Below are 144,179 nucleotides of genomic sequence, written 5' to 3'. Positions count from 1 at the left end.
TTCACACCAGAGGCAGAACTCTTTTCCACTGCTGAGCAGCTCGTTGTTGGATGGTGCAATCCTCCCAACCGAGAGGAGCGGGCAGGAGGGGATGGCAACTGCAAGAGGAAGGTGGGAGCTGCCCGGCTGCCACTCGGGGTGTCTGGACCTTGCTCATGTCTGAGCCCACTGGGGCTTCCAGCTACAGCCACACCTGAGTCAGTCCCTCCCTGCTTGTATGAGGTCAGTTATCTCCTGCCGTGGCAATCCTGATTACCTGTGACAGAAAGCAATCAGGAAAAGGGAGCCTCCTCATCAGTTGACAAAAGCCAGACCCCCTTCCCAAGGTCTCCTCTCCTGACTTCAGTACTGTTCTGCTTTGCCCTGTTCCCTATGGGAATGTCCATGCTTTCTCCGAAAGAGCAGAATGTAGGATGGACAACACAGACAATGTAACGACCTAACCACATGTTTTTGTCTGGCTTTTGTCTCATGCTTTTGGTTGCTTGGGGTTTTTTTGTTTGTTTTGATCATATTTTTTAACTGAAATGCTTACCACTGTGATGGAGGTGAAAAGCTGAGTTGGATGGGAGCTATGCAGCACAGTTTGAAACTAGCAAGGAGCCACGGTTTCTAAGGAGCACAGTTTCACTGCCCGCAGTATTGTGGCTTCCAGTAGATAACTAATATGCCATTTGTGCACAGTTAATAATAACTAATAGCCATTGAACTGCAGATAAGTCATGTACCTTGGGTATCAGGCTGAACACAGAAACAAAGACATGCTTGTACACACACACACGCATGCATACACATGTATTCCTTACAACTTCAAAGCCTTGAAATTTTTCTGTTAAAAACAAAACAAAACAAACCAAAAATCACTTGTCTATGGCTTTGAAACTTCTGCATAAGCAAGTGTACCAGCTCCAAGCTTGTTTCTTTCTTAAAGTAATGTCAGAGCACAAAAGGAAAGATATTGCAAGAGTATTATTGTTCTGCACCAGAGTTTTAAAAGAGCCATTGTACTGAGAAAAAAAAATGTTCTGGATGATTTTCCAGATCCTTACGCTCTCGGAAGGTGAATATCATAAATAGACAATTAAATCTTTTTGAATTTAAATCTAAACCTTACTTTTCAAATGGTTGCATCCGAACATTCCCTTTCAATATCTTTTAATTGTGGTGTTTCAAAATCCTGACACTGGACTGAAATCTTCCATCATGTTCTCATTTGTAATTAAAATATTGCCCTACATATGGTGCTGTAGTTATAACTCTGGTCTGTCTCCAAATTTTAATTGCCTTTTAGATTACCAAATCTCAGTCTTTCTATGTAATTCAATGTATAACATTCAGTAAATGATAAGATATGGTTACAACTAAGAAGAAACCTTGAATTACAATAAAGCCATTTTTCTATTCAAAAAGTATCCATGACCAGACAGTGATATGCTCAAATTTATTGATTATTTTAGGGAACTCTAGCACTATGTGTATAGTGCTTTGAAGTTTGACGTCCATTATCATCTTTACCAGCAGCATTCATCGAGTTGTGCAGAAAGCTAAAAGGAAAGGACAACTAAAGGGACTAGAGCCAAATATCTTCAAAGACAAAGTAGTATTTTTGGTTTTTTCAATATTCAACTAGCTATATGTTTTAGCAACACATTCATCAATAACCTAGTGAGTGACAGAAATGCTATAATTAATGTGCAATTTCTAAAATTAAAAATAAATTTGGCTTATCTATGTGACAGTGAATAACTCCTAATGTCATTTTCCAAGAAATATGTGAAAGGAGAATTTATAGTAGAAAGTCCACCCTGTTTTGTAAGGAAAACAGATGTTCATTAATAAACAGGCTGACCACGGAGCACTGGAACTACCATCTGGATGGGATGTTGTACAGGGCTTTTTCCCCCCCTTTTAACAATTTAGTCAGTGAAGTTCTGGTAGGGATCAGGTGATTTTATTTTATTTTTAATAGCATATTTGGAAATATGTTAATCTTCTTTTCTTTCCTTCGCATAGATTTCTTCCTTCATGCCTTTAAACAACTTAATAAAAGGAACAAACCATAAAGCATTCCAGAAAGTTCTGGAAATGGAAAAAAAAAATAGTAGTTAGCTGTAGTAGCATCTCTTATTTCTCCTTACAAAGCTGCTGGTGGTGTATAACGTCTTCTCCGTTCTTGTGCCTCAGCCACTGTAAGAGAAGAATGCTGTGTGCGTGCTCATGCTCTTTGTTGGCTGGATTGCAGCAGCACCTAGAAATATCAGGCAAAATCAGCCCCCTCTGTGCTCTGTTCTGCACCTGTGTGTAAGGAAAGGGTGTCCTCACCCCTGAAGAATTTGCCACCTGAGACTGCACTCCTGTAGGCAGTGATGTTCATGGCTTACTATTAAACTGTGATAGTAGTGACATGGAAGTGCCTTTTAGGTGGATGACATGTTAATCGTCATCATGTGGGACCTATGAGCATATGATGAGATGTACTATCATCCTTATTTTATGTATGGAAAAATGAGGTTCCAGACAAAACCAAGAATTAAAAACCAGATGTCCTTCTTCCTGTATGAGAGCCTTGGTGCATGATGATGCTCTCCTTTTTCACCTCAGTGTATAGTTTAAGACCTTCTAGGGGTCCCTGCTTCTCCTTTCCCACTTGTAAAATGGGTACAGAAAGGCGTATCTAACTGCTGGGGTGCTGTGAGGCTTTGCCCTCCTGTGTGGATCTCTGAGATACTGGGGTAAGAGAGCGGAATATTTTATCATACAGCGCCAATGTTTCCACAATGTTTCTTGTGGCTGGTGCAAGGGAGTAACACTACATATGTCAGATCAAGCAAGGTGCTCTAGTTGTCAGATAATTACAAGCACTTACTAAGTAATTAATGTGCTTGGACTTCACTTAATATTTGTATACCTTCTCCAGTCTGTTTTACTACATGCTATCAAGACTCCTAAATACTTTCTTAGCAACCAAAACAAGAAATGACTTGATATTAAGTGTGTTACCTATTCTGTAGTCACTACTGGCTGCCAACAATACATCAGTACACTGCTTATTAATTTTCTGCAATGTACTGTTTATTGATATTGCTTTTATTGTGGTACCTTACCTCAGCCATGAAGGGAGGACATGCACCTTCATCTCGAGCTAATGGCATTGCTGCCAATGCTGCAGGGAGGCTGAAGAGCAATGTGACTAATAAAACACAACCAATAAAAATATGAAGGAAAAAATGTCCCTACTAGTAAGAAATGCATATTCCAAGTGCTTGCACAGCGCCTGGGGCTGTTAATCATCACTCCATGGGCACCCCTAAACAACTCTAAACAACAGTTAGAAAAGGATCAGATGGCTGTTTAGGGGACTCAGTAGAGTGGTATTTGTTTGACTGGCAGGTAGCCATGCTTGTAAGGTGCACCGTGAATAACAACAGTGGCTGAAACATGAAGATGAAGGTTTTTACTCGTATGTTGTCTTTAGGACTCTTTTCCACTTTGTGCAAGGAGATGAAGGAGGAGCTGGGCTTAAAGGATGCTGGCTCATTGCAGACAGTGGTGGGGCCTGCCGAGCAGCCCTCTGTAAAGGGCAAGCTGGAAACAGCCGCTCCGAGCAGTTTGCCTGGACCGGCTTCTCCTGAGGGGAAAAAAATCTGTTTGTGCCACTGATTAATAGTTCTTTCCTCCCTGTTTCTTGCCTGCATTTGTCATGGAGGAAGCTTGTGAACATCCTTTCCTCCTGTCCAAGTGCATATGTAAACTTTCCTCTCATCTCCGATCCATTAATCATAAGCACTTTTGTTATGTGGGTTTCTCCTCCTCCCCTTCCCCTTCTGAATTAGTCCCCCTGCCATTCCTTTCCCTTGACCGCTCCTGCCAAGGGGCCGTGCCGCCTGCGGCAGTGGCCCAGGAGCTGCTGTGGGCAAGGCGCCCTGTGGGTACCCGGGGCAGCTCACCGCCTGTAGCTGGACGCTCCACCTGCCGAGGAAGCAGAGGCGTGCTGTCGAGCCGGCTTTCCAGCCTGGCTCTACGGCGCTCTGGCGCTGTGGGGCTCACTTGGCCAGTATCTATCATTTTGCAGGAAGTAAAAAATTGCATGTAATCATCATCAGTCATTCATTATCAGGCCTTCTCAGCCTGCTGTGCAAAGCCTACTCCGCTGCTTGCTTCCCTTGTGCTGATTGCTGCAGTTATTTATTTATATATTTATTTTTGCCAGAAGTTTGCCACACTTGGAAAGCAAAACTGGCTGGTGATAGCAGAACATGGTTTGCCAAGACCCAGTCCTCCTTGCTTTTCATTAAAAAACTGGTTTACTGCTGGTGATCCACATTTATTGAGTTACTTGGACAGGAAACTGGAATTTACTGAGTTTTAGCAAGAGGCATGAATGCACACTGGTACAGGCTTCAGTAGGGACCAGTGATCTGAGCACATACCTGAGGTTGCTGGTAGGATCCCACAGCCTGACTGAAGTCCATGCCAACAGATCTGCCATTACCCATGCCAGCTAGGAGCCTATCTGTGCCGTAGCTGTGCCTTCAGTGGCAGTGGGGGCATAAGGCTTATTTGATTTTACCTGAGCTCAAATGAGCTGCAAGATGAGAGTGTTTCAAATGCTTCTGAGGGAGGACTGAATTTTTAAAAAGATCAGTGATTCCAATTCACATAAGCATCCAGGGGCTTGGAGACTCAGCCAAACTTTTGTGAATTACAAATACTGAGGGATTAGGCTTTCCTGAGACTTTTTCCTAGTGCTTCCTGGTCTGAGGGAGTTTTTTTGGCAGATATTTCTCACTGTTGCTTCACAGGTCCAAAACCATTGGGAGCTCTCATATAGGAAGATAAAGTCATTTTTAAATATTGTGTTTAGTATGTCTGTTCCAAGTGGGAATAAATACTGTAGTGTTTAAAATGACAATAAGAAAGATCATTGCCTTTGCATTAGGGTTCTCAGTGTTGCTAGTTCACTAGCAAGGCTTTAGACCTAGGCCCTTAGAAATCCCTCGGTGCCCATGTCTATCTGACAAAGCCTCACCAACTTCCCCAGAATTGCAGCAGCTTTGTTGCCAAAACCTGGAAGCAGTAAGGTTTCCCAGTCACGTGTTTCTGACACACGCACTCCCTGCCCTGAAGTGTTTAAGTTTCTGCTGATGGGCGTTCATAAAGCTAACTGGTAACCTGTTCATAAAGCTATCTGGCTGCAGCAGGAGTCTCAAAATAGTTTCTTTTTGACTAACTCACCTTGAGGGTGACAGAGAAGGCATACCCCAGACCTGCTTAGAGGAGTCCTAATAGTCTGCCTGTGAGTTTGTGTGCATGTGTCCTTGAGATTAGAGTGCTGAGAGTGTATGTATGTCTGGAAGGTGGGAAATGGGGCTGTATTTGCAGGCAAGAAATGCTTAATCTTCCTCTTCCCCTCTGCAGAGAGCTGGGTCTGGGGAGAGTTGCTGCTTTCTGGTCAGTCAGCCCCATCTCTACCTACACGATGCCTTTTTCCCCTACACTTAGCACCAGGTAGCATGAGTCCTTGCACCCTGATGTGACAGATGTAATGTAATCCATGCAAAGTGTGTGGCACAAGGAGCCACAGCGGTAGCGAAGTTCACTAACAGGCTACACATCTCCAAGCTGCGATGTCTAGAGGGAAGGATTAGCTGTTTTGGCATTCCTGTTCCGGAGAGGAGGACCTACCTATCTGTATAGTCAGAAACAATGGAGTTGTGTCTTTTAAGGATGCTAGGAGGTGAAGGAGTCCCTGCACAGTTCAGCTGAATCTTTTGCATGGCTCAGGAAGCTGAAAAATGCTTAGCCTTATTGTGGATCTTGCTGTATATGCCTAACTTGCACGTACCTCATGGGGATAAAAGTCCTTAAGAGTGGGATTTTCAAAATTGTCTGCATGCTTATGCTCCTAAGTCTCTTTGAAAATTGGTCCGTTTCTGGATGTGGATGTTTCCTCAACTTTAACTGTTGCTGTTTTGTAGTTTCTTAAGAGTTGCAGCTAACCTGAAAGTTGCCCATTTGAGGCATATTAATAAGGCTTAACATCAGGAGAAAGCTTAACACTTAAAATAATTAAGCTTAAGCCTGGCTTCCTTCTTTGTCACACAGAATAAACAGTGGTGATGATGATAATAGGAGAAGAGACACATACTTGTTTCTGCAACGTGTGCCTGGCTAGGAATAATGATGGAAATCGGTACCGGTGACTTCTCACAAGTCAAACATTTGTCAAAAGTGAGATAGACCCTTCCCTTTTTTGTTTCACGGGTGAAATTGGAATGGAAAATGTGAAGTAAACACTTTATTCTCTCTGTCCCCCGCCAAATTGTTTTTATCAAAGCAAAATAGTCCCTTTGGCCACCATGACTACCCTCACAAAAATATTCCCTTTCAAATGAAGATAAATTTACCATTTTTGTATTATGGTTTGCTTATTTTGCTTTTAGTGAAAATATGTAAACATAATACTTAGTGTGATATTGGTACAACTTTTCTTTCCTGACTTCCCACACCTCTCGAGTGGATGGACCGCAAGGCAGGGACTGGGGGAGCAAAGTCCCTCCCACTGTAAGAGAAGATCAGGTTCGTGACCACCTGAGGAACCTGAATATAGATGTCTATGGGACCTGACGAGATGCATCCCAGAGTCCTGAGGGAATTGGCTGATGTAGTTGCCAAGCCACTCTCCATGATATTTGAAAAGTCATGGCAGTCAGATGAACTCCCTGGTGACTGGAAAAAGGGAAACATTGCATCCATTTTCAAAAAGGGTGGAAAGGAGGACCCCGGGAACTACTGACCTCAGCCTCACCTCTGTGCCTGGGAAGATCATGGAGCAGATCCTCCTGGAAGCTATGCTAAGGCACATGGAGGACAGGAAGGTGATTCGAGACTGCCAGCATGGCTCCACCGAGGGCAAGTCCTGCCTGACTAACCTAGTGGCCTTCTATGACTACACCAGTGGACACGGGAAGGCCTACAGATGTCATCTATCTGGACCTCTGTAAGGCCTTTGACACGATCCCCCACAACATCCTTCTCTCTAAACTGGAGAGATACGGATTTGATGGGTGGGCTGTCCAGTGGATGAGGAATTATTGGGATGGTCATATCCAGAGGGTAGTGGTCAACGGTTCAATGTCCAGATGGAGATCATTGACAAGTGGTGTCCCTCAGGGCTCCGTATTGGGACCGGTCCTGTTTAATATCTTCATCAATGACATAGACAGTGGGATCGAGTGCACCCTCAGCAAGTCTGCAGATGACACCAAGCTGAGTGGTGCAGTCGACACGCCAGAGGGACGGGATGCCATCCAGAGGGGCCTGGACAAGCTGGAGAAGTGGGCCCATGTGACCCTCATGAGGTTTAACAAGGCCAAGTGCAAGGTCCTGCACCTGGGTCGGGGCAACCCCCAGTATCACTACAGGCTGGGGGATGAAGGGATTGAGAGCAGCCCTGCCAAGAAGGACTTGGGGGTACTGGTGGATGAAAAGCTGAACATGAGGCAGCAATGTGCGCTCGCAGCCCAGAAGGCCAATCGTATCCTGGGCTGCATCCAAAGCAGCGTGGCCAGCAGGTGGAGGGAGGTGATTCTGCCCCTCTACTCTGCTCTGGGGAGACCCCACCTGGAGTACTGCGTCCAGCTCTGGAGCCCTCAGCACAAGAAAGACACGGACCTGTTGAGGCAGGTCCAGAAGAGGGCCACAAAAATGATGAGGGGGATGGAACACCTCTCCTGTGAAGAAAGGCTGAGAGAGTTGGGGTTGTTCAGCCTAGAGAAGAGAAGGCTCCGGGGAGACCTTATTGCAGCCTGTCAGTACTTAAAGGGAGCTTATAAAAAAGGTGGGGACAAACTTTTTAGCAGGGCCTGTTGTGACAGGACAAGGGGGAATGGCTTGAAACTAAAGGGGGGTAGATGTAGGCTAGATATAAGGAAGAAATTTTTTACGCTGCAGGTGGTGAAACACTGGCACAGGTTGCCCAGAGAGGTGGTGGATACCCCATCCCTGGAAACATTGAAGGTCAGGTTGGATGGGGCTCTGAGCAACCTGATCTAGTTGTCCCTTCCCACAGCAGGGGGGTTGGACTAGATGACCTTTAGAGGTCCCTTCCAACCCAAACTATTCTATGATTCTATGATTCTATGATTATTCTTGAAAGGAGTTTCCTGTGTTATGAAATTAGTGCAGAGAAAAGAGTTACCAAATTTTACCATACCTGCTGAATTTACCTGAATGTGTGCATTCAAATCTGGGTTTTTTATTTTCTGTCTAAATATTGTCCTATAAACACAAGCCTTACAGTCTCAGTAGTTTGACTGATTTCTTGTTTTACATGGTGTGGGTTTTATTTGATTTAGTATTCAGTACTACAAGAGAAAATAAAAGTGAAAAAATCCAGAAGCCTAAGATGAAGGATGTTTTGAGAAAGAATAGTCTCCAAATTGTTTGCTTTCTATGAGCTTTCACTCTTTGGATTCACTCACAAATTTCCAGCAAGTAAATCGGCTGCATGTGTATCTGTGTGCCCATGTGCTATGGATGTACAGTAAAATGTGCCTGGCTGTAGATTTTTGTTACAAATGGGAAAGTCAGCCCATTGTTCCTAAGTTGAAAATGTAAATCCATTTATGGCTTTGTAATTTTGCAATTTTGCACGCTATTAATGTGAGATCAGTTTGCAGTTTTGCAGCTCACATGTCCTTAAACCTCAAAGCAAAACCCAGAGATTTATGAACCCAGGTGAATCAAAGCTCCAGGAAAAGCTCTCACAGAACAGAGATTTGCACAATTCTTATCTTCTGCCAAATTATTCAAGCAGAGAGCAGAGAAAATCTCTTATATAATATTTGGGAACTGGGGAAAAAGGGAATAGGAATATAAGCACAACACTTGGTAATATGCTTCTTCACCTTCCTGTAAGAATTTTGATTGATAGATTCCTCTGCAGTCTCCTCCATTAGGCTAATTTAGAGAGTCACCTGCAAGTTGCATGTATAGCTTGCTAAGCTTTTCAAATTACTCCTTTAAGAAAGAGGAGCTCTATGCTGTGGTTTATTAAGCCCGCTTCTTCGATATGTCTCAGTGCCAGACACATATCTGAAAAAGAAATCTGAGCACATATTGGGTAGTGGGGAATTTGGAGGTTTAAAAATACCGGTATTGGTTTCTTTGTCTTTTTTTTCCCCTTTAAAGTAGTTAGTCTTTATAGATTATAAAGCCAGAAGGGACCATTGCGATCATCAAATCTGACCTCCTGCTTAACACAGGCCATAGGCTCTGCTGAATTAATTCCTGTCTGAACTAGAGCATATCTTTTCGAAAGTCAACTTCTCACTTCCCAGCATATGAAAAGGTCTCCCATGACACCTATAGACCTTTCATAATGGACAGATTCTTCCCATGATACAGACAAATTGAGTTTTTCCTGGGAGGTACTGCCCCACTCTGAGCTGATAAAGGAAGACCCAGGAACTATAGGTATGCTGTGATTACTTCTTTTGCACTCTGTGATGTTCCAGGAGCTTGTGCATCTTCTGCTTTATGAGATATACTTGGCCTAGGGGAGCTAAGTGGAAGGATGAGGGAGAAGAGGAGGTGCATAATGGTATGGCCTCCAGCACTATTATTTATGACAGTATCCTTCCAGCAATCTGTGCCTGCATAGGGTGAAGGCATGGTTTCAATTCTGCCCTTGAAACATGGATTAAGCAATGTTGCTAATACATATTTGTCCCTGCGGCTGTCAAACATTTCACTGATACTAGACTCTGTAGACAGCTTAATAGCTAGGTCTTCTGTCAATGTTACTGCAGCAGTGTCTCCTTTGCTTTAAGATGCTGTTCAGATTTATTCAAGCAATAGGTGTAGCATGGTGCTTGGTAAATAGCAGCACCTGACTGTATACTCGTATCATCACTGCTTGCTGACATCCCAAGTGACCAGATGAAATGGATAGACTATGGAAACCAAGTGCTGAGAAGAACCCAGTGAGTGAAAGTTGGAAAGATCATCTGTCTCGTCCCTACTTTATGCCTCCTAACTGTTACATGCACAATGCGTTATTATTCTAGAAGTCTCTGAACAGTAGCTACCACCCGCAGGAGTTGAAAATGTGTGTATCCAACAAATGGTTTTATTACTGCTGTTAGCATGACGTTTTACTGGTGTTGATGTAATCTGTGTCGCTGGTTTTCACATAACACTTAGTATTTTACATACGACCTCATTTAGTTTCTCTGGATGCTAGAGATTGAAATTATCTGTGCAAAGATAAGCACCGGAAGCGTTACAGTATGTGCCCACACATGATGGCAACATTTTGCTACCTACTGAAAAGCAAAATACAATTGAAGGATGACATTTTTCCAAGCTGCAAAATTACAGTTCACCTATATGGTGGGAGGTGATGAATATTTGGCTTCCCAATGCTATTGCCACTAACTGATGGAGGAGCAATGATTGGTATTACCTCTACTTCACACTTGCTTCAATTCTCAACTTTGGCTTTTCAGGCTATCAAGCTTTTTCATGGTAATTTTCTGCTGGAGCTGATTTTTTCACTTCATCACTGATGATTGGAAAACCGTCATGAATACCTTCAAATCTCACCCCATCAGATAAAAATATTTCCATGGGTTATTTTTATTCTTCACCACGTACTTCCTCTCCCTAACGTCTGCAGATAACTGTCCATGATTGGCAGGATACCACATGTTCAAAAGATCTGAGTCTGGAGCAGATTCTGGGTTAGAGGTCTGCATTGCGAATGGAGGCGCTTCCTACACTGGGAAGCTCTGGGCCACTGCTGTGGTTGAAGCAGCAAACAACGTGGCTAGCTGCTGAAGCCTTGGCAAAATGTAAGCACACCCAATTTCAAAAAACCCCACCCATTTGAAGTGAAGCAAATGCCTAGATCTTTTGGAGTTCCTTTCACTTGCCTCGAGTTTCTCTTTTCTTCCAATAGTGATTGCAGGGCTGGAAGAAAAAGCCTCTGGACCTTGTTTAATACCATTTTCTGTGCAGAATTGAAAGTGCCAGAGTGTTTTAGTATTTAACTCCTGTGATATCTACTACAGAAATTACAGTTACTATTGTACAGTAATTTCTCTGAAGTTTCTTCAGCACCAATGGTCACGTGCACAATCACGCCTTGAAAAACACTTCCTCTGTGTGACTTCGCTGTAGTTTCAGACTTACTTTGCTAGCCTCCAGGGACACGAAGACCTTAGCTCTGACCTACATTTCTGCTAATTCTCCTACTGAGTCCCCCTTTGCTTATTCTGCTTTGCCAATAATACCTTTATGTCCTTTTCCTGCCTCTCTGCCTACCTCTATGATCTATCGGTAACTGTTCAGTCCTCTCTAAAATTTCTGTTTTGCCTTGAGGCAAATGGAAGAAAAATGCACTGTGATTAAACTTACGTGTAGTATGGAGAAATAACATTTTTATTTTCTCTCTCAGTTCTAAGGCAACTGTTTGGGGAGTGGGAGGGGATATTCCATGCTTGGTATTTCGGTATTTTCTAGAACACGGAGTCTGAAGTAGAGGACAGTATCAACACATCTTATAGGTCAAAGAATATTTTTAGATTTTTTTTTTTTTGTTGAGAAGTGTTGAAAAATCAGTGTTCATATTCTTCCACAAACCTTTCTATTTTCCTACCTGGTTGTTGTGAACTGATGGTTGAAATTAATAATCTGGGAAAGGCATAGTTTTGTTATATGTCAAGTAGTGAAAAATGCAACTTTTAAGAAGTCGATGAAATGAAATGGCTTTATTTATCATGGGAAGCCTGGTAATTTTGGCCAGATCAAGCCAAAATTTCCTCTCGGTCTGGGCCATCCTCCTAAATAAAGAATAGGGAGAATAAACTTACAGCTCCTCACTGGGAACTGCTGTTCATTTTCTTGTACTGCTAACATCCAAGCTGACACTGGTTTTTAACATTTACTAGTCTATCCTTACTGACCTTCATATCTTCGCCAGTCCCCTTGGGCATTACACCTACTGTGTCCTGGTTTATTACCTAGTCAACCTCCCATTTTCTCCTCTGCTTGGGGTTTGGTAGGATTAGTTCAATGTTCAGGGAAGAAAACCAAGCCATATGATCAGCCTGACCAATCCCAAAGGCTGACTACTGAATCACAAGTAGCAAATACTGGGAGTACTACTCACAGTGAGCAGTTTACGAGCAATTTGTAGGCTGAAATTGGTTTGCACAAAACATTTATTGGACAGCTTCAAATAGAAAACGAACTTGTAAAAACTGCAGTTTGTTCATGAACTGCATTCATGAGCATGATAAATTATGCAGTACAAACTCTTTGCCTGCTGTTAACTTCTCCAGGGGAGACATAAGATGCTGCTGATGCCACCGGAGAGAGCTCAGGACCCATCACCGCTACTGTACAAGAATATTGTTTAAATGAAAGAACTCATGTGAAACGAAGCAAATGATGGAATAAACATTGCAGATGCTATTGAAGATACATGCCAACTTATATGAATTAAAAATGAATGTTAATGTTCCTTAGATCAAGAAACTAGCAGCTTGTACCCAACCCCCTTTAAGTTCTTAATTCTAAAAACACGCTCTTTAACTTGTTGAAAATGAAAACTGCAGCTGTAATATGTCATCCAAAATATCTAACCCTTCTTTCTTCCTCTCATTCTTCCCGGTTCCCTGGACTGCCCTGCATACAAACCTGACGAAGAAGGAAGCGTGGTCCAACTGATGTGACATCTTCGTGACAGTCATGGTCTGTAGCTCTTTCATTTATGCAAATCCAGTTGCTCAAGGCAGGTATTCTGATGTGTCAGCTGTATGTAACGTGAGCACTTTGTAGCTCAAATGACATTCTTACTTTGCCCTGATAATTGTCCTGCACTCTCTAATGTCTGTGAAGCAGGTGGATCGTGAGCTGCTCTTCCAGGTGTCCTAGGTGAGGAGAATAAATGTTGAATGGCATTTTTTTAGCTGGGGGGATGTTAGTATTGAGTCATTATGTAGTCTTTTGGGTTGAATTTCATAATTATGAAATAAGGGGAGAAGGAACTTTTGATCAGCTTCTTTAAAAACAATTAAATGTTTTCTAAAACAGAGCTGCAACTCTCAGTCAAAAGCAGTTCCTCTCTGCCTCTGAGGACATTTTGTTCACAGATTGTAACTTAAACTTACTTTTATCTGAAGTACTATGTTGCAAAGGCTGGTAAGAGATGTATTGTGATGTATTAAACCATCTGTTCCAAGGACTGTGCTTCACATTCCAGCACTAGCCAATGCTTGTGGTGCTGCGTTTTTGATTCTTAAAGCTCCTTTGACATTTTAACTTGCTTGTAGGTAACAAAGAGTTTTCACTGACTTGAAAAGCAGATGCCCTGCTCAAGTCTTGAGTAGACCACAGGGGAGCTCAGCTGCAGGGATACTTGCAACTTTTTTCCACTGATTTTTTTTTCCTTTCCTGTCCAGACTCCTAATAACTAGTGGAATCAATAAAAAATAAAATGCAAAGCAGCAGCTTTTCCAAAATGCAACAATGAATAGAGAAAAGACTTTGAAAGGGGGATGTATGAGATATTTACTTCTTTTGAGATAGCTAGCTATAAGGTAGAACATAATTTAGTTTATTTCAATAAAACATATGGGGCAAAATGGTGCAGGTCTGCTGGTGATCAAAGTTCAAATGGCGTGAACTCTTTTTCCATCTACAGAGAAAATAGCAGGTGTCAGGAAGCTTTTCTTTCTCTGTAAGCATTGCACTCAAAGTCAGAGAGCTTTCAGTGGTTGTTCAGTACTGGCACTGTTTTGTTATGATTGGAAGGAAATAAAATTTGGAGAGTTAATAGTTTATTTGCCAAAAAAGGCTAGGTTAGGTTCTACCTAACCTATTCACAAAATTTGCATGATACATTTGTTAGTGTGAACTGTTCACTTCTCCAAAATTGCTACAAAAACATGGATGTCAGTTTTTTGTTGTTTTGCTTTGGGTTTTTTTTTCCTCCTCCTGAAGCTGGTATTTCTATTTTTGTGTTGATTTCCTTCAGAACTAGGGTGAGGGCTAGTCATTTGTTTAATATACTTGAACCATACAGTTTCTAAAGGGACTTAGTTTGTTCCTTGCTCTTAATGTGCCTAGCTGAAGAGATCATCATAAAAGAAGCGTGTGTTGTCCCCCCAACAGCAGGCTGTGTATGTGTTTATTTCTCCCACTGCTCTAGTCTATCCTGTATACCTAGCACAAAAAAACCCCCAAACAACTAAACACTGACTCACCGCAGTCTCCTCTGTCCTCATGGTTCCTGGATCTTGTATTGTATATAGTCTTCAACATCCCATGGATGCTTGAGGAAACAGAAAGAAAAAGGCCCTTCTGTCTCATCATGCCTGGTCCTTACCCATTGCAGGCCATCACATCATATAGGATTGCTTTTGTATTCCAAGGCATTCCTTTATAAAAGAATGACTTCTGCCCACAAAGTATAGTATTTTGGTAATGCAGAGTATCCTATCCACATCTATCCAAGGAGCTGGAGGAGAAGTCAGGCTCTTTTTTCCAGTAGGTCACCAACAGTACTTGTGGAAATCTGAAATCAGGCAATGCTTACATATCTCTAGGCATCACAGGCTGGGCTGATGTTAGGTGTAGCTCAGCAGACCTCAGTGATCCATACTGAGGTATTTGCCAAGACTTAGAGCACATGCTTTCCTGTTGAGGAACCTTATGTAGCAGGGACCTACATTTTTTGGGGCTCAATTTCCTATTTGCATGGGTGCCACACAAAGCCATGACTCAGGAGGCATCCGTCAGAGAGACAGCAGAACCGGCCTGTAGCTGGGAGTGTGTGTCATATGGTAGGACATCTTTGAACACATTTAACAGCGTTTCCTCAACCATGTGATTGGAAGAAAAAAAGCAGGCTGGCCCTACAGAGCTCAGCATCCATGGGGCCTACCTAGACAGGAAACCTCCCTCGTGGCCTCTGTCCTGCTTTATAGCACCTGTATCCTCTGGCAGAAAACAACTGGTGTATGGTGGTCTGAAAGTGATTGCATAAATGCGTTACATTTGAGTGATTTAGCCTGTTGGATGACCTGTGCTCAAAATGTGTCTTCACAGGCTTGGCATGCATGGAATGAGGAAGAGAGAGGAAGGAGAAGGGTAAGATGGAGTTGTGGATTTTCCATATGGGTGTGTTTTCTGGTTAGCTGGAGATTTGATGACCATAGAGGTTTCTAGCAGAAACCCTGCCACCAGGAACTGGAAAGACAATGTACTTGATCAGCTGGCAGAGGACAAACTGACCAGAAGTGCTCCCCAGAGAACTTTCTTGACTCTGGGGAATGTCTCTTGTTAACACCAAACTAGCTGGGGCATAGAGGGATAAGTACCTAGTAAACCTGCACTGTGACAAGACACCAGGGACATTCTTCACACAAGGTGACACAGTCTAGATACAAGATGGGGCATGTAGATCTTATCTAGGCCTCCGATGGGCTTCCAGGAACATTTTGGGCTTACCTAATGGTATGTAATAAAGACAGCTTAGAAATGAGAAAAGAAGTGGAGACCTCAGGAAATTAGAGAGGAAGGGAGGACGTGGCTAGCCAGGGTTAGGCTGCAGTGTGCTGGAAAAGCAACAACGGGGATACATACTCAAGAGGAACAAAGGAGTCACATGATTTTGAGAAGCCTAATTTTGCCTTTACTGAGGCCAAGAGCTGCAGAGGGCTTTCACCTGCATTGTCCCCTTGCCATGATCTGCTCAGGCTATGTGGGAACCCAACTACTCTGAGGGGCTGGAAACAAAACATGTTTGCACTTGCCACTGCTCCAAATGCAGAAAAGCAGAATAAGTTTACATAAAGATATGTTGGCATGCACCTACTATATGTTAGTTGTAGTTTAATCATGTTTATAGCTGAAACACTGAAATTTTCTTGATAAGACTTGCAACAAGGTTGAAAAATATGAGTGATCCTGTTGCTCACAAATATCTCGAGATAGACATCGAGGATGCAAGTGGTGTATAGTGCTGATTACACTGGGATGAGCATCAGTGAGATTTTGGACACAATTTCTCTAGTACCACATAGCCTTTTAGAACTGATTTCACATTGTCTACATTTTGGATTTTTTTAAAATGTATATATCTTGCATACAGGGTCAGAAACACATTAGAGGTGTAGAAGTAGACTGCTGGGCACACATAGCCAAACGGGTGCACTAAAAAAGTAGGAAATGTTCCTAGACTCTACCTGTTATAAATCAATGAAGTATGGGAAAAGGAAGGAACAGTCTTTCACAAGTGTCTTGTGGGAAAAGTGGTGAAACAGTAAACACAGTTTTGCTTAGAAAAGGTTTTCTTTTTGTTCTGTTTGTATATTGCTAGTCCAACATGGATTTTCATGGACTATTGTGGATGGGGTGCAGATAACCATATATTGACTTGCACAGTTGGTAGGTTATGTGCAGTAAAAGAAAAAGCCAGCAACCACCTCCAAACACCCTCCCCAAAACCTGCTATTTAAAAGTAGCATGAATTGCATGCATACGCAGGTCCTAGAGTTCCTTTTCCTCATCAGCTTTTTTGGTTTTCAGTGCCCAGCCAATCCCAAATTTCAGGTACCTACTTGTCCCCTTGATGTAAATAAAGCAATCATTCTTCAAGGCTATTTTCTTGTTTCATGAGAGGATAAACTATATCACATTAAAAGAAGAACTCCAAGAGTTTTTCCTTTCCCCTTGAACTCTGTCTTTCATTTCACAGGAAGGAAACATTAACCAGGGCTGTCCTAGGAATGAGTAAGACATCCTAGGAGCATATCCAAGGATTCCCATGGTGCTTCCTGGCAAATATATTGCCTGTGTAGCTGAATTAGCTCTGCTTGTGCTGCTTAGGAATTAATGTCCTCTGATATAGTTTTTGTTATTTTTCTATTGCCAAACTCAAAAAGTTAGGAAGCCTACAAAAATAATATATGTTTTAGGTATTACCATGACTACCAACTAAAAGATACTAGAGAAAATAGATTGTTTACCTTAATTTCCCTAACTGCATGCAAAACAAATATTATGCAGGCAATTATTATAGAATTCTTGGAAAGTGGACTTCAAGCGTACAATCAAAGCAAAATCGGAGCTATTCATAAGCAAACATTCAATGCAACTTCAGCTTTCTGATTTGTTTCATTTTGACTTGGATGTTGCTTTGCTAATCTTGCTAGAAGCATGGAATTATTATTTAAGTGCCTGTCTAGGTGCTTAGTAAAATCAGGCATGATATTTTTCATTAGTGCAGATTAAGATTTCTACCCTTAGTAGTCCTGCAGACAGCAGTGAATCAGGGTTATGTTACATTAGTCCTAGGGTTAGTTTTGCAGTGTAAAATATTTCATTTACATGCTCTAGTTTAAAAGGTAACATTTCTGAGTGATGGAAACCTGTACTGTACAGCCTTGGTATAATATCTGGGATATTGTACTTTGGGGAATGAACCAGAAGCCCTGAGTGCTGACACAACAATTGAACACATGAGCTTATATTTACAGTATAGTATCTCATTTTTAATAGAATTTATCCAGCAAAAAATTCCAAACAAGGTGCTGATATCTTGCCTTTCTGAAGGCTAGTGTTTGGAGCAGGTCTGTCAATTCAGCTTTCTGCTTCAACTGGATTCTCACTATATGATTTTTGCTAGGCTACCTACCTAAATTCCTTCTTTTGCCTATCCTCCTCCCTGTTTTTAAAATACATGTCATTTCTGATCTCTTGAATGGTTATTATTCAAAACATATGATATTGTAGTTCTGGAGAGAGATTATATAATAGCTGCTTTGGTAATCCCCTTTTACTATTTTGATAGGAATTCACAACAGTCGTGCACTTGCACAAAATCCCTATTTGCTCTACTGTCTTCTTTTTTTTCTAAACACTGGATTTATGAGCGCTGCTCCTGTATGCCTTAGCCCTCCTGAAAAGGAGCCCCCTTCAAAAGAAATTCTCATGCCGGGGGAAATTCCAGCTTACAGATGGTAAATCTCTCCTGTGGTCGAGGGGAGAGGGGAGACAAAAAAAAGGTATCAGAGCTGGAAATGTATAAAAATAAAGATAAGCTAAAAAGGGAAGACAGAACCACACTGAATACCAGGGTGAGGTTCTGAGAACTCCCTGCTGAATGAAGCCATCCACAAAACATTTACGGTTGCTTTTAGGAACCAAGAATTTGTCAAGTGTTATGAAGCAGCAAGCAGCCAGCATAAGACAGAAAATGTCCTTAGACAAAAGTACCAATGCTAGCCAAAAATCTGTGCAGGAGTTATTCCTAATGTTATTTTTTTTCCTAGTGATTTGGATGTAGACTTGCAAGTTTCTTTTTATGCACTGGAGGAAATGAAGCTTTTGAATTTGTACCCAGAATGCTCCTTCACTGAAGTATATAAATGTTTTTCCAATGTGCAACAATACCAAAATCATTTGAGAAACTCTCTGTGCCATTGGCAATGCTACTGGGTGAAAGACTTTATGTACCTTGTGGAGATGTTTTACCTGTGCAGGACCTTTCTCAGAATGTGTCATGGTCTGCAATTGGATCCCTGGGAAACAACATCTACTGAGGTTTTTGTAGATTAAACTACACATGCACCTGTTTGGCCATTTATTGAACATCATAAGGGTCACTTCAGGTTGTTTTACAGAAGATTTTAGTGGTGAAGCTTGCAGACAAAGGAAGATCACCTTGTGCAAGAAGACTTTCAGTGGCACATATTTAACCTGAATTTTGCCGTTCTGCTGCCTACCTGAAGCGATGCAGGTGAGGGAAAGAAAATGTAACAGATGCAAACTTTAAATCTTTCTGCAGTGAAAAATTTCAGATCCCGTCTTCCCTTCACATCAAAATATTGATGATCAATCGAAGTATGTCACTTTGGAAAAATCACATCCTTTCATTACAATTTTTACTTTTGATACTTTTGTATTGAAAAACACAAGCTTGCAACACAAAAAGAAATCCAAAATGATTCATTTGGAAGATATCCAAGCAGTACATTTTTCTTCATTGCTGGAACTTCTGTCTTCCTTTTTCTCTGAAACAAAATTTTGGCAAAACCCCATATAAGTTTCCAAAGCATCTTACTTTGGACACTTTTGAATTTTCCTTTGAAAAATTATTCCATCAGAAGTATTTCCAGCCAGTTGTAATGGCAATAGTCTCCATGTTTTTGACTGCTTGGTCTTCACACTCATCTTCAGGAAAATAGGTACACTTTTAAAAAAAAAAATTATTAGTGTTAGTAATAATAATATTGACTATAATAATAACATAGAGTAACATAATGTCTTAAGGGGGATGTACAGAATTTGCTGTTGTAATGTCATAGTGACATAGGAGTATTGTTCAGCTGGAAAAAACAGAATGTAAGTTTCAAGTGACTCTCCTAAGAGCAATACAATCCACATCAGGGCATCGCAGCCTCATTCCAAGTTCATATGGACTTGTGTTGTGTTCTCTACTGTGTCTATATTTCCATGATGGAAAACCATCCTGGCCTTCTTTGACAGCAACAGTATGAAGTAATGGAGAAAATGGAGAAAAATAGTCTTGAATCTGGTGACATTGGGTAGATGCAAGACCTTGGGTAGATGCAACATATTTCGTTAAGGTGATTTAATGTGCTAGTTAAAAAAATCAAAATAATTTGTGGACTGTATGTCAGAGTTACCCAAATTGGAGAAACACAAGGTTATTTTTTAAGGAACCTAAGTAGAATTGTGAAATTGAAATAGATTGACAAATACTCCTAATTAGAATTAAAAACCTTCAGATTTTACATCTATTTAGAAAATACTTAAAAGAAGATTGTCTTAGCTTTTTGAAATAAGCAGGTCTTGGATGACTTACAAGCTGTAGCATGAAAAAAAAATTAAAAATATGCTTTAGAATTATATAATAAAACTCCGGGGTATGTTCACCAAGAAGATCCCAAAATGTGCCTTTTAACCTTTTCAGTATAGACCATGTTAGTTAACTTTTGGTATTTTTTTTTTTTTCCCCTTTTTGACTATTCTTAAAATGGAGCAAAGGTGTGAGCTGCATATTCAAATTGACAGTGATAAAATATTTATTTCTTACATTTCACAACACTATCTAATAGACAGGTAAAAGATGGATTTTATGTTTTATGAAGTTTAATTTGTTCTGAAAAATGAAACAATATAAAATTATGGCTGTGACTTTTTCATCTAAGGCAACTCTGAAATATCCTTTGTGATTTCTGGATTTTTTCTTAAGAAGTATATGAACCTTTCTGCATGATTCTTAGTTGAACCTCTATTACTTTTTCTGCAAATACCTATACCTGCATTAACCATATTTATTATAGCCAAAATTGTGACTATTTAAAGCTGAAAAGATAAGGCATGTTGGTAATTGTATAGTTAAATTATTTCCATCAGGTATTGTTAGTTTCTAAAGATTTTTTTTTTTTCTTTCAGATTTCTTTAAGGGAGATTTAGAAAAACGTATTTGCTTTAAAGACACAACAGAGTTTCTATATAGTTTTGGCTGAAGAACCAAGTATTTTGATTTGGAAATAAGACTTCGTGAGAGTTGTGGGGCTATTATTTCTTGTCTCCATTCTCTTTCCAGGACAGGCTTCCCAGATACTCGGTATTTCTCACCTATGCACTGAAGCCAAAGACATACACTGTGTGATGCTTTCCAGCGCGTTGCCTTTGCATTGTCCTAAAGGAAAGGTAGTAATGACTTTCTGGGGGTGAAAGCTGTCTGCAAAGTGGACCAACAGAAGAGAATGAGAGCAGACAGTGTCTGAATTATATACATATATATACACACATATACAAATGTATTTTGGCAGCACAGGAGTATTTCCACATCACCATGTTTTGAATTTTGGTAGAAAATTTTTCATATTTGAATTGCCACTACAGGGCAACTAATTTTCCTGGAAAATGCTGATTGGAGAAGCAATTTTTAATGAGCTCTATTCAGCACTTAAGCCAAAGTGTTGTTTGTTACCTTCAGAAAAGGTCTTTAAATAATGTTCTACTTTGTGGAATATTTCAGCTGTCCAGGTCAGACTCTACAGTTTACAGCTCAGTTTCTTAATGTCCCGAGGTTCCAACTGAACTGACTCAACATAACTTGCCTACCTTCCCTATTTGGTCTGACAACCGGGTTTAATGTATGTAACCAAACCCACAGGATTCTGGAAAAGCCTTCAGCACGGATGGCATCTCCACACTGACTTTTTTTCCCCACATTTGTCGTATCCCCTTCAGAGAGTATCTTGTCCAGAAGCTGAAATATCATGAGAAAAGGTCTTTTTGTCCTGAAGAACACTGCAATCCTTTGGTGACTGATTCATGCTTGATGAAAGCAAAAATGATCTGTCCCAGATTCCTCATTCTATTTTTTTTTTTTGTTGCTTGTAACCAATGTCTAATTTTAAAACAACCGTATCCAGATATAATTACTGTTTTCTATTACTGTGGTGTGTTGCAGGTATGGCTAGGGTCACAGTAATTTATGTGAGATCTGTTCATTTGTGTCTTCTTGGTCTTCTGAGGAGGGGAAGAAAGGAAAAAAAATCTGTAGGATTTCCAGGAAAAATCAGGTTCAAAGAAGTCTGGTTAGAATCAGTGACTCAAACAACATTACACACTGCAACAGAGCTGTGGCACAACCTACAGCTGACTGAGTCATCCCCAGAAAGACGTTTGCATGATATACATGATTTTTTTTTTTAATGTGAGCCCTCTTTACGACATTTTGAGAATTATGAATCAGATCTGATTAATAACCTTGAATAAGCTGCCAGTTGAGACAAATCCAAAAAACAGAGCCTCAAGATTTTAATCTCAACCAGTTTGTGTAACACTATGCAATGCAGATGAAGGAATTGATCATAAAGAAACAACTGTGTAGTCAGGAAGGATTTTTACCCCTATTTGTCCTGCAGCTTATTATAGAACTGAGTTTTAGTCAGTCATTAAATTGATCAATCTATTATGCTACTTTCTGTCCCAGTTGCCTGATATTAGCAGTTTTGTCTGCTTCACTTACAGCTTGTTTTTCTTTAATCACAACTTTGATTGATTTAGCTGTATGCTTGTTGAAGGTTTGTAATAGTCACATACCCCACATCCAAAAAAGAGAAGTTTACAAAATCATTTTAAAATTCCATTTTGGGGTGTGTGTGGGGGGATCATGGAGATGTTTCTTACTTTCTTAATAAATAGATTTTTAAAATATTTTATAATTTTTTTTAAAATTTAAAAAAGATTTTTAACAATTCTGAAGCCTTTGCATATCCTTCTGGAGAGTTCTTTTCTATGCAGACAGAAGTCATGCTGTGCTTGATTCTCTTGTTTCTTTTTTGGCCTAAGATTGCCTTCATACACAAGTGTCATGGTTGGAATTTTTTTCCTGCCTAAGCAGCTGAATTTACAAAACTCATTCTCTTCTTGGGTGCATCCATTTTAAATGTCCAAATGCAGTCAGCTTGTCCCTGATTTTTCAGCACAGCTAAGCTCTGGAAACTTTCAGTTCAAATTATGAGTCCTTGAGACAAAAATCAGACAGCAGATCTCAGCCTACTTTCATGATTGTCTCTGGAATTTTGGCTTAGTTTGCATGGCACCATTTGATGCTTCTCAGATTTCAGGTGGAAATATTACAAACAACCTCTTCTCAGTATCCTTAATCTATTCCCCATGAGGTTTGTCCACGGAGGATCTTGGGTGCCTTCCTTGTCTAACAGTTGTTCAAGAATCCTAGGCAAAACTGTGCTTGATGCTTTACCATGGCACTGGTGCTTGCGTAGCTTGAGAGTAGGATGGATGATTTTAGTAGCAAATATGCAGATCATGCCACTTTATATCTCCTCTTTTATCAACAGGATGTGAAGAGATCAATGTGAAAGATCAGGTTCTTAAACGTTTCACTGGAGAGACTGACCTCAAGAAACTAGGGCTGGAAGACAATTTTATTCCATTCTTTGTTTATAAACACCCCCAAAACCTAAGTCCTTTTGATTCTTCAGAACTGTGCTCTAATATAAGGCAAATGCAAATTCATGAATTTGGAATTCTGAATGCAAATTCAGAATTAGATTTTGCATGGATTCTGTGTTCTTTTAAAGTGACATTCAAAGGAAAAAATAAGTATCAAATCACATGAACCCTGGAAAACAAATTTAATGGAGAAATATGGTGATTTAGGAAAGCGTTGATATCCCTCAGCTGAAGAGAGCATCTCCTTTTCTGTAGATTGTGCCATCATGCACATGCTCTGGAGATGTAAAGCTGGGATGTCTTTTGCTTTTGTGTCATTTCTAGATACAGTTAGTGGTGTCACTTCCTGCCATTCTTTTGTTTGTGGCATTGCAATAGTGGACGTAATAATACTGATTGAACAAGCCACTGAAAAGTTTCCATGTGTAAATATTTGTAAGTATATGTTTGTAAAGGTTGAGTGGAATTACACATCGAATTAAGAAATCCTCTCTTTATATAGCAAATTCTGAAAATCTTTCTATGGATATCTATTCCGAGAGAAAAATTAATGTGAAGAAAACCTCATCCTGTGCAAACTTGGCCCCTCCTAGTGGTTCTCTTCACCCTTCCTATGTGAAATTGCACTTGGAATGAAAACAGAAAAATACAGTAGAGAAAATAATGTAGCTCTGAACCCTGGTGTAATTTACATCAGCACTTACAATAGACAGAGTGAGACTGTTAAGAATGGAGCTATTTGCTGTATTTTGTTTAGACATTCCTGCTGCAGAAACATTTTTTAAATGAGAATTTTATTCCCACTGATCCTTATTTTCAATTATTTTAAAACAATACATTAAAAAGCTTTGTAATTGAGAAAATACTAACTTGACTGAATTTTCACATTTGATTACTGACCACTGCTGAGAAGCCAAGTTTCCTCCATTTGCTGTAAGTAGATGAAAGCATGACACCCGGGACTTTGGCTCTTTGTCCCAACAAATAACTCATACTCATTCTGAGATAAAATGTTCCCTTTAGTCCTCATCTAATTACTAAATAGATTCAGTAGCCTAAAATCTTCAATCAAATCCTAACCTTAAGCCTTCATATAATTTTTCCTTCAGTTAATATCCTGCCCAAACAAGATCTTTTTATTAGAAAGATCTCTCTGGTTTAATCGGTTATATTAACGTTAATAAAAGTAGGGTATAGACCCTGTCCTATGCTAATTGAACATCTAGCATTCTCCTAGTGCTCTCATGGTTGCCTGTTAATATTTGTAAACAGCATATCCGTACCTTGGTTACCAGTGCATCTGCAGCTATATCAGCTGTATGTAGTGTCTTGGCATGGCAGAAATAAATTAGAGTCTTTCAGCATTTCTTTGCATTTAATTAAAGATTCTGTGGGAACTTCTGTTGATTTAAAATTTGAATTTAGGACATCAATATATGACAACCAACTTAAGGGTGTTCATGATCTTAGCAATTTCTCTCATACTCTATGGGCAGGATGGCTTATCTCAAGTTTGTAAATATACTTGCCCATTCTCAGTGTGCAGTTGTAATATAAGTTGTGTGGACAGTTAATACATGAGATACGTTGTAATTTAGTACAAGAGTTTTGGATAATTCCTATGATACTGTGCAATTACTACTGTACACATCACCACTGTAGCAAACAATGCATGACCATTTCTCTTTATTCGCAATAACTATTATGCATAATGAAGCTGCTGTCCTACTTTCCTTTCTTTTCTATATTCCTGGAAAATATTCTTTATGTGAGACCACCAGACAAGTACAATGTTTTCTTTTTTCTCTCTCTCTGTTTCTTGTACAGGATCAAGAACCTTGTGCTTAAGGAAGGATCATAAAAATAGGGAGAAGTCCAACAGGAAGATCGTGTTTTAATCCAACAATCCATAAAGAAATTAAATCTCTTGGAGAAAGAAGCCTTCAATTTTAGAGTTAAAATTCTAACAGAAGATTTAAAGTTTGAAATAATAGGCTTTTATATTAAAGCTAAGCTGAGAAAAGATTGAAAGCTAGGGTGCTTAAAGCTTCTTAGACCTCCCTCTGCCATCTATCTTCACCTCAACAACTTTGTGAAACATGAATACTTAAGATATCTAAACTCTTATGTCTAAGCAAAAATACTGGAAAAGGAGTGTCTAGAATGCCACCTGCCAAAATCCAGCGCTCTTCATAATCATATATCAATCTGGAGTACAGTGTGGAGACAGCTCTAGTGATCCTGGTGCGTGAACTTCTTACGGCCACTGAGCAAGGGAAGACATGTATGTTACTGTTGCTTGATCCATCAACAGCCTTCGACACCACCAGTCTCTCGGGTGCAGCTGATTCACTTACAGGAGCTGGCAGGGCTGGATCTGCAGCTCTGAGCTGGCTCTGTGTGTTACTCTTGGACAGATAACAGAAGACCCTCCCTTGTGGGATATGTAGTTTTCAATCCTTTTACTCATCTTTTTTCAACATCTTTGTGGGATCTCTCATCGAGAGCACGCACACACAGCTGCCTGTCTGCTTTTGCAGAGGCAGTCAGTATTATTGCCCAGACATCCCAGTGCTTGTGAGAATAAATACATGGTTGAAAAGAAAAGGGATCCAGCTTTTTGTGGATAAGACAAGGTGAGGTTGGCAGGGAAAGGCAAAACTTCAAAGAACTCACCTTTTGTTGGGGCTTTTCACCATTGATCATCAGCATGATGCACAGACCCAACCTTCATCTGGGAGTGCCATCAGTCATAGGTACACGGGTGGCAATGTTGCAGAAGGTCTTCTTTTTGGGCTAGCGAGAAGTGTATGCTCATTTGCCTTGAGTGATGGACTAATTTCAGTCATCTGCCTGTTAGCTGTCTCCAGCTTACAGCGCTTCTGTTCATTTTGTCTTGGGCCGATTATGAACAGCACATGCAAAGTGGATCAATATGCTGTGATCTATCTTTTAGAAAAAGGAGGCCGAAGTGGAAATGTCACACAAGTGTTACACACAAGTTTTTGACTTCTCTTTTGAGACTTTATTTTTCCAAACCAGCCTGGCATTTGCAGCATTTGAAAGATAGTCCTGTGCTCACTGTGGTGAGGATGCTGCAGATGATAGACCTCAAAAGTATGTATCTTGGAGATGGACGTAGGTTCTTCTCCATAGAAAATCTTCACCACCAAAGGCCAAGCACATCTTCTGTCTCATCCCTCTCTCACAGACTTTAAGACTAAAGTAAGATATTTGGGGCAGTTTTCCCACTGTAGAAGTAGCAGAAAAATTTCATTTTACAATTGTCACAAGCAAGAAACTGCATGAGCAAATCAAACACTTCTTGGAAAAAGAAAAGGAGTGCTTTTCTTCAGACCAAAATATTAATTTGGAACTTGATTCTGTGATGGTAATAATATGCTATAAAATCCAAGACAGGAATCATTAAAAACCACAATTAACAATGGTGCAGACCTCAAAAAAGGAGAGATACAACAATAGTAATTTTGAATAATAGTTTTAAAATGACAAAAATCAATGAATACTAATATGTGTAGTAAAAAAACCTCAACTGAATTAGCTGACAAAATGTGAACAAACGGCAGCATGCCATGGCTGCAGAAAATCTTTCATATAAAGTAAACCAGTGAGAATACAAATGAGAAACTGCTGGCACATGTTCGGTGTAAAGAATAAGATGAAGTATCCCAAACTGCGTCAATTATCAAAACTAAAGGCTCAAACTTTGACATATGATCTAGAAATCATAAATAACACTTTCAAAGAGCGGTGTCAGACAGTCTGATCTTCCAAGTTGCTTTAAACAGGAGATAAAGTTTGTAAACAAAAGCACTTTCTTGAAACTTTCACCAGATCAAAGCGTAACCTTAGACTTAATAAGAAATAATAAATGCTATTAAAGTCTAACAGTGGGGAAAGTAACGTGCTTAGATGAGCTGCCAGTAAACATTCAGTGAGAAACCATACATACACAACCGAACTGTTATTGGAAGTGTTTAACCGAACATTTGAATCAAAAAGTCTGTTATTACACAACTCGACAACCCCGATGAACTGGTTTTCCTATCTATCTGCAGCATTGGATATTGGTCTTAAACATCGGACTACATTTGTTTACCAGTGTTGAAATACACTCCTGCATGCAAAGTGCACATATAGGCACTCAAATCTCTAATAAGCCTTAAGTGAAGGTTTAAAGGAGAGCAGAGGCTTGCTGAGACACTTCTTCAGCTCATCGCAAATGATTTCCACATAGATCAGTCTGGATTATTTCCATTGTGCTTCACTGAGGGTGCATCGGAGTTTTGTGTTTATTCACCATGAGAGTTTGATAACATAGGTTTGTCCATTCAGCTGACTGGGAAACTCTTCGGACTCATTAAAATGGAAATACTTGTTGACTGTTCTTAAAAAACAAAACAAAACAAACACCACCACCACCACCCCTCCCCCAAACCTTCACACTCTTCACTTTAGAAAGACCTTCATAAAAATTGGATTAAAAATATTGTGTAATATCCTGACTGGGTCTGTACATACTAGCAATTTAAACTCGCCCTTTTTAAGATGACACCAGGGAGCTAGACAAGGCTGTCCATTATCCTCTTTTCTTTTTGCAATTGTAATTGAACCTTTAGCCTTATTTTTCAGCAACTAAGAATTGCTTCAAGGAATGAAAACTGGAAACTCTATAAATTTGGGTTCACTGTATGCAGATGACATATTGATTTGCTCCTGTAATCCTGATCATAATCTGCCTATAATCTTACAAACAATGGATTGGTTTTACATTACCTCTGGCTTCTTTGAAGCTACAGCGATAAAACCTGTTTTCTTAAAATGAACATGCAGTTGCAGAGCCTACCTGACCAAAGTATGGTCAGATGAGACAGGATTCTGCTAGTTACCTAGATATAATCATATGTGAAGCTAGCATCCACATATAACTAAAAACTCACTTCCCTGAGTAGAGTGTGAATTGCTTTATGCATGTCCTTACTTTTCTTCAAATATTTTTTGGACCTATAAAACCAATGAATATGATAAAACTTGTCTTTTTGTTTCTCTGTTTCAGAATTTGCTTTATTTTTTGCTTTATTATTTTAATATATTCCCTCACTTTGAACAAATGAAATATTTGAGGTCCGTTTCTTAAGCTTTACAATCACTGTTAGAAAAAGGTGAGTCAACTTCAGAACATTTAGAGTTATTTCATATTAAAATTTTAGTTCATTACACTTTGGACGGCTGTAGCTGCAGGACTGAGATACTATTGCTGTAGTACATGTTATATATTTTAAGAAATTATAATGACAAAACCTGTAGGATGAAATTACTGGTAGCTACCTGAGACAAAAACCTTAGTTCTGGAGACGACTGGAAAAATGTTATGCGTTTTCCTTTATTTACTCTTTGAGCAATTCTCAGAGTAAATTCTTAGATTGCTGTCTAATTATTTGAAAGAGCTTGAAAGATTGGAACAGATACCCAAAATTTGGTGATGCTTTTCAAAGTCCAAATATCACATATGTCAAGGTGTTCAGCAATTAGACCAGTCTGGGCCATTATTTTGCTGTCAAACAACATTAAATGTGAAATTTTCAGCTGAACATCATACAAGAGATTACATAATGTTACATTAGAAAAGGATTATTGCACAGATATATTGACAAAGTATTCCTTTTCTACCAATTAACTCTCAAATTAGATTATTTTAGCAAAAACTGAGTTAAAAATGGAGCTTTAGTTGTTAGAACAGGCTTGCTCTGTTTGGAATAAGATTCAATAGTGACTCATTCCAAATATATATTGATTTTCTTTAATATGTTACACAGGTTATAATTAACTCTTCAAGGAATAGCTTCGTTTCAGACAAATTTGTCATTTAGCTGTCATAAAATATACATACCATAAAACATTAGTGTGTGACGGAGTATCCTAAATTAGCTATTTGAAAAGGAAAGTGACAAAATGGAAAATTGACACAAATGGCTTCTGCTCCCAAATTTTTAATTTAATATCAGCTGGACTACCTACCTGCTTTTTACTAATTGTGCTCACACATGAAAACAGTGCTACTTTCTTCTGAATATATCACACAGAAAGTGAGCAAGCAAAGTTTTCTATCATCAGAGAAGTTAAAATCAGCATCACATTAAAAAAGCTGGAAAGCTATAATATTCGTTTTCAGCTTTCACAATTTCCATAACATAAGTGATTATTTCCAAACACAAGACACTCTTTATTTCAGTCCTCTGTGCTTTATTCTATTTATCTGGTAGTGTAAATCTAGTGAAGCCTAGATTGTAGGTACTAATGATGTAACATTAACCAAAGTCAAAAGCAGATAGTGCATATCCAACACGATACTGAAGAAAAATAAAAACAGAATTATGCTGGCTTTAGCAGTTAAGCATTAATGCAGATTCCCAACAGGCAGGCAGAGGGGCCCTTCACATTGCATTTAACTTTTTCTTGAAATAAAAAGTATGATCAAGGACAGATGACTGAAGTACCACTAGCGTAAACCAGAATGTATTGATAATAATGAACCCTGAAAACTATGGAAAACGGGATGACTTCCTTTGACAGTTATAGGGAAATACATACATTTTAATTGCATCTATTCTTAAGAAAGCCTGAGCCACATCTGAACTTTCTGCACTTGCTCTTTTAATGAGCTTTAGGATGGCTGGGACCTAATTCTTGTGGCCACTCAAGATACACAGGCTGAAACAGGCCGTTTTGTCCTGAGATTCTTCAGCGTTCTAGGGAGATGAGGGTGGTAGCAACTGAACTATCTGGTCGTCTTTGTGAAATGGGTTGATTTTATTTCCTCAGTACTCCATGGTCAAATGGACATGCAGTTTGAGCCATCTGTCACCAACAAAGGCTACAGAATGGAAATATGCATTCTGGCATTTTTTCCTTGTCAGTGTATCTTGTGCATAGATAGCAGACTCCAGGGCTGTTACTACATCCCTTCCATGAACAGATTTATTCTTACATGTGTCTAAAGGCAAACAGAAAAAACACTTTCCTAGTCTAAGTGGTTAATGTACCAGTTTTTTTTTCTTAGTAGAATTTGGTGCAAACATAAAATTAAAAGTGCAGATGGACTAGTTATGATTAGCTTCTCTGTTAATCCATAAACATGAATTCTGGTTAATTTATCACTCTGTGTTCCTAAATTTTAGTGGCTGTTGTCATTTTGAACGAGCTGGAATTGCTGGGTTTTTTTCTTTTCTCCTTGCAAGGCCTACGATTTCCAGGATGCAGAAAGTCACAGTAGTTGATTCTGGATGTTACACATACGTACTTTGTTTGGTAAGTTATGAGCCCAAGTGTAGCAGATGTAAATTGACATTTTTTACCACTATGGACGTTTAGATGTCCAAGCACAATCCCACAGCCCTGTTTAATGCAAAATCACTATTAAAAACAATAACAACTGTATCAGATTTCAGCAAGTGTGACATCTAGTCTACATCCAAGTAGATGATGCAATAGTTAAACAGCCACTTTTGATTTATTATGTGTACAAAACTTATGGAGAACCCTCAGCAAAATGCTCATTGGTAAGTCATGCTACCTCAGTCTGTTTTGTTCATTATGTCTGCTCCTGCCTCGATGGGTTAAATTAACTTGCTGTATAATCATGACCATGCTGTAGTTTGGAATTAAGTTCGAGTGAGCTCTTTTCAACAGTTGAAATAATTTCACAGGCTCCGTTATCAAAATTTTCCTCTGCAAAAGTAGTGTTTTATGTGTCTCCTGAGCGTCCTATAAACTTCCAGTATTAATAGTGTGTTAGTGGTGATACTGATGCGTGATAGCATGGATACTGCATGCGCTGTTACAATGCTTTAAGACTGTAAACCGTTTTTAGCAGTGTTCTTTGCAAGGCTAAGTCTTGATAGTGTAATATAGCACTGCTAATTATATTGATCTAATTAATCTAATTAAATTGCAGCTAGATATGTTGTACATGTCATTTGTCTATATTAACATTATGTAAACCTATTCTGCTTGTCTGTGCATTTTATATACAATGCCTCTTTAGCATTTGACCAGGAAAGTGATTGTATGCCTCCTGCATCTCATACTGGTGAGAGAGAGATGTGGTGATCAGGTGGTCTACGAGATGAGGAAAGCCTGACTGTTTTTTAAATCTGGTTTTGTTTGAAGAGACAAAGGATTTTCTCGTCCTGGAGCCTAGAAAATGTCTCCTCTGCTTCTGTGTTTGTTTACAGCACCTTTGACAAAAACACACTTTCATTTTTCAGAATTTCTATGCATCACTTTCAACAGGTAAATAACAGACCAAAGGGTCCAGAGTCATTTTTGCTGGAGCAAGGGAAACAAAACTGCACTGCTTTGGTATTTCTCTCTTATGTGGAAGAGAACGAGTACGGGGAAAATTCACTCCTAAGGGAGCAGGTACCTTCCTCCTGCTGCTCCCTACCGCTGCTAGTTCTGCCTTCCACCAGCCGCTCCAGAGGAGACGCCTTAGCAGAGAGGCCAGCAGTTGATGAAACAGCAAATCTTTGACTTTGTTGGCCACGGCCTCTTCTTGTGTAGCAAAGGCTCTTTTCGTAGTTGTACTTATCCATTGTGGTTGTAGCAATGAAGGGTAATGTAAGCAGATGGTATCTCTACCCTCCTCCTAACACAGGACACACACTTGAATGTCATCCAAACTCACCCTTCTCCTGGGTTTTCTTTTATCATCAATTAAATCAAAGCAAATATTCCTTCGGCATGAGATGACTTTCCAGACTTTGCATAGGTTTAGCTTCTTGTCTTTAATTCAGAGACACTCCATCATTTTCTATGATCCCTGTCTGGCATTCGGAAGACTCACTTGGATCGGTTGCTATTCTGAGTTCGCTGTGTCACTCTGCAGAGTCATGGCAAACTGCGCCACGTTAAAGGAAGAATGTGACTATTTTCTTCCACATCAGCCTCCCGCAGCAATTAGTGCTGTCCCTGCTTAGTTAACCAAATCAGCTGAATGCTGAAAATATACAACACTGGGCAGGTTAGGAGCCTGAAGGATGGTTGAATACTCTGTTCAACTGTCTTGCAGTTGAGTATCTAAATATTAGATTTATTTGTATTTTTTTTTAAAGATTAAAATGAGTAAGATAAAAATGCTTTATTTGTCTTTAATTATGATGTAGGACTTTTTAAAAACTCTGCAGTGGATGTTTTAGGCCAGGTTTTGCTGCTGCTCATATGGAGAAGAGAATGATCCTCCTTTCTGCAGCTGACCACTGTCTCGTTGTTGATGAAATTGCCCTCACATCTCTAATGTCAGGAAAATAGAGTGACAGAGGGAAAGGCAATAAAAAAGAGATTTTTAAAATCTCATTTTCCTGTGTGCAGTGTAAGAAGAGCTGAAACACTGGTTTCTTCAGCTTACTCTTGCTAACAGCATTAGTTAAAGCAAAACATTTTAAAGCAATTTTCAGTTCTGATTAATATAGCCAGCTAGCTACAGTTATAATTATTTTCCAGGTGAAACAGTTTTCAATTTCCAAAGAAATGAAGTTGGGAAATCCACCTGGGCTTTCAATAGTAATCTGACAAGATTCTAGACAGATGCCTTGTTTGCTGTGCTCGGACAAGAAAGAGGTAGTGTGAATCCTGCTTTTCCTTTTGTGTTATCTCCCTTTCTCTAGATGGCATAGGGCAAGACTCCACAAGTCAGAAAATTAAAAACTGGAATTCTTCCACAGGTGGCTTTTTTCCCCTTTGCTCTAAGGTTTTTTAGACCATGTAGAAGCCATATGCACAGCAAAGAAGGCAGCCATAATCCTACAGTTTATCTGTATGTGGTGTGTATATATTGCATATGTGATGGGGGACTGGAGTCTGCTGTTTAAGGCTTTTGCTCAGGCTGACACATGGCAGAGAGATCAGAAATAGTGTAAAAGAGGAAGACATGAAAGACGAAGAGCTCCGTAGATGACCTGCTGGAGTCAATAGAAATACCCTCAATGGTGTCAGTAGATTGGAAGTCAGGCCCTTTCAGAGAGAGGGATGGCATTAATATTTCTGAGAAAGTGAAATCCTGGGGGTCTGCAGAAGAGAAAAACAACAACAAGCCTGAAGGGACTTTGGAGCAGAGCCAGAAGAAGCTGCTGTCATCTCTATCCTGCTGTCCTTTCTTGAACTTGGCACAATCAGCTGATCTGCATGAATGTGATGTTTTTATGGCACTGGTTATAATTGGTAGTGATAGCAGCACGACTGAACGAGACAGCACATTGTATGAAAACAGGTTGAAGGGAGGATGGGATTCAGTTATAAAATCTTAAAACTCATTTAATCAGAGCATTTTTTCTGCTAATCAGAATATTTTCTGTGAATCCTGGAAATTGCAGACTCTGATCACAAACCAGGGAGTATGAGAGGGTCTCATTCATAAGTGCTTTATCTTCTCAGGAACAAGTCGATAAGCCTTTATTGTTTAATTTTTCTTTCTTGGGAACTGGGCAGCTGACATTTTTTCAAAGTCCCTTAATTTGTAGGGGACTTTGTGGGAGTCACAAAACCCCATTAACCGTATTTTTCATCTGGCTTTAGGAGGAATATATTTTAAAATGGTAAAAGAAAAAGACTTTGAACAGCTTCTGATAACTCACAGTTTAAGCATGGCTATAAAAAGAAAATGAAAAGGCAATTAAAAATGGAATATTTCTTTCTTCAGTCTCCCCCCCCCAACTGTAATTTGTCACTATTTCTTGTAGGCAGGCAGAAGGATGAGGCTAGAGAAGACCATTTAGCACTGCAAAACTGGCTGCTATAAAGCACCATAACTTGGCATTAGAGTAGGGGACTAATTTTTTTAAATTTGTATCATCCCCCAAAAAAAGTCCTGAACAGTTGTTTTTTTCAAAATTGGGAAAGAAATGAAAAGAAATTCATTAATGTCTTAGCAGCACTAGCTGGAGTCAGCGAGGGTAATGAGAAGCCCTGTTTCTTCAGATTCGGTTCTTGACTATCGGTACCCAGAAATCCCCTCATGACGTGTGAGAAACCTACACAGATGTACATCCCAGAGGGTCAACAAAAGCGGGCTTGAAACACTTGCAGTGTCCATATTGGTGCATGCAAACTGACTTTCACATTAGTGAATAGATGTTTGGAGTTTCTCTCCGGTCCCTGGTCTGCAGAGGGCAGAGTTGCTCAGGTGGGTTTCACTGCTGACTCCCAAGCCACCAGAGACAGAGTCACCTCTGCCAGGAGAGAAGAGTTTTTGTGTTGATCGTACCCACCCTTACAGAAATTACAGCTCTGCTAAGGGGGAAGGGGCTGAGGGGCCGTGCTGCACCCAGCCAAAGGAGGACCTATGTCCGTACCCCCTGCCTAGGCAGAATGGCAACAGGATCTGGTTTCCACACCAGAGCTGTATAGCCAGAAGGCCCCAGGTTTTCTTGTCTGGCTTTTCCAGCAGTACCGTGAGGTCTGCCTGGATATTTTGGGTGAAATAAATATTTGTATGCTGCTAAGCAAACGTAAAATAGTATCATTATTTAAAAGGGTGCTGAAAGCCATTGACACTCTCTCTTGTGTGTATACATGTAAAGTTGTACTTATTTATCACATGTGTTTATAAAGCAGCCACCACTATATCACCCGAGCTTAAGTTTTGTGAAAAGTTCACAAGTCCGTATTTCACATGAGCCATATGCTGAGCTGAAGGCACATAATTTACAAACCTTTTAAGCGATTGTGTTACCAACAATTCACATTTCTGCTCTGAAGATAAAGTCCCAGCCCATTCCATCTGATCAGCATCTTATTCTTCAAGCAGGTGTCATGGTTTCTGAATTTTGTCCAGATGGCAACTGATGTGGAATGAGAGACTGAGTGAATAAAATCAAATGCTGTGAGAAAAGCCGGTGAGCCTTTGCTCCTCATGTTACTGCTAGTGACAATAGATTTAATGCAGCCATTGTTCATGATCTGTGAGTTTATTAGAGCTAAATGGTTAGGATTATCTCATCAAATTATAACACTCGGAGAAAGTGATTGAAAATACCCCCTTAAATATACTGCATTTGGTTCTAGTTCATCAGCATTTTGCAGTTCATGTCTTTCGGTGGTATGCATGTATAGATATATCTGTTCATGTCCAGAGCTAGTTCAGCATTCATTCTTCCCACTATACCTTTGATCTGTTGAAAAGCAACAGCAAAGCTTGTAGACACAATACCGAGTGCAATGAAAGTTTCAATATATGTGTGTGCAAAAAAGGATTGGTCCCTTGGGCTGTCTCAGGGAGCGTATAACTGCTAATTGGACCTGCGAGGGTCAGCAATTACCTCTGAGCAATTCAGGCCCCCTGACAGAGCCACCTTTATCCGTAAGCCAGCTCCCAGAGCTGCACGCCGTAGCCAGGCAGGAGCCCTACAAGCACAGGGCAGAGGGGAGTGGTGCTGCGCCCTCCCTTGGGAGACCTGCAGCCCTTCCCCATCCACCCACATGTGGGACAGGACCCTGCCGACTGATGCCCAGCGCCGTCTGTTAAATAATTACGAAACCATGCCATATGCACCTCCGTACTGCTAGTGTTAGGTTTGATCTGCCCATTGGTTGTACGGGGATCCCGGGTATAAATGCTGTGCGTGCTGCCTCACCCGGAGCTGAGCAGCCTAGAAAGTGAGTTGTCAGGAGTTACTTCGCTCTCTCGATCTCCATTTCTATCACCTGGGTGTTTGCCTCCAGAAAAATCCGTATCTTTGAGTTGCCTCTCAAAGAGGCTCTTATTATGACACTGGTGGGCAGAGCCCTTCACAATTTGTAAAATAACCTGCTGCCATGTCAGATTAGGTTATGTGCCATCAAATTATTTAAATCTTCACAGTTACATTTGTTCTACAGACGTGCGCGCTCTCTCTCTTGAGACTAGCATTTCTGCACTTTTATGAATACTTTCAGGTGGGGTTTTTTTTAATATTTTTAGTGGCAAAATCAGTTCTCAGAGCTCTTTTTAAGACCACAAAAAAGAGAGGTGGTGCTTTGTGTACATTTTATGGCTTTTCTGTCCAATGACTCTAATGTCAAAATTGCTACAACGTTCCAAGAGAAATGCTAAATCATAATGTGGTAAGAAAGGCACCCTCGACAGGTCTGCGAATGACAGCTCTATAATTTCAGCATTATTTGAATACAATGTAGAAGTGCCTTATATGTTTAAGCAGCTTCATTTTACATCTGCTTTTTAGAATAATTGATTCATACTTGTCTGCACAGGCTTTCAATAGTTCTTCTTTTCTTTCTTAGTGTCTTTGTCTATCCTTTTCTTTTTTTTTTCTTTTTATTCCCTTGAATTTTTTTCTATAATATTTATTTTACCAGTGAGAAGATGAGAGGGTCAGGCTGAGCATGTGTTAGACTGAGCTGCAGTGGAATGAGTCGTCTTTACCTCCGCGCTCATTACAGCCATAGAGCAGAATTACTTGAATTACATGTGGATTTTTTCCTGCCTACTTTCATACATATGCTAACATGCATCACTTTATTTGTGGCTCAAAAATTGCCATTATTATTTCTAAGTACTGAGGTATATTCGATCTGTTCTAATATTTCTAAATTATTTTTGCCATTGCTGCTCAAGTCTCCGTGGGTTAGTTGGAGTCCTTAAAAAACCTTCCAGTGGTTCCTGATGACAATTTTTCATCAGGAGACGGGGGCTTCAAATCCTACTAAACCAAAAAAGTTTATAGTCCTAAATTTTTTTTGCCGTGGTGTTTCTGCACTGTTGAACTGACAGCTGAGATCCTCCCCTGTTTCCTCTGTGCCTGATGTCAGATGCAGCCAGTGAAAGAGTAAAGGGAGCTGTATGGACTGGGAAAAATGATATATTTTTCAGAGTGACCACCCTGGCTAAAGCTGTGTGTCATATGTCAAAAATCTGTGAGACCTGGCAGACCTCCGTAGAGGCAGCTTTGCTTCTTGTGGCACGCCCAAGGAACCTGTGCCTTGCTGCTCTGACACAAAGCTGCGGTTGTAGCCTCCGCGGCAGGCACCGCACCGCACCGCCGGCAGCACTCAGGAAAATCAGCTAAGGGCTGTGTTTCATGTCTGGGCTGCCTGTGGACTGCACCATCGCTGTGTGCAAACACCAGGAGCCTGTCATGCCTGTGCCTTAAGAGGGCCCTTCACCCCGCACATCCTGCGCTGGCTTCCCAAGGAAGACCACTGGGAGGAAGTGAGGCAGGTGTCGTGCAAACCACTGCAAATCAGGAGTGTCTCCACAAAAGCTAGTGGCTTTAAAATGCATGAACCCATGAAAAATAAGGTCAAAACTAGTAGTCTCCTTCATTTTTTTCACCGTGAAAGCGTTCTGCTTTCCTCAGTTAGTGGATACTGAGCCAGATGTGAAGAAATGCTATTGGAAGGGATAAAGAATTAGAATTACAGAGAGGGAAAAATCTTTTCAAAAAGCATTGGTAGATGTAGTTTAATAAGGTGTTAGCCTAAAAGCTCTATCCTCTTTATAAAAAATATTGTAGTTATTTAGTGATACCACTTCTTATTGGAGGCGCTTTTATAAACTAAAAGAAAACCTGTTCTCGGCCTCAGCCTTTCTAATCAATAAAAATATTTACAATGAAATAAAATAAAGATAAGTATGCTTTAAAAAGAATTCATAAATTCTAGGCTAACATGGCCCAGAGTGATAGCTCTTCTTTAAATAAAGGTTTTCAGAGGATCCAAGAAGGTCTCAAATCAATGTTCTTCAACATTTATCTTCCATTTCAAAACTTCTTTTTCCTGATATTTTTGTCCATAACTGTACGGGTTGTATTATTTCTCTCTTTTGAGCTATTTTGCCTGTATTGATGCATAGTTTTAGTGTTCTTAGCAGGAATTAATACGATGCTTGAAATGTTGGTTCTATCTTTATACCACCTTTCCTCTCCCCGTAGTGATTGCTGCCATGGAGGGCACCATGAAAGTACTGGGAGAGCCTCCTGGGGAGTGGGCGCGTCCGCATGTGAACGTTTCACAGTGTGAAATTGTATGTGAAATTCCTGATCAGATCATCTGCAAGGAGAAGTGTGAGAAGATTAAGTCAGTTTGCAGCCCAGATAGTGCAGAATGGATGGCTTCGAAGTTTTGAAATCGGTACTGATTTTTGATTTTGTGTGAAACAAAGAGCTCTTTAGGTAGTGTCATAGCATGTAAGGCTTATAGATAGATAGAACTGAAGGGAATGGGTAATAACCATAAAACAGTATTATGAAAATATAAACCATAATTAGTTGTAATGGGTTACTCTCTTAATTAAATACATTGAAGTATGGATGCAGAGTTTTGATGCATGGATGCTTTTGTCCAAGAGCATATGTGTGTTTATAAACTGATCTAACATTGTTGTATAACTGACGCTTTAAATATGCATCAAAGGATGAATACTCTGCCCTAATGTTAAATGGGTCTCTTTAGTGCTGTGCAGCTGTACAAATATATGGAAGAAGATAGTCCCTCCCCCTAAATTTCCCATCTAAACAGAAAAGCATAGAAAACTTAACTGTACACATGCTTAGGGGAACTCAAGGTTGTAAGTGGGGTAGGCCAGGTTAAGTCATACCCGTGGGTGCTCTGCTCATTCTGCTGAAGGACTCTGTTCTTTATTAATCCAGCAAAGAGAGCCTCGCAATTAAAATTCAGGCTCCCCATTCTGATTTCAGTGCCAGCAGCTCGGGGGGTTATGTGGAAGGAGTGCTCCCCTTCCTCTTTCTGCTGTCTTCTGCAACAGAAGCTCTGTTGCTCTCCTCCTTTCTAGTGATGGAAGAAACTGCATTTCCTGACCCCCAGCACTCCAAGTTTCAGATGCGCCATTAAATAATCTGAGTCCTCTGAGTAGTTAGATGATTTCAAGGGGATTAGATTATGATTAGTACCAGGGAGGGGGAAATACTGAAACACATCTTTAAGTTGCATGTTTACCCTTGTAAGTGTCTATGCCATCACCTTCCCCCTTGGTGCTGGCGACCTGTCATGGCCAACGTGTACCACTAGCGTATTGGTGTGGAGGCCCAGCCTTGGTGGCCGCACCTTGGTTGACCTTTCCATCATGCACTGGGGACAGGGTCTCATCTCATCAGTAGCCTAAAATAACTGGAGTTTATTCCAGTGGCTTTCTCTCATATGCTGTGTTATTACTATTGCTTTTGAGAAAACTAATGCCTGTCCACATGAATTTGTCTTTTTTAATTTAAAGGTTTGTTTAGCTCAGAAGCAAAACAAGTTTCACCTAGCTTTTGAATCCACCAAAACTTCTGGGGTTTTTTTGGAGGTAAACTTTACCCCGACAGCAGAAATTTATTCCCCAGATTGGGCTTTCTGAATTTGAACTGAGAAGACTTGTGTTCCCTGCAGTCGCTCTTGCTTAAAAAAGGACCAGCCACAGTGGTTTCCCTTCATAATATTCTTCCCTCCCTGTCCTCCCTCCCCCCTCTCAACCTCTCCTGCCTTAAACATTTGGTTTGATATTTTCTGTGCCTGGTCTCAGGGCTACAGTGATATTAAAAAAGAAAAGTTTGAGTAAAATGAATTGTCCCTTGTTGAGGTGGAGTATACAGGGAGAGAAAAAATTATGCCTCTTCCTTGGAGTTTTAGCATAAGCCTGCAGTAAGTCAAAATGGCAGAATCCATAAATGTCAGAGAGAATTGTATTGGCACAAAGAGTTAAACATAAAGATATTCGGGTACAATTGTCCTGCTGGTGTTTAAGCCCACGATTATTGTAGACACATGGGCAGTCTGATCATATCTGTGGGATCATGCACTAGCCTCTCCATGACTTAGTCTAAACTTTGAATAGATGAGATGCACTCCATGTAAAGAGAGCTTCTCGACATCTTTCTTTTTGAATACTTGGTATTTTAATCTGGTACTTTTGAACTCAAAAGAAGGATTTCCATCAACTTAAATGGGTTCAAAAGTGGGTCCTAACATGAGATTACTTTTATCATTAAGGACATTATGTTGCATCATTGAACTCAATGTTTTTTTCCATTGACTTCATTAGATGCAACATTGGCCCCTTAAAGCATATGCCTTGATAAGGCACTTCATCTTCTGTGACTGCAGTAAAAAAAGTAAAAAAAAAAAAGAATCATAACATCCTTATACTTGCTGTTCCTTATTTCTGTGACATGTTGCCTCTGATGTTTCTGCATTTTGAATCATAAGGGCTCTATTCTCACTGGGCTTTTGTCCCATGTTAATCTGATATTCATATAATTTTGCTAGAAAAAAGCCTGTGAATGATTTCTCTCTTCTAATTTATTCAAGACTAACATTCTGCTACTGGCAAACTTGCCTCCATGGTTCCCCTGTCTGTACAGTATAACCAGATGTTTTGTAGTTCGGGTCCCTCTGCACATCATTGTACAGACACTGCAAGTACCTCTTTCCTGCAGATTTCTCCAAGAGCCCTCACAATGGAATACAGGAGGAATGTGTGAAAACAGGTCATAAACCAAGCTAAAATGAAATTTAAAAATACAGAAAGTACTTCTTAAAAAGCAGAAGAAATATTGTACAGATTTTTGTAAAGCAGATTGGACTGTCATCTGGGCACTATGTGCATAATGGTGCAGTTGCAAAGCCTTGTAAATAGTGAGATATTCATTTAAACCAACTTCTAAATGAAGACATAGAATTATGGGAATAATGTGGAATTGGCTTTGAATCAGTAGTACTTGTGTGGTGCCTATTACTAATGCACTTGTGTGACTCTAAGCACTGAGTGCATATTCCCAGTACCACTGTCAGGGGGGGAAATGGCTTCTAACAAAGAAAACCGAGGTCTAAAATCTATAAAAATGTAAAATGCAAACCTTTGCATTTGATTTCAGTGCTTAGGTAGGCCATGCTTAAATGTTTAAAGTCTTCTGAAGTTTTGGGCTGCTTGTTCTGTCTAGTGTCTCAGATGCATTTGTAGTAGAGGCAGAGTCCAGCGGTGTCTCAAGTTAGGCACTGCTGTAGCTGGGCCAGCCTTTCTTCCTGTGGAGTTTTTCAAAGTCTGTTTCCATTCAGAGTGAAGGAAAAAGTGATATGTGGGAATGACCATCAGTGTTTTCGACAGAGGGACTTTAGGGGATAAAGGGGTCCTCTGATTTCTCCTAGATAAACGAGAACCATTGCGAGGGGAGAGACAACCTGCTTGAAGTCAGTCAAGGGCAATAGGAGACTGTGATTTTTGCTCCTAATAAAATACATAAATACATAAACAAATAAATAAATGCAAACCCCTAGGCCTTTGATACTTGCGAATGCAGCTTGCCTTTTCCTCAAAGTTTGAGAGAGATTCAATGGGAGGCTCTGAATTGGATCCATCTCTGCTTAAAATGAAGAACAGGAACTGACCATCAATTTCTATACATCCTCTGAGCATAAAATTAATGGTACTATTAAAATGAGACATCCCCAAGAAATTCTGTAGTAGAGGAATGACTTCATGAATTAAGACAAGCAAGCACAGTTATATAAATACTGGAATGGCTGACCTAGTTATTTGTAATAAAGTTTTGTCCATTATTGCCTTCAATCCTAACTGGATGATGACAGAAATTTCTGAATAGCCCAGAAAATAGTTTCTGAAGCATTGGGTGAATATTTTCAGGTGATGGCGTGACATGGAGGACTCTGTTCTCTGCTGCTCTAACCTGGTTTGAATGGCCTGCATCAATCCTTACATTTAATGACAGAAAACTCAGCTTAACCTTGCTGTAAAGTAAGTATTTATACATATCAATGAAAGAAATAAAACACCTTATTGATTTTACATCTGCTTTCACTGTGGTAATTAAAATGTACCTTTGCAGCTTGCAGAATAGTAGTCTGTTTGTATTAGATCAAAGAAAAGCTCTTCCACAGACCTTACTGTGTATTCCTCTTGTCCCTTGAAAATTCTTAAATAAATGCAGAAGGATAAGTCCGTTCTTCATAACCTGCCACCCTTTAATTTTAGTAAAAAGGCACCTTCCGGTCGAAGGACCTAATTGTTTGTAATGGTATATTTAGTAATTTCTAGGTCAAATTCAGTGTTGACTACCCCAAAGTTCAATGTTCACTATAGTTAATGGCTTGGCCTGGATATATGCTTTGGCAGGAGTCTTCTGAGGAAACCTTCTTACTGTAACTGTTCACAGGAGGGTCATCACTACAGCAAATCTCTTCAAAAAAGCAAAACCCTTGAGAAGGGCACTGTAGGCCTTCCAACCCCACCGAATTTGGTGTTAGATCATCACTTTTATCCATATGCTACTATCTGGCTGCTTTGGGTGGGATCTGCTGGCTTTCTGCATGTATGCAACCCACCTCATCTGGAGCCTGGTGCATTTGTAATTGTTTGTGTTGGTGGATCTGGACTGTGGCCCCAGACCTGACATTAATGTGGGGGCACCGGTGCAAGTAGAGCCACTCAACCACCTGGGTGGGGTTTTTTTTTGGCAGAAAGTGAGTTTTAAGTCCATCCTTGACAAATTAATATTGAAGAATCCTCTGGAGTTGTCCTTTGCCAAAATTTCCACCCCAAAAGCTCTCCACCTTTGGTCCTGATGGATGAGAGGGTTTCCTAGGCAAAATTCACTTTCAGAGGGTAGATTGCCTCACCTTGCACCCACAGCTGTTAAATATTTTGACTGAGTAATTTCAGCAATATTGGAATGCTCTTCACCAATGTTTTGTTTTAGTGTGTGTGTGTGTGTGTAGAGTCAAGCTTTTGGCAGTAAAAATAATTTTGAAAAACACATCTGTTTTCTGTGATTTATTTTTTTTTAAATTTTTCTCAGGTTCTCTGGGCCTGAATGGTCACATGGTGCATGTAGTTTTCATACCTTGGATTGCTATTATTCTCTCATGCTGTATCTCCAATGGTATGTCATGATCAGATGAGTCTCCTTATGTAGTTCATGTACAGGCCAGGCCATGGTTTATCCTACATTACACCAATGTTCATAATGTACTTCAGCAGCCTCACAGATTTAACACAGATTTAACTGACTCCAAAGAAATAACTGTCATACTTTGAATCAGCCGCAACAGAAGAATTTCAGTTTGATTCTCAAGATCCAAAAATCTCAAGATCCAAAAATTAGTCCAAGGCTTGGGATTTGAAATAAGGCCAAGATTTTAAATCTGGAGCTCTCTTAATTACTTCCTCTCACTTTTTTTTTATCATGTGCTAAAAGTCTGATTATAGATATGTCTACATAGTAGCTCACTGTAGAGATATTTAAGCTAGGTCTAAAAGAGCTAGTTTGGTAGCGGAAGCAGTCTAGCCATAGCAACATAAGATAATTTATATAAACGTACACTTACCACACAGAAGCGTGAGCACTTCAGAACGTGCCATATATACATACACACACACACACATACACACACGTGTGTGTATATATATGTAAGGACTGCATGATGTGTGTATCTATGCACACATCTAAAAACCTCAGTAGTAGAATTTAGCAAGTAACACATTTCAAAAGCAGAAAGAGAAAAGAAAAACAGAAACACAATTGTGATTAATCATGCTCATTATCAACTCAGACTTATGACCTGTGTAAATTTTGGGGCATTTTTTTTGAAGTGTGTGTGTGGTGGTGGATGGGAGGAGGGGTGCATATGTGTGGAATGAGAGATGAAAAATACACTCCTTTCTCTGCCAATAAAATGACCACTTCCACCCCCTCAGTTTTCAACCTTCCCTCCAAAAGTTAGGTAGATGTCTAAAGCTGGCTAAAGCCTTATTATTTAGTTAACTCTAGGTGGTTTCCATTAGCCTTACAGTACATGCCACTGAGCAGACATACAGTAACTGAATTGTTTCAACTTATCCAAATAACATTGAAATAGACTTAATTGTTGAACTGCAGGAAAGACCATGTGTCTCCAGAGACTATTAGTGTCATTTAAAAGGCTAAATGTATCATAAAACCTGTCTTTAACAGAATAAAATTGTACAGACCAACACAATTTTAGCTAATGTTTTCCACATTTCTTGTAAAAAAAGTCATTGGCTGTAAAGCAAAGTTCATAACATTTCTAGGAGATTTTTCAGTGCAGCACTTCCCGACAAGTTTGAACCTACTATCCTTTTTACTACTGAGTAGCGACTTACTTTGACAGTAGTCACCCTAAAATCTACTGGATTTACTAACAGAACATATTTCTACTTATTGTGAGTAAACAGATGCTTTTACGCAGCAGAAAATTCAGGAAGACTGATTTCAATAGATAAGCATTTTCCTCTTAGACTGCCTCAACATTTAAATCCAGCTTTGATTAAAGAAGAATATGGTAGTATTTGAGAGGAAAAGTAAAACTGAAGGAGTCCTTGTTGATCCCTATTGTCAGTGAGATTTCCTCAGCAATCAGCATTTTGGTATTTTGTGATTCTTATTCTGGGATTTACCCCCTTGTTTTTAATTCCAATGTTACGTATGTTCTTTTCTTGGGTATGTTAAAAAATTTATTTAGATAAAGAAAATGATAAAGGTAGCTGAAAACAGGCAAAAGAGGAAAGCAGAAGATGGGGGAGGTGGAGTGAGAAGCTGAGGAAGAGTGAATGAAAAAGAGAGAATTGCTTTTATGCTATCAAAGAGACAAAGGGGTATTTCTTTGTTCCAAAGTTCAAAATATTAAGGAGGGGAAAAATCAAGAAGAAAGAGAAATAGTGGATCAACCCTCCATAGAAGGAGCAAGTCTTTCTATTTATCTGTCTCATCTGTTCGCTGGAGTTTTATATCAACTAAGAAGGAAGCTATTTCAAATAACTTCTGCTAACATTATTGTTATTTTACAAGTTTTGTTGCTATGGAAATGAATGATGTAATCTATTCTTTCCATCACAATCACTTACTTTTCAAAAGATCTTTTTAACCTGAAGAGATTTTTTTTTCCAGTTAGTCCTCTCCAAACTAGGGACAAAGCTATTGTCTCATTTTTTTCTGGAAAATCTCAGAATCAGGATGTAATTACCCATGTAGGAACACTGGTGCCTTTCCTGAAAAAGTTAAGAATTTCTTGCAACGGCAGTTACTGTCAAGCTTTTCCCATTAGAGCTATGTGTGAATGGAAACAACTGTAATTTCTTCATTGCTCACTATTAAAATGAACTTGAATCATGTAACTCTTTCAAAAAAGAGACATTATGATTGCAAAAAATATTGGTTGAGTCTAGCCAGGGTTTGATTTATTTGGTTTTAGTCTTGCGATAAGGAGAGGGTATGTGTTAATGAAGCAGTTCCCGTTTAGAGGGAAATTCATCCAGTAACAAGTCATTGTGCCACTAATTCTTTTTTCATCCCCATTTTGGGAATTTACGTAGTGTCTGGTCTCCTGGCACTGACCCTCAGAGTGGCCCTGAATTCACCTGTAATGAAGGAAATCCTTGGATGCACAAACCTAGAGCATCTTTACCTTGAACTAAAAAAACTCTTCCTATTTCCAGATTATTGATGGGACGCTATTGCACAGATCAGCCTACAGATGTTGTATTCGTACTCTGTGCAATTAAATGCAATGGAGAGATCTCCCCACACCTCTGATACAGCAAAGGTGATAGAATGACATTGCTAATTTGAAATTTTAAAGTAGGATGATGCACTAGTATGGTGCTAGACACAAACTAACAAGTCTAATATGTGTCCGTGCAGCATTTCTACTTCTGATCTGTAAACTTGTACAATCTCTGCTTTGTCACTTTGCCTTTCAGGCCTGAACTGAATGTGTTTAATTGCAATTCATAAGACAGTTTTATGGTTTGGTATGACGAGAAGCAAGAAGCACAGAGTCCAAGTTACTGCCCTCTTACACATTCAGGTGACTGTGGGAAATCCTTGCAATCCCACTGTGGCATATTGGATGACAGAGTTTAAGTCACTGGCAGCCTCTCCTTCATAGACCTGGCTTAGGAAGAAAGTACGGAAAGGTAGGGTGGGTCCATGCCTTTCCTAAAAATTAAGTAACTGGTACCAGATTGAAGTTGTATTGATTTGTTTTCAACCCATTTAGACTTTGAAAACACAGATTTCCAAAGCCTGAAATATCACTGTTTCTCAAGTTATGGCAGCATTACTCAGAAGATTCAAGGTATGTGGAAAGCTAAGCAATATGGGGTTTTTTCCTCTTTAATTTAACCTCTGTTTTGAAGATTATAAATCCTACAAGCATTGACCACAGCTATCCAAATAGTGAGAGAGAAATAAATGGATTTTTCCCATATTTTACAGATAATTTGCACAAAAAAGTCTACTCTCCCATAAATGAGATCCTAGGCCTTTGTGAGCATGAAATTATTTTTCCTATCCAGATTCCAGTGTATTGATAAGGATTTCCCTGCTTGTTTCTTGCTCTTAAACATGAGGGGAAAAAATAAAATGTCATAGACGATTTTTTTCCTGTCCCTTTTTTTTGATAATAAGAGTAAATATTCTCATATGGGTGGAAAAGTTGACCAAACTAACAAAAAAACCCCCAACTTTCCAAAAACCATATTTTAGGAATGCGATTTTTTTAAAATGTGTATTGGTTTTAAGGCAGTCACCTATGAAGCAGAGATGTGAATCTCTTGGAAGTCAATGGATACAGTCCCGAGGTAGTGGGACACAGAAGTATATTGAAATGATGACATAACAAATGACAAAATGCTGTTAATAAACACGTTTATTGGGTGTATATATAAGGGTCTATTGAGTTTAGATAAGAGTCCGAATGCATTTCATTTCTATGAGTGAAATAAAACTCACAGAGGACATTACACATTATTTTTGTCATTTAGCAGCTGGAAAAGACGTTTATACGATCTGCCCAAGCTCATGTGGGAAGGAACAGCAAAGCAAAGAATAGAAACCATCTACTTAGACTCTCATTCCCACAGTCTTCATAGATGACCTGATTTAGGACTTATTTTAGTACAGCCATGACAAATGTAATGTAGAAAACTAATGAAATTTAAATTAAAAAAGGACTGACTTAACTGTCCCCTGACCTTTCATGCCTAAATGGAGTCTCATTCTAAAATAAAGTGATAATTGTCCAGTGTTGGTCTTGCCACTTCATTCCTGATAGGATTGAAAAGATGCAACTAAACCTACTAATTTCTGAATTCTGCAAAATTAGGGTGGATAAGGTACATTCTTGACTGGTAGTAAGTAGCTAAAAAGATGCTGTTGACAGATTGTAAAACCACCTTCCCACTACGCCCATTATGTAGTCTTCACTTGTGTGAGGGGTCCTATTTAACCTGATGAGACCACTCAGCATAAGTCCCAAAAAGTTGCAGGATCAGGTCCTACCAAGGTTAAATACTTTTGCAATCTTCATTGGGCATACAAATTCTGTGAGAATTACTGCAAGAAAATCAAATAACGGATTTCTACATTTTCAGCACATGTCTTGAGCTGATTAGCACCGAATCTAATTTGCTCTAATCAGCCCAAGGTGGATAGAATGTGAAACAGATGACCTTACTGTTTAAGAACAGGTAATTCTGTTTATTTGTGGTGAATAATGACATTTTCCTACTGATGGGTATTCACCTTGTCCCTTAAATTGCATCAGGTCAGTGTTGAGAGTAACTGGTGCAGCAAGTTTGAATTCCCCTGTACTACATAATAGGTAACTTTTCTGTCATTGCCAATTTGAACCAGACCTATATATGAAAACCAAAACTTAGGTTCCTGGTAAATATAACAATTTTTAATATACCCATCTGGAGAGAAAGTTTCCACTAGTATAGCAGAAGGAAGTATATATGAGTCTGTAAAACGGCCTCAGAAAGAAATTTCTGAAAGGGGAAAGCCTTTCCTTTCCCTACGCTTAGAATTATTAAAAGTAGATGCCCCAGTAACACAGTCTGTGAGTAAAGGTGTTAGTTGAACCTAGTAAGATAAAAATCAAATCACTTCAAGATTGAAAATGTAAGTCTGAAAACAAATTATTAGTAACTGAGTTCTGACTTGGGCAAGGTCTACATAGATAACTCATTCTTTACTTCTGAAGTGCCTTAAAACCAGCAAAAAATGGTAACTTCAGTATAAGGGTCATTAACTAATGTAAAACTTGAGTCAAGCACTTGAAATTTGGCCATCTCAGAATAATGGCTAGTGCTCAAAACCAGGTTCCTGGCCCTCCCATAATGATCTACAAATATGTAAAGTAACAGCACTCAAGTACTGAGGAGTATCTCTTCTTTGCCCTTTCTCCTCTGAAGGCTGGAAACCAAGATGATTGAAACATGTTATTGCATTATCACACCACCACCCCTGCCCCCCCCCCCCCCCCCCCCCCCCCGTTGTACATCATTTAATGACCCCCCAAGTCTTAACCTCTGTCCCAGCACTTTTTTGGACTTCTTCTGGCTGTTCTCAGTCTGCTGGGCTCTTTTGTTGGGCAGGAGGTAGGGATGCTGGGATAATAGACATCAAAGCCAGAATTAGAGAGGCAGCCCTGGTGTGGCCTTCAAAGAAAGAGAACTACCCAGCTGTAAAGGATAGATATTGTCGTGGTTTAGCCCCAGCCGGCAACTAAGCACCACACAGCCACTCACTCGCTCACTCTCCCCCGGTGGGAATCAGAAGGGTAAAAGTGAGAAAACTCGTGGGTTGAGATAAAGACAGGTTAATAGGTAAAGCAAAAGCCGCACACACAAGCAAAGCAAAACAAGGAATTCATTCACTCCTTCCCATCAGCAGGCAGGTGTTCAGCCATCTCCAGGAAAGCAGGGCTCCATCACGCGGAACGGTTACTTCGGAAGACAAACGCCATCACTCCGAACGTCCCCCCCTTCTTTCTTTTTCCCCCAGCCTTATATGCTGAGCATGACGTCATATGGTGTGGAATATCCCTTTTGTCACTTGGGGTCAGCTGTCCTGGCTGTGTCCCCTCCCAACTCCTTGTGCCCCCCCAGCCTACTCGCTGGTGGGGTGGGGTGAGAGGCAGAAAAGTCTTTGACCCTGTGTAAGCACTGCTCAGCGGTAACTAAAACATCCCTGTGTTATCAACACTGTTTTCGGCACAAATCCAAAACACAGCCCCATACTAGCTACCATGAAGAAAATTAACTTTATCCCAGCCAAAACCAGCACAGACGTGGATCTGTAAGCCTTGATCCCAGGACCAGGCAGAGCTTAGGATCACTTGCTTAAAGGCACAGCCACACAGGCACAGCCTTGAACTGGTAGAAATCAGGTAAGACTTAAGATTTTCTTCAGGGAAGAAAGATGCGTGTTTACTTTTGCTTAAGCAAAGCTGAACAGTTTTAAGTGCAGGGAAGACATTTACTTTCTCCCCGACATATTTGCAAGCGGAAAAATGAAGCGCCTTTTCTCTTTTCAGAGAAACAGAGCAATGAATTCTTGTTATCAAAGGTGATCTGTTCTTATAACTCAGGGGAAAAATGCCACGTTATTTTTTTTGTTAACAGGACTAACCACTTTCTGGTACTTGGGGCTCAGCATTGCTAGCTGGTGCCTGCCCTCCTCAGAGGGTTTTCAGTAATGTTTTTGCAAAACTCTTTTCCCGAGACCGAGCTGCAATTAGCATGGGCTTCAGTCAGTTCTGTGGAGATGTCACTCCACATAACGCTACAGGCTTCATGCTGCAACATGAAGATGTCACTTCAGATAGCACTGTGGGCTTGAAGTGGCAATGCAGAGATGTCACTTCTCTATTATGAACTGCTGCAGGAGAATCTGTCCTTTTTGATGGAGCTGGCCCCATACTTTGCTAATACCCTCTTGATGTCCCTCTCAGTGGGCTTGACTTCACTGGAACAGCATGACAAGTTAAAACATGTCCTTGAGAAGTCACGTTAACTAATGCAACGATGACCGTGACTACACAGTGTGTCTAGGCAGGGACAAAGTGTTTTTTCAATCATGGAAAAACCTTACTCTAGTGAGAACTGACTCATAATCTGCAGAGTTGTTGCTGGACACAACTTATCTCTGTCTACAATGACCGCAAGCCCATGGTCATCATTGTGTCAGTTAACATGACTTCTCAAGGTCATGTTCCACACTGCTGTAAATTTTGAAGGAAGATAAAGGGGCATCAGGAATTTATTTTCTTTCTAGATGCCTCTTTGGCTCAGTTAACCTTTAACAATCGTCTCTTCTTAAGTGGCTAAAACAATAAAGAACAATGCCACAAAGCTAAGAGCATGAATCATAAGTTTCAGGCCAGTCTAAATGGTTGAGTCTGTTTTTCACTTCAATATTCTAAACAAAATAAACATCTGTTGATAAAAACGCCCATACGTCTTGCCATATAAATTCTGATTTTTAGGTATTCCAGCATTTGCTGTGGGTAGAATAAGATTTCTAAAGAAAAAAATTGCCCAATGTTCTTTTCCCAGTTAAATGCCATGTGTGATCCCACAAGTATAAATGACATTTGGTAGTGCCCCCTTTTGTAATTGCTTTAAATTAAAAAGCAATTAGAAGCCCACTAATTTCAGACTAGACCTATTGGGTCAGGACTGAGATCACTGATAGAGCAGTCAGAAAGTATGCATTACACATCCCTCCTTCCACGAAGGCCAAGTTTATACTGGAGGTAGGTCAGTAATTCCTACCACTGTCAGTAGCAGCCTTTTAAGGCGGCCCAAGGACACATGCAGTGTTCATTCACCCTTTGGCAGGTGCCGGTACCGGGGACAAATTTACCTTCTGTCATTTCACTACTTGTGAGTAATAGGAATCTTGGACCTTCATGAGTTGGCGTGCACCACAAGTCCCTGCAGCAAGGGGTTTTTGGGGAATGGAGGTCTCAGAGACTCGCTGCCGTACATAAGGCAGATGGGAGGGCTACAGCTGCCCCGCTGTGCTTCTGCACATGCCTTCACCACCCCCCACCCGACATCCCCCTCACCCTACCTGGCTTCCTGCTACTGATACACGTCTTCTGTCTGTGTCGCTGATTACGGAGAGTTTATTTAACCGGAGAAGAGAGAAATGATAATGAGATTACTGAGCATCGCTGATTGCCTGCCCTAGCTGAAGGGCACTGTGGATGACCTGGCCCGCTCGGTCCGTGGGCTGGGGTGGCCCTGGCTCCCCAGCACAGCTCCTGCAAGGCTTCCCTCAGCAAGCACCGTCAGTAACCCCAGAGGTGAACTTTCTTCACAGAAAGGGTCTTCTGGGCTTTTCTCAGCATCCTATTTTTCTTGGCATGGCTTCCATTTTTTTCACAGAAGCTGTGAAAACTTTTCCTGAAATGATCCTCCTCTGCCTTCTGGCTGAAGAGTATGACTGATGCCTTTTCTTCCCCAGTGCAGTAGTACATCTGTGGAGTAGAGAGACTATGTAACCAGCTGTCATGTCAGGCTTTCTAAACATACTTGCATGTCATTTCTCACTTGTTGGTCTGTATCAAGGCAGAGAGCCTCTGCTGCTAGCTCCATTGCACATCAGGGCTAGAAAATAATTTCATTAAGGCTGAAAAAAGTGTTTAAGTCAAGTCAAAATCAGTCTATTCCTGCATCTGTTATTTCTGCTTCTCCCTTAGACAGGCAGATGATAACACTTATCCTTCTCTTCTCTCTTGCTTTCTTTTCTACATCAAAGATACTAACTAGTATTCTTTAATTTAACAGCTTCTGCAGCACAAGGGAGAATAACTTCATTTTATGACTAGTGAATCCCTGTATAATGTCATCTTTACATAATCTCTATTTTGCTGCTCTGAAACAGATTTTATTTCAGCAAATGTGCAGACCACCACTACAGTGACACTGTACTGACTAAAGAAAATGGTGTTACAAGTGTAATAATTTCATTTTAAAGCATGCTACTGAGGTGTACTAATTATTCCGTTCTTCTAGCTGTCTAATGAACAGCTCTTTGGTTGTTTATTTCTGCCACAGAGAATGGTTTACCTGAGGTCACCACCATACCAACTGGCAACTGTAGGCATTGTAGCCAAACCAGAGGCCGTGACACCCATAAATTATTGTGATAGTTAGGGTTAGGATACACATTATAGTATAGTCATAGGATTGAATTAATATTTGCTTGCCTTGAACCCAGCTAGAAGCATACTAAAATAGCATATCCAACAACACATACATATATTTAACACTGTCATGGCATAGCCAAACACAATGTGTATTTCACTTAAGTATGGGAACAATGTGTCCACCAAAGAGTAAACAAAAACTTGTGTAGTTACAAGTAGGAAGTGTGGGAAAACATATAAACAGCAACCCAAGTAAAAGAATTTGCAAGATAAAGGACAAAGAACAAGATAAGCGCAAGGGATAGCATATAGGCAGGATATCCTACTGAATACACAAGCAAAGCCAAAAACAAGATAAGCAGCATTGGGAGCAGACGGGATCCCTTTTTGGGAGAGGAGTAAGCTGCAAAGAGCATCAGACATCCAGAGGAACTTTGCCCATAAAGGGGCTCTCAAGCCTTATCACCTTGACCTCTTCAACCATCAGCCACAGAGTACTGCAACCACTGGTGCATCAGCTCCATGGCATTGCATACTCACAGCTAATTCAGGATATACTGGACTAATAGTTTTGTGTATGTAAAGCTATGTGGTGATAATGTGTGAGGACTAACCATTGGCACAAACTGTCATTAATGAATGTCAGTCTACTAAAGTTTTATTTTAAAGTTGGTTTATCAGTCTCTAAATACTCTCATCACAGCAATTTCAGATTCCCTGACTGATACCGATAGGTGTAGATAAACACACACACACACACACACACAGTTGCAATAATTAAAAAAAAAAAAAATCATGGTTTATCATGTTGAACAGCGTGGGCAATTTGTACTTCACATCAGAAGAGGGCAGAAAATGAGAATCCTTCTCCTTCCTTGTGATAGAGCTAGACGCTGGGCACTGCCAGCATCTCTGATTGTGTCTGAAACAGGATGTTTAGATATACATTCTACATTGCTGACCCATAAAATACACTGCCTCGTGGAGTTACCAAGAGGTACTCCCTTGTTCCTATGGCTTTGAAACACTGAAGGGAAATATGCCACTGCTGCAGAGATGAGTGATGAAGCAGTTGGGTTCTGTTTATGTGAAGTTTTGGGGTTTTTAATAACTTTTTTTTACTCTTTGAGAGCATGTAAAAATGTGTGCAAAGTAACTACAGACCGTAACATATCTAGAAACCTCTGAAGTATTTGTTTAAATTTTAAATGCTGCATCTGCACTGCACTGCAGTTTCAGATATTAAACCCTGATGTATGTTTTGAATCCCTACAAATTATGCAATTTCTTTCCTTTCCTGCTGCTTCTCCTTTCATACTACTACTATCAGCAAGTTTCTTTATTGCATACCAAGAGTAATACTTACTTCATCTGCAAAATTCAGGCTAGTCACAAGTTACCTCACCATTAAGAAAAGCATTCTCTACTATTCATTAACAGAAGAATAGTAGCAAGAGTTCATGTAACCTTGACTATCATTTTGCTTTCTTCTCTTTCTTATTTTATACCATCCTTTTAAACTGTTAGTCAAGATCCTCACCTGATATAAAGTGATGTCACCCCACTGAAACCTCGACTAAGACCAGGCTCAGAAACCTTCCTCCTCCAGATCTCCATGACCAAGTCTACATTTGTAGCTAAAATGATTGTCAGTGCTTAACATGGAAACATATAAGATCCAAATGAAAACATTAAAATCCTCAGATAACAGGAGTTTGTCCTGCATCACTCATTTGAAAAGTGTTGGTATATATGTCAAAGTTTTAGTCACACTGTACTAGTGCCAGCCCTATTGTGTGAAGATATATAAAAAGTACTACAATTTTCATGTCAATTTTTAAATTATTGCTATTACTTTTTTTTAATTTTGATCGATTACCTTGATGCAGAATCCATGGCTTTGAAACTCCAAGACTCTGTGGGGTTGGAATGGATCCACAGGAGCTACAGTAACTCTGCAAGCAGGTACAAAACATGTTAAATGCTGTGAACTGTTCCAATCTTTGAGTTGCTTTGGTCCTGCTGTGTAATTGAACCTTTGGGCTGTCCCGAGTGCTTGCGAAGGCCAGAAATAACTGGAGCAAGAAAGTGTGAAAGAGGGACAATTGTCATGGCATTTTTGCTTTCAACTCTCTGCAAAGAGGCTACCGCGCCTTTCCTCGTGGGCATGATTTGCCCATGGCTGTGTTGCACAAGTTATGAGGAGTTGGACTTGTGTCCATAACATCCAAAACTGCTAGGGTCCAGGTCAACATTAGAAATATTACTGAAACAAAATTACTTTCTGGTCTAGAGTGAATCGATTATGTTTAGTCTGGTAAATTGTACACGTTTAGGAACATTCTTTGGCATGGAGGCTGGCTCCCACAGCCTCAGTGACTGTTAGTGAACTGTCTACCAGTGAGCCTCCAAAACTAGGTTCCTGCATGTGAACTATGCCACAAGGTCCTTGGAGAGCAAACCATGCTTGGAAAAGGCTAAGAGAGATTCTGGCTACTTGGGAGAGGCCACACTGATATCAAGAAGTGTTCTGACAGTTCACCAGTGTAGACATATGAACCCTTTACGACCTGAGAACATCATCAACCATGCTTGAATTGGCAGCTACCGACTCAGCCTTAATGACATGATTCCTTCAGGAGACAGAAATCTTAAAATTATTTTGATAGTGCATCTGCCTGTGACTTTAAAACCAGTGATGCTGTTATATGCAACAACAGTTTCCAAGTGCTTGAAACAAACATTTCCCAATGACTCAGTAATATTACCTGGCTGCGGTATGTCCTGCTGTGTATACGTTTTCACATTGCCTACTTGTCGTAGTTTCTACATGTGTTATAACGGTTTCATTATGTGACATCACGAACACTTTAGATTCTTTCTACCCTCTTGGACTCATGAGAGGAAGAAATATTATGAGATGGATGCTATTTTTTGAAAGGACTTTTAAAATGTGTTTACTTTTATAAATGGTGCTGTATACTTATGCTAAAGAAAGTGAAAGAAGGCAGCAAACTTTATGAAACGCAAATAGTATAAGTTTGTGATTAGGCTTAAAACCTTTAAAAAAAGTATGCCACAGTCTTGGCTTGGCCAGGAAGGCAGACCCCTATGCATACAAAAAAGTTCCAGAACATCTATACCGCAAGGGCTTTTATACTTTATACTTCATTTATAGGGTCAAGAAATAACTGAAATTATGCAGAGACTGTGCTTGTCCAAAGCATATCTCCAAATATTTTCCCCACCTCTAGATTGCAATTCAAATATTAAGACGATCATTTATTTGTGTTTAGTTTCTTCCTAGCAATATCAACCCCCAAGTAAAGAAGTGGAATTTTAGGAAAAAAAAATCTCAGATATGTTTTACAGATTATCCCTTATGTTTTTTATTTGTGTGTTTCCTTTATGCACAATATAAAATTGATTAGTGATGGGCTAAATGGAATGTAAAATCCACTTTGAATTCAAATTAATATGAATTTGGTATACATTTTTGTGTATTTTCTGCATTTCCCCAGATTGGAAGAGAAAATATACATAGATGAAAAATGATGTAACTATCGTGGTAGCATCTTAAGTCCTGAATTATATTAAGGGAGGTAGTTTATAAACATGTAACAGAGTGACAACCTTTCTCCTTAAGGGTTACAATCTAAGCATTAGACAAGATGCAACTGTTTGTTTGCTACAGGAAATAGACAGGGCAAGTGTTTCATATCTATTGGTTTGATGCTGCAATTCTTATTCAGGAAAACTTCCACTGAAATTAAAAATTCAGAGGAAGCGTTGTTTGATGAAGGTATGTGAGATCAGGTGACTTTTTATTTTAATATCACTAGGAAGCAAAGGCAATTGGCTTTATCTTGCTAGGAAGTAAGATTCTGTTATCAGAAAATGCCGAGTTTTGACTCTTGACCAGCAGTATTTAGATGTTGTTTGATAGGATGTGTTAAGTGCATCTGGAATTCTTGGCTTAAACTCCAAAGCATTGAAGATTTTCCTATTATTGTCACTGCTCTCCTTCCAGAAAAAATGAATTTAACTTAAATTTTTACTTAGTTTATGACGTAAACATGTTTGGGAAATAATTTCCTTTATAATCAATGAAGCATGAGATTTTTGCTTCCAAGCTCTCCAAAGGTGAACATTTATCACATATTTTTAGATTTTCAGAGAAAGGAACAATTTTGATTACCTGTAAACAAAGTCAGTGACATATTCCACACTGCAATAAACCTAACTCTCTTACAAAATTTGAAATTATTTCACGATTTCATCATTTTCATCTCTTTGGTTAATATGATTTCATTTTGTGTACAAGGAGGTTGTACTGTGTTTGCAGTGAATTCTTGGATACTTGCAAGTCTCTCTGGTAGACCTCCTGTGATCTTAAAGAGAATTCAAAATTCATTCCTAATGTCCAGCTTGTCTCTTTACTGACGTGCTGGTTTTGGCTGGGACAGAGTTAATTTTCTTCACGGTAGCTAGTATGGGGCTGTGGTTTGGATTTGTGCCGAAAACAGTGTTGATAATACAGGGATGTTTTCGTTATTGCTGAGCAGTGCTTGCACAGAGTCAAGGCCGTTTCTGCCTCTTACCCCACCCCACCAGCGAGTAGGCTGGGGGGGCACAAGAAGTTGGGAGGGGACACAGCCAGGACAGCTGACCCCAACTGACCAAAGGGATATTCCACACCATATGACGTCATGCTCAGCATATAAGGCTGGGGGAAGAAGAAGGAAGGGGGGGACGTTCGGAGTGATGGCGTTTGTCTTCCCAAGTAACCGTTCTGCATGATGGAGCCCTGCTTTCCTGGAGGTGGCTGCACACCTGCCTGCCGGTGGGAAGGAGTGAATGAATTCCTTGTTTTGCTTTTCTTGCATGTGCAGCTTTTGCTTTACCTATTAACCTGTCTTTATCTCAACCCATGAGTTTTCTCACCTTTACTCTTCTGATTTTCTCTCCCATCCCACCGGGGCGGGGAGTGAGCGAGCGGCTGTGTGGTGCTCAGTTGCTGGCTGGCATTAAACCGTGACAGTCCTTTTTGGCACCCAACGTGGGACTCAAAGGGTTCAAGATAATGACAGGTTTGATTGGAACGTGCTAGATCGAATTTATAGCTGTTATTGCTGTTTAGCTATTAACTGACACACTCCTGTGCTTGCCATGGGGCTTGCTTGCCTTTCTGTATATTAGAGTCCAGTGCTCGTCAGTGGCTGCTTTTTGCTTTTGCTGCTTGCTGTACTGCTGTACTGCTGATCATCTTACTGTGCTGTGCCTGCGAACATTTTGATAACAGCGATGGCCACGCGCCTGGGCTGGCAGATGGCCAGGGCATCGCTGCTGTTTCTGTGCTGCTGTACTGGACGGGCTGGAACTCCAGTGTGAACTCGAGTCGAAGGGACTGTGACCTGTGGATGAGTCCACGTGGGAGCAGAGCACCCCGGAGCGTCTGCGGCCATGGATAAGTCCATGCCAGAGCAGATACCTCTCAAAGAATCTGTGGCTGTCGTTATGTCTGTGCCACAGCAGATATACCTCTGAAGGGATTGCGGCCCAAGGAAAAGTCCATGGTGGAGAGGGTGCACCTCAAAGCATCTGTGGCTGTGAATAAGTCCATGCTGCAGCAGGTACACCCTGAGGTATCAGTGGCTGTGAATGAGGTCATGCTGGAGCACCTCAAAGCGTGTGGCCATTGATGAGGCCACAATAGAGCAGGTACACCCCTGGAGGGACTGCAGCCATGGGTAAGGCCATGTTGGAGCAGGTTTACTTCTGAAGGGACTGTGGCTGTGGGTAAGGCCACTCTGGAGCAGGTATATCTCTGAAGGCATGGTTGCCCATGGATAAGGTCACGCTGGAACAGGTGCACCACAAAGCAACTGTGGCTGTGGACAAGTCTATGCCGCAGCAGGTATACCCCTGGAGAGACTGTGGTTCACAGATAAGGCTCCACTTTGAGCAGGTACACCCCCAAGGGACTGCAGTCTGTGGATAAGTCCGAGCCGGAGCAGGGGCAAGGGGAGGAGTTCATTGCAATGTTAAACCCGATGCTCTGGTTCAAAGGGACCAGGGGTGGAGATTGTAACGGAAATACCTTTAAACTGTTGTAACCCTGGATTTGAGTTGCATGTTATAGGAATTACTATAGCAGAAACGACCTGAACCGATGGAGGACAAGCCTTACAAGAAGCAGTGACGTGACCTGAGCTGGCTTTGATGCCCAGTAACTCCACGCAACACACCACCTCTCCTGTCCTGAGTGACCACCATAACAGATGGAGCCCAAAGTCATAGAATCATAGAATAGTTTGGGTTGGAAGGGACCTCTAAAGGTCATCTAGTCCAACCCCCCTGCTGTGGGAAGGGACATCTTCAACTAGATCAGGTTGCTCAGAGCCCCGTCCAACCTGACCTTCAATGTTTCCAGGGATGGGGCATCCACCACCTCTCTGGGCAACCTGTGCCAGTGTTTCACCACCCGCAGCGTAAAAAATTTCTTCCTTATATCTAGCCTACATCTACCCCCCTTTAGTTTCAAGCCATTCCCCCTTGTCCTGTCACAACAGGCCCTGCTAAAAAGTTTGTCCCCACCTTTTTTAGAAGCCCCCTTTAAGTACTGGTAGGCTGCAATAAGGTCTCCCTAAAGCCTTCTCTTCTCTAGGCTGAACAACCCCAACTCTCTCAGCCTTTCTTCACAGGAGAGGTGTTCCATCCCCCTCATCATTTTTGTGGCCCTCTTCTGGACCTGCCTCAACAGGTCCGTGTCTTTCTTGTGCTGAGGGCTCCAGAGCTGGACGCAGTACTCCAGGTGGGGTCTCCCCAGAGCAGAGTAGAGGGGCAGAATCACCTCCCTCCACCTGCTGGCCACGCTGCTTTGGATGCAGCCCAGGATACGATTGGCCTTCTGGGCTGCGAGCGCACATTGCTGGCTCCTGTCCAGCTTTTCATCCACCAGTACCCCCAAGTCCTTCTTGGCAGGGCTGCTCTCAATCCCTTCATCCCCCAGCCTGTAGTGATACTGGGGGTTGCCCCGACCCAGGTGCAGGACCTTGCACTTGGCCTTGTTAAACCTCATGAGGGTCACATGGGCCCACTTCTCCAGCTTGTCCAAGTCCCTCTGGATGGCATCCCGTCCCTCTGGCGTGTTGACTGCACCACTCAGCTTGGTGTCATCTGCAAACTCGCTGAGGGTGCACTCGATCCCACTGTCTATGTCATTGATGAAGATATTAAACAGGACCGGTCCCAATACCGAGCCCTGTGAGTCGCCACTTGTCACCAATCTCCATCTGGATATTCAGCCATTGACCACTGCCCTCTGGATACGACCATCCAACCAATTCCTCACCCACTGGACAGCCCACCCATCAAATCCGTATCTCTCCAGTTTAGAGAGAAGGATGTTGTGGGGGACCGTGTCAAAGGCCTTACAGAGGTCGAGATAGACAACATCTGTAGCCCTTCCCGTGTCCACTGAGGTAGTCACTCCATCACAGAAGGCCACTAGGTTAGTCAGGCAGGACTTGCCCTTGGTGAAGCCATGCTGGCTGTCTCGAATCACCTCCCTGTCCTCCATGTGCCTTAGCATAGCTTCCAGGAGGATCTGCTCCATCATCTCCCCAGGCACAGGGGTGAGACTGACTGCCCTGTAGTTCCCCAAGTCTTCCTTTTTTCCCTTTTCAAAAATGGGGGTTATGTTTCCCCTTTTCCAGTCAGTGGGAACTTCTCCGGACTGCCACGACTTCTCAAATACAATGGATAGTGGCTTAGCAACTTCATCCACCAGTTCCTTCAGGAGCCGGGGATGGATCTCATCGGGTCCCATGGACTCGTGCACCTTCAGGTGCCTTAGATGGTCTTGAACCTGATCTTCTCCCACAGTGGGCAGCTCTTCATTCTCCCAGCCTTTGCCTTCTGTGACTTGGGCGGTGAGGCTCGAGCACTTGCCAGTGAAGACCGAGGCAAAAAAGTCATTGAGTACCTCCGCCTTCTCCATGTCCCAGGTAACCAGGTCTCCCATTTCATTCCGGAGAGGGCCCACATTTTCCCTCAACTTCCTTTTACGCCTGACATACCTATAGAATCTTTTTTTGTCGCCCTTGATGTCCCTGGCCAGATTTAATTCTATCAGGGCTTTAGCTTTCCTAACCTGATCCCTGGCTGCTCCGACAATTTCTCTGTATCCTTCCCAGGCTACCTGTCCTTGCTTCCACCCTCTCTAGGCTTCCTTTTTGTGTTTGAGTTTGTCCAGGAGCTCCTTGTTCATCCATGCAGGCCTCCTGGCATTTTTGCCTGACTTCCTCTTAGTTGGGATGCATCGCTCCTGAGCTTGAAGGAGGTGATCCTTGAATATTACCCAGCTTTCTTGGGCCCCTCTTCCCCCCAGGGCTTTGTCCCATGGCACTCTACCAAGCAGATCCCTGAAGAGGCCAAAGTCTGCCCTCCTGAAGTCCAGGGTAGTGAGCTGGCTGTGTGCCCTCCTCGGTGCCCTAAGCATCTTGAACTCCACCATTTTGTGGTCTCTGCAGCCCAGGCTGCCCTTGAGCTTCACATTCCCCACCAGCCCCTCCTTATTGGTGAGAACAAGGTCCAGCATAGCACCTCTCCTCGTTGGCTCCTCTACCACTTGGAGAAGGAAGTTATCATCAACGCATCCCAGGAACCTCCCGGATTGCTTATGCCCTGATGTATTGTCCCTCCAATAGATGTCGGGGTGGTTGAAGTCCCCCATGAGGACCAGGGCTTGTGAGCGTGAGGCTGCTCCTATCTGTCTATAGAGGGCCTCATCCACTCGGTCTTCCTGGTCAGGTGGCCTGTAGCAGACCCCCACCATAACGTCACCTGTCCCTGCCTTCCCTTTAATCCTGACCCACAAGCTCTTGGTTGGCTCCTCATCCATCCCCAGGCAGAGCTCCATGCACTCCAGCTGGTCATTGACATAGAGGACGACACCCCCTCCTCATCTCCCCTGCCTGTCCTTCCTAAAGAGCCTGTGTCCCTCCATCCCAACACTCCAATCATAGGAGCCATCCCACCACATCTCTGTGATGCCAATAAGGTGGTAGCCCTGCAGGTGTGCGCACGTCTCTAACTCCTCATTTATTCCCCATGCTATGTGCGTTTGCGTAGAGGCACTTAAGTTGGGCCCAGATGAAGCTTGGACTGTACGAGGCTTGGTAGCTCTCAGTGACATCCCTGATGAGAGCATCTGGTAAGCAGCACACCTCTCTAGAGAGTGCGTCCGGTCAGCAAATGGGTGCCTCCGTACCTCTCAGAAGAGAGTCACCTACTACTATCACCCGTCGCCTTTTCTTAGTGGCGCTGGTTGTTATATGGGGGGCAGATCGGGCTGCCCTACTCAGCTCCAGCGCTTCTCCTGGTGTGACAGGACTTTCCTTTTCAGCCTGCAGAGCAGTGAAGCAGTTCTGCAAGGGCACCTCAGGCTTTGGGGGAAGTCTCTTCCTCCTGCTGGTCCTTGCCTTTGCAACCGTCCATTCTTCTGCATTATTGGCCCCCCTGCTCCCTTCTGTGTGTGCCAGTGGGGGAGTTTTTGGCTGTTTGGCCGTGGGCTGCGGGTCCACTGCAGACTGCGCTTGGAACCAGCTATCTAGCTCCTTCTCTGCCTCCCTGATGTTACGCAGCCTTCTCACCGCCTCCTGCAGCTCAGCCACCTGCTGCAGGAGGTCCTCCACCTGGGCACACCTTTTGCAGGCAGGTCTGTGCCCGTCCCTACCGCAGGAGAGAGGTCTAGGCCCTTCCTGCAGCCTGAGCTCTGCACTGCAGCCTCTCCCTTCAGCAGCTCTGTCTGCGTGGAGGCATCGGCCACCGCTGGGGTAGATGGTGCAGACCCCCCCAGCTGGAGCTGTGGCCTTTACCCTCAGACGAGTGCCCACCATTCTGCCTTGAGGGTCAGGTGGGATGAGTGCCCTTGACCTGTGCCCAGTTTCTGGGTTATGTGCACGCCGAGTCCCCCACTTGGCCCGTGGAATGCCCCTCCTTCCAAGAGGCGCCCTCCCTGCACGAACTGCTGTGCAAACTGCCACGCCATGCCCTGGCTGACGCACCACGAACTGTTTGCCCCTCCTGGTGGCAGCGCTCCCTGGGGCTGCCTTTAGTGGGAGGGGGGGTGGCCACCGTTGCTCCTGGCCCTGTCCACGCCTCATCAGCCGCCCTGGTGAGAGCTGCCGGCTCCTGTTGGGTCTCTGCGCTCCCCTGTGGGTTCCCCGGCTCAGGAAACCCCCCTGTACCCACGATCCGCTGCTCTGCTGTGGGACGCGCCTGCACCAGAGCTGATCGCCTCTGCGAGTCATGGACTAAATGAACTCAATGGATGTTTAGTGGACATTTATGGACATTTTAAAGACATTTTATGGGGGTGGTCTATAGACTAAGGGAATGAAATCTGTGTGTTATATCAAAGGATAGGAAGGGGGATGGTGGTTAATGAGGATGTATAGATAGTGTGGGACCTGAGCATGACATAAATGGTATGGAATAAGGGGTAGAGAATGTGCTGGTTTTGCCTGGGGTAAAGTTAATTTTCTTCCTACTAGCTAGTATGGGGCTGTGGTTTGGATTTGTGCTGAAAACAGTGTTGATAATACAGGGATGTTTTCGTTATTGCTGAGCAGTGCTTGCACAGAGTCAAGGCCGTTTCTGCCTCTCACCCCACCCCACCAGCGAGTAGGCTGGGGGGGCACAAGAAGTTGGGAGGGGACACAGCCAGGACAGACGACCCCAACTGACCAAAGGGATATTCCACACCATATGACGTCATGCTCAGCATATAAAGCTGGGGGAAGAAGAAGGAAGGGGGGGGATATTCGGAGTGATGGCGTTTGTCTTCCCAAGTAACCGTTCTGCGTGATGGAGCCCTGCTTTCCTGGAGATGGCTGCACACCTGCCTGCCGGTGGGAAGGAGTGAATGAATTCCTTGTTTTGCTTTGCTTGCATGTGCAGCTTTTGCTTTACCTATTAACCTGTCTTTATCTCAACCCACGAGTTTTCTCACTTTTACCCTTCTGATTCTCTTCCCCATCCCACCGGGGGGAGGAGTGAGCAAGCAGCTGTGTCATGCTTAGTTGCCGGCTGGGGTTAAACCAAAACAACTTTATAAAAAAAAAGTTAGAAGAAGACACAAATTTTTGTGAGTCACAATCTGCTGTAGACAGTAAGAAATTATTTTTTAGTTTTGGATTATGCTTTATTGCCCTGACCAAAGAGATTTTAAAAGTGTAGGAATATAGTATAGCTTTGTCTTGCCAATACAGAAACTCCTAAATTACTATAAACCCAGGTACCCTTTAATATGTTAAAGGAACATCAAATTTCAGCTTGAGGTACAAATTATTAAAAAATTATTTTAATGTTGTTTCAGATTTTTCCATACTTGTGACATTATCACTCATTTTGTGATAAATTATGTTTTTCTTAAAGGCCTAATTGTTTTAACCAAATTACCTGAAAAACTTGGTTGCCATTAAAAAATGTGATGCTTCTAAACCCCATGATGGTGAAAAAGTAAAAGTTTCATGAAACATAAAAATTTCAATCCCACACAACAAGAAAAGTAACACAATATCTATTGCTTTCAAAATCTTGTGATTTTAAATCAGCGTCTTGGTTTATAAACATGTATGTTTGTCAATACTAGATCCTCAATCTGTCCTGGAGCAGCTCTGGTAGTGTTTAGTTTTTAAAATAAAATTTTCCAATTTGACAAACATTTTCCTTCCGTTCTGCTACGTGAAAGACCCACACTGACAAAGGAATTTTACTACATGGGCAAAACAGTGAAGCTGAATGCAATACTGTCAAAAATTGTGCAACACGTATCAAAAAAAAATTTTTCTTTAATTTTTTAGTTATAGCATATATAAATGTGTTTTTTTAAAATAACGATAATAGGTAAACAAGCTGGACAAGGATGTATCTCTTTTGAGAATGATACATTTTGAGAAGTTGCCTGTGCCTGCCAAAGATCTGTACATGAACACAGCAAATTTTATATAGTTGGCAGGAAAGCAACTCTAGACACTGGAGATGGAAGAATCCATTGTGTCCTCTAGGGCCAATCTAGTCCTTTGATAACAGGGACTACTGCAGGGAATATTACTTGCAGGGAATATTGCAGGGAATATTATGGGGAAAGCTTGCATTTGCTGGGTTGGAGTTGAGAAACTCTCTTACACTTGCAAAAACTTGGCTTTTGACATTAAAATGTGCACTTGTGATTTAATGGCACAGAGGGCTGATTTGTTGAATAAGATCCAAATTTTTGCCTAATCCATTTTGAAGGATCAAAACCTACCCGTTGTATTCAGTAAGAGTTCACATTTTTTCCCGTGTCATTTTAACCCACAAATGGGTGATGAGATTTAGCCTGTTGGATTTACCTGCTGACTTCATGGATTAGCTGCCAGATGACTGTCGTCTTGTCTTGCAAAACTGTTGTGTGTCTGTTTTGGTTTTGAGTTTTGTCAATACTGACAGTAGTTCCATGACAATAAGCCTTGATCAGCAATTTTCATGTTCAATTTTTGTCCTAATAGATGTGGCTTTGGGGTCATTATTTGAAATCTGATGGGTTGGCTGCTGCCAGAAAATGCCTTTCTGTTTACCTGGTGGATTTAAACAATTTTTCTAAAGACTTCAAACTTTCTTCATTAAAGGGAAACCATCAGCCTGCCATATGAAAACTTTGCCACTACAGTTGCCTCTAGATAACTCCCCAATTAGTAAAGGCTGAGTTGAAAAATTAAACAACTTTCTGTTTTAGAGAATGTCACTCTTCTGTGGCTCCCTGGGCAAAAAAGTAGGTAGTGCTAATAGCAGCAAGTTCCAGGTGGTAGTAGGAGCAAGAAAAGTGAAAATGCAGCAAGCTGTGGCTGCACAGGAAGAACAGACTTTAGGACAGATAAAGGTCCTGAAATGTAGTATGATCCAGAAAATGCCTTAAGCTCACTCATAACTTTTCTGTCTTGTGTAGTCCTATGTTAAAATGTCTTCTGCTGATACTCTTAGAAAAACCTACTCTGGCATCTCACGTAAGGGTCAATCATCCTTTTTTTTAAATAAATCTTGAAATCTTGCTGTTTTGAAGAGAATGAAAGAAAAAAAATAGGTTAATATTGGAACTGAAAAGTTGCTAGCTCTCAGCTTAGCTAGAAAAAATTTGTTACGATTTCTCATTTCTCTCATATTTTCTTTCTTTTGACCAGTGTTAAAATATCCTTCATAATGAACGGGCTATCTCACAGACCTTCATTCTTCTCTCTTTGACTTTGTGTGTCTTTCCCCACTGATACAAATGTACTGATTATTTGAATTGGAGGGAGGGAGGGTGTTTAATTGTGAAATTTTGAGAGGACTTGGTGGGTAAGAAGACTCAGACCCTGGCAGGAGGAATGAGGAGGCAGGGGAAGGGAGGTGGTGAGACAAGCACACGTGTCTGCTTTTGCAGCGGACCCTGTTTTGTTTCTCTCACCAGGGCAATGCCATCCCCACCATACCACCGATTCAGTTCTCAGAAAGTTTGATTTTCTGCTGAATAAGATCCAGACACTTTGGACTGTATTGGTTAGATTTTTCATTTCTTTACTTGGAAAGAGATATACAATGTTTAGGGATTATGTTTTTCCTTTTCAAATTGCAACCTATGTACTTCATTGCCTAAGTGCTACTTTAGCATCAATTGCAAGAATATAAATAAAAAGCACCACTCTGTATTTGTTCATCTAAGACCTTGAAAAGCAGTAAATCAAAATCCTTTCTTGGTCTACCTTCAGTTCTCATGACGGGACCAATACATTTGGACTGCTGCAACTTATTTAGATGATGTTTGTCAAGATGGTGGATTTAAAACACATAGCAGCTTTTTTACAGCAAAGCTGATTACTATTTTATGTGTCTAGCCCCATGGCAAAGTGAGCCTTAAACATTTCCCCTTTCCAAGCAAGTTTACTCCACAGCTTCTGACAGGGACAGTCTCTGTGTTCCCGGGAACAACTCGGGTGTGCTTGCTTTTATTGCCCTTTAGAAGAAGTGAGATCTCGTCTCTACTAGCTTTTCCCCAACACAGTGAACTCCAGTTTCTACCTGCTCTTGAGGGGTCAGTGAGGGAGAGAGACCAGGGCATGGGAAAGAACAGTATTTCCCATCCTAGGAAATTAAGCATCACACACTTTTTCCTCACAGAGGAAAATAATCTAATCAATGCTGTGGATTGACAGCTGCAATTGAGTTATCTTGCCTAAAAGCCCCATTCTGGCTCTCTGTAGACTGAATAGCATGGGACTGTCGCTGTCCCAGGTAAGGACCCCAAAGAGTTTAGGAAATGAGGCTTTTGGTACGAACACATCTTCTGGGGGAAGCCAAAGTGAAAAAAGTAGAATTTGGATTTTGTCAAAAGAGATCAAACGCAAAGCACAGAACTTCCTTAATGCACCAGGGAGAAAGCTCAGGCTACATTCCCACATCTAAGAGTTAAATGGTGATTACTCTTTGATCCTTGAAAGTATTTTATTCCCATTCTGACTTTTCCAGCTAGTCCCCCTTTTTTTAGGGCATGACTTTGAATGCAAGTTAAATCTTTGAAAATATGTCAATGAATTTCAGCACTCAGACATGTAATTAATCTTCATATATCTCCGGTAGTAATGCAAACACACCTGTAGGATGTTTTCCATTGAAAACACAAGGAGAGAACCTGTAATAAATCTCAGAGTGATAGCTTTATCGTGACTGACAGAGCTGCTGGAGGCCTCTTCTTTATGAGTATAATTTGGGAGTATATAAAGAAGAGATTGATTTCCACAGACCACTCTCTTTTCCTTAGTATTTATTCCTAGTCTGTACAACCCGCCCTAGTTTTTATTTTACAAAAAGACCTAACATGTCTGACTTGATTAAAACAATGATTCCCATATTGCATTTCTATGAGTCAGCACAGGCCAGTGTGAACACAATTTAATTTTGTACCTCGCAATTCCCACGACCGAGTGGTGTGCATGATTTATCAGGGAGTTGCAGTGCTCTTCCTTGTCAAGACTTGTTCTTCTGGATCCTTTGGAAACAACAGTTAACCTTTTGAACTGAGCCAGTACCTACTAGCTGGAGAGGATGAAGCGCTTTGAGAAAGAGGCTATGGGAGTAATGAGATGTGACTGTGAGATGAGCCTTGCTTGACAATGTACAACAAACCTCACATCTCATGCTGAGAAGTGGCTGTCATTTTGATCTGCATGAAGTTTAGTGCTCCGTGGATTTGAGCCGCTGTGTGTGTGTTGAGCCAAATCTCTCTTTTAAAGGGAAAAAGTTCTGCTGATGTCCACAGGGCAACTCAGCAAGTGCAAAGGCAAGAAACTGGCTCTTTGACTAACCCTCACAGCACTCATTTGGTACATACCATTAACACATTTTACTGATAGGGAAATTGAAAGCTAACATTTTAACTAACTCGCTTAAGGTGTCCTTGCCCTAAGCTGAATCCCTTGCACCATGCTGCTCCCAGATACTTTTCCTTTTTTACAAATCAGATGTCCTTGAAAATTGACAATTACCTGTTTTCTTAAATACCCCTCCATTATGAACCACGATGATTCTTTCGTATTTATTTATTCTGTGGATGACTAGGCAGTAATTCTGCATAGGACAGAGAAAATGAGTGTTAATGGGAGTTTACCAAATATACCAAATGAAAAATTTATGGAAATGAGAGGCCCTATAGAACAAAGAATATCTTTCTACTTGCTTGTGCGGCTTTATTCTTGCCCAAATCCACAATAGGACCTTTTCTCTGCTGCTTCTTTTATTTAGAATCAAAACAAAAAGAGGAGAACACAGCTTGACCATAACAGAGATGCATGTCTTCATTTCAGTTCATCACATTTCAGTGCTGTGTCAAAAAATGTGTTAGAGATAGAAAGGGATTCAGTCTAGCTGAAGTAAAGATACCACACTGCCAATAATTGTTTTCTGTAATAGTTAGTCCCATTGAAAGTATTAATGAAATAAGGAGTTTCTTTTTTTTAAAGTGTGATGTAATTCAGTGCCAGCTGGCTGACCAAGAGCCTGGGCTAGGCTATATCTGTCACTCTCTGAATAGGAAGAACAGATCTTTTATTTTTCTTTGTTAAAACCTTGTATGCTTGGCTGTACCAGACCAGGCAGATTGCTTGAAGTGTCTGGCTGCCAATGTAATTTGTGTTGGTAAATAAATATAAAATGTTGGGATCTTTCAAAGATGGGATTGGGAGGCAATGACTGATGCCAAGCAGAGTGCAGTCATTTCCTGAGCAATAAAACTGCTCTATCAGCTCACCTTAAGCTTAATTTGCACAAACTCCATTTGTTGTGTCCCTTCATAAGCAAAGCTGTTAAACTGAAAAATCTCCTGTGGCTATTGTGTAATGTCAGGCTCACCTGGCTCCTTCTCACCCAGCCTAAATAAAGGACTATCCTTAGCCCTGTCCCATAAGTCTTGCTTTTTGTCTTCCTGTCAACCAGCTTACTGACACCAGTTAGTACAGCGGAAGGAAGTGGAGCGAGGACGTAGGTGATATAGGCACGCTGATGTAAAATAGTCAGACACAGATAATAGATCTGGACTTGGGAAGAAACCAGCTGAGACTCTGGTGCAACATTTTCCGATCTGTACAATTCTTCCAGAGGAGGGGTGGTTATGGCACAACGTGAGGCAACATCTCCTGGGCCTGAGGAAGGCAACACTAGTTCAGAAGTGGGTATCACCTGATGAAAAAACGTACAGATAATCCTGCTGCAGCCTCAGCCCTGGCAAAAGGTCTAGGAAAGGATGTAATAGAGTCCTGCCTGTTATCGGTAGGAATAAATTAGTCCCCTATTGCACTGTACTTCATTGACATAGGAAACTCAGATTGGCTTTTCCTACAACATGGGGATGATTGAAGGTAAATTGAGAGTCATTATTAAGATAGGCATGTACTGAATGTAGTCGGCAGAGAAAGAAAAAACACTTCTTTTGCAGAACAATTCAGAAAGGGGAAAAGCCTTTGTAGAAAGGAATAAACTCAACTAAAAGCAAACCACTATGCAGTTCAATAAAAGGTTGCCCTCTCCAGTCAAACAGATGCAATTTGCCACAGTGTGTATAAAGAGGATCTTTTTCAATTTAGCTATTTCCATTAATGTATGAACCACTGATCAATATTAGACATCGCTTAGCTTCTCAGGTCATGAGAAACAACTCATTGGCAAGCATTGTATTTCTAGGAGACAAAGTCTTGGTGTGGTAAATATATGACCATGCAAACAAATTGAATACTTTCCATGGAAGTTGAGGGCCAAATTAATAAGTCTGCCTTATAGTGTCAAAGGTATAAAGTTTCAGGACTATTCCAAAAGCTATGAATTTCTGGAAGGTCAAATCAGCATGGTTCTCAAATACATCCAGAGACCTCTGGAGAGGTAAACAGACCTTTGGTCGAGCCTCACCTGCCCTCGTAGCCTTGCAGGGTCTAGCAGATTTCACATGTAAGGCGGGTCTGGGTAAGAAGACTACAGAAACACAGTCAGAAAGCTACATGCCAAAACCACCGTTTGTAATATCTGATTGCTTTTTGTTAGAGCAGCTTTCTGAGGCCTCAACTATCAACACATCTCCATCATATCCAGCACTGAACATATTTGTAATTGGACACTGTTCTTCTTCTGCAGTCTATAGCAATAAAGACAACTAATATATTAACTGTTATATAGACGGAGGACTGGGAGATTAAATATCTTGTCCAGGGTCACAAAGGAAATGTGTGACAGGTCTGGGACTTGTGAACCTGCAAATGTCAAGTTGAAGGCCTCAGCTGTGGCTGTATATTTACTCGAGTGTTAGCTGACTGCACATTTAACAAAACACTCCGAAAGACACCAATATGTTACTGTTCTTATTGGAAAATGACTGGACAACCATGCTTCTTTTGATAAGTAGCCAAATCTTGCCTGGGCAAATTATTCAGTTTTGATAAATTGTACAAAGTCATTTGAAGAATAGATTGTTTTGTCTTCTGAGTATGCTTATATAGATCCTTTGGAGAAGAAACTGTGTCTCCTTCTTGTAAATATTAATAAATAATGTTTTTTACATTTCACTTAGGAGCAATCAAACAGGCAAGAAATAACCACAATTGTAAAAGCTGTTTTTATTTGTGAAAATTGTTTAAATTGTAAAAACTAACTCACTTCGATGCCCTCAGAAGAGCTTTAGTCAACAGTGAGTTCAGGCAGTTAAAAAAGATGGACTAAGTATGGCAGGGATTTTGCCTTGTTTGAACTACAGAGGTTCGCCTTTAGCTTAGTAAAAGAACAAATGCTTTGGGAATCAATGACCCAGGTTATGGCTCTATTAGTAGTTTGGCCCAATTTTAATTAGCTGATGATGTGTGCACTATCGTTTGCTAATAAGGGGTGTAATGATTTTAGATGCATGTTGTTATAAAGCCCCCAAATTTTACGCATGCATTGTCCAACGTTAAGCCTTCTGGGCTTTTCTGGGTCATCTCCACTTCGAGTGGGAATCCTGCAAGGGTGTCCAGGTTTGAATGCAGCAGAGATGCTGACCAAGGAGCCTTTCTGACTGGTGCTGTGCTACAGTGGCTTTTAACAGCTGGATACCCAAATTCTCCCCATAACTAACTGTGTACTGAGGGTCCATTAGAAAGGCATGTGGTGGCCCTAGGCCACAGATTTCTGGCTTCACCGTGGCCCTGGAAATATTAGGTTAGCCATGAAATATTTTCAGTATACACCATGTGACTAAAATTGAGGCAAGCCTTTTAATGCTATGAGTAGCGGGGCAGGAGGTCACAGAGGATAACACAGGTGATGCTTTTTCAGAGAGTGATTTATTCTTTTTCATGTAGCAAAAAAGGAGTAAATATTAATCAGAACACTTGAAATGACTAACTTCTTGTTCTCCGTTTCATAGGTGTGCTCTCTTCAGTAGTGTGATCGTCTGTTCTTTTGAGCAACAAATGGAGGAGTTTATAATTTGTTGTCAAGGGGGATTCATAACATCTAATTTAGGCTATTTTGCTGTTTAACTGGGGTACAATACAGAGCTCTCTATAGAAAAAAAGGAGACGCAAACCCCTCCAGAAAGGCAAATCAGGGCACATCTTAGACGCTTAAGTTAAAAATATGGGTCCCCCACTAAGTCTGTGTTTTGAAAATAGAGAGAGTGCGTATGTGTGTGTGTTTGTGAAGTAAAAAGGTGCGATTTCTTTCCTTAGCAAAATCACAGAATCATAGGACAGCCCAGGTTGGAAGGGACCTGGAAAGATCATCTGATCCAACCTTTTGTGGGAAAGGGAGACTAGAGAAATCGTCTAGCACCCTGCCCAATCACACCTGGAAAACCTCCAGCAATGAGGACTCTACCACATCCCTGGGTAAAAATGCTTTATCAAGAATGCAATCAAATGCATTTTAAAATCTCTGTTTACCAATAATGCATCTGAACAAAAGGGGAAGAAAAGTGAAATGCCTAGTGAGATATTCTGGATCTGATTAAGTGTAATGACCCCCACACTAAGGAACAGAGGAGATTTAGTGCAATGTGTTATCAGTGCCAGGGGATCTTACCTTCCTGAAAGTACCTCCTCATTTCCTTTCTCCACTCTTTAGTTTCTGTTTTTCCTTATTTTACAGGATTTTCTGCCTCTGAGAAAGGCAAAGTGGCCTCCTTGTTCCCCTATAATAAGGTTGCACATAGAACTTAACTAGGTGGTTTACCAAGTCCTAGGAGATTGCTTGTCATAGAGGAAAACCAAATTCAGAGTTAATGCTGTTGGGACTGGCAGCTCTACAAAGCTCATTGTCAGGCTGATCTTCTCCTAAAATCCCCGAATGGGTGTAGGAAGCCCCTTTGGGTATCTAATGATAATGTAGTTTTCCTCTTTCATTAACTTTTGTATACAAGCAGCTATCATGCTGACTGGATACTAAGCACTTTACTGCCCATCTACATCCAAGTCAATGCTACTTAAGGCTAATCACATACTAACTACACATCCTAGTGACAAAGCTGCATCCCCACTCTGTCTGTATTGATCTCCCATCAGTCATTTATAAGTGACCGTGCTAGACATGGCCCTTGGGCATTTTTCCAATACAAAAGGCACTTAACATTAAAATTGCAGGATCTCTTTTGGCTGTTTTACAAGCCTTTATCAAAAGCATTTAAAAACCTACCTTTAATCATAACTACTCTATGAATTTTTTTCACCTTTGACCATTGACCCCTTTAAGATAACAAGAACATTTGTGTACCAGACTGCCCCTCTTTTAGTTTTATTCATTGCCTGAGAGGACCACTAGAAGCAGTGGCAAAAATAATGGAGAGAAAACCCTTTTACAGCAGCGTTTGCTTCATTTTAAAAATAGCAACATTAAAAAGGGAGACTGAGTCATTACTTCAGACATTTCTATACCCTTTGGGTCAGGTGCCCATCCTTTTACTTCATTCAGATGGGCAGGCAGTAGGGCTGCCTCTGTCTTTCTAGTCCTCTGCTGTATACCCTTTCACTTCTTGGCATGGAGGCTGTGTTTGTTTTGCATGTCTATGTGAAAAGCCAAACTAGTACAAATTCTTTTACTCTATCACTGCCACATATGAACACTGAATATATAATTTCAGACACTCTGTGGTTGTTGGATCTTGTTCAGGAGGTTAGATGAGAATTTTAATTGCGTAATTCTGCCATCCTTTCTTTTCTGCACTGTTTCAAGTTCTCCCTAATTTGAGGATACATCTACGGCTTCAGAACAAGCTTAACAACTGTCTTTTTTCAAGTTTAGTACTCATCCAGCTAAATCAGCTTGTAATATAATTTGGATGTGTTCAAGTAGTAACTATTTTAATAATCTCTCTGGTCTTGTGCAAGGGTGTTCACACTGGCCTGCGGAAATTATTAGAAAATAGTTGTGGTGGAAAGCCGTACTGCTTGCGTACAAGCCTGTAAGGTCTCCTCCTCACTAGAGCTACAACTTGCTTTATTTGTTGGACTGCTTTGAAACTTTAAACACATCACAGACAAGTCTTACTTTATTCCCATAAGAGGATTCATCAGTGCATTTGAAGGGCCATATGTTGAGTTGACACTATCAACTATAGGCAATATGCCAACGAAGTACTCAGGCAGGCAGCTCTTCCTGAGTTCCATACTATCTATTTTTTGACTATCTATTTTGATTTGTGTCTCATAAAATGCATCAATTACATATATAAGGAGAATTTCTCCACAGGATGTTAATGGAGTAGTGTACAGTAAAAGGTCAAAAGCACTGTGACTGATCCTTCTAGAATAACATCCAGGAAAAGCTTTCCCTAAAAAAGACGAAGTATTTATAACAACGATAGCAAAATACAAATGTCACTTTGGAGTCTATTTGTCTAAATCAATGGTTCTTAACATTTTTCACTCTGTGTATCACTTCTTAGGACTAAGACCAACCTATCTGCTCCAAATTTCACACATTTTCTACACAAATAGCATGCTTGGCTATATAAAAACAGATCTGATAAGATGCTGGGATAGTATAAAGGAAGCAAGATTAAAATGAACTCGATGTGATGTGTTCAGCTGCTTGTTGCATCACTTTATGTCTGGCAGTATCGTTGCTATACAATGGCAATGTTGTGTTTGTAAATATAATCATAAGGGAACTCTCTGCCAGTGGATGACCAAAGACACAGAAAAAAATTAGATGCCCCCAGACCCCTGCCAAATACCGACTGGTGGAAATATGTGCCTGACTAGAATCTGTGGTTTTTTGGTTCCCTTAGCATCCTCAGAGAAACCTGGGCTGAAAAATGATTAAGTTTGGAATCACTTCATAGATTGTTCACCTGGTGATGAAAGCAAGTCTGTGATGGAGCATTAACAGCCCCGGATCACACTCCCTGGGGCGCTGGACTGAAGTGTGCCAATCACACTGAATCCTATGCCAAACTTAGCTATTTTGGACAGTAACTTTGAATTTTCAAGATGGACAATAAGAAGATTTTTTTTTAAGCCATTGGAGTTGCAATACGTACATTGTACTAACCCAGCTTATATACAAATATAATTTTCCAGGCTTGAATTAAGCATATAAATAATAAAATTAAAACTCTGCCTCAATTGTAATCACTTTTCTCTATATTCCCCATGAATTCTTCCAGGTGCAAGGCATTTTGGTTAACTGACAGGTTCAGAGTATATGCAAGTCTTTAATACTCACCTGTTTAGTTTTCTTCATTATTAATGCACGATAGGTATTTTCAAATAATAAAAAGTTTATTGCATTATATAAAATACTAATAGTAGTGGAAACATAAAAGAGAGAAGGCAATCCAGACAAGGAAAATGCCCTTGGTAATTGAAAACAACAGAACAAAATCACGTATGTAATAACACATATATATGTAGATATGGATAGAATGCAACAGTGCTCATAGCAAACCATCAAACGATAAGTGCTTAGTGTACCTTTCTCCAGTAAATTTTTCATAGTAAATTTAATTGTGAAAGGGAGTCAGGCCGAAAGCACCAGAGACTGAAGTCCTCTAAAGTCCTCTAATGCAACCAATAGCTTTAGCAAAGCTAGTTACCCCCTCAGCTTTTCCATGCCACGGCCTTATTTTTCTAACCTGGAAGGATAACTTTACAGGCTAGTTCAATCTCCATGTCTGTTCAAATCTGATTAAACATCCATTAGTGTTATATTTAGTGGCTTTTTGTAATGTGGGCATTTGTCTCCCAAAGCCTGGACTGACACCACAAACTGACTTAACTCATGCCATCATACTGCTGGCAACTTTTGGACACTATTGCTATGAGCTTGACTTGATCCAGAGACTGAGGGTAGCCAGTTCCATTTCCCATTAAAAAAATCTTTTAAAACAATTAACCATATTTCTTAAGCTTCTTTTATACACCAGAGAAGGCAAGTGACCCTAGATGGGTTATAACTAATTCATGAATTTTATGACAAGCCCAGCCATCGTCTCTGTGATCTGTCTGTGGGAATTCTAAAAAATTCAGGATAAAGGACAGTTAAAAACTCATCTTGCAGTGACTGGCTCTAAACAGAAATCATCAGATTGTACTGATTTTGAGGGTCCCCTCAGAGCTTATATTTGTTCCAGACAGGGGAAAAACAGGCTTCTGGGTCATGTATTGGAATCAGAACTCACAAGCTTTTACAAAGAAGTACAGAAAGACTTAAGCTTTCTTATGAGAAACAGTGCAGAAAAAGCAACTGATATTAACGTTGTCATGGAGAATTTCCAGGAGAGACAAATGCCAAGAGATGATGAATGGGGATATATAAATAACATTCATGTTGGTAACATACATGGAGAGGAATCAGAATGTAAAATGTTGCAAAGAAAAATGGAAAACTTTTGATACCAAAAGAAATGGGAGAAACTGAGACAGGGATGCAGAAGGGAAAAAAGAATTTCCTCCTTAAATTGAGATACATATTTTTTAACTTTGCTCATTTGCTGTGCATTCAGAGGGCACATGCTCTAGCTGATGCCAAACCAGAGCAAATTCTTCTGATCGTCTTCCTTTAAGATGCTGAGAGAGATCTGCCAGCATCCACTGCAGCAGAGAAAGCTTTTCCCAATGAAGAAAATGACTGTCAGGGAAGGTAATTATGGGAATGGAGCCTACCTAGGTATGGTTAATAGTTTGGACTGCTGAGTCTTCATCCAACTGGAAAACTCCAACCATATCACTTAAGTTAGTCCAACATTCACTGAAATGAATGGATACATACCCGAGAGCATACCCTGCTTCAATGCTTGACTCATTTGGAGAATCAAAAAGTGCCATTTATGACAAGTAAACTTCCAAAGTTTTTGCTCAATCAATATATTTCATTGGAGTCTTACTAGGCAACTCACAACCTTAATGAAATAATTAGATGGTGTTCTAATTTTCCCATTTTAGATGCCTGCTCTGACACATGAATCATTTCTTGCCTTCTTTCTTCCATGGGCTTGTTTTAAACAGATAAAGTTTGGATTGCAGTTGTTGCATCCATAGAATCTTAATGCCTAACCTCAAAAATCTGAATGCTAAATGAAGTCTTTCCCTCCAGAGCTCTAACCGTATCCATTTCTCTGTTTTATTTCTGGTTTTTTTTTTCATTCCTGAACAAAAGAATAAGTAAATCCTCATTACCCAGGATCAGTTGAAGCTTGTCTATATAAAGAATATATTGGGTTTCTTGTGAGTCTGTGTGTGTGTGCGGAACTGCATTGCATTAGCATTCCTGAATACAGGCTTTTTAATGTGCTAATCTTAGGAAGGTAAAATCAACATTCAAATGGTAATTATTTAGGAAGTAAATTGATCAATTTGTCCTAAGCTCCATGAAGATGAACTGAGGTCAATCCACTTTGCCTATTAAGATTTTGAAGATATCTGGTTGGATTACTTTCACAGTAAAAGCCTGTTTTCTACTAGGGTTTAAGGAAAGGGGGGGGGAAAAAAAGAAAATAAAAAAGAACAGAGCTTTAATGTTAGACCTTAGGAAAAACAAACTTTTCATGCAAGTGCAATTTTCCTGGTCCCAGCAAGCTGTCCATGTAAATAACCTCTGTGTTATTAGCTTTTAGTACCATAGCTCTCCCTGTGGTGAAGGTAAAATGGTTGCTAACTAAACAGAGTTGAGCTGTCTTGGTTCTGTGACCCTATATACATTTTCTGAAGTATTTTTAAGGCTTGGGAATGTGTGGATGAGCAACTACAATACATATAGAAGAGTGACTGAAAGAACTTAGAGGCAAGCTATTCAAACAACTCTGGCATTTCAAAACTGAGCACAGTGAATTTTTTTAGCTAAAGTGAAACTACAAAATTGTTATTGCTAAAATAATAGTCTATGAGTCTTAGAAATAACACATTAAGTGTTAGGGTAGAAGTACATATTTTCTGATGGTAAATCACTAGAACACATGAATTTAAATACCATAAAGCCAAAACTTTTCTTTCATTTTAAAAAAGAAAGAAAAATTCTATTTTGTAGAAAGAGAGACAGGTAGGCACTATGTGTCCTACTACTGACTCTTTCTAGCTCTTGAGCTTGAGGTATCCTCAGTACAGAAACAGTTTTGCCACTGTCTCACCCATTTTCTAGAGGCACTTTCCAGGTGGCTAAAGAATCTCTAAGTCTTCAGCATTTATTCTTGTCTTGTCATTTATTCTCTCATACATATGAGAGTATCATTAGTGTGTTAACTTAATATGGATTTTCCTAATGGTTTTATGATGTAAAATACTTCACAAATAAGAAAATTAGTAAGACCAGTGTCTCATTTCATACAGTGTTTTTCAGCTCATCATTGTTGGCATAGTTTGAACTGGTGGCTTGAAGATTAATTTCTCGGGGTTCCCAAATTATCTGCCTTGGAGTGGATTTCAATATCAAGGCTGTGGAAGCCAAAGAAGACTGGTGGTCACTGCAGAAGTTTTTCAAGACTGGGTAAGTTTTACCATTTAGGTAACCAGTTATCTGTGCAGTCACTGAAACTTCTGTGTCCTACCAATTTCTGGTCTCGTATTATTTATGGCAAGAATGAAAAACAAGTATGTTAAAGGCTCTCATTTTATGGCAGTGACATTCTCTCATCTCATCAAAAGTGTTGTCTTGCATAGCTGCAGCTTGAAACACTGTGCAAACCTAAAGAAGTGAGAAGCTACACAAAAAAGTAGCTTCAGACACTGTCTGGGTCTTCAAAAATCAACATTTTTATGGGTTTCCCTGTAAGACTTCTTGGCTGTATGTAACCTGCAGGACAACGCATTCAACATTGGACCAGAGTCCTGGTACCAGGTATGCATTTCCCAGCTATTTTGGGAAAGAAACACAGGTGCATGAGCATGGTAAGAGCTGGAGTGCGGTGTAATCTCTGGGCACCGAGCGGGCTTAAATGTGAAATACTCCTGCCCTTCAGTGAGTATACTGTCCTTGTGCTCTATGAAAATTCAGAAATTTTTTGAGATATGCAGTGTATAAAGCTAGATGTACTTATAACTTTTTTTTCAGAGATCTATAAGGGGAGTTAATTATTATATTTTGGAAATGCACATTTTTCATTAAGAGTACATTTATTTTCCTGTGAGACATATTTAACAAATACTAAGAAAAGATATGACAGTTCTTCCACAACAAAACAGGGAGCAAAGATTCTGAATTTTAGTGGAAGAGGGATTTGTTTGAGTCTACCTTTGCAGTATAATCCTAGTATTTGTCTGACTTCCATTTCTTTCCTAACCATGAGCTGAAGATGTATGTTTAAGTTTTAAAGCAACTGTACATCTGAAGAAAGAAGAGTAGAAGAGAAAATTTCATGCTATCATAAGGATCCATCATAATGGCAACATTCCCATGGTAATTTATAGCTATGACTTCCGGCCTTTTTCACGTTTTATAACACATTAAGATATGTGGTGTATAGAGGCAGGAGGAATAGATGTTCTTGTGACCCTTCTGGACTACACACATACTGGATGCTTGTGACTGTGGGGGACTAATTTAAAAGACTGATACAATCTTCATTAAATCTATATCCCAAACCTACTTTTCAGTATTTTTTTGAATCAAAACACTCCATATTCTTTGCATAGACTCACTGCCCTCCAGGATGAATTTTGCTTAATAATAGTGAGCTCCTGCTTGGTGGGGATGGATAAATTCCAAATAACCTTTGACTATACAATAAAAGACTTCGGTGAGTAGAGCAGTACATCAAATATTTCTGTGTGAATGTACAGCTGATTAATCATTGGAGTAGTGTTTGGAGATTGTCTTTAGACAGTGCAGTCGTAGAGCTGAATGTCAGCATTATCATATATGAATCCCTCCATGCCTTTCCCAGTCCCGTGTAGTGGTGGTCTCAAGGAAAGCAACAGAACTAATGGCAAAATGAGTTTTATACCTTTGATTTGCAAAACAGGGGTTGTCGTTCAGAGACCAGTCAAAACTTCTCAGTGAAGCAAAAATATTCCTGCTCCAGTGATGAGGAGCTATGATCTAGAGAGGAGGAAAAATGCAGCAAAGAGAGAGACCCAAGAAGAAGTGCACGTCTGTGCATGTGCCCGTGTGTGGGGAGGCCCTGGGGACTCGGTTCCCTCACTGATGGCAGGAGGCGTGCAGCAGAGGTGGCATCTGCACCTAAAAGGGGAGCATTCCCTGCCCCACCAGCAGCTGCTGTCTGACTCCCTCTGCTCTCCTTGATGGTTAGAGCCACAGTAGCAGCATGGTTGTCTTTAAGAGCTTTGGTGTAGGAAAAGTGCTGCGTGTTTCACAGGTGCACCAGTAACGTGCACCCAGTACATGTGCATTGTGCTTATGTTCAGAGCTGGTCTTATCTCAGCCTTTCTGCTTCCTGGAGTGAGCAGGTAAAACAGTGCAACACAGTGGTGTGGCTGAGGTCATGGTAGCACCAACAAGACATTTAAAGCACAGCTGTTAATGTAAGTCACTGGTTAAATAAAGAGTGGCAACATCTGGGCATCTTAAAATATTAAGATAGATGAAATATATGTACACTAACAATAAATTGTATCTGTATGAACTCAAACAAGATATGAATTGGAAAAGGTTACCAAATTTCTGAATCCATCTTCCTGCCAGGGCAGTATATTCCCTAATATAATTCCACGCAGTGGGAGAGCCAGAACAGAGAGCAGAAAGACAAGAACAACCATGTCATTCCTAGTTACCATCCATAAAATAACACTAACTTAACATTAAAATTTAAGAAATATGGCTTAAGGGAATAGAATACTTAAAGTTTGAATGAGCTGAGTTCCCTTTCCTGTGAACTGCCCACATGGCTGTTGAATGGCAAGGGTATATTTGGACATGAGAAGACTTCCAATGAGAAAATTCTCACTGTTACAAACAGCAGGGATCTTCCAGGTTGTGAGGATAGATCTGAACCACCTGGTACATATTTGTCCTATGAGTATGTTCTTTAGAAAAGATTACTTTTAATGGGAAATGTGACTATCAACTACAAAGAGGATTAGGGACAGCTCCCCTTACAACAGACAGAAAGATTCACAAAATAATTTGCAAATTGTAAAAACAAGCAAGATTTGGGATGATTCTTTGGTGAGAGGACTACCCGTTATGAGAAGGGTAAATGGTATCGACCAGAAAACTGCTCAGAAATAGACAGTATCCTCTTTTCAGTTCATGAAATCTTATCTTTTGTAAAAGACTTTATAAAAGCCATAGGAATCTGCCTTTCTCTATTTCTTGTCTAACTTAAACTAAGTTTGGGAAAGGATACTTTGTAGTCTCTGGGAATGATGAGGGTAATCAAGTGATATATGGGCAAATGTAGAAAACAGTGGGTGCAGGAGGGGGAGGATGGATTTCAGTTTCTAAGTCTTTTTGAAACATCTCAATATTCTAATTGAGAGACTTAAATATCTATGAGCTGCACTAAGTCCTTTCTTACATTTGCAGCCTTTTCAGGCTATGAATACATCTGAAGATTTTATTTCTATAATGGCATTCTAAATATCAGCAAGAAAAGCAATTTTCCTGATTTTTCAAATGTATTTATAAAGGATCATTTCTGTTATATTTGTGGGCGAACTATCAATAACTGGCTGCAAGGTTTTGTCTTGTTGCTGAACTTCTGGCAGGGCAACTTATTGTGCACCTTGGAAAGCTCCCTATTCAGTTCACAGGAACACTGAAAGGTACAACAATGTATGGTTTCCAAATTTTGCCAGACAAGCACAGGAGAAAGAAAATGCTCGTTTGTCCACATCACTAAACTACCTTGCAGTCTGGTACAATGGGCAGACTCTGCTCCAGAGAGATTCAGAACAAAAACTGCAAGGGTTTTTCCAGGTCAGGTTTGAAGTACACTGGCATAGCTGTGTTAGGCAACTTGTTCTGTGTCTTCCTGTACTCCAGGGCCAATCCTGAGATGTTCTCAGCAGTCCGAGTCCCACAAAAGCCAAAGCTATTAGTGTCCTCCTTTCATGAATATTATATTCCCTTGCAAATCTGTACATTTAAAAAATGTGAAACGTGCACTGCGAGTTTTGCACCCTTTATTAATTTCTTTACTATCTTCTATTGTTATTGACATTGCACGACTTTGTTAATAACATAGTTTCACTGCTGCCTCTTTGTTTAATTTTTTTAAAGGGGAGGAAAGATATTTTATATTGCTGCAGCACTAGAGCTCAGCAAAATTCTATGAAGGAATTTTTTAAATGGGAAACATATAATACAAGGTAAGTCCTTCCTTTAATAACATTGATATTCCTCTTGTGCAGCCCCAAGCCCATTTGTATAATGGCAGTTTTGTGTTAACTTGCTTGCTGTTTATTATCCACAGAATACAAAGTAACCTCTTGTGTTGTGGAAAGACTTGGCAACCATAGCCAAGACTGGGACAATGGGGTGCAGAAAGTCTCCCTACCCTAAAGAACTTTGTCTAAACAGATGAAGGGTAAAATAGGGAAGTAGCTCAGAGAGGAAAAAACATATTTATTCAAAGTCACACAGCAGAAACAGGTCTAGATTTCATGGTTCCTAATGCTAAGGATTCTGTTTGATTACCTAAATCATAAACACCATATTGAAAGAATAGATTTACCTTCAGTATTATTGGTAAAATAAAGCCCTGCAAGAATGGAAAGTGCTTTTAAAACAGAATCTGAAACTGAAGAGCATGATATCTGCCATGAATATCTTACACACTTGAGATTTCAATTAGTTTTATTGTTATGAGAGAGGGGAAGAAGCAAGAGAAAGGCACTAATTAAACCCCTCCAATGCATAACAATCCTGCTTAAACTAGTTTATCTTAGTCTGGTTCCAGTGCAAAGAGACCATTTTTTGTTTTAAACTGAAAACTTTTGAAGAACAACAATGAAAATATATGCCCATCTATGAAACCACTTTTCAAAGCAGAAGTCATGCTGACGGGCCCATGTCACATTAGCTGCCTCTGGCAACGAGGTGCCAAGAAAAGTCTTTGCTGTGTAGCAGATCAGGGCAAGAGGGGCTTGCCCAGGTCCTGTTGGGCATACCTGGCCCCATGTACCCAGCAGCACATGAAAGCATAGTGCCTGTCGGAGCTACTCAAGTCTTCCTCTCAGGTACAGGCTCAGTCTCATGTGGCTTTTCTACTCCCAGCTGCGGATTCAGGTGAGTCCTTTCCAGAGCAAAAGGCCAGCTCTGCTCTCCATTGTGCAGACAGACATGTCCAGAACCACTTTCCTGATGAGGGCTTTGGCTTCTAAAAATTCACCTCAGTGGGGAGCACCTGGTGAATGGCCACCTTGCTTTGTTTTCAGAAGGTTCCTTACCCTGTATTTTCTATGTTAAGCAGTTTTGGCTGCACTAAACAACTGGTTCTGCTCAAGTTCGGCTAGGAGGCTGAACAGCTCTCACTTTGGCTTCTTGCAGAGACACAGTATTGCATGCGCCAACCTCTTTGTGGCAATAAAGCCTATGAGAAAGGCTGAAAAAAACACTGAACCCCCAGATACAACATAATGAGGTACATATGCAAGTATACATCAGGCATGCACACAATGAATCACTTCCTTACATGTCTTCCTTGACTGGGGGTACTAGGGGCTTACTTGATTCTTTTTCAAACATGAAAAATGTTTATGTGCTAATTCTGAGTACCTGCTCTGTGTTAATACAGCTGCCCAGAATAGAAAAAGAAGGGACAACTTAAATATATCTGCTCCTTTTCAAACCACCCCACTGCAGTTATTTGAAGTGCTTTTATACATTTTTTTGCATGCTCATTCATTTGTTTATGTGTATGCTCATGTGTCTTTAGCAATTCTGTAAAATGATAGGCTTTTTCTTTAAAAAACTCACTTGTAGGCTTTTACTTAATTTCTCATGTTCCTATATTCCTGTGACTTTTTTCTTACAAAACCTCATAGCTTATAAATTACAATAAGATTAAACCAGATATTGCTAATGTATTTTAAACAGTTGTTAAATTACCAAAGTTGGTTGATCCCTTCCTTGAAATTTGCTGATCCTAACTTTAAATGACTCCTAGGTTATTATTTATATCTTCTAAATCTTTTATAACTGTACACGGGTGCTTTTATGAAACCTGGTGTAACGTATTCTAAGAACAAAAGCATATTTATGTAAGTAGCACTGGGAGCTGACTTGGCAGGTGTTTGCCACAAAGTCTTAACCCCTAGGCATTAGTAGTAGGCATCAAGCACATCCTCAAAGGGTTGTGAGAGTCTCTTTTTCTACAGATAAACTGTTCAGGCTGAAAATGTATTAAACTGGAAAGAACAGCAGTGTTAGTGCTATCATCAAGTTTGTGGGCTGCAGAAGTAAATGAGGATTTAGGAATAACGCTTGCAATAAGTGCCATAAACAGAAAATAAAGACAGTTGTGGTGGCCAGGGCTTCTCAGGGCAACTGCAACCTTATATAGCTCATGCAAGAGCCAGGCAGAATTGTTCTTGGAGGGAAAGGAGCCTCAAATGGGGAAAGGAGCAGGCAAGGCCATAGTCTCTCCTCTTGCATAAACCAGACAGGAAAATTCGCCAGCTGGAGGAGATCCAAGGCTGTCCCACATGAAGAGGGGTAGCAGAGGGAGCCCAGCCTTTAAAAAGAACAGGACTTTGTCTAGAGCAAGGGTCTGTCAGCTTGAGTTAAGGTAGCGAAGTCTGGCACTGAGAACTGTGAGAGTTTCCCTGGCTTCTGCTAAAGCCAGTGATTTTTGTGGATCTGCTGAAGAAGGCCAGCAAGGAATGAAAGAGTTCCTGAGAGGAGAGTAAAATGCAGCTGGAAAATTCCTTTCAGTTTGTAGGCATGAAATGAGTCGGTCCTTTAGCTTCTTCCATACAGGAGGCATCCTCCATCGTACAACTTGCTCATCAGAGCTAACTAGGAACTCTTTCAATAAAAATACTTTCATTGAAAAATGCTGTTTCACTGAAAACACAGTTTGGAGGCAGAAGTATAGCCATTTCATGATGATGGTGTTAGGAAAAGTTTCCTGGCTTCAGAACTTCATTTTAGAGCAAGCAACGCCCCCAAGAGCCCCATGGTCTAGTGGTCATAGGCTACACCCATGAAGGGAGAGACCTTAATTAAGCCACTGCTCTGGCTGAATGAAATCAGGATTTAATCATCTTCTCTGACTCAGAGGACAGCCTCAGGCTGCAGTGCTTGGTTCTGGAGGGATGTGGTTGCTGAGAAGGTGCTGTGAGGCCTCCCTGGAGAAGGTGGGCAGCGGTTCTTTGCTCCTGCAGTATGGTAAGAGAGAATATGGGCTAGAACCATCTCAACTGTCCCTTGGATGAATGCTCCAGCTGGGGGGTGGAGGTGGAAGGGATGGGAGGATTTTTTTGTTTTGTTTTGTTTTTTTGTGGTTTTGGGGTTTTTTTGGGGGGGTGGGGTGGTGGTGGTGTTTTGTTGTTTTTTTAATGCAGGACTTCAGATGTTCTTTGGGTTTTTTTTATACTGAGGCTGAAACATTTTGCAGATCTGAGTTTTTGTAAGAGAGGAGAAAATTTTCCTATTCAGTTCGTACGGCTACATACTAGTAAGTGGTAATATGATATGTTAAGGGGCTGAACAAAGTGTCCACACATCTATGAGATCTGTTAGTGTTTTTCTCTGAAAATGGGATTGACCTTTAGGTGTGTTCAGACAGGCCCCTCAAAAGGGCTTTATTAGGCTTCAGTTGCATGGAACTGGCATGAAGTTCTTGTTCTCCACAAGCCATTTATTTTGTAGCTTTCCTGGGAGTCTCTTCCCTGATGACTTACAAAATTCCCAAGAATCCTGCTCTGTTCTGTGACTAACACATTCTCAGTGGAAAGTTCTATTTTAAGCTTATTCAAAATGTAATTTTTTCTGTGAGGAAGTATAACTGTTAGTTAATATCCACTGCAATTATACCAAGCAAAATACTTATTAAAAACCTTCCTTGTAGTTCCAGGTTTCAGTCACCTACTTTTTTTTTCATATGCCTGCTATCATTCACATAGAAAAAATCAGCCATACTAAGAAGAAGAGATGTGAAAGAACTGCTTTTTATTGCTATAATTTTTACTGTGGTAAAAATTCCTGCGTGCATAATTCTGTTAGCCTTCACAGGAGTGTGCAGGCAGATAACTTCATCCAGAGTCTTGCATGCAATTGTGGTCTCCCATGTTTAAGAAAGGTGAATATAAAGTTCAGGGGGTGGCTACTAGGATGATCAGGAGCATGCAAAGCACATGAAGTGAGAGAAAGGTAGAAGAGCTTGGCTTGTTTGGCTTTCAAATAGAGATCTAGAGATGAAATTATCTCCTGTGTGAGGGAGGAGAAACACCAACATGGGAGAAAAGCTGTCGAAAGATGATTTCAGTGTGCAAACAAATGAAAAGGAATGGGAACAAATTCAGCGTGGAAACTGAAGGAGAGGTCTTGGGCTTCTGGAAGAACATCCTAGTCTGAATACCAGGGACAATATGGTAGGGTGCCTGCTAGAGCGAGGGGGATGGTCCCTGCCACAAAGGGCGCCCTTGGGAGTGTTCTGGTCAGCCCAGTGGAATGTGTCAGACCTAGTCATGCGTTGTGGGATAACCCTGGCAGGCAGCTCAGCCCCGCACAGCCACTTGCTCACTCCCCCCTGGTGGGATGGGGGAGAGAATCGGAAGGGTAAAAGTGTGAAAACTCATGGGTTGAGATAAAGACTGTTTAATAAGTTAAAAAAAAAAAGGTGGTGCAAAAACATCCACAATTGCTCTCCACCAGCCAACCGATGCCCAGCCAATCCCTGAGCAACAGCAGCCCTGGCAAACTTCCCCCCCAGCTTTTATTGCTGAGCACAATGTCATATGGTATGGGATATCCCTTTGGTCAGTTGGGGTCAGCTGTCCCGGCTGTGTCCCCTCCCAACTTCTTGTCCATCTCCAGCAGCCTACTCACCGGCGCGGCAGTGTGAGAAGCAGAAAAGGCCTTGACTCTGTGTAAGCACTGCTCAGCAGTAACTAAAACATCTCTGTGTTCTCAACATTGTTTTAATCACAAATCCAAAACAGCGCCTGTGAAGAAAATTAACTTTATCTCAGTCAAAACCAGTACATCGTGGACGGATGGTTTGAAAAGATAGGCCTCTGTCTTATTAACCGGGTTCTAGGAAGGTAACTGCTTAGATGGGCAGTGTAACACCTGCAGTTACCAGCACCTACAGCTAGTATGTTACAGAGTTTGCTGTTGTGCCATGGTTTCCACGATGGCAGCAACGCTCATCAGTACCTACTTTAACACTTCCAACTGCACTATGCAAGGGAAATAGTGTGATATTGATTTTAAAGCAAAACTGCTCACCAGGATCAACAGGAAATTGTGATTAAAACTGATGGCATGATATGGCCCCACTTGCCCTGTAGAACAGCCCCAACAGGGCTCTGATGAACTTCCTCTCCTTCTCATCATAGCAGTGGTTTACGCCCACGGCATATTAGTAGATATTAAAATGTATAGGGATTTCCCTCTACAAGAATTCCTCTTGCCACAGGGGTTGGTTGTGCTATAAACAGTAATTGTACTTTGTTGTATTTTGGGACTCCAAATTTTAGCCTCAGCTGGAAAACAGAAGTACAAAGATTGCTTAAAAAAAAAAAAAAAAAGAAAATCAAAAGGGTTAACTTTTTTCCAACACTGAATTAGCAGCTTATCCTGAAGGGTCAGCTGAAATGCCAAGAGTAAGCTCACTTTGGGTTGAGTCTGTCCCAGTCTGTCTTTCCACTTGTGATGCTACTATGCAAGAGAGAGTTCATGATCAGATGGCAAAATGCCTCTTGTTAAAAATCAGAAAATTGTTTGCTCATGGACTAGACTTCAGAAATGGGTGGATCTCCTGTTTGAACTCACAAGCCTATGGGCTTGCCTTCTGTCTGAGCTTTGCTTTCTCTCCTTTACCAAAAAACCACCAGATTTTATATTTGAGTTCCGTCATCCTCTTCTTGAGCATCCTTCCTACAGGTAATTCTTTCTAGGGCTGGGTGAGGAGAACTGGTTTTGCTACCCCTGAGATCTGAACATAGTGTGTGACAACCCCAGAGAGAATCAAGTGGAAACAGTTTCTCCCAAGTCTTACAGCAGTTTTATTATACCAGGTAAGAAAGAAAAGCAGAAAATGTGCATCATTGCCAGGTTGGGACTGGCTGCTGGGGAAGGCAGCATGACGATGCCAACCGGGCCTTTCGTTTCCAGGAGCCCTCTGCCTTCCATTTATACCTCTAGCTGTTCTCCTCTTCAAATCCCAGCCTTCTCCCACCTTCCACCCCCAGAAATTAAGCAAAGAACATTTATTCTCCCAGGAATATTTTAGATATTTAGCAGATAATTTAATTCTCTGAGAAAGGCATTGACCGCTGCAGAGCGGAGGCCAGACCCTCATTGCAGGCAGACAGGCTCCACTTATTTTCCTGGCTCTTCAGATTTACTACTAACACACTGGCAGGCAGCAGTAGTGGATATGATGATGTAGTGTTGGAAATAATCCTGGATTTTAGTAATACCTACACACTGCCAGACAATCATGTCCAAAGAGCCCAGATTTTCTAGAAGTACTGTCCCACCCCCCCTTCTGTTGGAAGCCTTAATTTCCTCCTTGCCCCTCTTCCCTTGCTGTCAGCCCTATCATGTCTCTTGTGGCCAGATCAAGGATGTTTAAATATAGATTCAAAAATTTCTGAGGGAGGAGCGACTCTGGCAAGGCTTTGTGGCCTGACTGATCTCACTAAACTAGTACTGACTATTCAGGTTCTCTTCCAATACTATCTGGCCCTTCTTTAAATTGGCCAATGTTTTAGAAATTCAGGAATAAAACAGTAAACAGATGCGATGAAGCTTCTGAGGTTTTTCCATGCTGGAGAAAACCCCTCTTCCCCCCCTTCTCTTTCTATCTTTTGCAGACTTAGTCTGTCAGGACTTACAGAGCAAAAAAGTACTTTTATAAACTAGCAGGCTTGGTCCTAACCAGTCACAGCACGTCAGTATGGGAATATTTAGGAGCTCTGGTTTCAAGCAAAGGCAAAAAGCAGAGTAGTCTTTAAAGCTTTAGTAGAAGTGGATTAGATGAATCCACCCCTTCTTTCCTTTCTCTAAAATTGCCTTGAGGGTTTGTTTCCTCTTGAACAATCACAACCCTAAAATTATTAGGAGGTATTTTTGATGACTTGAGCTTTGACTATAACCTAGAGTATTTTTTACTCCTTTGATTACTTAGGCAAAGCGAGACAGTCCTGAGCTGTAGCACGACTGTGAGAGCCCAGTAGAATTATTAGCTTAGTTGCTGAAAGTTGGGGGAAAATCAGAATCTGGTGTGATTTCCTGAAGTGCTCATACGTGGTCAGCTTCTCTCCTGTGCAGAGTACTAGCACCAGTCCCATGCAACCACTTCAATCGCACTTATATCCTCAAAATGAGCTTAAGCACTTCTTAGGCCTTGTGCTGGCCTTGTGTTCAAGAGTCGATTTCACCCCCTAGCAGTTTCAAGTAACCAAAGTACGTTTTAGCAAAACAATAAATTATAACTTCCATTTTTTTTAGAGAATGGACTGCAGCAGATCTTGCAAATGGACACCATTGTGTAGGAGCAGGCTTTGACTACACCATACAATGGCTAAAATCAAATTCATTTTGGTAGTAGTATTTCGTAATAAAAAAACAACAGTCAGAGTGCTATAAATAACAGAATATATCTATAAAGCACAAAGAACATAAAAAGGAGAAATAAGAGCTGACTCAGAAGGCATTTAACTTCTGAAAAAGGAAAGGCTAACACTGTGGCTGTCACTACCACAGGGCACTTCTGCCCATGAAAGAAGAAGGTAGCGTGCATATGTAATTGTGCAATATTCTAAGATGCATATAGATCTGTAATATGGAGAAATATAGAAATAAAGACTAATTGCCTTTGAAGTATATGAAAATAATGTTAAGGATGACTTAAAACCCTTTATGGGGCTGTTATCTTTGGGAATAACTAAAAGTCCATCAGTGACTACATGCTATACATTGTATTAAATTAGCTTTCTTCTCCTCTCAAATCTGCCTCATTGGGGTTTTTTTAGGGTGAAATTCATCCCTAGGCAAAGTACACATACACGGTGTTGAGTCTGCCATTTATTATAACATCCATAACTCAGTGCATAAAGCTGTGCATATGGCCTTGATAGCTGTCTGCAGTGGGGTGAATTTTCTTGTTGCATACTGATCCAAGGTGAATGACTGTGCCTCATCAACGCTATCTTCTTCAGTGCTTTATTAATAACAAATGAGGGACTCATTAATCCATTCAATTAATTAATTTCTTCTTGGTCTCCTTTTCTTGCTTAACAGGTTGATCTGTCTCCAAAATGTACATTTTCTGCATTCCCATTGGACTAATGACATTTAGATAATTTTTTTACTTTGGAATATAGCCATCCAACTTAAAAGTAAAAAGAGATATTGTACATTTGAAGACAGTGTTAGTGCCATTCCCTGCCAGTAAATCCCAATGCTATGAAAATGAACAAGGATGGGATCTGCCTTCCTTTGAAGTTATTAGACCAGGCATATCACTGACACACAGGGAGACACTTCCCTTCAGCTACCTCGGCTCGTATAGAGCTTTATTTAAGTTTTGATTCAAATAACCATTTTTTTCCAACCAATTTAGGGGTTATAATATCTGTTGTTGACCTTTTATTACAACCTGTGAACCATCCTGTTTAATGTGAAATTACATCATGTAAGAAATTCCCTTTTGTCCATTATCTTGGTCACTGCCTTGACAGGGCTCTCAAAGAGTCATAGGAGTGTAAATCAGAGACGGGACTAAGAAGTGAGGAACTCGGGAGTAATAGGTGTGAGTCTAACATGGTGATTCCTTCTGTTCCTAAGGCCACAGCAAGAGCGCAATGAAGAATGGACATTAGGTGTTTCTTCCTGGCACTGTGTCAAGTGCAGAATATTTTATGCAAATGAAATATCCTGTTCCGAGAAATAATAGATCTGTAGTGATTTCATTCCCATGTTAGAGCAAGAAGGTTTACATTGAGAAGATGGGTTGGCCACGACTGTGACCACTTGTTGAGCACAAAAAGAATATCGAGAAGAAATTAATCGTGTGGCATTAGCTAATAGGAAGCAACACATACACGAAAGGGAGGTCACAGACGAAAAATTTCATAGACCATAATTGATTATTGTGATTTGCTTAACTGGACTTGGAAATTATGGGAGAAAGTGAATGTCATGGGGAGGGAGGTGGAAGTCAAGACTGAAGGATATACCGTATCTTGTATATGTTATGCCTTCTCCTGGGTAACCTCTCAGGCCAGTGACAGTGTTCCTGCCTTGTATAAGAAAGTTAGGCATGTTATTATGAATGATGAAGATGAAGATAGAACAGGTACCAGTAAGTAAGATTTGCATGCCAGAGTAAGATGAGGAACATAGTGGCACAATGAAACCTTTGGAAAGTTAGGAGACTTTATGGAGAGAGATGGAGTTCAGTCATTGGATATGTCTGTGAGAGACTGGGTGCACTTTCATCCTGTTTTACATGTTTCAAAGTATATTGTCTCAAATATTTCTTTTGGGATGGAATCCTATGCTTTTTTCCTCTCTTGATTTGCTGCAGGCCAGATCATATGGGACTTTCTCCTAACGTTAGAGAAGACAACCAAATCACAGTTGCTTAGAAAGCCAACATCCTTCCATGGGCTTTCCCCTTTGCCTTTTCTGCAGCTTTGCTTAGCGCTCTTCTTACATGTTCCATGTGAAGCACTGTGCTTGAAGCATGATCTATACTATGTGTTTTCATCAACATAGCCGAGCGGCTCAGAAGTATCAAGGGGTCACCACTTTATCAGGTGGTATAGCTATGACAACAAAATTTCTAGTGTCGACACCCATGGCAGCACAGGGTGTTTTTAGTAGAATAAATAGCACTGCAGAAAGACTTAGTGAAACTGGACTACGGACCTTCTGCCAGCCTATGCTCTGTCCCCTCTTGGGATTATATATAAATTAGCATATAAGTACCAACAGACAGCTATATTGTTGACAAACCCTGCCTTGAATAGAACGGAAGACCTCCACTTCTAGTGGGAACACCTCTGTCTTTTTACTTAAAAGGAGATTGGGGCTGGAAGCGTTGTTTGCTTGTATTTTTCCTCACCCTCAGGACCCTGCTGTGAACTGTCCTTATATTTCTTCCCTTGGTAGGGGAAAGAATTTGGTTGAATTTGTCAAAGATGGCTTCTGTTTCCCTTCCCTCCCACGTTGCCGACATGGTTGATTCCCGTTGCTCTTCCAGGACTGCCCTGTCTTCTCACAGCTACATCCACTTCGTGGCAGAGATTGATTCAGCTGCCTGAGTGAACTGAATTCCTTCAGTCTTCCTTGTTTAACATAGAGTCTTAGAAATCGGGGGCATAAATCACATTTTGGATACAAATCAAAACATGTGATTAATACCTAGACATTTATAGCCATATAATATCGCACCACAGTTAACAAGTAACATTTGGCTATGGGGTCTGTGCACCTGCTAAGCAGTAATGTGCTACTAATGTTTTAATGAAGGATCCCAGGGAAAAAAATGCCTCTCTAAGCTAGTGGTAAAGCTTGCGCTCCTGGAATGCACATATGCGCATAGGAGAGTTGACTGACTGGGAATATGGCCATTTGTTTTCCCAAATTACAAATAATAATTAATAAATAAAATGTTTTCTCATGGCTGTGAGCAGGGAGTCGGGAAAATCGCTTGGCAAACAAACTGATATTTAAGCTGTGATTTGCTGCGAATATTTGCATGTTACTCTAGAACAGTGGGCCCAGGAGGAACAATACTGAGCAACTTGCATTTTGCAGACAGGTTTGTTCTCTCTGTTGGTCTTCGTTTTAAGTTTTTAATTTACTGTATCCACAAGCAATATCAGAAAGTCTTGTGGGCAATGTGTTGCACATGAAACAAAGATTGGGAACTATGGCTTTCCGGTGATGTACCAAGTTTATTGATATGGTGGCATACAGCATAGCTTTTGCAGACTGAAAGTGGAGAAAAAGCAGAGATTATGGACACAGGCCCTTTCACAGGGAAACTATAAAACAATCTGCCATCTTGGTTTGGTGCAATCTGGACTAAAATATGTTCTTTAGCATTACGATGATAAACTCCAGGGATGCTACCTGGCACAGATGGTTTAACACTGCTTCAGAAGCAATGATTCTCAATGAGAAGTAGAGAGGGGCCAATGTCTTCCTTCATTTTTGCAGAGAAACTTCAAAAAGAAACTCTTCAAGATCTTCCACAAAAATGTCTCCAGGAAACACTTCTCTTAAATATTTGTTTTAGTGTCTCTGCTTCATGGAGGCACTCATCTAACCTATGATTTTGTTGCTAACAGTGGTAAGTAGTAGATCTTTGAGCAGAAGGTGCCTGGAACCTTGTGCTGCCATTACCTCATTTGGTACCATCTTTGTGGATGCAAGTGGTCTCTACCGGTCAATTTATGTAGATGTTTGATGTTAAGAGGGTGCTTTACTCCTCACAATGATGCAGAGAAGTGTAGTGAAAGAGATGTAAAGGTTGCCTTCAGAGAAACTTGTATATTTATGTTGTTGTTCTTGCTGCACGTTTCTCAGGGCCACACAGCCCTGAGCTGGCAGTGACAAATAATAGTTTTGAGAAGTTTTTCCTGACCTGATCCCAGCAAAAATTAAAAAAAAAAAGAGAATTTGTAAAGATTTTAAAGTGATAATTACTAAGATTTGTCAAAATTAACTTTTTCCTCTCCACTGGTTATTTTTGTTTTCATTAATCATCATTTTACAAAGGGAAAATTTTTTGATAGAATATTCTCTGATTAATTTTTTTCACTTATTATTTTCCTTGAAAGCATGCTCTCCCTTTTACTTTTCTGTTCCCATGGCTGAGGATGGCTCAGTGTATATTCTCTGAGAGCTGTCCAGATTGGTTCCAAATTAATCAGGTGGTGTACTGTGAGACTGCCTTTAGGCACTGAACTGTTCCTAGTCTGGAACTGGATTGTGTTTCCTAACTCAGTTTCTTAAAAACCAAATTTTCCCCTAAGCTTTTTGTTCAACCAGTAGAAAATGAATACAAATGCAATTTTCAAATTAAAACACTTTGAGAAAATGTTGATTGGCTGTCTATGCAAGTCTGATTAAGAGAGTGGTGAAAGTGAGCGAAAGGATTTGGGAGTTGTGTTGGTTTTGGCTGGGATAGAGTTAATTTTCTTCACGGTAGCTAGTATGGGGCTGTGTTTTGGATTTCTGCCGAAAACAGTGTTCATAATACAGGGATGTTTTAGTTACTGCTGAGCAGTGCTGACACAGGGTCAAGGCCTTTCCTGCTTCTCACCTCACCCCACCAGCGAGTAGGCTGGGAGTGCACAAGAAGTTGGGAGGGGACACAGCTGGGACAGCTGACCCCAACTGACCAAAGGGATATTCCACACCATATGACGTCATGCTCAGCATATAAGGCTGGGGGAAGAAGAAGGAAGGCGGGGGACGTTCAGAGTGATGGCATTTGTCTTCCCAAGTAACCGTTCTGCGTGATGGAGCCCTGCTTTCCTGGAGATGGCTGAACACCTGCCTGCCGATGGGAAGGAGTGAATGAATTCCTTGTTTTGCTTTGCTTGCATGCGCGGCTTTTGCTTTACCTATTAAACTGTCTTTATCTCAACCCACGAGTTTTCTCATCTTTATTCTTCCGATTCTCTCCCTCATCCCACCAAGGGGGAGTGAGCAAGTGGCTGTGTGGTGCTTAGTTGCCGGCTGGGGTTAAACCATGACAGGAGTGCATCTGTACAGCAAAGTTAATTGCAAACTCTAACTCAAGTGTTGTCTCCAGTCGTCTCCCTGATCACATATGAAGCAACTAGCTTGGAAGTGTTGCAGGGCTTCTGACTGAGCAATCTGCCTCAATTTCAGTTATAGGCTAAGGCTCAGATGTTGCCTTCATGCAGTGTTATAGCCAGCCCACTTTGCAGGACAGAATGAGGCTAATGCATGAAATTATGCAAATCCTCCGATACCTTCTCGCAGTTCTCCCATGTATCGAGGAGGATGTGAAGATCCTCCTGCAATTTATTGGGGAAAGTCCTCAAAGTTTCAGTTCTGCAGCACCGAGAGCAAGGGAGATGCCAGAGGTCTCAGAGAACTGGAGGGCATGAGGGGGAATTAGATCATTGGTCTGGCCTCCTAAAAAGACCATTAAACTTTACCCAGTCTCTGCCATATTAGAAAAAGGAGCAGGAGCAAGACTTCCCAGTGCTCTGCTGAGCCACGGCTGCCATTTCTGCTCTGTGGGTCATTTGGACCCCTGCAATTGACACCCACTATAATTGGGTTGCTCAAAAATGTGCCTCAAGGCTATCTCAACAGTTTCCCTGTTTAGCTGTGCTCTGAATTTCTTGAGTGTAGGCACAGACTGGAGCCTTTTCATGCAGATCTAAATAACTGGATGGAATAGGAGACATTGGAGAATTTGATCTTCTGTTTTAGCAGAGGACTACAAAAGAAGCATTTCCTGCAGCTGGGGGAAAACCATAAGAATCATCCCAATCTTTTATTGCAGGGATCATGCTCATTCAGTGATTCATCCACGGACTTTCTAAAAGGCACCAAACAGCAGTCCAAAGGCAGAAATAATATGTGTGAGAGGAAAAGAGATGTGGAGCACTGTTGTACAAAGATTCATGGATAATAACTTAGGATTATCTGGAGAGCACTAATTTAATTTTACTATGGCTAATGAGTTTTGTAGCATTTCTGCTTTAGGCAGCTGCTCCATATCCTTCTCACTTAAAAGAAAAAAAAAAAAAAAAGACCTCACAAAAAAAAAAATCTTTATCCAGATAAAGCAGGTTCCTAGGTTGGGTAGTTCCTTGCAGTATCTGTTCCATCCATGAAGCTTAAATTCTCCTAAATTAGTAAGCAACTTAAGCACAGTGGTACTGGAAGTACACTGCACTTTCTTGCACTAGTATGTCAATATATGTGTTGTCTTCATGTAGTATGTTCAAAAGCTAGGGACTAAGTTGTGTGATTTCATATGGCTCATGGTGTCACTTCAGAACTTTAATTTCTTAATAATGCTGCCCTACATGCTGGCCATAATGAAGAAATATTTCCAATTCATCAATCCCATTACAGTATTTCAGCAAATTGAAGCTCTTGATAGGTAGTAGGTCCTGCTCTTAGTTTGTTTATTGGGTAAATACAGTTTCATTCTATATAAGTAAATGGTTTTCTCCAGTTTTACGTGGATGTAGCAGATGTAATTTGATCTATTGTCCTTCTTCTGAAAAATACAAGTACACCCATCTCTTAGTGAAACAGGAGCTGGGAAATCTGGGGTAGAAGAGGAAGCATTATACAGAAGAGATGAGGCTCATTCTCTTCTGGTTGACAGAACTGAGATGGTGGATGAGTATGGCTCAGAAGAAGCACTGGCTAAGAAAATGTGAGATTTTGTGTACTTTCCTTCGCATACTTCCAAAAAAAGCACATTTTTCTGAAGAAGTGGTAGAAACCTCTGTAATGTTGGTGACTTCAGCAACATCTTGGCAACTCCAAGTTATCTTTGAGTTAGGTGGGGCTTCCTTTATATTCAGTGAAATGTATCTATTGTTTAAATATGAATACTGTGAACTATCAAACTTGTGGCATCTGGTTATTTTTTTCTTTATGGGGAGAAAAAGGTTAAGGACAATTACCTCTTTGCTCTTAAATGATAACAAGTCGTAAGATCTATCCGAATATTCAGAAATAATAGCTAAATGCTAACAGTAACATGATGACTCTCTCGTCCAATGTCATTGCATTTACCTAAATCTAGCAACTATTTCTTGTTTGCCAAAGACTAATTTTCACATTAAAAAATATCTATTATGGGTCTAGCTTAGTAGAACTGCCTTACACGGTAGGGAACCCATACTTAACGTTGGTAATATCAGTATGGAGAACCATCTCAAGCCATGATCAAGCTGAACAGTAATTGCAGAGCTGCACTCGTGTTGCTCCTCAGTGCAGCAGCCAGCACAGGACATCTTGGAAGGGAACTGAGCAAGCCTATGGTGGATGCCAATGAGCTGGATGGGCACAATGCAGAGAGGATGGCAGTAGAAATCTATTTTTCCTCCATTTTCACACACCCTCTTCCCAACTGCTATTTTTCAAAAGAATTTTTAAGTAGTGCTAATGCTTAGCTCATAGATTAAATGATTAAATGGTGTTGGGAGCTCTTCTGAGCTATTCTGCAGATTCATTCTGCCTTTAGAATAAGTTGTGTGACTTTTCAGGGCATTATAACAAGGCAGTAAAAACGTTAGATAAGCTTTTGCTGTCAGCCTCAACAGTTTAAAAACAAACAAACAAAACCCACACCCAAAAAGCTCATTAGTTGATCTTATCTGCAAAACTCAAACAATTAAGTTACAAATCATGTGATCTTAAAAAAAAAAGGGGGGGGGGGAAGAAAACAAAAACAGTAACCTGTTTTCAGATTTTTGAGCTTTGTATGCATGCCTTCTAATTTCTCTCTACAAATATTTGCTCACCTTTGAAGTAGGCACAGAGATTCTTCCTTTTCAATTGTATTCAGAATTTTGAGGAAAACCATCAATTAAACTGCAACATTCATGATAAAACTCCAAGACCTGACAAGACTGTAACCCAGTCTTTTTAAACACAAGGTCTTTTAAATGGCCGTGCATATTTTACTAGGTCGTAGTAGATGGGTGTAGTGTGGATTGTATTTGTAATGCATTAATAAGAGGTAATAGAACTGGTTTATAAAAATTTCTGAGAGAGAAAATTTTTACAGCTAGACTTTATCACTAATTCACTGGTATATAGCTACTTTTAAAGAATTGTTAGATTTCACTTGTGAACAAGAAAAAAGACTGAAAATCAGAAAAACTTATTTGTGTCAAGATTGCAATTTCCAACGCAATTGTAAGCAGTTGTACAAAGTTTCATAGACTACCAGACATAGAAATCAGTGATTTCCAAACAAATAGAAATTGATTATGAATTTTACAGTGCTTAAAGAAGGGCAAAGGAGGGAATCACCAAGCTTTTCATGAAACCCTGAGCTGTAGCGTCAACCTATCATAATTTCTTTCTTTTATCCAAAATGACCATAATCATATTTTACTGTCTGTGGAACCTAAGCTACTTTTTAGGCCGTATGACCACCATTTGTAAGTACAGATTTTAGCTGCAAAAGCTGCAAAGACTGCCTGCATAGTAGGTGCCAGCCATCTAATGTTGCATCTATGAAGCTGGAGCTAAGCAGGCCAAATAGCTATTTAGTCCATCTGTGTAAGGAATAAGAGGGAAGTTGTAATATGAAAACTGAAACAAATACAAGGAGGTGGAAGAGTATGTTTCAGTAGAACGGTGTTTATGTGGAAGAGAACTACAGCAGAGAGGAAGCAGAGGAAAACAATGTGAGTAAAATTGAACAATATGGCCAACTGAAAAGCTAGAGGTAGGGTGGTTTTAAAGAACTTAAAAAGAGGAAAATATGGTAAGGGAGCAAAGGATACGATTTTTATCATAGATATTAGGAGTCTGATGGAGCTTGTGTTTCAGGAGATTGCAGAGCACAAGAGTGACAGCTTCCATGACTTTGAGGTTGGGAGAAATTCAAAGAAACTGCTCTCAGCATGCTGTTGCACCTGTACTGTGCAAGTTGCCATAAGGATACCTCAGGTACCTCTAAAGAGTCCAGCTCAAGCACCCAAAGCAAACTAGCTGTGGCAGCAGAGATCTCCACACCATTACCTCTTCATGATATATTACTATTCAATGATAAGTACTACTTTTTGTAATTGCTGTGAAATTTATATTATTATTGCTGTTTATATTACTGACAAATGCCTTATGAAAAAGAGGAGAAGCTAAAAGCACAGGAACAGATAATTTTTAATCAGAAATAGTCACGGACAGTGTCCTCTGAAAGTAATCAAAATCACTGTGAAAGAGGCCAAAGTTCTATGCGATGTTGTCATAATTTTACAAGACTGTACAAATTATCCCACTTACAAGTCAGGCTTTTGATTAAAAATCGGGGGGGGGGGCGGGGCGGGGAGGGGAGGTGTTCAAATCCTGTTTTTGCAATATCCAGCCAACACAAACCTTCCAAAAATCCTTTTGTTTTGGTGAAGGCAAGAGATGCCTTTGGCTCCCCAAAGAACTATCGTCTTTGAGCCATCATTGCTGAATTATTATCTCCTATTCCACAATTTATAGGAATTATATTCACCAATCTGTATTGAGTCTTACCCAACAAAAGACATTCACATTTAAATACATTGAATTAGCTTCTCATTGAGCAGAGCTAAAGAAGGCAGAGCAGCTTTTATAAGAGGAGGAGGACACAGCAGAAAGGACTAAAAGAGAGTGAAAGCAGCAAAAGAGATTCAGGAAGAAGATACTTTTAGGGACACCCTTTAGAGTTAAGATAAGTGGTGGAGAGCCTAAGGAAGAGAGACAAAACACCTGCAGTGAGCAGGGCCAGTGAGAAGGGGAGGGAAGACATTAAGCACCCTGGAAAGAAAACCGACATCATTAGAATGAGGCATTTACTCTCTCTTGATCCGAACGACAGAAGCAAGGCAATCTGCTGTTTGTGTTGTAAAAGTGTTTGCAGTGGGAAGTATGGTATATACACACAGAAAGAACATCTGTTCTAAGAAGGCTCTTGCAAATATAAAGCTGCAATAATGTGGTAGAAACATCTGCACAGCTCATAGCAGGGCCACCAGTAGTGCTCTTAGGTGGGGGAGGGTATGAGACATGCCACATACTGGAGAAGGTCACAGAGAAACATCTTTAAGAATGAGGTAACTTTTTGTATATATTCACACGAAGGTAAGATGCTTGTAGACAAACTGCAGTGTTCAGTGTTGCAGACTACTGCTGTGGCAATGCTATAAACCTCACAAAACACATTATCTTCCTTTCACTTAATTAAAATGACAAGTTGCCCATGTTCTTATGTAGTCACGGGATGACTCAAGGATTTTAAAAAAAAGACAAAGCATAAAGGCTTTCCTCTGCCTAGTTACAAGAGCTGCAGGATTTTATGGCATAGTCCTGTTAGCAGAAGACCAAGAAATTCAGAGCTGGTAAGGAGCAAGTGGGACAAAATCTAGTGCCGACTGGCAGCTTGCTGGTGATGGTATTGCTGCAGTCCAGTCACAGGAAAATATGCCCATAGTTCTCTGCTATGGTTACGCAGCAGCTGGTACTTGAAAGACTGATTTCTGGTTATTTGGGGTATCGCTTCACTACAGATATTGCAGGGTAAATATGATTACACAATTTGGTGCCCTTTGCCTCAGTTCCTTTTTATTGCAAATACAGCTTAACAACATGTGCCTGAATAGGGCAACTTTGCTTGTGTGTGGAATTTTTAATGAGAAAAAGAGAAGAAATCTACAGCTCATTCACAACCTACAGTCTTCAAAGGATGGCGTTTGGCAGCATCAGGGCTGGTTTTTACCAAGGCACTCTTACGTTCTTCCCAAAGCGGCCCATTCCTTTGCTCCATTTCAACTCTCCTCCTTCAGACTTCATGGCTTCAAAGCTGGTCCAGAAAGTTTTACAGCAGTGTTACCAATTTTTATTCCTTCAGGATTTCACTGAACTGTATTCATTTAGAGCTCAGATAGACACAAATACACAGCTTTACCTCCAGACAGTGACCACTTTGACAGTGTCTAGGGCTCAAAGTGCAAGTCTTGGAAATTTCAACTTGAATTTAGATAAATGAGAAGAACTAATCACAGGAAATATTTATGAACGTGGTATCTTAAATGGCTACTTCTGCTTTTCTCGGCATTTCTCTACACCAAGTGGACTTCTTTTCCATGTCAAATATCAGGGGTAGGAGGGTGCATCTGATGATTGGGCTATGTTGAGCAGCCACCTGTATAGCAAAAGCCTGTTGCTGGCAATAGGAATGTATTTGCTGAGTTCAGCAGGTGATGGTTGAGGACTTTGGCCTGTGTTATGCTTAAAAGAGGACTTTTAGAACATGCAAAATGCTGAACATGATGCTGGATGTCCTGGTGCTTGCAGGTAGACAAGGCTTTTACTCATTTTGCCTGTTCTTTAATGTTTTGTAACAACAGTTAACAAGTACTAGTCCCAGAAATGCGAGCAGAGTTACCTGATTAGGTACAAAAGGTGAGTGTGTTCTGTTTTACTGGAATTAGCAGAAATAAGAGACAAATGGTATTTGTAAAACAAGACCAAGAGGATTATGTGTAACACAACCCTAGATGAGTAATCCAGGTACCAAAACTAGGAACTACTTTCCCATGGCTCCCAGTGTAATTCATGGAAGGAGATAGATGCCTCCAGTACAGAAGATGAAGCTGGGAGCTCTGGGAGAGCCAGTCTCTCTCCCCTGGCTGTATTTGGCACCTGAGCCTCGCAACTTCACCACTTGATTGGTATGAGTCCTCGAATTGGTAAAATCCCACTTCAGGAAAGTGCTTTGGCACTTTTTCTTTCTGCACATTCATCTTTAAGCATCTGAATAACCCCGGGCAGGTTGAAAGACACTACCTGTATTTAAAAACAGTGGCATACTTCAGTGTGTGGCAAAAACAAATGGGGAAAGTTCTTCCATCTTATAAGCTTAAACATGATGACTGGGGTTTTTTTGGTAGACATCAAGCAGTTAAAATAGAGGTGTTATTTGCATTTAGGAATATTCCTCATTGCTACTGTAAATAAAACCTGCCCTTTCCCTTCTGAAACACATGCTTAGTTCCATTGGTTCTGGAGAGTGTATAAATTATACCTACCTTGGGAGAAAATAACTTGGCCTTGAAATCAGATACCTTTTCCAGAACAACCATGTGCTTTCTGGCTCTGGAGTGCTGCATTGCATCATACTTCACAGAAGAATTCTTAGAAAAGTGATGGTTAGGCAAATCTAAAATGCTTTGTCAAAAATGCCTTTCGGTGGTTGGGGAAGGGGGGTTGCCTCATTTTTAACATCACGATGACCACACATGTGGTCAAAATCCAGATGGAGAAGTGAGCGAAAGACTTTGTCATGTGGAGAATATATCTTTAACAGGGGCTGTGAGAGAAATAGGTTCGGTCCCTGCTGTCCACGTTACTGTATGTTAGAAGGATGCCAAGTCTCCACATCATTGGCTTTTCTGGAGCAAAAATTACCCTGCTTTTTCTCATGAGGAGTGTAGAAATGTTTTGGGTTTGTTGCACTGCAGAACAGAGAAAAATTTTAAAATCTCACAACGTGTCACCAGACAGGAAAACAATTTCCTTCCTAATTCTGACTTACCATTTCTCATGGAAAATAATGCCAATAGCATGTTAGTGTTTTCAAATAAGATGGAAAAGAGTAGTTTCATCACTGATGTTATGGTGTAGATAGAAGAGAACATTAAAGCTGAAAAATATCAGCCCTGAGGTCAGGAGGGGCTTTTTCCGTGATCTTCCTTTTCATTCATTTTTACATCACATTTATCTCTAGCCATACAAAAGGTTATTACTGGATTCCTAGATGCTGGCCGTATAAAAATGAAGACTATTAAGCAGTGTCAGGTGAGCCAGGGAGGGGCAATGGCTGTGGTATTTTTCTAGCTGATTTTGGCTGCAGTGATGTCATGTTATTGTGTGCAGACAGAAGTGGAGGAATAGCATACTGAAAGGAACAGTACGGGCACACTTGACATAGCCAGACCAATTAACACTAATCATCACAGATGCCATTAACTTCTGGTAAAGAAACGTTAATCCCACAGATCTATTATTGCCTGCAGTGTCCCGAGGAGGGAGGGTGAAGGGGAACATGTAGCTACTGGGGATCTCATGGCAAATATAAAAAGCTGCCAGTGGCCAAATAATGTGCTCCTAGAAAAAGGCATGGTCCATTATCCCTGCTGAAAACAGAGTGACAAATTACTGTAAAAGTACTGTACTGCAGCTGAAAGAAGCCAATAATTTCATGAATTTTACAGGTACAGCGAACCATAACAGTATGTTCTAGTACTACCCTCTGCATGCTACAGTGCTTTACATTATAGTTCTTTTTACAGCGCTCACAATATAACCCATGTCCTTTCTTAGAAACATCCCTCAAGTCAGGATACTCAGAAAGTACATCTGCTCTACCCTGGGAGACAAATAACACTAAGGTTTAAGAAACTGTGCTATAACTTGCATGTGTGATACCACGATCCAATACTGATCTTATCTCTGTTGATCTTATTTCGGTGTCCATCCGTTGACTAAGATAAATGTTACTACTGATTTGTATTAGAAGTGAGTCTCAAATATCTTCTGTGATGATTAAGCTCTTCAGACTGTTTCCTGCATCTCGTCCATGGTCTGACCAACTCATGCTGCTTCTTGAGTATTGGTGTGACATTCAGTACATTGGATATGAACATCTGCCTTACCTGCAATATAATAATAACCTTGAAAATGCAATAATATTTGGAGTTGAATGCCAAATGTATTTGGTAGTGCACTGACACACTGGAAAAGGGAAGTGAAAAGAAGGGAGATACCTGGAGAACTTGATGAAACAACATAGGCAGGAAGTGCAGTAGTTGATATGCTTCAGTTTTGGATGTGGAAAACATTGCATGCACAATGATGGCCAAGGGAGAGCAAAAACAGCAGGTGAAAGCCAGTTCAATCAAAAAGCTTGGGGTTGCCTTGATTTAATTAAAGCCTATGCTGTTTCATCACAGATTACTGGTAGAAAGTCTTATACTAGCGAGAAGAAATTTAACAATAAGAGACAGTTTACAATCAGTGACTCCTTTTTCGGCCAACAGATATGCTGAAGGATAAAGATCTCCTTTACTAGAGGAGACCCAGTCAGGAAAGGACAACTTTTGCTCTGAAATTGCCTGACATGCTAGCAATTCTTTTGAAAGAAACTAGCTTTGTTAGCACTTGTTCTGTGATTTATATATGTAAAAACTCAAGAACTGAGCAGTTAATTTATAAATATTTTGAAATGTGAAAGATTAATTGATTCATTGTTGTCAACAATATCTACACAGCAGTGTAAAAACAGTTTGTGATTTTTCTGTATAGCATCTTCTGAGTTTGGGATCTCGGTATTTCACAAATACTGATTCTGATTTCTGAATGCACTAAAGGTTCTACTGGTGGTATGAAAGGAAAAGCATACACTAAAAAAAGTATATACATGCAAATCAGGCTTGTCACGTTTGCCTGTGTTAAATAGGTTAAAAAAGGTAATCACTCCCTTTTTTACAAAGAAAACTCTTGAACAAAGGCAATGCAGAAGATGTTGGTAGCACAGTAGAGAGCAGAAACTATTTTCTTCCAGTCCTACCAATTCTTTTTTCAACCACAATTAATTGCCTCTTGCCAGCAACTGTTCTGAGGCCATAGAAATGGGTCTGTGTTGAAACAGGCATTGACCATTCTGAGACAGTGGTTATTAAAGGATGTCCCTCTGTCCCAGTCTGTCCTAGGGTTTGGTTAATTCTCATCTTAACTTTGTGTTTTGTTTACTGATTACATTTTTGATGACAGCAGTTTTTATGTTTCTTTGGTTTATCAACAGAGGAGGAGAAAGCAGGCTATAGCATTAACTGCTGGTGTCAACACAGAGAGATGGGACAGGGCTATAATTGTTGGAATTGTTATTCAGACGCATGTGACTTGATCCAATAAACGTAGGTTTCTGGCACCTTTGTGACTGACGCTTTTACAACAGACTGCTGTTTGAGTGTGTCTTGCAAGGATTCCCAGCACCAAGTAGTGTTACTGCTTTCAGATTCTTTCCCTAAATTATGCCTTTTAAAGGAAAAGTCTGCATAGCTCCCTCATATGATCAGTTGGCTTTGCTGGCTTCGGAAGCTGTATTTCCCACAGGGTCTGTCTTGATTCAGGAAAGAAGGATAGGCTTCCTGGTAAGCTGTGGCAAGGTCCTTGCCTTCCCACCCATACGCTCTGATACTTTTCAGAGCTGTCTTCACACCACCAGAACCATGCCAGAAAATGGCCCCGGATCCCTCTGCTGCAGGGTTTGAATCTAGTCACCTTGGGTATGAAGTATGGCAGAGCCTTTTTCTCCATGTCCAAACTAGAAGAGTCATTTAAAGAGCAAGATCTTGTTGGTGGCAAGACAACCACTGGCAACCACTGGGATTTAGGAGAAAACTTTAATTTGGGTGAAAACTTTCATGTCTTGAGATGTTGAGGAAGGCAGAACAGATATGGAGAAGTGCAGGCAGAGCAGGGGCAGCAGTCAGGGAGTGGGGAGGAAAGCCAAGAAAAAGTAACACTACCTACACTACCATGAAAGAGAAGACAATGAAGGGACTACCTTTAAGAACGCTTTTCTTCTGCCATGTCTTTAACCATTACTAATATAACAGATGGCTAGGACATAAAAAACTTAAGTAAAAATGCCCAAAGTAGGCATCCATGTTGCTCCTTTGCCTTTGCTAAATTTTTCACCACTGGCGAGTTTTCTGGTGTCAGACAAAGGGTACACAAATAGAAGAAAAATGCAGACAGGCTAAAGTGCGAACTTTCAGAAGTTGGCTAAAGAACAATACTCTTTCTGTCCTGAGAAATGGAGTAATCCAGTAAAATCTTACCACTGGTTCAAAGCATGGAACAGAGTCAAAGATGTAAAAAGACTCTCAGTGGATTAAACCAAATCCACAATGGCAGCCAAGCATAGCAGCTATAAATGGTCTCACTGAGCCTGCAGACACGGATGCTCTCCCAGCCTCAAGTGATAAAGCACTTATCCATTTGGCTGTGGGCCAAAAGATTTGGAGATCTGAGGCAAAACCGATCACTTTAGGAGAGAGTGTGCTATGGGTAATTAAAGGCAGATTATTGGATTAAGATTTGATGCAAATTTGAAGTCCTTCCTTTTCTTTCCGGATTTATTTTATTTTTCTTGTCTTCTTTGTCTCTGGGTAACTATAATTGAATGCGTCTTCAAACTGTAAATTGTAATTTTGCTGTCAGCAATGGAGCTTTAATTTCAGATGTTTATTAGAAAATTTCTCTGTGAGGCTGTGAGTTTTGTTAGCTGGAGGGACTTGAATCAATTGTATAGCCTCCCCCACAAAGCCATGGAGAGTGTATCATGTTTTGGTGCTTTAAATGTTTTATTTGCTAGTGTGAGAAGAAGAGATAATCTCTGTCCCAACCCATATTCCCCTCTTCTTCACCGTGGACATGTTCTTCTGCACATGCTTGTTTTTAGACACAAGGATGGAGTCCCATCAAGGTTCCCTGTCCTTGTATGTGGCCCTGGCCCATGTTTATGGCCATGGCAAATCTGCTGTGATATCCAATTCAGAACTGCAGTGAGAAGGGAAGTTTTCCTCTTGTGTAGGTGAACAAATACATCCCTAGTCAGCAGTGCTGCTCTCATGAGTTGCTACTGAAAGATATGACAAGAGTAAATGAATGCAGAAAAATGGAGGAGAAACAGTTGCAGGGAGAAGTCAGTTTAATTTATGAGCCCCCATTGCTTCTTCAAAGGAAATATATACCCTCTTGAAAAAAAGGGGAGGGAGGGTAAAAGCAGCAGCTGAGGATTCTTGGAGTGCAGGAGAATCCTCAGCTGCCATGGAAATAATGAGGACGGCACCAGCTGTTTGCAGTCTGTCCCACACACTTTGGGGGCACTGTTGAAGGCCAGCTGGTACACACTGCTCAGGTGATGCTGCTGGCAAGGTATAAATGCTGTGTGCTCATACCACTAAGGAAAGCCTCAAAATATGTTTAAAGGTCGCCACAGCAATGTAGAACAGCTTCTTTTCTGCTTCACCCAGCTACATTTTGTAAAAAATGTTCTGACATCATGAGCGTGTGCCTGTGATGAGTAACTGAATGATCTCACTGTTGCATCTGTGTCTTTTCCTCCTGTTCTCTACCCACTGCTCTGTGACTTCACTGCTCTATGTCCAGGATGTTTGTAGGCTCTTTGGCATCTGGGCTTTGTGTCTGTAACATCGGGTGAATCATACCTTTTTAGATCAATAACATGAAAAAAAACAACTATTGAGACAGTAAGTCAATGGAGAGGTTGGATGGGACCATGTCATCATTAGACCTTTTTTTGGGGAACTTTCTGAATCTGTTTGAGAAAAACATGGTTAGATGTGTTTTATCCCTGTTCGAGCTGGATAGTTAAGGGAGGTTTTATTTTTCTAATCCTCTCTCACAGTGCACCACAGGCATGCTTTTATTGCACAGTGTCACTCTACCTTGTGGAGTCTTGTTGCTTAAATAGCTGTAGTTACTCAAGCAACAATAAAGCTGTGTGTCTGCAGAGCGTATCTGTGCCTTTATCCATTGTGCTACCTGCAAGAGACAGCAAAACTAAGCAAACCTTTCAGATCTGCCTGAAGAATGGGGTCTACTTAAACGCTGTGCTGCAACATGTTAGTTGTTTGATGGCATTATGTCACTGTCAGTCATTCGGTGTAGAGCTCTAATATTGCTCGCTCTCACTCTCTCAGTCCCTTTCTCTTCACTCTAATTGAACCCCTTATAATTAAGATAAATTCTGAGCAATCAAACCTGGAATGTGGATGAACAGTCCCTTGTGCAATCCCAAAAGTTCAGCTTTAGGAGGTTATTTCATACACTGTAAATCATTATCCCAGTTTAACTACAGCATGTGGGACCACGAGTTCTTGGAAAAGCTTGCTACAGCAACTTCATTTATGAAGATAACTCAGTGGGAAAGGTTCTCTATTTACAACTGTGTGATTTTATAGGGCATACCAGATTCTTTAACGTTAGCACCTTAGCAATCAGTGAGAGGCAGTCCAGTGCATAGACCCTACAGCTCATTACCCGAAAATGAGGTGTGACTCCTGAAGATGGATTTCCAGTATTCATAAGTCACACTAGCATTTCAAGATAGAGGGGGACACGTAGCCTGTTTTACTTAGCTTGAGGTACAGCCCTCTACTGATGAGTAACGGGGCTATGATGCAGAGCTGCTATGAGTCAGAGAAATACTCAGAATATGATGGGGGGAAAAAATGAAACAAAGGAGCTTTCAGAAAGAGGAAGAGAAAAAAAGGGAATACTCCGATTCTCATAATAAAGACCAGAAACATTCACGTGGTTTGAAAGGCCAAGAAACCAGAGGTAGTTGGACCTGCACTGTGATCCCAGCTTCATACAGTTCCCCATGCTTGTCCCGGGCACAGGCTAGCAGAGTGATGTAGTTTCCTGCAGGGTTCAACAGGATTCTGGATTTATTAGTCTTCCCAATCAAGCTCATCAAGATTCATTTATGCAGCTTTTCTATTGTTGGGCTTGTACATACAGTTTTGTGACCTTAGGCCCTAGACCTCTCTGGCTGTCCAGATCATCCTTCAGACTCGATTCAGATATATGTTTTGGGGAAAGAGAGAATGGGGGTGGCACAGAGCGTGTGCCCAGCTCTTGCCCTGCTGTGGTGTTACAACATGGCTTATAACTTCTCAGATATTCCCTAGTTTAGACATAGTTTCATTGGGCCACGTTTTGAGTAAGTCTAGACTATTTCCAGGTTTGTGTGAAAACCCTATCACATCATTTGCTGGCATAGTCAGGAAATTGTAATGAGTATCAGCTTGCTCTAAGTGTGATGGCTGCCTAAGAGGGACTCGTGAGAGGCCCAGAGACCTGGAACGTCTCAATGCTTATGGCTGCTTCTAAGACTGCTCTTCAAAAACAATTTAAACATACTCACTGACTTTGATTCTGCAACTGGAATTGCAATGTGGCAGAATCGGTGATTTTTTTTTTTTCTTTTTCAAATCCTTTTGGGTTTGAATTTGGTTATTAGGATGCCTTGCAATTATGGCTTCTTGAAGCAGTACAGCATAGCAAATGTAATATGAAATGTTCACAGACGTCTTGAATTCCATGGCAGTTTGAGGGAAAGATCCAAGTATGCTCTTCCTTCAAGTTTGTTGCCTTGAATTCTCACTCATGGATCCTGCCTTGAATTTCATGATACAGCAGCTAAGTCATAAACAGACGTGCTTGACCCAGCTGTATAAAGACCAGGTAGAAAAGTACATTACAAATCTGAAAGCAGCACAAAGATTGCTTGTTCGGACACTCCAAAGAGAATAGGGAAAGGGATAAGCTTTGCTCAGGCTGGACTTCCCTGGAGCATCCTGCTTCACTTTAAAGGAATTTGCATATATTTTGTATGCTGTCTGTGGGGAGACAAAAGGAATTTGACATCCTTAGGACCATTTCCTCCACATGCTACCTCCTTCTCATCCACGGGCTACTCTTTCAGGTGTGATCTTTGTCTTAGGCTGTTTTTGATCTTTACAAAAGTTTAAAAAACCCCGAACAAAACAATATGTGATTTTGTTGTAGAAAAGTCTTACCATGAAATAGTTAGGCAGAGGTTGAAACCATGGCCAAGAAATAGTCTTTATCGTGCAAAATCTGGTTTTTACATGCTCTGATGCTATTTACCTTTAATTTGCCTGAGCTGTGGCCCTTCACGTGTATGAAGTATTTTGTGAAGGCTGTGATTCACCCCTGTGCGGAAGGCTAGTACAAGCTAGAGCCAGTTAAATACCTCTCAAACTTTCAAAATGGCTCTTACATTGGATTCCACTCTGGAGGAGAAAATGAATGGATTGTTTTAAATATATCGCCCTGTCTGGGATCTCTTTCTTCTGTATGCCAATGCTCAAATAAAACCTGATTTATCTCATTAGGTAGGAATTTATATCTTGCCACACGTAGTTCCAAAAACAATTTTTCCTCCTGCTTCAGGACCCGATTCTCTGAAGTGCTGAGCCTCTGCCGAGGAGGTGCTGAGCACCACGCGTCCTGCTGAAGTTCAAGGGGGGGTGAAGTCACTCAGCACTTCCACGATTAGGCACTTTGTGACTGTGTTAAAGCTTTTCTACCAGAAAGAATTGCTCTTTTTATGGCATTTATTACATGTCTCCTTGAGTCTCCTTTGCAGACTCTTTCTGCCATCTTTCTGTAATATGAGGAAATTTGATCCTGGAGTTATGGTGACAAACCCTTTCGAGCCGTGCCACTGCAGCTTTTCTTATCACCAGAAACCATCAGCGGAATTACAGCTCTCTATTATTTGGTTGCTTTTTTCTTATATTCTATGACACATGGGCTTGAAAGCTCAAGTGTATATTACTGCACAGACACATAAAAGATAGCTTTCACATTGAAATCTCTTGGAAGAAAGGAGTAAGGGTGGGAAGGGAATCACCTAATTAAGTAATTACCTGGTTGTCTCAGTTTATTGAGATATAAGTAATAACTTATTAACAACAATGCAGTTCTGAGTGGCTGGTAAATAACTGCCTAGAAAGCTCTTTGCGGTGGCAGTGTCAAAACTACTGAGAATTTCCTACTGCCTGCTCTGCTATCCGCTGCTCTGCCATGCAGCCCTGCTGTCTTCTCCCGCCCAGTCACTTCTTCCTTCTCCACTTCTGCAACGCACTTCTGTTTTTACACTGGGCTTGTGTTTCTGGAAATCTGTCATGTCCAGTGGGTTTGCTTGAGGCCAGCTCCACATTTAGGGTGAACTGCCACAGCTCAGATTTATGACAGCTGAGGATCTGACCCTTTATGTGTCCTCTAACCCCCCCATGCCAGACTGATTTTGGCAAGAATATAGGCTGGATTATGGATGTATACCCTGCCTACATTTTAACACATAGCAGGCTAGAGTAAGTCTTGTTTGTGAGCATTTTTATTATTATCCCCCCCTTACCTTATCAGCCAAACCTCACCAGTGCAGCTCTTCTGTGTGCTCAGAGTACACAGCTATGAGTTACTTCTGTGCATCAGCATCTTCAGAAACCATCTCATTTGGAAAAGTAGCAGTGGCCTCTTTGAGTGGAAAGTGCTTCTAGGCCTCAGTCTGAAGTAGAAAGGACAGATTAGCAAAGTTAGGACTGGTTAAGAGGTTTTTTAAGAGTGTTTTGCCTTAGCTGCACCAGGTACAAAGTTTCATTCATAAAAAGTTTCATTCATTCATGAAGTGTATTGGCTAAGGAGCAACACTTATTGAAAAACCCTCCATAGATTCTTTCTTCTTAAGCATCTGAATTTCTTAAGTCTCAGATGGTATCTGGGCAGGGCCCTTAGCAAGTGGTCAGGCTGCAGAGTTGCGCCTGATGTCGCCACTTGTCCTTTATTGCTGCTGAGGATGGGTGTGAAGGAAAAAACCTCCCCTTTGAATTCTGGGTTCAACAGACCAGCTGACTTTGTTGTGATGAGTATCACAGGACTGGATGAGTCAGTAGTTTAGACAGTTTGCCTGGGTATTTGTAAAGGAACAAACAAAACCCATCTCCCTAATCGTCTCCCATGGCCAGCCATAAAAATTGTGTGGTTTTTCTCATACAGCTTTAGGATGGAGGTGTACCAGCCAGGTCTTGACCCATGAGGTAGAGCTGTCTGCCAGCTGCTCCGTGGTGCCAGCAGCCTCCAGGGACATTTCTGGGCACGATGAAGGGACAATTTAACTTTGGAAACGTGCCTCCTTCTGGCATGCCTTGCTGCCTCTGTGTCAGCTTTGGGTTTTTCAGTCTAGGAACTGCCTCAGCTTGCTCCAGGCCATCCGTTGTATCCCCTTGCTGTTGATGGTTGTACTTGTTTTTGGGGGGTGAGGAGGAGGGACTGAATGGCATCATGACAGAAAATAAGACCAGGGCTTCAAGTAAATGATAATCAAATTGATTTTAAACTTTGCATTTTTGTCTCCTATCTGTGGGGTAAGCTATTCTATTGATGCTTCTTTGCTCATTAAATCTCCTGTTCTTCACTCCACTGCTCTGAAGCTTCCTATCTATAAAATTGCTATGGTGTTATTTCTGTATTTCATACAGAAATTAAAGAAGAAATGTTCTTCTAATTGCAAGCAAGCCTGGCCTGACTGCTTTTCGCAGAGGTTGGGTACATGGTGTATTTGACAACATGAGGGAAGAATGACAGCCTGGGTGAAAATCAGTTGGCCTTTTTAAATTTTTTTTTTTTTTAAGATGTTAGTTGTATTCTTGTATCTATTGTAATTGGTTACATCGGTATGCAGAGCAGAAGTCTGAGAGTCCTTAGGTCAGTTCGGACCGAGTTTTACTGGCCTCGGGCTTTGTATTTGATGTACTGTTGTGTAGTGTTGCATAACCATCCCTTTGCAAACATTAACAGTAATCTAAGGTTCAGCCTGAGTGACAGCTATGCATTGTGAATAGGTCTGTTTAGGTGGCAGGGTGATGTAAATAAGGATGACTAAGCCATGCCACATAAACAGAATTTGCCATATGATATTGTTCCCTTTGCATTTTTCTAAGTCTTTTGAAGTTAGGGAGGGGGAAATGACAGGGCGCATGAAAGCAGCACGGCTCACAGCTCAGCAGTCAGTCATAGTTTGAGATTTGAATTACAATATCTCTGCCAGATGGATACAGATACCTATGAGGACGCTAGGACAAGACTGCTTCTTAGAGAGGTCAAGTGACTCAGTGTACATCACCACATCTGTAAATTGAAAATTAAAAACCTGGAGGCATAATTGTCGTAATTTCTAAAATTTAAAGAGACAGAGTTAATTTTTTCCTCTTGTGGTTTTTTTTTTTTCTTTGTCTGGAATATAGATTAGAACCATATTCAGAAGGCTCATTTTTTTCTTGTCAATCAGTAAGGGCAGCCAGTCAGACCTCATCAGTGTAATAATGGATGTTCAGAGTGAATTAGTTAGCCCGATCACATCAGAGGTGGCGCTAAAGGAGGGGAATACTTTATGGTCTGTGGTGTATTTGCTTCTCTGGTAATTTGTCCACATCTGGAAAAAAGACTATCCCCCCCCAGTTATGGCCAAACAACTTCAGCAGGAACTGAGGTAGATCACCCTCTGAATAATGCTGGTCTGGCCAAAGCATCACACTAAAAGCTCTCCAGTGGCAAGGGCTTAAACAATCAAAATAGTTCTTGTTTACCACTTCCCTCCCCAACTTATATTTCCTTAAATTCTGAAATGTCAGAAGTCCGAGATTCTGACGTCCAAAAATTTGGCTACAATAACATTTTAAGTACTGTTTTTATTCATTTTTTGTTGTTAATCCTGCAGAGTCCGCTGGTAATCCAGGCTTTGGTGAAAGTAGCCATTGGAAGGGGATGCAGTAAGAAAGCCAGAGAGCATTTTACCTTGGTCTGGATGCATCTGGATGACAGGGAGATAGGTCTGTCTTTGGACTCAACAGATTTCTGTGAAGGAATGAGGGTCATCAATATAAAATGGTGAACTCTACCCAAACTCCTGGATGGGCCAGAATAGAAAATGGGTACAGGACCAGCTGGCCTCTGAGTGAGCATGTTGCTCCAGCTGCAGGCAAACTGGAAGGACAGTTGTCGGGGCACAGAAAGGGAATGCTCTGAAGTATATAATCCTGCAGTCTGGCAAGTCACTAAGGAAATTCAATGCAAAATACTGTTAGAACACACCAAAGTGGCTAAGACAGGGAGATGAAGCGAGAGCTTTGAGGAACCCATCAGGGGATCAATGTGCTGCAGAAACAAGGACCAGCTGGAATGCAGCAAGGATGGAGGTTTCATCTCTCTTACTCGGCTCAGGGAGGTTCACATAGTCTTACGGAACAAACAAGGTGGGCAACCAGACCTTATTGTCTGCTGGCATCACCTCCATAAAAAGGGAGTTTGTGGGGGAGAGGGAAGGGATTATTTGCTCTCAAGCAGGGCAAATTAGTTTGAGCAAATCACCAGGTTGGTCCATTAGTGGTTATATCCTTTTTATTCATTTAGATATTTCTGCATTGCCCATGTGTGGCAGGATACTGTTGCATTGTATTGCTCAGTTTCCCTGCAACTCTCTGTACATAAAAATTGGTTAGAAAACATGGAACAAACCACAGATGAGTTGTGAGTTTCTTGTAGTTGCACTTTTGTAACCTTTGAGGTCTTATCAAAATAAAAAATACCTGACACCCCCCAAAATGCATTTGCTATGCATGCTTGAAAAAGGATCAAGATACATATGTTAAAGCAGTTGAGACAAGAACAAACGAATATAAATCTAGGCATAAATAAATGTAGCCCAGATATTTTCAGAAGATTTCTAGTCATCAGAGAGATGAGGTGCTGAACAGACACTAATCAGAAATGTAACTGGTTTTAAGATGAAGGTCAATACATTTATGAACAGAACTCCAAGACATGTTGGTCAAGAACAGCAAGGACCTGGATGACGTTGCTTAGGAAGCTTTTCTGGTGTTTATGTGTTGTATCTATATTTAATGTTGCTCTTGTATTGACAAGGCCTTGTGGGAAAGTCTCACCACATGATACTTCTCTGTGACCAGTTGAGCATCTTTTTCTGATAACCAAATTCTGTCAATCACAAAATTCATTTTATGTATACTCCCAACACACAAATATGCACATATGTACACACTCATACATACACACACATGTATATACACTTATATAAACAAATGGAAAACACAGGCTGCTATTAATGAATCACCAGAAGATTGAATGGTAATATTTACAGAATTGAATCGTATCTTTCTGTCCTTACACTTTGATACTTGACTTGGAGCATTTACAAAGGATCTGATTTTTAGAGTGCAATGATTTTTGAAAATCAGATCTATTAAAAGGCTTACATTGAGCATCCAAAAATGTAGTTTCCAATTAACATTTGCAAAGTTATACTATTGTGCAGTTTAAGTGGGAAGAAGCCTTAATTTGCTTTGGGTCGCATAGTGTTGTGACTTAGAAATCCGTTTTCACAACATAAACTCAACAAGAACTGCTACTTTTAACTACTGTGATGACAACCTATATACGTCTAAATAGAGGAAAATATGTTTCAAAAGGTCTTTGCAAAAATTCTTAAGATTCATGAATCTGTTGCCATTTTTTCTTGCAAATATTCAAGCTGGTGATTTTTTTCTGGCTACAAACGTTTTTAGGAAATGATTTCTAATTTATGTTGTTCCATGGAGGTCTTGCATAAAGTCACTAATATAATACCATATGACTTGGGGGATCAAATAATCTGTGCAAATATTGATTCACAAATATCCAGCACATTCAGCAAACAGTTCATAAGTAATTCATTGGCTAAAATGAATACAGAGGTTCAGAGCATTGTTCTGAAAAGCAAATTTTTTCAAGACCATAGCCTCTCCATTAGAAATTTACCTAAAGAAGAAAAAAAGTAAAATCACAAAATCATTAGGAATTTTTTTCACCTGGCTCTTAATGAAATGTAATACATCTTCTCTTCCCTCCCCACCCCTCCACTATCATTTTTCTATTAGCGTTTTTGTTTTGGGCACTACATTAATAGGAGTATTTATCTGATCAGCATAAGTTTTAGTAGCTTCTAGGATTATGATGTTGTTGTTGTTGTTACCCATATAACATTTTCTTCACTTCTGGAGTGCCATGCATCAAGGCTGAAATGTTCTTGGTGCATAGAAGTGAGTAGAGAGATGTTTCAAATTTAGTCTTTTTCTTCTTCAGTACAGAGAATACTAAATATTGTTTTGCAGAAACCTCTGAATAACTGTAGGAATGTCTGCCTCAGAGGAGCCATGTATTATGCACCCATCTTCTCATTTCAGGTTTTTTTCTTTTTTTTCTTAGGGGTAAGAAAGGCTTGTTGCAGTGAAATCTGCCTTCTGGAGTGAGGGTATATCAATAAAATAACATACAGTGTGGAAGCTGAGAATATTTACAAAATCAGTTAAAGAGGCAGGTTTTCTGTTCCCCAGCTGTTTCTCAGAAGGCTCACTAACAAGAGGTTTCATACAAAAAGCTTAAGTAATTTTTATTAAAACTTTCACAAAATATTTTAAAATACATTGTCACAAACTATTTAAAGTTGTGTTTGCTGTCATGGACAGGCTAGGCAACCTGTCATCAGACGGACAGTTCTTCATGGATTTCTTTCTTTTAACAAGAGCCGCTTGTTTTACACGCAAATTTGTCATATTAAATTCATCCGATATATAACCGTTCTCATCCCACAGCCGCACTGCTAATCATGTACGGTATCAGTGTACCACCTAACTCGCACTCAAATGCTGTCGGTGAGCCTTGAATGAGAAGCAGCAACTTTTCAAAGTGAAAATGTCCCCGTGTCCCCCACTTGTAATGTCCCCGCAGCCTGATCCTGACTCTTTTGAAATATTCTTAGACGCAGCATCCCCTCTGAATCAGCCTAAGCTGGTTTGAAATGCTACCATGTGTGATAGGATAGCTTCTTGGGAATGGTACCATGTATTGCAGAAGCACAAATGAACATCTGCAATGATCATTGAAAACTTTAGAGGAGGTGGCTACCCTTAAGATGACCAATTACAAATTTCCTGGGTAACTTGCCAAGGGAATGGCAATAGGACATCGCCTGCAGCTGGAATTACCATAGAAGGACATAATTTCTGGCAGCAGAATTAAAATGTCCAGCCATGCTTGCTGGAGCATTTGCCAGCTGAGTGGCAACACTCAAAGGGACAATTGAAAAGCCTCCTAACAAATCCGAACAGTGGCAGTCCAAAACCATCTTGAAGCAAGCTTCTTAGATGAGTACTAATCAAAACATGGAATATAGCCACTTTTGCTGTCTTCATACAATATGGAGGGTGCACTCTGCTTGAAAGAGTTTAGAAAAGACCTTAGAAGAGGTTTCCAAAGAAAATTTTTACAACCTTATTACAACAATATACATCTACCAGCGTTCAGAACAGTTCAGGCAGTTTGGTTTACCCCGAATAATGTGCTACCAGCGTTTGACCTGGAAAACAGGCTCTGAGAAGCCCACCTTTTCTTTCGACACCACTGAGCTGAGCAATCTGGGGTATAACCTCAGCTGGTGTCAAGGGCGTTATCGCTGAAGTCAGTGGAAGTGCACTGATTTACATTAGCAGAAGTTCTGGCTCTGTGCCGCCTTTTGTCCTCCATCCCAGTTCCAGGGTTATAACAGACCACTCTTGAGTAGACTGGAAGGATTAAGATGATGATCTGGTATTTCAGGGATTAAAAGGCAGCCTATGATAGAGCATATGGTCTTCTGCCCTTTACTCTTCCTATATCATGCATCTAATGCAATCTACTGCCACAGAAATAGGAAGCCTGATAACCTGCTAGAAATAGAATAAATAAAAGATTTGTAAACAATTGCACCCTGTATAAATTACGAAAACAGCACACAATAAGTTTATTACCCCAAGAAAATGAATTTATTAAAATGTGTGAACATTTCTAAGCTTTTAAAAAAACAAACTATCAAAGCTACAAATTATATAGAACTTTAACAGTACAAATAAATAAAATTAATAACCAGTCCAGCCGGTATTAAAGATTGTGTGGCTAGAGAATTCATCACTCTATTGACCCGAACTTTGGACTGGTTACATAGCCCAGATGTAATTAAAACACACACACAGTTTACGTGCCTCAAAACTTCATCAGGTTACACTAGGTTAAACTAAATGCCACAAGCTTGGATGAATCCCGAAGGGCTTTTGCCTCCTGTGCTAAAATATGAGATCACTGCCCTTTATGTTTCAAGTTGTATCACAACAAACATTCTGTGTAAGAGGATACAGCAGTTTATACTGCAAATGCACCATAGTTTCTGCCAGCACAGAATTGGCTTTTATTCCCCCACCACCACCACCACCTTTTTCAAGTATTCTAAGGCACAGCCTTAATCCTTCATTAAACAAAATTATCTCTAGGCTCATTAGGACTCTGGAGTTCATCGTAACTGGCACCGAGCAGCAAACAGGCAAAGGGAAGGTACTGGGTATCAGCGCTGATAACAGGCACCGTGCGTGATTCTTCGGTGCTGAAATACCCTTCTGCCATGGCTGGCTGTAAGCGAATTGGCTGGACAGATTTTCCAGATCCCCTGAACATTCCTAAATTACTATACTCACCCAATTACAGTCCTCAGGGGTCACATTTCATTTTCTGAAAACTGGTAACAGGCCACCACAGCTGATGAAATGATGTGGGTATCCAGGCAACTATTGTGCTGTTTGATTAATATAGCAAACACTTGTGTGGCATGATCTCACATGCCTCCAAATGTTCCACACGATCTGCCTCGAACTGGAGACCATAAAAGTTTGCCTCATAGTTACATTCCCAGTCTTGCACAGCTCGGATTTTCCAGATGAAAATATATATTAGCACTTCTTATTACACCCCTCTTTCGTATGGTTTAAGCCCTGATTTATGCATGAAGATGTTTAGAAACAGGAGGTTGATTTCTGCTCTTTCTTCTTATCTCCTTTTTCTTCAGTAAAGTTTACTCACTTCACTCTAAGCCAGTTAGCTATGGGAGGGTTTCAGTTTGCTTTCAGGTATTAAAATAGGTAGATTTGCCACAGACTTTTAATTCAGGATGTAAACTCACTCCAGTGGATATTTTCAACAGCTGTAGCGTGGACATCTGGCTAAAAGGGAAAGGGATACAGACAAAAAGTGCAGCTTCTTGTTGTCAGAGAAATAACAGAGATCTCTAAAATACCCTATGTCTCTCACTTTAGTGGAAAGGACCTGAGCGCTGCTTCACCTTCAAATACCCTGAAAGTACATTTTTAAAAAGGTAGACCCAGCAGTGGCACCAGGACCATAAACAAATATCTAACCTAGTTTCCGTTTTGAGCAGCACCATTTTCTGCAGGCAGCCGATGCACTCTGCTTTGCAAATGCTGGAGAGTCAGTGAAGAGGGAGAGAAATAGTGTGCAGCCGTCATGTCACGTTACCCCAAGGAAACTCGGCGGCTGCAAGGCAGCGGCGAGCGTCGTGGGCAGCACTGGCTGCCGGGCCTGTCCCGCAGTTTCCGTGGGGTACTCAAGGGGTTAACGGAGCCTACAGTGGAGTGTTTGCTTTCCTCTGTTTGAAATCAAACATCTGATCTTTGTCTGAGGTGACAGGTTTAATGCCTTTCTTCTCTGACAAATTTTTACCCGAAGAGGAATGCAAACACATACATCGGTGTGGTTTTAAAAGTGCTCATCTGAGCAAGCCAATATTGGCAGCTTCGTCCTCTAATAAACAGCAAAGCCATGAGCTGGTGCCACTTGCTTAAAAAAAATTTATATCCCTTACATCATTTAAATGACTTTACTTTAGATCTGTCAGGGGTCAGGTACTTTGACAGAGCTTTAGGCAAGGCAAAGTATCACTGTTCAGCAATGCTGACTTCCCTTCTCTCTCATTTTTTTCTTTTCTTTTTCTTTCTCTTTCTGCTGCTTCTTATTTAAGTTAATTTAATGTTTGCAAAATACCCTATTGCCAGCCTCATAGAAGGAAAAACCGATCTCATGCATATAGCAGGACGCGTTCTAGTCAGCAGAAATTTGCTTCAGACTGGGTCTCTCCCTCCGGCGTGCTCTATTCCCTTCCTGGGGAATCAGACAAGGGGCAAAGGAACAAATTAGTGCTGATGGTGACTGTGGACTTGATGTGGACAGATGTCTGCTCTGGAAACAGGACTGTGAAGTACAGTCTTATAAATAGGCCAATGAAGATTCATGAAGCCATGGTAGGTTGCAGTCATTTTTATGCTAATTTTTATATACCTGAGCACAGCAAATACTGTCTGATTCAAAATGGCTTTCTATCACCTCTAACTTATTGGGAAAAAACTAGACCCTGCTTTGATTGAAATTTTTGCTATAGATCTGAAGCACAAAACACTGCTAACAAAATCTGTAAAAGCTCAGTAGCTCTGGTAGGTTAAAAAATATACAGCCCTGCAGTAACTCCATGGTTGGATGGTGTGATAATGCTGAAAGTACATGCAGGAAACATTGAAAAGCCATTGTGTTGTATCATGAAGTTTTCATTTTGGCTTACAACACTGCTTAACTAAAAAATGATGGAAGAATGCTTTTTGGCTGTTTGTGGCTGTTTGGAAGGACAGACTGTTTGGTTAGATCACAAATTAAACTAAGATTAAAGGTACCGAGCTTGTCTCTTAATAGAGGTGGGAGTATAGTGAAAAATTGTAACTTCAAGATGCTTGCAGTTAACCAAGTAAAAATGATGATCAGTGGGGTCAGGCAGAGTTTTGATCAGTTAATTCTCTGTCTACAGCAGAATTGGGGTCAGATTTGTTTGGGTCATGTTTTAAAACACTTTTCACCCACTGAAGTTTCTACTGTAATTCTTACTCCATTTTCTCACACCAAGTGCTTGCAGTACCCAGTGATAATGATGAACAAAACCACTTACCGCTAACATAACATGCAAGCAACCCTACTGTGGTGTTTGGGAAGTCACCACCTTTTCCCCAGAGCTTTCGCCTTAAGGCCTAGACCTCCTAGGACAGAACAGAAGATGCAGGCTGTGGTGTTTGGACACAGGACTCCTGGATTTTTAATTCAGTCTCATATTGTGGCTTTCCTTGTAGTTCACAAAGCTGTGTCCCTTCAAGGAAGGGCTCCGTATTCCACCAAACATTGGCAAATTGATGATGCCTCGGGTTGTGTGGAAATAGGATAATGCCTTTCTGGGAAGTCCTTGGATCCACCCTCACGGGAAGCCCATATTCACTCTGACTCCCTAAGGTCACTTCCAGCCCCCCTGAACAGGAGACGTGAATTTAGATTTCATGATGAGTTTGGGCCTATGTTCAAACTCCTGTGCAAACAAACCTGAGCCAGTGGACAGGTCCTGCAAAATGAGGACGATCGATCATCTGTTCCTGGCTGTCTCAGTGGTGGAGAGCGCTTGTGTAGGGTGGTATCTGGGAGCCCTGCTCCAGAGCATGGCAAATTGTAGTGCTGGCACCAAAGCTGCTGTTATCGCTTCCAGCTCCAAACTGCTCTCATCTTCGCGATTCATTACTGGGAATGCGTGTTTTCTGCATGTCAGGTTTTGGTATCACAAGAAGTGTGATCACAACTGGATTCATGCCAAGGACTTACTTGCTATGGAGCTTCTAACAGACTTCAGTTCCTTGGTAGCATTGCAGATAGACAGACATACATGGATGGGAAGGTGCTGTTCCTAAAGCTACCCGAGGGTACCCATATAAGCGCTATTTCCACACTGTGTGTTGGGGCCATCCTGCTGGATCACAGCAGGAGAAGAGCTGAGAGAAGATCCCCGGACTGGTGCCAGGTTCGTTTGTGCTGTGATGAGAATCTGGCCCCATTGATCTTTGCTCATTTGCTGATTCAAGGTTCCTGTTGTTTTTTTCCTGCGTGGTCCCTGGCTGTGCCCTTTCCCCCATTACTTCTCCTGCCAGCAGGCTGAAATGCCGGTCTGCTATCGCTTTTTTTAATCCACCAGTGCTCACTGATGTAGAGCCAAACAGGAGCATAAGCATAGGCAGCATACCGATAAGGTGATGTTACGCTACCACGCCTGTACAATGTTACTCCTTTATTTATTTTTTTAAAAGAAGATGTCAAGCGGGAAGGAAAAAAGGTGAAAAAAGTAACCAGTCTATCCGAGTGCAGCTGGGAACCTCCCCAGCCACCCTGCATGGCTCCCACCACCTTGGTATTATACAGGCGCAAACATTCGCCCTCCTGCTACGTTGCTGATGATGCCCGGGACATGACCCGGGAGAAGACGGATGGGCGTATAGGTACCTGGCATGTGCAGCGCCATGCCTGGGGCGGGCAGCGAGGCAAAGCACAGCCTGCCCCAGCGGCGAGGGTGGCCAGGGCCGGGGCGCCGGCCGGCAAGTCCCAAGCCACCACCCTGCTCCTCAGCTGCTGGCTTTTCCAACATGATCTATAGAGCGATGCTGACAGTAGATTTTCTGGCAGCAATAAAGGTGGCCTGATTCAGAGAATAATTACTGTATGCAAATGAGTGTGATTTTCCTCTGCCCTTTTATGGATGACTCTGCTCTGCCATTCATCAGGGCCACAAATTTCACTTGGTAGGAGACGGATTTAAAGAGACAGCCGCCTCCAGAGCTTTGTCTCGGACTTACTAAATCCATGCTTAAGTGTCTTCATAAATAGACGTGCATATGTTATAAAGGGGATGGCAGATTCCAGCCTCTTTATCTATGTATTATTGCTTAGGAAACTGTTGAGAAAACATCCGACTCTCTGGCCATACAGTATATGAAAGCTTTCACTGCTTTGAATAACAGTCTCTTCTCAAATCAGGTTTATATGTGGTTTAGTATGGCCTCTAGTGTGTTTTTTCTCTCTCGCTGTGTCCTTTATGATGTTTATATGGTATGTGCCTCGGTGTGCAGTGGAGGAGAGAGAGCGCGCTATATTTTTTCTGATGACGATTAGTTAATGGCTATCACGTTCACCGTAGTAATGGCAGAGGCTGCACTCAGAGCCAGAAGCCTCGGTGTGTTAGTGCTGTTGAGGTTCAGTCCACCTTATTGCTAGGAGGAAATGTCCCATAGTCTTGGTTCTCCTGTCACGGTCTTGATCTGATGATGCAATCAATATATTGTGATAAAGGGGGTGAAAAACGCCACAGCAGAAAAGAACTGAATTAAGATTTTTGTTTCTGAGCATGGCGTATGCCTGGTGGGTAACAGGAAAAGAAAATCATGATGAAGTCAGTCTGTTGTCATTCCCTGATGCTGGACACAGGAACAGGGTGGTGCATTCACAGGAAATCTGTAGTACATAACGTGTCATTGCTAAATATCAATTTCTGCACTTACTCCCAGTGTGTGCTGTGCACCCTCCTCCTCGGAGCACGGAGGAGAGGGGAAGGAGAGTGCTATAAACGGAGCAGGCCTGCCTGTCACTGGGCTGTCTTGTTACTCATATGGTAACAATATACCGGTGTCAGTACATCCAGAACACTTTTCTTCAAGTGCCACTCAAAAAACAGAGAAGCGAATCTATGATGTTTCTGTGTTTACCGACAGTGTGCACCACTAGAGGCCATCACACACTTCCCTAAATAAATATCAATTAATGCACTCGGTTATAGGAAAGTCTGGGAGATGGGACCTGTGCCCCTTAATCTACTCTCTCAGCACCAGTACTTCAGTTCAGGGGTCACGTCCTTGGGCTCATGGATCTGTGCAAAGTATACTTCGAGGGTGGAGCCGTTTTAAGGAAGCCTTTGGCCCATACACGGGATGTATCAGATGTTCCTTTTCCTTTGAATATGACAAGCAGGTATCAAAAGAAAGTGGAAAAAAGCAGGCCAGGAGTGCGTTTTCCTTGGGCTATCGAGAAGAATGGAGAACAACATTTGCAGCTAAATGGGGGTGATAGGGAAAGTTTACCCGCTTCTAAGTTTGTGTCTTGTTCACTTCCACTTTTGGCAAGTTTGTCAGTTTTGGCAAGTCTCGCAGAGGCAGGCTTGGACTGGATTACTACATCCAAACCTCCCCACTACTTGTGACAAACTGTAATAGTTTGCTCCACAGACTTAGCTCTAATGGGTCTGGGCAGCTAAGGAGTTACTCGGCATGAGTAAACATTTTGTGACATTTGGAGGCATGGGTGATTTTCTGGTAAACAAAACTTGAGTAGTCTTGGGCATCCAAATTTTTCTGTGGAAATCCAGGAAAATTCCTGATTGTGATTTAAAGTTAGTAAAAAGTCAATTGTATTGAAAGGATTTTATTCCAAAACTCAAAGCTGAAGATGGGAGGTGTAAAACCTCACGAACAAAAAATAGTGACGTCGATCCTGCGAAGCCTGCGGAGATGCTACCAGTGCTTCCACGTGGGTCTGCAGTGAAGCTGAACTCCATGCTGGAGAGCCCAGTGCTCATACTCACTCAAGGAGGAGAGCAGCAGGGCAGAGACAAGTGTTTGGAGAGTAAAGTTAATTACTGGCAACAAAAAAAGCAGCTTTCCTATATTATTAAGAGGTATTTATCCTATATCTGTTGAGCTGCTGTTCTAATGTAGGTTGACCTCTGACAAAGATTACAATAATTTGACATTCTTACATTGCGTTAATAGCCAGAGCGACTCATTCGGGAGGTGGATTCTGACTTACAACTTCAGAGCTGATCTGCTGTGTGTCCCATTATTATTTTTGTGTTAAGGCAAGCCTTAAGGCTTCAACCCTGATGGGTTTCCATGTAGCTTTGGTGCGTAGCAGGAGAGTAAATGAGTTACGAAATTGTTTTCCTGATTCCCTGTTTCCCAGCCACCACTGGCATCATGCGGATATCTTGTACCGCTGCGGGAAGCATTTGGCACGGAGGTCAGCCAGCCTTACATCCCATCGGGCACTGGAGTCCTTTTGACTCTTTTTCTTCAGGCCTTGACATACCACTGAGATTTAGGGAGCCATCCCATGCAGGGCAAACTTGGTGTAATGAAATTGCACGCCATCTGGGGCAGCCAGGGGGCCCCGATGGCAGGAGCTGGTGGGATGCCCTGTGGGGCCCGGCTGAATTCCGACCTGCCACAAGGTGCTGTTGCTGCTGTGGAGTCTGTTTAACAAGTGTTTCACCATTGCACTGTTTACACAAATTTTACTGATGCTGGACAAACTAACCCTGAAATGACACCACGGGACCTTCCAGTAGATCTGATCTGGGACTTACAAAATAGCCAGGGAAGGGTTAGGGAGTGGAGCAAGCACCTCCAAGGAGAAGGTTTAAATAAGTATATTTATTTTTCTTTAGATCCACAAGACATTTAGGACTGAGGCCTTTTCAGACTGGTTAACCCAGTCCTGCTGGTGGTTCATGTGAGTGGGAATAAAGCACGAATTTCAAAACTGCTTTTCTCTGCAGCAAAATCTCCAGACCACAATCAGAGGAAAGGGAAGGAAAGGGGGAGGAAAGCTCATTAAAGGGGGAATATTCACAAAAGTTTTAATTGAATGCAAATCTTCATGTGACTATCTCCTCCCACCTGCAACTTACTTTCTTCCCCTCCAACCTCTCCCTCTTCTGACCCTCTGCGAACACAATTGACAGATGGCTTCCGCAAGCCAGGTCTGTGTATTGCACCCCATATGGTTTGAGTATGTACTCAATGTAAGGTCTAGAGTTACTGTTACAAATTTATAGTAGTCCCCACTGTACACTAGGCAATTGCCAAACATTCAAGAAGGAAGATTTCTGCTCCAAGGAGTTTGCCATCTAAAAGCAGTGACAAAAGTTGACAGAAGGTAGGGGGGAAATGATAGGAAGTTTACATACAGTCAGCTGGACATGACAGGAGCAAAAAAAGTATAGATGGGAAGAGGTCCTGCAGGTGAACTCCGGGAGGTCTTGCTGGGCATGCCAAGTCGCATAGACGAAGTCACAGAGGCAGCTGTGGAGCAACCTGACAAGGAGATAAACAGGCTGTTGGCATGGGAGTCCACCTAACTGAGCAAAACAGATTGGCTTTTTTCTTATTTTTGAATAAAGGTACTGTTTAAATCAGATGTCTAAATAAAGCAAAGTTCCCTATCCAATCTGACATTTTTTTGTGTGGAGATGTTTCTATGAAACTTGAACCATTATGTTTTTTCAGCTAAATTTTCACCCGCTGAAGTCCACTTGTAACTAGCTCTTCTTCTGCCGAACATTTTCCTCCTCTTCTCACAAATCCCTTGTGCTCCCTCGCGTTCATGGACAAATGCTTTGCCGGGAGAGGAGCAGCTACACTACCTCAAGCCAGAGACTTTTGTGTCCGTTACCCATAATGCCTTAAAGTGGACAAAAGATTTCTGAAACACACACTGAGACACACCACAGGAGAATAGTTAAAAGAAAATAGAGCATCTTTTCAGTCAAAACATCCTGCGGTATCTCCACATAATGCTTCATGGCATATGACAGGAAGAAGATGACATCTCTCATCACTAGTCAAAAATAAAAACCATGTCAAGTATGAATTGCCTTTGAAAAAAAACTGTACATGATTTCCATGGTCAGACATCCTGGAAAACCTCCAAAAAGGGGGAAGAAGGAGGGGAAAAAGAAAAAGGAAAAAAAAAAAAGGTTATTGATTTCCTCATTGGGAATGTTATATAACCTTCATATTTTATTAAAAACTTTACTCTCACTTTGTGAAAGGTCCTTTAACACATTATGTCATTTTGTAATACAATAGTTCTCCAGTCCCGTCTCCCCGATGTGTTCTCTCAACTGTAGTTATTTTCTTTCCTTTTTAAAAAATATTTCTGATAAAATGTTTGCAAGTGTTAAACAAAGGGGTGCACTTTAGTGCAGCATAAGTTAATAGAGGCATGAGGTGACAGTCAGAATAAGCTGACATATTTCAAGCAAAACATGGGAATGCTTCAGTTAAAAACATTTTTTTGTCCTGAGACAGATGCTCATAGTCTTTGTTTTAAGAACACAAAACATTTTTTTTTTCCCCTCATAATAGTAGATTCCAGCTGCAGGACTCCTCAACTTTTCCTTTCCCCCTTCTTCCTTCTCCACTTCTCCCCCTCCTCCCCTCCACCTCTCCCCCTCCTTCCCATCCGGCGTCTACTCATGCACACATACTCTCTAACTTTTTGTTTTTAGTAGCGGCTGCCCCATAAGAAATGCTATCCAACAGACCTGGTGCCTGTCACCGCTTCCCATCACATGCCTGGTAATTAAACTCTGACTGATTTATTGACTGACAGCCAACAAATCCCAACCCAGTTTTTATGATATACATGCTTCCCCAGGCTAAATTCACTCAAACAACAGCCCAGCTGAAAAGGAGGAGGAAAGGGAAAAAAAAAAAAGAGTGATAGAGAAAAAGCGCTACACAGGCTCGTGCGCACACACACTCACATACAAAAAAATCTGGTATTGGTAGATGAAGGGGAGACATTTTGCAAAGAAAAAAAAAACTCAGCACAACATCTCTTTCAAATCCAGACTTGGAAAGGGAAGGGGGGGGGGGAGGAAAGAAGTAGTAAACATCATTACTTCAGCTTTAAGATTCATTTGAAACGTCTCACGTACAAAAGAGCTCTGAAGGGGAAAACAAGACGTGCTTGCAGCTAATATTACAGTCAAGTTCCAATTTTACCTAAGGGAAAGCAGCTTTATTAAAAGTCATGACTGAAATTGCGTGACAGGTGCCAATATTCTCCACCCTGACAGATGTGTCAGTTTGCGAATGCCATTTTCTTGTCAGCGGTCCCTAGATGGAGTTGCTCCCATCACCATTTGTCTCTCTTCCAGCTAGATCACACATGCCCGTCGCTTGCCTCCAAGCTGCGCTGCGTTGTTTGATATGTGGAATCTTCACAATGAGACTTATTAAAAGACAGTCCATTATTTTTATTTAGAGCATTTCCAAAACAAGCAGAGCGCGCACAGAGATAATTTAAAAATCGTGCGGCGGGTCATCTCCAGGCCAGAGCGGCTCAATTGGAAATGCATAAGAAAGCAGTGTCTCCCCCGAGCCCCTCCTCATCCCTCAGTTCATAATGAGGTTGATTTGAGTGACATTTAACCCTTGAATAATGGCCCTTTGAGTCGGCAGGACTGTATAGCTGTGCTCCGCAGAGGCAGTTCAGCCTGAAGGATTAATTCTGCTCCGATTTTTCCTAAATCTCGCACACACCCCCTCCTTCCGCTCTCTTATTTTGTTACAGGTGGGCTTCACAGCGTACCGCTAGATGTAAAATACTCTTGATCGTCTGTATTTATAGACCCTTTTCCTCCTCCTGTTTGTTTCAAACACAAAGAAAAATGGTATCTCTCAATCGTGCCTGGTATGAGCAGCAGGTAAAGCTGCAGCAGACTCCTCTTCAGCCTCTGATGGAAAATTATTACAGATGAAATGATTCTGTAATGGAAATGGTAATAGGAAAGTTTCATTCTAAAGGATGTTTGTGCTAACATGAGAGGCTATAATATGTGATGGATTTGGATGAAGGAATAAGTGTGATCTCAAACTGAATTTTACTTCATCATTTCTAGAGATGGCACTGGGGGGCTGGAGGAGGGCTAATGGACGGTGCTTGCAAACATTGCTAGGTGAAAGGACTTAAAATACAAGATTATTGATGTTGCATTGTCCCAGGCCAAGTGGCATAGCAGGTTGTTGCTTCAGCATTTCTTTGTTAAGTACATGGATGTTAATTCATCTCAGGCTGGAATTAGCTCATCAGTCCTGGTGGGTATTTGTCACTCAGGGAAAGATGTGGGGTTAAATTGTAGCTAACCCTTTGTGGATAATAGGGAGCTGCTTTTACTTCTTGTGAGGAAACAGCATTTACCTCTTCGGCCCTACCTTGGCACAAGACATGGTCTGGACTCTTTTGCTGCCTGGCTGCCAGAGAAGAGTTTGTCTCTGTTGCCGTCACAGGCAACTCTGAGCGGGCTGCAGGCAAGGCAAGGCTGCAGACTGGCCCTGGTGTCAGGTACCTCTGGTTGCCCAACAGCATCAGGCTCCCTGCAAGCTCCTTCGGGTCGTGCGCTCTCTGGTACCCCTCATTTCTGTCTCAGGCCTCCATCAGCTGCGGACAGTTTGGGATAATCTTCCTGCTTCAGAATATGAGCAGACCCCAAAGCATTTGGGAGACAAGAGCTGGGCTGAAAAGTGTTGTAACCATGTTTGACAGGACCTGGACGGGAAACGAAAGGCTCCCTCTGGAGCAGAGAAAGCAAGGAGGGGTGAAATACTAGAAAAGAAAGAAGTAAATAAGCTAGAGGCTGGTTGTATCACTTAATGTCCACAGAAGACACTCTGATACCATTTGGGTTGACGAAGTTTTATAAGAATTTGAAAGGAAAAGCATGTTTTATAAGAATTTGAAAGGAAAGCTCTCATGCTCTGCAAGCCTTTCTTAGGGGAGCATTTCCATTGTACAATTGCCTGGAAGGCCCAAGCGTTGATCTTTCCCTCACTAGTCTGTCACCCTTTCCCATGAGCAGTCCTTTAGAAACTTATTTAAGAATTATAAAACCATGACCAAAACCTATTTGAGAATTTCCTCCCTAAGCTGGAAAAAGAAGATGGGCTGCCACAGGAATATTTTCTCCCCATTCTCCCACAACAATGTCTGCAAAACTGAAGCCACCGTGCTGAGAGCAGCTCCAGAAGCAATTATACCATAGTCCCAAACAACCGTCAGCGCCGGGGCAGGGGAGGAACACACCAAACTGTTCCTACATTACACAGCATATTAGCATTTCTCACTTGGGAGTAAGGGAGGAAGGGTTGAGGAGGGAAGAGACAAGAGGATAGGGAAAGAGATAAATATGCTGCTCATTTGGTTGATTTGTCTTATTGTTAGATGTATTAATCTGCTCTTCCAGATGCCAGGAATCTGTTCTTCCTTTTAAGCTAAAGAAAGAAATGGGTAGCTTCCATCAAAAGCTGGAGAAAAGGGAATGTTTTGGCACTGTGCTCTAATTATCAAAAGCTGTGGGTGCAGTCACAAGATGGAAGAAAGAAAAAATCTGCAGGTGAAAACCTTGCGCAGGGCAGGGCAGCAGACTTCACACAACTGTGGGCACTAACGTAGCCTGTTCAGACAACTGTAACTGCTGCAGCAGATCTGCTCTAGAGTCCATCTTTCAGGCAGGATCAAGGCTTGTAGGTCTTAATAAAGTCAAATCAACACATAGCAATGAAATAGTAAGTCTGGGCAGCTGACAGATGCTAATGAGCATGCTTATTTAAACCACCAGCAAAATCCAGTTGAAAACTAAGCAGATCTATAAAACTCTGGACTCAATCCTTTTTATTTGGAGAGAGATAATTAGGGCCCATAGGACATTTTCTAGGAAGATATTTGGGACGCTGCATTAAGAGCCCATTTCTGAGCATGATTAACCTTACTTACTGCAAGAGAAAGTATTCCTGTTTTTAATCACAGAATGTAGTTAGTTCCATGTATTTACAGAATCAGATGATATGGGCAGACAATGGAAGAAACAAATAGGCAGAAGAGGATGGGGTGATGAAGAACTGTGCCAAAAGCATTAGAGTTGATGAGTCCAGGGAGACTTACGTATGTTCTCACCTTTTTCAGTGGAAAGACCTAGGCGGTAGACACACACATGCAGACCTTTTGGAGGTGGAGCTTTGGGTAGATGCACATCTAATGGTTATTTTAAACATCACCTTGACAGTGAATGAGACTATTTGCTCTCGTGCTTTGCTTGTGTTGAATATAAGAAAGCATTTACATTATTGACTCCAAAATCAGAGTTCATGTCATGAAGCAGTGGGGCCTTCACTGAGTCCAAGTTCATCAGGTGTGCTGGTTTTGTCTAGGACAGAGTTAATTTTCTTCATGGTAGCTAGTATGGGGCTGTGTTTTGGATTTGTGCTGGAAACAGTGTTGATAACACAGGGATGTTTTCGTTACTGCTGAGCAGTGCTTACACAGGGTCAAGGCCGTTTCTGCTTCTCACACCAGCCCACCAGCGAGTAGGCTGGGGGGGCACAAGAAGTTGGGAGGGGACACAGCCAGGACAGCTGACCCCAACTGACCAAAGGGATATTCCACACCATATGATGTCATGCTCAGCATATAAGGCTGGGGGAAGAAGCAGGAAGGGGGGGACAATCGGAGTGATGGCGTTTGTCTTCCCAAGTAACCGTTCCGCATGATGGAGCCCTGCTTTCCTGGAGATGGCTGAACACCTGCCTGCCCATGGGAAGGAGTGAATGAATTCCTTGTTTTGCTTTGCTTGCGTGCGCGGCTTTTGCTTTTCCTATTAAACTGTCTTTATCTCAACCCATGAGTTTTCTCACCTTTACTCTTCCGATTCTCTTCCCCATCCCACCGGGGGGAGGAATGAGCGAGCGGCTGTGTGGTGCTTAGTTGCCGGCTGGCATTAAACCACGACATCAGGGTAACTGCAGCCAGCAGAAAACAAGATTTACACACTGGCAGAAATGGAAACGATCCCTCTCCCCCTGTTCCTCCCCCCAGGTATTTGCACTTGCAAACTACCGGCCTTCAGCTGCAATATGGAAATAACTCAGATGGTAATAATTCAAAGGAAAACATTTGCTTTTTGTAAAAAAGCTTCATCACCGGGAAAGCTCTGACTTGATTTTTGCATGGCTTTCCTTTCCTCTGTGACATGTTGACAGAGAAAGTTGAAAAGAGTGTCTCCTTTCCCAGGAAAGCAGAGCAGAGATCAGCTGTTAGGGCTTGGTGGCCCTGGTGCATGTGGTTCATATCCTGCAGTTGTTGGTAAAGGAAAGGGATGAAGATCCTGGGGACATAGACACATTTTGATCTTTCTTGTCCTGTTTCACTGTTTTTACTTCTGTACTATTCAAAGTGACTATGTCAGGAAAAATTGCTGACACTTCTGTTATCAAGCAAACAACCTGCTTTGGGGTAACTGTTTTTCTTTTCTTGCACCACCTTTTTATTTCTTTTTTCTGCTGTAGTGCCAGGGAAATCTAGAATGCTATATACATTAATACCACTGGCTTTTCTTTCTCTTTTTGGCAATCACTAAGAAGAATAACACTTCATGTGGGAGACAGCTGTTCAGATATGCTTCAAGTAAAGTTAAGTTGATATGTATACATTATTCCCCACTTTTTCTTTTTTTTTGTGTGTGTGCATTTGTCTTCAGACTCTTGAAAAAAAAAAAATCATGACAAAAATGTTATAAAAGACTCAGTGGAGCTCTTCAGGTGGTGTCTCTGTAAGCAATGATTTCTCTTGCCTTTGGTCAATCTGCATTCACCTATTCACTATTTCCTATTCACTAATAGGAAAGCACCTCAGACTATGGATTTGAACCTCAAAAAGTGTGGATGACTTCCATGGGACACTCTACTGCAACTGAACAATTGCATGGGTCTCCAGAATGGAGAGGATCTGTAAGTGAGCGTTTCTACACAAAGGACCGGGCCATCCCTGAATGTTGCTTCTGCTTTCATATAGTATCATATTCACAGCAGGGAAAGATAATAATAAAAAGGTATTTTAAAATGGAAGGAAGAAAATCAGAAAAAGTAAATAAAGAAAAAATACCTAAAAATCGATAAAATGAAGCTGTGCCCAGCTTAAGATCAAGAAAGACAAAAGCCATCTTTTTAAGTGGGCAGAAAAATAAAGGAAAAAAGGAATCTAAATTTCTACAGTGATAAAAGCTACTGATTAAGATATCCAAGCCACCTTAAGTCCTTCTATTTGGACAACCTGAGAAAAACAAAAGTCCGAGTCTCTTATCTATCCAACGTAGCAGTGGTTTCTTATCACTAACTTTAAAAACTCCATTGGCTTACATTAGGTTTGAATCGGACGAATTTGACCCAATAAATCTTACTAACACTTATTCCTTGAAGTCATGGCCTAACATCTGTCTCAAGTTTCTTTTAAGTTTAACCTTAAGTCTGAATTTCCTGGGTTTTAATAGTTGCTTCTTGATAACTCCAACATGCTTATAACAAATTTAACCTTTCAGTTACTGATCTTCACTTCACAAAATATTTTTACTGCATAGAAGAGCTATCTTCAATGATTTAGCAGGGATTTTCAAATTTATGCTAATATTTTTTCCCTTCCACAGCCATCTGAACATCGACAGTGATTCAATTAGGCTTTAAAAACAAAGAAATACAAGACTATTAATATGGCAGTATATAAAAAAATCCTTAATCTCTTTTTTAGGCTTTTCTCTTTAGTGTTGCATCAACAAAATTGTTGATGAGGTGCTGGCCTGTGACTAACTTGGTGTGGCCTTCAAGGAGTATAAATGACTTTGTCACTCTCAAACTCAAGCCAAAGAAACCCTTTAAACTGCCACATATTATCAAGTGTTATATCAATATCACTTTCTAGATGGCACAAAGGCATATCCAAGTCTCAAGCTGGACGGACACACACGTATCTGAGCCTCATCAACCATTTTGGCCACAATGCAAAGGATGAAGCTGGGCAATTCTCAAGCTATAAGCACGACTGCCTAATACTTAGAAATAGTTGAGCCACATTTCGGCTGCAATATTCCACAGGCACTTAGCCTGAGGTATGGAAAATGTCAGCCACTGTGAGTAAAGTTTATTAAAGTTTTGAGCAACTGGAAACTCCTACAAAGCCAAGAGTTAAGCAATGCTGAATAATAGGTAGCACTATACAATCCAAATGGTCCTGCTTGTTCCTGTTTTGGGATATCTGAAGTAGATGTGCTTATTTACAGTTCGTAGACTCTGCCCATTTTCCCACTCCTTGGGGTCAATCCCACTAAAGTGTATGTAATTGTGTAACTTGGTACACATCAACTCCATCTTAGAGACAAATTCCGATCGCATGTTCTCCTTTTCCCTTCTGAAGGTATCTGAAAGCTACAAAGTACATCTTCTCCTCTCTGTTTTTTCCAAGGTTATCAACAGGTGATGAGGACATCTGTGAGTCATCACTAGGCAGCGCAACCTTCAGGAAAATGCTGCCAGAAGCAGTGGTTCTCTTAGCTATTGGCACTGTCAGACAGACATGCATGTTGGCTCTGTGTCTGTGTCCTGTAATTATGCCCTGGTGTCCCCACAGCTTCTCACAAGGTCTGTGCCTCACTGAGCTCCCATGGTGGTTCTTCCTTCACTTGTGTTACCTGGATGAGGCTGGAAACCCACACTGCTACTGTGAGTGACAGAAAGCTAATGTTGATGGTCCCAATTTGCTGATGAAATAGTTTAGTTTATTTCTTCTGTTGGGATCCTGTTAATACCTAATGTTACTGTTTTTACCTCTATTCTCAGTGACCTATTGTTATCTTTTATACGCTTTGAAATTGTATTACTCTGGTTTCTTGCAAGTTGCCTGATTCTGTCTTCACCAAGGGTACCTGAAGGTTTCTTAGGGGTGAACTGAGGGGCAACAGTATTTCCACACCATCCTCTGAAGCTCTGGGTGCCAACGACAGAGAAGCTCTTTAGGCCTGACGCTCTGCTCCTGGCCGTGCTAAGCCCTGTTACCTGATTTTGTTGAGCCTGTACAGCTCTGCCAGTCAGAAAATGAAAAGATGTGCAAGAGTGTAGCCAGTCTCCAGACCTACTTCCACCCTTTCGTCATGCCTGGAATAGCAGGGACACCAAACAACATCTACAAAGGCCGGTGGGTCCAGGTGGCTTGATGCCCCGACAGCTGAGCCTCTGTGGTCTAAATGTAGAGCCATGGCCACTGTCGTGAGGTGTTTCTCTCTTGTTTGGGACTGTGTTTTGTCTACACCATGTCTATCTACTGCCCTACACAACTGGGTTTTTTGACTGTACTTTCCGCTGGCCCGTCTACTGGGAAGCCAGGGGAGAAGTCCAACTGAATGGGAAGGGGAAAGTGGAGTCAGGATCAGCAGAGACAGCAAACAAGCCTGAGAAGCAGGGAGAGTCTGGGGAGTAAATAAAATCCATTATTTGAATATAGATGGTGTAGGCAGTCTGGGGAAGTGCCCAACAGCAAATTAACAACTACACAAAATATCAAGGGAGTAGAGTCATACAATCTGATAATTAAAACAACATTTGAGGGCTGAAAAGGGTACAGTGTCCTCCTAGTCTGGTTTAAGGAGGTATGGGATATGTAAATCTATCACTAAGAGAAAAACAGATAGTAGCCATATTTTACTGAGACCACCATGTTGTTTTGATTGCATCACAAGAAAACTAGAGTGTCTTTGTGTCCACCAGAATTTCTAGAATAGATGTTAGACAGCAAGTTGCTATAAACAAGCTTCTCCATTTCAATCCCAATTTACTTCAGGCTCGCCATTTTCCAAAACCAAGAATAACGTAAGTTTATAAAGATCCACTATTCTTTCTAATCACAATAACACCTATCATGTTCCCCTCACCACCCCTGTCTGAAACAGTGCACTTCTCTTGTTCTTCCCCAGGAAAGAATAATACTTTTAAAGTACTCTGTGGTAATGCAGCAAATTGTCCTTTGGTGGACAAAAGCCATAATACAGCACACTTCCAGGGGCTCATGAGAAAGGGCTCACTTCTATGTCCCCTAGAGGTTTTGTGCATACCTATAACTTTCACAAGAAATGCTGAAACCTTTCAGGTATACCACACTTCGGCAGTATCGTTTCTGTATCATTCACCCAATACAGTTTATTTAAGGGGTTCATCCTGAGGGACTCCTCAGAATTTTAGCTACTCTTATTCTAAATAGGAAATGAAACTGAGGAGTATCCAGAGCCTTAATAGTATGCAGCATGATAAGCTTTAGACTTTAACTCAGAGAGGAGAATTGTATCTGTGGCTTCTCATCAAAATCACAAAATTGCCCAAACTTCCGAACTTTGCCACAGGGTTTGGCAGAAGTTGTTGTTCAGAGCCACAGACTCCCCCTGTCATTTATGGATAGGGTTCCTCCTACAGAGTTTCCTGTATCTTCTAGGATACAAATGGTACAATCCTCCATGATATGACAAAACTATTCATGGAAGGGTATAGGGGAGACTAAGGGCAAAAGACAGTCTAATAAGAGATTAAGTCACTGAAAAGGAATTGGGGCATGAGGCATATGAACTACAATTCCCATGAGCCATTAGAACAGCATCTCCACAATAAAATTAATACTTTTCAGCTGAAAATTTCTTCTTTTTCTTTTGCATTTTTGGATTTTCTCAGGGGGAAGGGGGAAATCATTTTCTGACAGGCACTAATTGTTTCCCATTTGATTTTGGCTTGTGAGCAGATCTGAGTTAAAAGGGCTAAATGTAGACATTCTGCTATTACAGTGTTATGCTCATTCAACAGTCAGTCTTGTTTTACTTGCAGCAATATGAGTTATACCATATGTGTTTGAAACTGGTAACCAAACAGAACAGGCTTTCAAGCAACCCTAAGCTAAATTATAAATCTTTTTTGCATCTTTTAAATAAAAAAAAATTCTACAGGCACAAAATGAATCAGTGAAATACTTGCTGCTTGGGCTTAACAATAACAGTCTGCCTGAGAAATCCAGTCACCCTAGTAAAAAATACTAAGCAATATAATTATGCAGCCTGACTATTTTTTAGTATTCTACAGGATTTTAAATTTCATTTGTGTGTAATGTAATGGAAGCATATAAAATAATTAAAATTAATTGTTTCTATTTTTTATGTAATACTACTAATTATCATATTATAGATATTGTTATTATGTTATCAGTGTTATGTAGTATGTACAAACCCTAGCCATTGAACAGGACCTCACTAATTTATGTACTCTACAAACTTGTTACAACACCCTTGATCGCATTTTTTAACCCTGAATTTCTAAGTTGCTTGAAAAGGTCTCATCAGGAGAGCAAGATGACTTCTAAAAAAAAATTCTCTAATATGAGATCTTATGCTTAAATGATGCCTTATTCATGTCCAAATCTGCACTGAACTCTGAGAATTGTTAACATCACTTGATCTCCCACCCTTGCAAAATTATTGGTGCGGAACTAGGGCTAAGTTTCTAGCTTTGCACTGTGAACCCACAACTGGAATCATACAACTTTGTTTGGTGATATACTCAAGAGAGCTTTGCACCGGTAGAGAACTTCGGAAGCTCAAAGGTTGGTCGAAAGATTCATCAACTTGGTGCCCTTGTGAGAGTGGTAATTAAATGTTATCACCAAATGGGAAACAGGAAGACAATTGACACGGACAGCTTGAGGCGACTTGGAGAGTCAGTGGAAAAGCAAAGAGCAGAATTTAGCACTTCCAGCTCCACGTATACTCGTTTCTCCTAATCCTGCTGCCTTGCACTTCGATCATGTTAGCTTAGCTTTGTTGTGAAGGCAGCTGTAAACATATAAAGCAAAGCAAAACATTCTCTATAGATTTAAACAATTATTTTTTTTTAAATTATGCAACCTATGCATTTATAATAATACTCTACAATTCTATAATAACATTCTAAAATCAGGATCCTTTACTTAAAACCAGTATTTCAGTTCCATCTGTGGTTGATAATATGTGAGATCAAACAGGCTGGATGCAAAACTTTTGTTCCTTATCAATGTTATAAATCTGCAGCAGATCACAAACCAAAAAGGCCTCTTATTTGCTGGAGCTGGTTCTGATACAGCCCATGATGGAGGAAAGCTCAGAAGAACAGCTGATCTCATGAGATTTTCAACATTTGGAGCCAACATTTTGAGAAAACAGTTGGCAAGATTTCAGTGCCTTGGAACCTGAGTTTTCGTTTAGCCCTAAATTCAGCACAAGCCCAGCACAGCTCCAACACTTCTAAAACGTGTGGGTACGCATCTAAGTTTTTCACACACGCACATCTATCTTGTGTGCATATATATATATATATATATATCTGGAGAGTGATGGATGGAGATTTTTTTCCTTGGAGGAATAACTATTTGTCCCCTTTCTCATTTCATTCACGGTACAGCACTGGACTCTTTGGAATGCATCACCACCCGCATCCCACCATGTTTATTATTACAGGTTCCAAAGGTACCAAAGGGTGCGCAAAACTTGCCTTGAATCTCGAAATGCAGAGCATATAGCTGTGCCACTACCTCAGCTCTCCATCTGCCTTTTATTATCATTAATATTCAGAAAAGAATAGGATTTGGAGAGTGAAGTTAAAAATCTTTGATGGGTCAAGGCTGTTCTCCTAGAGTGGTCCTGACATCTCTCTTCCCCTTTTCACCCTGCCCAGCAGAATCTTCTCCAAGACTCCTTGCTGGCCTTCAATAAGGACAGTATGTGTTGTGCAGCAGCTGCAAAAGGCCTCACAAATGCTGGCTGACAAGAAGTGACAGCTCTGTATATCTCTCACTGGCACTGACAGCTGACAGATGGATACCACTCACACACAGAAAAAAAGCCCCCAGGATGATTCGCCAACATTACTCTCTGTTCATAGGGGCCACATTTGATTGAGTGCTGCTCAGAATAATAAACCCTTGTCGATCCGTTGCAGAGCCAGTTTGCTCACAATGTCGTGATTTTTTTTCCCCTGAAACACATACCAACATACACACAGAAGCTTTGCTTTGTTTTTTTCCCCCTTAGCTTTGTTTGAGAAGAAAAGCTGCCTAGCTTTATGCAGCTGCTTGTTAGAGCAAGGGAGCAATGAGTATATAACTTAGCAGTACCATGTTAGAGCTTTGCTCATTGATAATTCTTTCATCTCCCCAGTCTGTTTATTATTATCCTTCAGACTGTTTTTATTCCTTTCCATTAATCAGCCCATTGTTGAAAATATTGCTGGTTGGTTTAGTCGGAAGACAGTAATGTGAAACTGGACAATGATGTGTGTTGATGCAAAAAAAAAAAAAAAAAAGAAAGAAAGAAAGAGAGAGAAAGTGATAAACAAAAAGAGACATCCATCCATATGGACAGATAGATCTAAATGGAGAAAAATGGGAAACAGAAACACAGAGTTTCTACAACTGTGGTAGCTGAAAAGTTCAGACCCATGTAATTTCTCCGGCTTTTTGTTCCATTTTCTTGTGCAAACTGCTTAATTACTGGACACTGTAGGTAGAGAGTTTTTGCAAAAGTTAATCTGGTCTAGGAGAAAACACGCTATGTCATTGTACCCCTTAGAAAGACCTGAAATAAGTAACATGAAGGAAACACACCTTGTTACAATCAAAGAATCACCAGTATAAAATCTGAAGGTTGGGAGGGGCTCAAGAAGTCAGCCATGACTGAGATGAATGAGAAAAGAAATCTGAAATCTCATTATTAGCGATAGTTACGTCATGTTAAGCATTCTCTCTAAATCAATTCCTGGTATTTTTCTCAGAGATCTTTATATGTGTTTTTGGGTAAGGCAAAACATTGCCATGTTTCCGAAAAGAAACTGAAGCAAAGAGGTGTGAAGGTGTATATATGTAAAATTCTTATCCCTTTGGGATGTCCAAGTGAATATGCATAAAGCTAGATCCATGATGGGTGCCTAATCAGGGTGAATAACCTATTAGGCATTTAAAAATCCTTACAGATCTGGCTTGATCAGTCTCACTTTTCAATGCTCAGCACCTCCATCTATTCATCCGAAACCTGAAGCACCCAAAATCTGTGAATTATGAAAAAATGTAAGTCCATGGACTGTTTTTCTAAAACTGTCCATGCAGTATGAATAAGAATTTGCTGAGTTGAAGAAAAAGAGAAAAAATACCCTAGGAAAAAAACCCCACACTTTCTATGTGGACGGTTTTGTCCCAGGCCACCCAAGTTGTTGGACAAGCACTGTCCTGTCCCTTGAGCCATATTTTTTTTTACTTTATGACTGCTATGCTTGTCATTGGAGAGAAGCTAATATATTTTGGTAAACACAAAAGGATTTATTCTGTGGAAGTATTAAGGGGACATTTTTTGAGTATATAGTTTATCGGATTTGTATGTAAGATGACCGGCAGATTTGCTAGACAATTCAGATGATATTGAGGCTTCCCCACCAAAGGGGGACAGCACTGTGTCACACCATGGCTCTGCAGGCTCTTTGCCACCAGGATCAGCTCCAGAGACATGAATTTTCTGGGTGCTCCCAAAGAGGGACTGCATTGCCACCCAAGACACTCTCTATTTCCAATGTTTTCTTGCTGACTGGGCAGAGCTTGGCCCTGAGGTGGTACAACTGGGCACGGCCTGTGTGGGATCATCCACCAGCTGATGCTGGCATTTAATGTCAGGCGTAAGGGGTAAGGAGGGGTGGCCTGGGACATGGGACACCAGGGTTGGGAAGGGGGAGCCACTGGACCTGTGCCACAAGGGTTTGTGCCCAAAATAATTTCTGGTCAGCCATTTCCTGTGTGATTTTGGACCTCCTTCGCGTCAGGCACCGTCTTGCCTGTACAAGCCCCAAAAAGGAGCCCCAGCCTGCACATCAGGGTGCCTGAGGAATATGCATGGTCTGGGAGATCTAGGTGCTCCCCAGGACGAGGCAGGGCATGCTGTGCCGTGCTGCCATCTGCAAGCAGAGGAGCCGTGCTCAGCCCAGCTATGCATATAGGTATACATATATGCATGCATGTATACATGTACTTGCACAGAGGCATCTGTGCCTTGGGCACCCCAGAGACCCTCTCTCCCTTTGTGGGTGGCAAGGTGCCCAGACTGGTAGGTGGGGAATGACTGCCGGGTGCTGGGACCGTAAGTCTCCCTTACAAGGTTGGGCAGGGAAAACCTCCTTGTGGAGGAGGCTGCGTGCCCCCAGTGCTCATGGAGGCCCAAGGAAAGATTGAGGTTGCCTGGGTCAAAACTCCAGTGCTATTTGTTTTATGCTGTGACCCTGCGTGTCCCTTGGGCAGGACCTGACCTCAACAGTCAAGCATGGTCTTGACGATATCAGATGGACATGATAAACACTGGATCCAACCAGTATCAAATGAAAGTGAAGTCATGCAAAGAGGAATAATATAGCCTCCTGAATGAAGCTCATTGCTTTGCTCTTAAAAATATACCAAAATTTTCTTCTGACTGATGACACAGAACACTGCAGAAAAGAAGGATTGCTTCACCTTTCCTTGTGGTATAATAGCCTTCTTTCATATCTTTCTTAAATATACAACTGAAGAAACATTTTATGTTAATACTTCAACTAACAATAGCTATTCTATACAGATATGTCTGATATCTACATAACTTCCCAAAGTGGGGGTGGGAAGCTCTCTCTAGCTTCAGCGGGGTTTGAAGATTTGGGTGATACAATAGGTGCATGTAGCAGGAAAAAACAGAGGTGGAGTGTACAAGGAATTTAAAAAAAAAAAATAAAAACAACTTTTCTGTCAGTATCCTATAGGCCAAAGGATTGCTTGTAGATAATCATGGATTAATTGTGAATGTAAAGAAAGAGACACTTTTTTTTTATCAAAGCTGTTGCCTCAGGGCAAACTCCAGTGCCATGAAAGCCGAAATGTTTTCTTTTATCACAGTTCCTTTTCTGGCACCTGAAATTATTTCTTTCATGTCTGATAGTGAGGAACGAGGCAGCATAGCTCCCCAGAGATGAGCGATTGTTACCATGGTCTCATAACATATTGGCAGCCGATGTGGCATCCATGTACACCTGTCACTCAAACAGGGCGAAATGCAGATGTGGCACGAAAGCCTGAGCTCAACCACTTGGAAGCCTCCCCCCCAATACACACGCACACCCCAAAACACACACATGTCCTCCTCAGACCCCCTCCTCCCCAGGATGTGGCTGTTTTTCAGCCTACACATATGTAAGTGCACTCAGATGTTATCAGGCCTGTTTAATGCAATGAACCTGCATTAGCATTTCTGCAGGGCAAACACAAATAAACAGAAATGCGCTGAAAAAAAATGTTTCAAACAAATTCCTTTGCAAGTCAGGCAGAGAGAGGGAGGGAGAGAGAATACAGCACACAAATGAGCCAATTTCCTTCACATGGAAGTGAACTAAGACCTTTTTAATGAAGACTCCAAGGCCGGGGAGGGAAGAGGGGGCTGGATGGATGGTTATTTACTTTTTGATTTTCTTCAGGCTTTGGGCAACTCATGTCACTGTTGTCACACAAGGCAAGATGATGAAAGTGTCAAAAGGCAAGCAGATACAAGTTTATTTTAATCTTAGGACTGATGCTCTGGGGGGTAATTTGAACCCCAGTTTAAGGCCCAGCATACGGGCAAATGAAGGAGACAGGCAAAATAATTTTTGTCGGGAGATATTGTGTCTGGTACGGATGTGGGACAGGTCTTCTGCTAGGGGTGGGACACAACTGCATTAGAAGAGGAAGGAAATAACACATATGTATGGCTCTAAGGTTAAGAAACATGTTGAGGTGGACTGGATTTGCCCATGTGAATGATCTGACATTTTTGGTCAGTGAGACAGAAAGTATAGTACAAAATGAAATGCGAACACTCTCTACTCTCTCTTTCTCTCCTTTTTTTTTAAGCAAATTGTCAATTTAGCTCCTGGGCTAAAGTAAATAGTGCACTGCCATCTTTTTTTAAAGGGAAATATGACAAGGAACCCAAATGCATTCATCTTAGATTTGTAAATCCATTGCTTTATTGAACCATTTGTCCATTCTTATAAGCTGATTTATAATAACTGTAATGTGATTCATCATGCCATCTTGTAAATAAATGTGACACTTCATTAAACACAGTAATCAAATTTAAGCAGTCCCACTTTCATGTTAACAACTGAGACCTTTACAATTCTATTGCTCTGAAGATACTCCTACTCTAATGAAAGTAGCATCAAGCAAAGAATAAAATGTAACAGAGGTATATTTCTTAGAGGAGTGACAAAGAAATAAATATACTTTTAGTAAGTAGCCAGTAATGAAATTAATAATGGCCTGAAATTTACTGTAACAATGGTTTTACAAGATACTCCTGTTGGGGTGTTTTATGTTAGTAAGGAATGGACAGTTTGAACATCTTGGAAAATCTGTTGTAGGATTAAAAAAACCTTTTTAGAGCCTGAATTTCAGAAAGAATTCTTTCATGCTATTTTTGTGTTTGCCATCTGGAATGACACTGCAAGCTGGCAAACACAGGAAAAATGTGAGATATTTCCAGCACATAGAGTTAGCTACAGATTCATCAGGGAATGTAAGCATCTGAACATCAGTCAGATACCCATAATTATCCCAACTTTGACCTGTTTTGAGAGATCAAGCAGACCCTGTATTAAAATTAACTTTTGCTTTCTTTCAGGAAATAGTTGCCTCCGTCTCCTGAGGGATAGGCATAGAAGTCAAGGAAAATTCAAAGAAGTATGAATGGGAAAGTAAGCACAGCATACAGTTTTTCTGTCTTGGTTGCGAGTGATTTAACAGTTTAACAACAGCAATTCCATGTTGTGAGCCAGATTTCCAGGTGGAGTAAATCACTTTGAATTACCTTGGTTGAGGATTTGGCCTACAGTCCTTAATTATGCCCTCTATTGATCAGCTGTAAGGAAAAAGCTTATTTTCATGGCCCTCCTCTCATACTGATACTATTCTAGAAATGAGCATGTAATTCAAGATCAGAATGTTTGGGGTTTCAAAGTGGGAATTTGGGATGAAAAAGCAAGCAATGCAGCTATGCTATTCTAATCAGCATTATTAGGATTTTGGTGCATTACAAGGCAGAATCCCATCTTCCTATTCTCACAACTCTGTTCTTTGCTTTACCCCTGGTTAAGTGGAAGCAATCATCACACTCGGAAACTGAGATCCATTCCAGTTGCAGCCTGGAATATCAAATGTGACCGTCTTTTCCAAAGTTTATGCTCATGTATAACTTGACCGCTAAACTCTGATTTAGTTTTTCAAACAAAATTGGAGTCTGCTAAAATTGAAGACAGCTAAAGATAGCATTTTAAGCAGACTGAAAGAGAGCAATGGGAACTGCATGAAAGACAGTCCTCAGACACAGAAGAGGTGTTGAAAGGTAGTGAAGGCTGAGCTCCAAAATGGAAAAGCCCTAAGTATACAGGCATGATAGTAGAAGGTGCCAAGGAAATGCAACTCCAGTAGAAACCAGGGAAGATCTATCACTCTCTGTTAGAGGGTGCCCAGCACTTTCAAAGATCCGTATGTTAAACATCTAGCTTCATATTTCTAGTGAGAGAATGGAGGAGGTCTCTGCATTGAAAGTGAGAGGCTGACAAGCAGAGAGGGCCAGAAAAGATGAGACTGCAACTGGAGAAACAGAATATGGGCAAAATGATGAAATAGCAAAATAAGAGAAAGGAAAAGAAAGGTTATTTCATGACTGTTCCATACAGAAAAGCTTGCTAGAACAGGAAAATAAAGAGAATGTGCTTGAAAAATTTAATCTAAAAGAAATTAAATTACCTTTACTAGAAACCTAAAACTGTCTCTGAACTCTGCTAAAGTTTATAGTTCAGAATTAAAGAATGGATGAAGTAGAACTTGGAGCTCACCCGTTGTAACATGAGGATCCTCAGATGGAAACAAAGAGGTTCTGGGATGGGGTAATAAATGGTATTTGTTAAATAGCCCTTATCTAGGAACAAGCAGTCTTAAGGAAAAGTGTGGAGTGAACATCCAGTCTCAAGGCAAAGGTTAGGGCTGACAATTTTATTTAAGTCGTTAATAAAGTCAAATCTTCAGAAAGGATTTGGCAATATTTGGATTGCATCTGAGAACTGTTCTCACTTGCATTGTACCGCCTTGATATACAGCAGTGAGAAGAACAGAAATATAATCCTAAACAATTTCAGTTGTAGTGCTTCTAGGTAGTCTTTGGAGCAATGATCTTGTAACTATGTTCTGTATTGGAAAGTTGATTTCAGTATGCCTTTCATCAGCAGATCAAGCAAGCCCAAATATTTGAAGCTTCATCCACAATCTTAGCTAGCTCAGATGTGCCTTCGACTTACTAGCGCTACTCCATATCATGTGAAGCATTCCTGCTGCATTGGTTGGCTCTGGATGCAAAGAACAGGTGAATGCTGATGAATAAAATATGAGGTATTTGGTGTGAAAGGCTTAGCTGGTCCTCGTCTTGTCTTAGAACGGTAACTGAATTCTGCATTATCAGGACCTATTGTTATGTTCATGCGTTTTGAAGCAGCAAAATGGCTAGATGCCTATGGCCATTTTGTAGCAGCCTGAACAATTTCCAGAATGAAATCCTATAATTCAGAGGTCCAGCTGCCTAGAGGATCCATAGCATTGAAAAGGACACACAGATTTCCTCCTACAATAAGTGGAGAGGATTAAGACCTCAGAATGGGATCCACAATAGCAGTCATGTTGTGCAGGAAAGCTGAGCAATAGGAAATGTAAAGAACCCACTAGATTTAAACTTCAAGGCATGGACTGCTGGGAAGTGTTTACTCTTCAGCCTATATATATGCTGTTTCGCAGCAGTGTGCCTAGTAGCTGGCACACTCAGACCGGACACACCCTCAAGTTTAATTTCTTCCTCAGCCTGAGGGATTTCATAGAATCACAGAATTGTTTAGGTGGGAAGGGACCTCTTGAGATCATCTAGTCCAACCCCCCTGTTCAAGCACGGACAGCAAAGGAAAGTTGCCCAGGACCATGTCCAGTAGGGTTTTGAATATCTTCAAGAATGGATAGTCCACAACCTCTCTAGGCAAACTCTTCCAAAGTTTTACCATCCTCACAGTAAAAACATATTTTCTTGCGTTCACATTGAATTTCCAATATTTTAGTTTGTGCCCATTGCCTCTTTTCCTGTCATTGGGCACCACTGAGAACAGTCTGTCTCCCTCTTC

Source organism: Aptenodytes patagonicus, chromosome 2 (genome assembly GCF_965638725.1).
Source record: "Aptenodytes patagonicus chromosome 2, bAptPat1.pri.cur, whole genome shotgun sequence".
NCBI lineage: Eukaryota > Metazoa > Chordata > Aves > Sphenisciformes > Spheniscidae > Aptenodytes > Aptenodytes patagonicus.
Note: the sequence above shows the minus strand (reverse complement) of the source record.